At 49.6% G+C, this 121,896-nt stretch overlaps 4 protein-coding genes across 7 annotated transcripts; 1 reads left to right on the top strand and 3 right to left on the bottom strand.

Moving 5' to 3' along the window:
• Positions 1–2,119: 2,119 nt before the first annotated feature.
• ABTB1 (ankyrin repeat and BTB domain containing 1) lies at positions 2,120–9,280 on the bottom strand. Of its 2 annotated transcripts, XM_016197329.2 has the most exons (12): positions 9,178–9,280; positions 7,967–8,029; positions 7,823–7,878; positions 6,613–6,757; positions 6,289–6,448; positions 6,149–6,194; positions 5,627–5,743; positions 5,423–5,541; positions 5,034–5,132; positions 4,762–4,929; positions 2,856–3,056; positions 2,120–2,771 (listed from the first exon to the last, which is right to left on the bottom strand). In XM_016197329.2, the coding sequence occupies exons 1-12, from the start codon at positions 9,231–9,233 to the stop codon at positions 2,565–2,567; spliced, it is 1,437 nt and encodes a 478-aa protein (XP_016052815.2). In that variant the 5' UTR covers positions 9,234–9,280; the 3' UTR covers positions 2,120–2,564. The 2 variants fall into 2 exon arrangements, with proteins under 2 accessions (XP_016052815.2, XP_016052816.2); XM_016197330.2 differs by lacking the exons at positions 7,823–7,878; positions 7,967–8,029 and having other exon boundaries at positions 9,178–9,217.
• Positions 9,281–9,524: 244 nt separating this feature from the next.
• Positions 9,525–31,586, bottom strand: PODXL2 (podocalyxin like 2). 2 transcript variants are annotated; one of them, XM_087818683.1, is made up of 8 exons: positions 31,512–31,586; positions 26,199–26,477; positions 20,236–20,993; positions 19,343–19,417; positions 13,673–13,829; positions 12,983–13,044; positions 10,572–10,751; positions 9,525–9,883 (listed from the first exon to the last, which is right to left on the bottom strand). In XM_087818683.1, the coding sequence occupies exons 1-8, from the start codon at positions 31,579–31,581 to the stop codon at positions 9,671–9,673; spliced, it is 1,794 nt and encodes a 597-aa protein (XP_087674809.1). In that variant the 5' UTR covers positions 31,582–31,586; the 3' UTR covers positions 9,525–9,670. The 2 variants fall into 2 exon arrangements, 1 of the variants encoding a protein (XP_087674809.1); XR_015714796.1 differs by having other exon boundaries at positions 9,795–9,883; positions 13,686–13,829.
• A 4,321-nt stretch (positions 31,587–35,907) lies between these two features.
• MCM2 (minichromosome maintenance complex component 2) lies at positions 35,908–55,007 on the bottom strand. The gene is made up of 16 exons (XM_016197328.2): positions 54,932–55,007; positions 53,794–54,026; positions 50,388–50,563; positions 50,020–50,277; positions 48,842–49,061; positions 48,339–48,546; positions 46,509–46,643; positions 46,030–46,221; positions 44,297–44,390; positions 43,106–43,356; positions 42,866–42,992; positions 42,159–42,271; positions 40,965–41,210; positions 39,806–39,988; positions 39,407–39,562; positions 35,908–38,943 (listed from the first exon to the last, which is right to left on the bottom strand). Exons 1-16 carry the CDS (start codon positions 54,935–54,937, stop codon positions 38,833–38,835), a joined length of 2,709 nt encoding a protein of 902 aa, XP_016052814.1. The 5' UTR covers positions 54,938–55,007; the 3' UTR covers positions 35,908–38,832.
• A 10,222-nt stretch (positions 55,008–65,229) lies between these two features.
• Positions 65,230–72,022, top strand: TPRA1 (transmembrane protein adipocyte associated 1). Of its 2 annotated transcripts, XM_016197327.2 has the most exons (10): positions 65,235–65,453; positions 65,632–65,764; positions 68,290–68,376; positions 68,469–68,541; positions 68,653–68,732; positions 69,296–69,406; positions 69,547–69,607; positions 69,807–69,909; positions 69,994–70,074; positions 71,346–72,022. In XM_016197327.2, the coding sequence occupies exons 1-10, from the start codon at positions 65,329–65,331 to the stop codon at positions 71,587–71,589; spliced, it is 1,098 nt and encodes a 365-aa protein (XP_016052813.1). In that variant the 5' UTR covers positions 65,235–65,328; the 3' UTR covers positions 71,590–72,022. The 2 variants fall into 2 exon arrangements, with proteins under 2 accessions (XP_016052812.1, XP_016052813.1); XM_016197326.2 differs by having other exon boundaries at positions 65,230–65,453; positions 69,807–70,074.
• The last annotated feature ends 49,874 nt before the right edge of the window (positions 72,023–121,896 follow it).

The raw sequence follows: 121,896 nt of genomic DNA, 5'->3' as shown, positions 1-121,896 counted from the left end.
TGCTGACCCCTCCTGTCTCATGTCAGGCTCCTTCAGGCCTCAGGGCCTTGCACAAACCCTGCCCTCCACCCAGCAGGACCACCCGTCAGCTCGGTGAGCTCTCCTTCCCTGCCAACTTGTTCAACTGATCACTCATCCTGGTCATTCATACCTTATAGCTTCCCCTATCTGACCAACCCAAATGAAATGCACTGAGGAGGGAAAGGAAAAGATCCCAAAAGTTCTGGAAAATAATAAAAGTAAAAAGGTGTGAAGGGATATGAAACAACTGCAGGGAGGGCCAACATGCCCAGCATTCAGCCTGTGAAAAAACAGTGAGCTTCTAACTCTTCCCCAGGGCTGTGGGCATCACTGATTTCAGCCAGCTGTTCCCAAGGCAGAATGTAGCCGAGGCCTTGGGTGCAGCTCTGTGCTGCCGATGGAAGTGGGTCCTTACGGTACTGAGAGAAAAAGCATTTTTTGGGGACCCACGAGGGAGGCTGAGGTCTTGTGGGAAGATTTATTTGGGTGGAAATAGAAGGTGACCCCTGGGTTCCCAGTGTCCCATCGCTATCCCTCCTGCTATGGAAAATCAGGGCCAGAAATAGGGCCAATGTCCAGAGATCCTGTGCCATATTAAAGCTTAGTCCAGCCCAGTTTTTCACCATCTGGCTAGATTGGCTTGTGTTCCTCAATCCTACTCCACAATCCGCTCCTGTGCTGCTGTATCCAGGCTCCCACCTGGAGCCTGCCAAGGCCACCTGGCTATTGAGGGAGAACAGGGGAAGGAATGGGGAGGGAGGGGGAGAGAGAGAGTGTGTGTGTGTATGAGAGAGAGAGAGAGAGAGAGAGAGAGGGAGGGAGGGAGGGAGGGAGAAAGGGAGGGAGGGAGGGAGGGAGAAAGGGAGGGAGGGAGGGAGGGAGGGAGTGTGTGTGTGTGTATGAGAGAGAGAGAGAGAGAGAGAGAAAGAGAGAGAGAGGGAGGGAGGGGAGGGAGGGAGAGGGAGTGGGGATGGGGGGACTGGCTTTTGTTCCCTGAGACTGTATTACCTCAGGTGGGGAAGGACCAGTTTATTCAAAACAACCAATTAACTTCCCAAGCTTTTTTTGGGGGGGGCTGCAGGTGGGACCACCCCCGACCAAGTCATTCTTCCCCCAGGCTAGACCGACAGGCCTCTCTAATCGCCATAGAAGCACCTCCCGCTGAGCCATTTTGACTCCTACTGCGCATGTGCTTACCTCCCCCTTCACTGTCCAGTCGTGCCCCCCCCCCCCCCCATCTGGTGTGAAGCTGTAACTTCCTGGCCAAACAATGTGATTCCCTTTGCGCTCTTCCTTTAACATCTAGCTACCTACACTAACACCTGGGCCTCAGGAACCAAATAGGGGAGATGTGGGGGGGGCTATAAACCTAAAGGGCATCCTGAAAAAGCCACCTCTGACCTCCCTTAATGTCAGAGGCCTGCAGGAGAGGTTGGCCTGGGCCTGAGGGGAAATGGAGGTACAGTCTCCCTCTTGGAATGAGGCCCAACACAGTCAATGGCTAGTCGGGTGAGGAGTGGAAGGAGCCAGTCAGAGGGCTTCCTCCCCCTTTCACTTCTCTGCACCCACTTCTCCGTCCTTCATCCTGGGATAGCAGAGCAAGCTGCTGCCGGGCTGGCCAAGGCCCCTCTCCCCTGGTCCTGTCTGTGGCCCAGCCTCAGTCCCTGTGCCTCTGAAATGTAGGACAGTGATGATTAGACACTACAGCTGTATGAGCAGCCTCTGATGTACAGCAAGTGCTCAGTAAGTGAGTGCTAGAAGTATTGATGGCTCAGAAGCCAGTCCTTACCTGGCCTGAGGGGACGCACCCTCTGTGTCCTCAGATGGCCCTAACCCACTAAACATCCTCCAGGGCCCCCAAGGGCTGGTAGTTGTGTCAGTGTGACTTCACCTGGAGGAGCCCAGAGGGAAGCTGTGCCCTGAGGGGAGTCCCACCATAGGGGAAGGGTATGAGGAGAAGATCGGCTGGAAGATTTCCGGGCCCCCACAAACAGGGGCTGCCTACTCAAGACCCATAGATCCAGGGCACCCCTAACCTCTGAGTAGCCCCTGCTGGGCACCCAAACTTCTCCATGAGGACCCACAACTCCAGAAACTGCCCCCCCCCCCCAATCCCCATGCCACTCCTGGGCACTCAGGTTCCCAGTGAAGTCAAGCTTTATTGCCACATAGACTCTCCTGCTCCCTCCCCTGGCCATCTCTGTACCTATGAGAAGGTGGCTTGGTTTTAAGAAGCAAGCAGCCAGGGAGAGCCAGAGCGGGGTGGGAGGGGGTCCTAGGAAAGGAGGCTAAGTGATCCCACCCCAGGTTTCCCTGAGTGGTGCCCAGCCCCAAGGCCTTGGGGGCTGGTTTGTGCACTGGGGGAGGAAAACTCATCCCTACGTGACCCTCCCTGGGGCCTCCAAGCACAACAGGATAGGGAGCCCCAATGAGCCTCTCCTACCCACCATGATGCCCTGTGGGGTGCAAGGAGCACATGATGAAGCACATGGTTGACCAAACCATATGTGCAGTTCATAGGGAGCCCCTGGCCCAGTGTCTGGTCAACAGTCAAGGCCAATGGACACCAGCAGATTCTCGAGTGCATGTAGCCGCCGCTCCATCTCCTCAATGTTGCTATAGGTCTGCGCCCTGCTGGTCATGTGGAAGCGGATGTCATCTACCAGTGGGATGGAGTCCTGCTCCTGCCGGGCTGCCACGGATGCTGCTTCCTCCTTCACGGCTTCCGAGAAGTCCTCCCGCTCCACCAGCTATGAACAGGCTCGCTCAGGACACACCACTACCTGCCACCCACCACAGCCTGCCCCCACCCACTGAAGCTCCCACCAGCCCACCTTCTCGATAACCTTGGCCATGTACTCAGTGCACTGGTCCTCAAGGCGTGCCAGGCGGAACAGCTTCGCCACACGCCACAAGCCTACCACGCTGTCTTCATCCAGCAGCTGGGCCAGACTGCGGCCACACAGTCGTTTCAGGCCCGGCAACAGGTACATGTCAGCCACGCTCAGCACGTCACAGGCCACCTCAGGTGGCACCTGAAGTAAAATAAGGCATGAGGGAGTGTGCACCCTAAGGCCACCAAGGCCTCTCAGGGGCTGGCAGTAAGGCAGGGACCTGCTGGGCAGAGGGTAGAGGCTTCAGGCACAGCAGGAGCTTCCTACCAGCCAGGTGCCTGGCCCAGGTCCCTGCAGGCATCCATGGGACCAGAAGGGACACAAGAGTCTAGGGTTCCCATGCCTCAGGCAGGACAGATCCTGGACTCTGACTCACACAGACCTGAGCTCGGAAATTCTAGCTGTGGGACCTTGGGCAAATCACTTCACCTCTGTGCTTCAGATGCTCTGTAAGATGCAATCATGCCCACCTTAAAAAGCTGTCAGAAAAGTAAGTTGCTTCTGGCAAAACTGAGGCAGGGACCCTACTAAAAAAGTGGAGGAGTAACTATTTACCAGCTCCCTCCCACCCACAGAGGCTGTGGGATTTAGGTCACAGCCATAGTTGTACCCTGTGCTGGGAGGGACCATGTGCTCAGCTCTGGGCCAACTCTGGATGGCCACAGGGAGCAGGCTGGAAACAGAGTAGACAGGACCTCTACTAAGCCCATCATATGCCATGTGCACGGTGCTTACCTGTGCCAGGCACTGTACTTGCAACATGCACATTCATTTGCAAAGACCTTAAAAAGTAGTAACTATCAGTATCCCCATTTTCTAGAGGGGGAAACTGAGGCACAAAGTAGTTGAATAGCCCAAGATCACACAACTCTGGGGTGGGGGTGGGGCTAACCCAGAGTCAAACCAGGTGTGGAGCCCAAGTCCTTGCTCTGAGTAATTAAGAAGCTGCCCTCTGGGTGGCAAAGCTCTTTCTGGGGTTGGGATGGGCCAAGGTGGATGCCAGGTGGCAGGGGCCAAAGAGCTGAACTACACCACAGGAGACATAAAATAAGTAGGTAGGAGGGGTTCTCTAAAGGGCTAAGTGGTAAATTCTGTGTGCATAGGGTCTCTGTCACAGCTGCTCAGCTCTGCCATTGTGCAAAAGCAGCAACAGTCAGTACAGAAATGAATGGGTGTGGCTGTGTTCCAGTAAAAATGTATTAACAAAACAGGCTGGACACAGTGCAGCCCAAGATGAAGTGGACAACCAGCAAGCTGCCTGCCCAGGGGCACTCCCCTCCACATGGAGAAACAAGCTTCTCTCTTCTGTAAGTTACCATATTTGGGGGTTTCCCTATTACAGTGGCCTTTGCACACACACATACAACCTGGCAGAGAATACTCTTGGCACTATCTATTGACACCCATGTCCCCCTATGTTAGGGAGGCCTTGGGGCAGGTGAAGACACAGGGAGGCCAAGAACCCCAGGGGTCTGTAGCAAACTAAAGGCTGGAGGCTCAGGGCTCCCCACTATTGTTGGAATCCAGGGTTACTGTCCTCTGGCTGAAAAAATTAGGGACCCCACGTGGCAGACACTTTGTCGCCAAGTATCATGTGCTCATGACATAGGTATTGTCACTCATTCTTGGTGTGGAATCTACAGATGATCCCTCTACCTAAAAGAAGACTCTAAACAGGCCCCATACTTCCTCTAGCCTCATGGAAAACCTGTCCCTCAGAGCCAATCAGGACCTGGGCAGACCCTTGAAGCCCCACAGTGACATGGGCTATGTACCTGTCCATCCCATTGTGCCCCCCATACCCCCTGCCCCTGGCACGGTGCACACAGCCCATCCCAGCCCGCACCTCAGTGTGGTTGGTGTATATGTAGTAGAGCACGTGGGTGAAGACGTAAGGTGAGAGGTCATGCAGGGTGATGGCTAGGAGGCCGCCAGAGGCCTCAAGCCCTTCATTCTCTCTGAAGTGGTCATCCAGCAGGGCCCGGAAGTAGTCACTGCGGCCACAGAAGAAGGCCTGGGGGAGGCTGGGCTTAGGAAAGGCCAAGGCTGGGGCTGAGCCCAGAGAACCTGGCCCAGGGCTTAAAGTAGGGGGTCAGGGGGCTGTGGGGTGGACAGCACCTTGTGGCAGAGGAAGCTGCAACCCTCCACTTGGAAACAAACATCAGGACAGATGTAGAAGCCATCAGGGAAAGGGAAGGGCAGCTCCCCAAGATCACCCTGGGGGATAAGAGAGGAGACACCATTAGAGTAGGTGAGAGAAGGCAGAATGGCTGGCCTCGGCCAAGAACCCACTCTAGCTTGACCCTGGAGGGGTGGAATGCAACCCCAGTTATAGATTTAACTACAAGATAAACAACAAAAGGAAATAACTAGGCCCAGAAAAGGGAAGTGACTGACTCAAGGTCACAAAAGGAATTGAACCCAAATATGGGGCTTGCCTACCATAGCCCTGTCCCCACATAAGTCTCCTGCCCACCAGGCCCAGCCCCAGACCCGTGTGTGCTTACTCGGAGCTCAGGGGGCAGGGCACAGTCGGCCAATAGGGCCAGGTCTTCCTGTAGCCGGGGGTCCTCTGAGGGGGGCCTGATGCTGAGCACCTTCACCTGAGTGCCTGGCTTGGATGCCACTGCAGAGGAGAGGGCAGCCTCAGGGAGCCAAATTGGCCCTGCCAGTTCCTGCCCAAAGCCCTGGACCCCAAAGCGTGGACGCACCGAACTCAGACACTTCCTTGCATTTGGCCTCCAGGTCATTGAGCAGATCCAGTAACTGGCACTGCTTGGCCAGGCGCTCACAGTCACTGATGTGTTCCACACCGACTTCCAGGCCACCTGGGTGCAGTGAGGGAGGCTCAGAGCCTCAAAGGGGCCACTAGCAGTACCCAGGCACATAGAGTTTCATAGGTGGTCCCTCCCGCTCAGCCACTTGGCTACAGGGCTGAGACTTCTGGGCCTACATGCTGCTTTGATTCTCCCATCCAGAGCCACTGTCTGAGTTCTACAGACCCCAGAAGAGATGAAAGGGGGCTCAGTTTATAGGTGAAACAAGCTCTTCCTTAGCGGACAGACCGGCTCATTGTCTCCCAACCCAACCCAGAAGGCAACTGGAACTGCCTCACACTGCAGGGCACAAAGCACCAGGTGGTAAAAGGTCAGCCCAAGACCACAGCTGGGTCTGATGCTGGACAGAAACACAGTCCCCTCCCTGCCGGCCTGACTCAGGCCTGGGGGGGTCACCTGTATACAGGTACTGCAGTAGGGCCCCAAAGGCCACAGGATTGATCTGCAGGCAGACAGCCGGGAAGGAAGGTCAGAAGCGTGGTCCAGCACAAGCCCCCCGCTGTCCCTCTGCTCCCCTGCCCCAGGGAGGGATGCACCAGTGGGTGCTTGAGGACCACGATGTTCTTGCCCTTCCATTTGGTGTCCAGCATGTTGGCAAAGTAGGTGCTGCGTGCACCCAGAATGCAGCGATGGGCCTGGAAGGGCTTCCCGTGCACCACAAAGAGCACGTCGCTGTAGATGCCTTGATCCAGAAGCCTGGGGGGAGCAGGAGGAGGGGGGCTCAGCAGAGTCCCTCTCCTCAGTCTCACCACTCCAGTCCCCCATCTCTTCCTGTAGGAGAGCTCTCAGCCCCATGCAGGCCACACCCATCACAGAATCACTGGGCAAAGGCCACCCAGATGCCCAGTGTTCCACCTCACCGCTGCAGAAAGTCCTCATAGTAGTCCCGCCTCCTGCAGGAGGCTGTCACTTGCTTATAATCCTTCAGGGCCCGGCGGATGGTATCACTTGCAGCCCCATAGAAGCAGCGTTCACCCTGGAAGGTGCTGGCCTCACAGCGGGCTCCTGTGGGCAGCAGGGCTCATTAGTTAGCAGGGCCATAGGGCTGCGTGCTGCAGGTGGGGAGGGGCCAGGGAAATCCTAATCCCCCTCCTCCTCCACTCCACCCTCGTGTAGGGGGCAGAGCCCTGGAGACACCCTGGGCCGACTGTGCCCCCAGGGCTTAGGCACACTGCAAAGTCCTGTACACTCACACCCCCACAGTCACTCACACACCACAGACTACACAAAACAGAATAGGCTCAGAGGCTGGCCCTGTTCTATGTACTGCCAATAACAGATAGCCAGGTCCCTGTCCTTACTGAAGTGACACTCCAGTGGGGCAGAAGGACAATAAACAGATTAACAAATGATATCAGGTGCTATGAAGAAAAACAAACCAAGATGAAGGGTGACAGTGATGGCAGCTGCCACTGAGGGAGGCCATGGAAGGGCACTGTGGCAGTGACAATGTATATGCAGAGAAACCTGAATGAAGTGAGGGAGTTGGCCATGGAAAGATCTGGGAAAGGGCAGTCTAAACAGGAGGAAAAGGCCCTGAGGCAGAAGCAAGCTTGGAATGCTGGAGCACCACAAGAGACCAGTGTGGTTGGAACAGTGAGCACATGGAAGAGCGAAAGGGGGGCCAGAGAAGAACAGGTCATGTAGTAGTTCCGAGGCAAAGCAAGGCATTCTAGTTCTATGCTAAATACAGTGGGAAGCCATCAGAGGATTTTAATAAGCCTGTCACATTTGTTGAGCTCCACTTGGCTACAATACAGAAAACAGACTGTAGGTGGGGCAGAAGGGGCAGCAGCAATGAGGCTGTCACTACATCCAGGGAGAGATAGTCCAGGGAGAGATGCTATGGCTGGGTTGGGCAGGAGCAGTGGCGATGGAAAGTGGATAGAGCAGAGAATAGGTTCTGAAAGTAGAGTTAACAGTACCTGCTGACTGAGTGTAGCGGTGAGGGAGAGGACTTAAGGTTGTTTGCAAATGTGTACACATGCCTTAGAGCCCTTGAGCACATGTGTATACACACACACACACACACACACACACACACACACACAGCCCATCCCCTTCCCTCACCATTGGCCAGAAGGTAGAGTACCAGCTCTTCGTGTCCACATAGACAGGCATAGTACCTGAAGGGGAGAAGTAGTACTGGGAAGCAGCTGTCAGGACTGAAGGGGCTGCCCCACCACCCTAACCACCCACCCACCTGGCACTCACAAGGGGGTGCTATCCCACTTGTCCCATACATTCACATCCACATCTCGCTGCTCCAGCAGGTACCTGGGCAGAGAAGGAGCAGGTCAGAGCCTGGGTCAGCACATGCTCATAGTCTGAGAGAGGAGACCCATGGAAGCAGAAGCAGGGAAGACATTCTTTTTGGCTAAAGGAAGTCTCCCCAGGTGAGGGCAGGTGACAGACCAGAGCAGGAAAGACATTCCAAGCAAAAGGACCAGTGCAGACAGGGTGTGGAGGTGGGAACACAAAAGGCAAACCCTGAGCTGAAGAGGCTGACTCTCGCCTGTAGGCATTTGGGAGTGAGGAGGTGACGGGTGCTTTGCTTCTGCCAGGACCCTCTGGCAGCTTGGGGCAGTAGGTTGGCTGGGGGAGGCTGGAGGCAGGGGGACCAAAGAGGAAGCTGCCTGTAGGCATTCTGGTAGTGTGGAAGCATGAAAAGAAGTAGATTCTAGAAGGCAGAAGTCAGGAGACAGGTAGCTGATGGAATGTCGAGGTAAAGGGATCATGGATGGTGGTGAAGCCATCACTAAGCAGGGCAGCTTTGGGGACATCCAGGTTGGACCAAGGAGTGCTGAGTAGCACTCAGCTTTGGGAGTTAGCAACTAACTCCTAGGTGGCACCTGATGTGAGGGAGGGGCCCAGGGAAGCTGTGGTAGAAATTAATTAGGAAGGAAGGGCCAAGGAAGAGAGGCTTCCCACATCCCCAATAGGGCACACTCTCCCTTCCGCCAGAGCCACGGAGATGGCAATTTCAGCGCCATTATTTGCTTTAGCTACATTTACGAATTTCCGAATCGCCGGTGACCAGGGGCGGATTCTGGGCCCTACGTGTTCCCAACGCCAGGTCCAGCGTGGTCTGAGACGAACCACAGCGGGAGTCCCAGGCCTGCCCCAGTCTGACTCAGAGAGCTCAGAGGGTGACCCTCCTCTCAGCACCCCCTCTTCCCAGCCTCCCCGTGGCAGTCTTCTCCTCCAGGAGGTCCTCTGCGACCACCCCCCCCGGAGTAATCGCCCACAGCTTGTTAGGCTGCCGTGGTCCACCCCCCGAGCCCCCTGCGGCCCGTTGGCGGGTGGTCTGTGGAGGGACGGGTGCTGAAGCCAAGGCGCCCTCCCTCCCCGCGGCCTTCCCCTGCGCACCCCGGGGTGGAGGCGCTCGGAGGGCGCCGCACCTCCCGGGGCTGCGAGGTCCTCACCGCACTCGGCCCACGTCCCCCTTCCTGCAGCTGGAGAAGAGGTCGCTGATATCCATGGCGGACGCGGCGGACGAGCGTCGACCCGCCCGGTAGCGGTGAGTACGGGCCCAGCCGGATGTCAACAGCGCCGGCCCCGCCCCGCCCCGCCCCGCCCCGCCCCCGAGGTTCCGCCCCCGCCCGCCCCGCCCCGCCCCCGAGGTTCCCGCCCCCGGCCCGCCCCGCCAGCGCCCATCCCCCAGCAAGAACCAGTCGGGCAGGCGGACGGGCTGGGCCCGGCGTGGGCTCCGGGCAGTTTTAATGGGGGTCCCGGGGCCCGCCCCTCGGGACATCGGGTGGGGGTGGGGAGGGCTGTGCCAAGACTGTTTTGGGTAGGGAGCGGGAGGAGCCGGCACCGGGAACCTGGCTGCGGGGGGTGGAGGCGAGAAGGAGGGGGCACAACTGTGCGCCTTGGGTTCGCCCCGCTGGTCAGGGCGCGGCGCCGGCGCGCAAGCCCTCACAGGTGCGTGTCCTCCTCAAACGCGTCTGAGTCCTCAGGGTCCCGCTTGCCCCCCATGAGCGCGCTCCAGCCCCCCGGGCCGTTCACGGCCCCGCCGCCGTTCAGGCTGGGTTGCTTCTCCTGCATCTCCGACTGGCTGTCGCTGGCCACGTCCAGCGTGGGGTTGTCGTGGCAGCCGTTCTCGACGAAGCGCAGCTCCTCGCCGTGCGACTGCGGGGCCAGGACCAGGACCAGGCTGCTGGGCGAGCACCTGGGCCAGGCCCCTGCCCAACCCACCAGCTGCACCAACGTGCCCCGTTGGCCTAGCCTGTGACCTTGAACAAGTCACTTCATTGCTCCTTCCCTAGTCTGTAAAACCGTACACAGGGAACCCCAGGGACCCTCGACAGATGCCACTTCCCTTCTGTTTCCACAGCCCAACTCCTTTCTTAAAATAATTCTACCGATCCTTTGACTAAACAAGCGCGAAGCCTCCTGGACACCAGCTGATACCTCCCAACAGCCTCCTCATAGACTCCAGGGAACTCCTGAAAAAATGGGAGTCTTGCCCTGCCCTCTCCTTTGTGGGGAGTCTTTTCTTGACCCCTGAGCCCTGCTGACCTAGGGCTTCTCTAGTGAGACATCCTGCTGAACTCAGGCCTGCAGGGTCACTCTGCCCCAGGAGGGGCTGGTGCCATGGAGGGCTCCTGGGGTGCGGCTGGTGTCCTGTACAGGTTGACTGAGATGCAGGCACTGGACAAATGGCCTCACCTGCAGTACCCCATTCCCAGAACAATTACCGCCTGTCACCCTGAGATGAAGACACTGAGTCTGCAGATGACAGAGCTTGCTGGGCACTCCCATCTCCACCAGCACGCCCCCAGCCCATGACCTCTGCCCCACCTGACCCCACACTCACCACATGTTTGAGCTTGGGCAGCCGTCGCTGCCAGCAGTTGTAGAGCAGGCCCAACACAATGATGATCACACAGATGGCGCCGATGACCACCAGCACCACAAAGAGTGTCCCATAGTCACTACGCACCTGGCTGGCCCGGGCCTGGCAGCTGCTTGTTGTGGAGTAGTTCTGGATGCCAATCTGGGGGTGGGAGGGGCCAGGCTCCTCAGCTGAGGTTCTGGGGTTCCATGACTCCCACCCCATGGGATTGGGGCTTAGGAACAGGGACAGGCTTTGAGAAAGAGCTGGCACACTCCTGGCTCCTAAAGCTCCCTTAAAGGCCTGGATCTATGCTCATGAGGGACTCTCTCTCCCCTATGCCTACCCTGTTCACCTGGGGGCAGCTCCAAGCCTCTCTACCCTACATTTCCATTCCCTGCCTCTCCTCACATTCCCACCATGGCACTGCCTGACCCTGACCCCGCTGGGGAAGAAGTCTGGCTTGAAATCCATCTGGTTGTGACCCTATCCCCCCAGTGAGGCTGCCCACCCCCATGCTGCCAGTCATGATCCAAACTAGATGGAGTCTCACACTGTCCCACCAGTTTAAAAAAGAAGAAAAGAGACAAGGGCAGCTGTGATCCCCTTGCCACACATTCTCCACCACACACCAGCATTGAATTAGGCCCCTGGGACACAGCTTCCACCCGGGGGGTGGGTATTTTGGTATCAGCCTGGCCATAATGGGCCAGAGACAGTGCAGGAGATGCTGGGGACAGCCCACATCATGGCCACTCTAGCTTCCCAGCTTCCTCCCTCTTCCCACAGGAGTGGTCACCAATGGTATTTAGCTGCCCAACCCCACTCCCACACTGCAAGTTGTCTTGGGTGGGCCTGCTTTCTCTGGTCTAGAGGCTGCAGTGCCCTGACCCAGCCCAGCAGATGCTCTCTCTACAGATCAGCATCCAGGCAGAAAGGGAGCAGAGAAGGTAAAGTGATCTCCTCAGAAGACAGGTGCCAGGGTGGTGCTCTCTCCTGGCTCCCGGTGCAGGAACCTGGGGGACCCCTCTCTGCCTTGCACTTCTCTATCTAATGCCAGGTATTCAACTCTTCTTTGGTTTCTGTGAACCACCTATGTATTTCCAGTATGTTCCTCTATTGACTTTTTAAGTTATCAAGGGTCCATATTTCTTGCTACAACTTGCTAAATTTGCCCACTAATACATTCCAAAGGCCCGGCATACCTTTGGCCACATCAGTCAGTATGAAGTGTCCAGTAAAATCAGAATACCCAGGGGCTGGGAGAAGAGGCAGGAGGGTCTATAAAAAAGGTCAAGGCCAGCCTTTTCCCACCAGCTCGCGGGGTTCACAAACCCAGACACAATCAGAACAGCCCTCGGTATAGATAGAGCGCTGAGAAAGACCAGGGTCTTGAGTACTTCAGGCCTGGTCCAGAGCTTGGCTTTGCTACTACTAGTTGTGCAATCTCAGGTGAGTCGGGGCCCTTCCCTGGGCCTCAGCTCTAACCTTAAATGGATACCAACAGCACTCAACAGGGTGTCTTACTAAATGCTCACAAGCCCTGGGGTGGTGGTGGTGAAAGAACTGAGCACAGTCTAGCACTCAGTAAGGATTCAATATGCTAATAAAAAAACACACAGAACCCCCACAGAATCCACTCTTTAGCCCTGTGTGTACTAGATGAGAAGGCAGGACCACAGTCCTGCATAGCTCATCTTTGCTGTCAAATATTGCACAGCCCTCAATAAGGAGGAAGACTAATGACAGATCACTGGATTTCACAGTGAGTGGAAGGGGTTTTGTTAGAGATGGTGACTGTCCTCAAGAAGGGAAGTGGAATGAGGAGCAGGAGGAACAATAGGGTCCTGCTCTGCTCCTCTCTGCACAGGTGGCCAGCCTGTCTCCTTAGCCAAGGTCTCCAGGATGGGCCAGGTACTGGGTTGGGGGTGAATCTCAAGAAGGCAGGGCTGTCTTGCTGTGCCCTGAGCCCTGCCCCTCCACCCCAGTTGGCCCCCAGCTGGCCAAGCACTGCATACTCCCATGGTTTCCGAAAAATGTCCAGGCCTCTTGTGCTTTCTCCTGTGGTTCGACACCCACAGCGCGTGCTCCCGCCTACCAGGCTTCTGAACAGTTCCTTGGCCAGTGTTTCTCCCACTATCTACTCAGAAAACTCCCACCTGGCTGTCCCCTGGCTATCCCATGCACAGTGTGGTTGATAGTTAAGTGCTCATATATTCTGTCTCTTCCACGGGAACTGTGTCTTAGGAGGCCTGAAAGGAAGAGCTAGAGCAAGAATTTGTGTTTTGCTCCTTTGCACTACATGGTGCAGGTCACCCTCCTACCCTCAAGGAAGGCAGCCCTGTACCCAGAGCTTTAAGGAACAGGAGAGGAACTTGTTCCTGCCCTCTTACCTCCACCAGACTCCTGCGGATATCACCCAGCATAGAAAGGACATCTTGAGTGGGCACCACCCCTGGGGGGAGACATCATCATCAGTACAGCCTTGACCACTGAGGTGCTCCCCCTACGGACTCCTGGTCCCCTTAGACAATCTCTGACCTGAGCTTCTAGAGCCTCACTCCCTGGCTCCTGATCACACATAGATCTCATGGTGCATGCACAACCACTCTCTGTTTGCTGCCCATTGATCGACTCATTAAAAAGATTTAGCAAGTGCCTACTAAGTGACAGTTGTGATACCAGGCGGTCACCTCCACAGCTCCTCATTAAGGCTGCATTCTGAACACACCCCTTCTCAGCCCACCACAAAGTGCACAGTGCCACTGTCAGGCAGCTGTACTGAAACCACACCTCTTCCCCCTCCTATTCCCAATGTTCCTACCCTCCTCCTCCCCCTGCCTCCAAGCTTGTTGGTACTCCTGGATCCTAAACTAGGGAGTCCAAGAAGCACCTCATCCTGCTATCCTAAAAGCCCATCCCACATCCAAAAGCCCTGGCTGCACTTTCCCACAGTTCTGCAGGAGAGCTCCCATGGCCTTGGGAAAGGTCTGCTGATTTGGCCTGCCTCCCACTATCTTCTTGGACCCTCTCCCCAGTCATGCCAATCCCCCCTCCTGTGGGTGCCCCTCCCCCCCGCTCACCCTGCTCGCCCACCAAGGTCATTAGAAGGTGCTGCTCCTTCTCACTGGGCTTGCTCAGGGAGATGTGCCAGTCCCCGTGGTGGCCGTTACCATGGCGGGGTAGCACCTCCTCCACCAGGGCCAGGAGTTGCAGCCCCCAATGCTGCCGAAACACCTCCTATAGGGGCAGAAAGAAAGCCTATACTCAGTGAGGGAGATAGCTCTAATGACCCCTGCCTCTAGGCCCAGCCCCCACTCCAACCTCCACCCATCAGCCAAACACTGGGAAAGGCCATCCGGCTATTTCAGAGGGGGCTACACTGGACCACTCGAAAGGCTGTGAGCTTCACCTTCGACAGGACTGTGAGTTGTTCCCTACAGGTATCCAGGTGCTCCTTCCCACCTTGGCTTTTCGCCATGAGGAGGGCGTGGGGCCTGTCCAGGGATACTCACAGTTGAGCTGGGGGTACACATATGCCCACATACGATAAGTCCAGGAAGTGGGTGTGTAGCATGTGAAGGAGTATGGAAGACTGCTCATGGTGCCTGTGTGTTCAAGTGTGTAGTGCAAGGGATGAATATTTTGGGATGCAGGGATAAAAAAACCAAAAGATTTTTGCAGTTGTACAGTCACCAAAGACCAGGAGGACAGGTGGGAAGCAGTCTAACTGTGCTGTCATTGTAGAGATACAGCCCAAAATTGGAGAATCATGAAAGATGTCTGAGTTCTCTAATAGTGGTAGTGATACAGAAGAACTAATCAGAAATGGTTAAAATGGTAACCCCCTCCCTCTGGAAGCAAGGCTGGGAGCAAGAGGAGGGGTGTTAGGAGACTTCTTTCTCATCTGACACTCTCTTGTACTGTTTAGATTTTCTTGACCCTGTATATATGTAATTATATAATTTTTTAAAAGCAAGATGCTAGCACTGAGCAGAAACTCAGTGAGTGGCAGAAGCTCAGGCTGGGGCTGGAGACCAGGACCCTGCCTCTGGCTCCCAGCCTGTGATTGTCCCTACTTAGCCCCATCTGGGAAGAAACCCTTCTTTGGCCCTGTGACTGCTACCCACTCCCTATCTCCTCCAACTCCTAGCTCCTCTCCAGCAGCCTTCTCCCTCCTGTACCTGGGAAATCAACAATCCCCTGCTCTCGGCCTCCAAAGGTCCCTGCCAGACACCCCTCTGCCAGCTGCTCAGCTCTCTCTTGAGTGCCCTTCTGTAAAGCTGCAAGCCAGGGCTGCCATAAGGCACAGGCATCTCACCAGGCCACCCCTCAGGTACCCCTGACACTCCTAGACTCCTTTCTGTTAGAGCCCAAACTAATGAGCTTTCCATGGATGTCATATCAACCTGAAGGCCACCAGGGTAAAGTTCCTCATTACCATGGCAAGTGCCAGGTTCAGGCTCAAGCCTTGGCACTTACTGGCCTAACAGAAACCCAACTCAGTTTTGAATTTGGAAGAAGACTGGTACCTGGAGATAGCCATATGCAGCTAGGAAAGTCCTAGTTCCTAAAATGGTTCTTACCATCTTCACATATGTGTATGTGTATGTGCACGTGTACGTGTACGTGTAAGTATATGTGTATGTGTAAGGGGTGCATGCCCTCACCTGCCTGAGCAGGGTACACAGAATGCACTGTGGCCAAGCAGCTCTACTGCTTGCAAAAAACCCTACCCTCCTGCCATGGGCAGTGCCTTCCCACTCCATGCTGGAACACTTTGCTCCACCATGTGTGCATGCCCCACATTTTCTTGGGTCCAGCTGTCTGCCTGGCTTAATCCTCACAGTAAGCCCAGGCTGTTAGGACTAATGCCCACATTTTCAGATGGGGAAACTGAGGCTCAGAGAGGTGCAGTATTTAGCTAAAGGTCACAAAGCTGCTAAACCGCAGAACCAGGATTTGAACCCAGATTATTTAGGTTCCAAAGCCAGGGCTTTTCTCCCAGGCCACCGACACTAAGATGAGGATGTAAAATGGTGCAGTCACTGCAGAAAACAGTACACCAGTGCCTCACAAAGTCACAACAGAATCACAGTGTGACCCAGCAGTTACGCTTCTGGGTCTACACAAAAAGAACTGAAATCAGGGTCTTAAAGAGATATTTGTACAGCAGTGTTCACACTAGCATTATTCACAATAGCCAAGAGATGGAAGAAACCCAAATATCCATTGATGGATGAATGGATAAGCAAAATGTGGTCTATCCACGCAATGGACTATTATTTAGCCTTAAAAAGAAGGAAATTCTGATATATGCTACAACATGATGGACCTTGAGAACATTCTGCTAAGTGAAGTAAGCCAGTCACAAAAAGAATCACACTGTATGATTCCACTTCTATGAGGTCCCTAAAGTAGTCAAAGTCATAGGGACAGAAAGAATAGCGGTTGCCAGGGACTGAGAGGGGGAGGAATGGGGAGGTGTATAATGGGTACAGAGTTTCAGTTTTGCAAAATTAAAAAGATCTGGAGACCTGTTTCACAACAATGTGCATATACTTAACAAAATTGTAAACTTAAAAATGATTAAGTCAATGACATGGAAGCATAGATGAGACTGACGAATGTCAGAGGGATGAAGGAGGGAGGGTGGGTGGAGGGGGAGAGATTAACCAAAGAATTTATATGCATATATGCACAACCCAAGGACACGGACAATGGTGGGGAGAAGGACTGGGGAGGGGGGTGGGACGGGGTGGAATGGGTCATTGGGGAGAAAAAGGGACATCTGTAATATTTTAAACAAAAATAAAATTTAAAAAATATGATTAAGATGGCAAATTTTGTTAGTTTTTTTACACAATCAAAATATCTGCCATAAAAAAATGACTAACTAGGTAGTCATCAAATATTATATGAGACTAACAAGATAAAAACAGGGAAAGCAAAATTAAAGCATTTTGATATCTATGTGTTATTGGAAAGAGAAGAGATATATTATCTTAAGACTTTATTGTTCAAGCATGCATACCAAATATTAAAGGGTTTACACTACCTTTATTGTGGTCTCTACCATTTTTCAATAAGAGGAATGAGAGCTTGGAGAAATGCTGATTCTGATTCTGGGGGAGGGAACATACAAAATGAGCCTGGAACATCTTATTATGCCACAAAGCAAGGAAACTCCCAAAAACTAATAGGTTGGTCAAAAGGACTCAGAAGCCAACTCAAAGAGACTTTCACTGACCAAAGGCAGGGCATTTGAGCATCAGTAAGAATAACTGTGATGGATTAAAATGTATCAGTATGTTAAAATCCATCCATTTATAATGATGCTGGGAAAAAGAAAACAACTCAATGGTCCTTTTGGTGGGGTTTTTGTTTTTTTTATCCTCACAGGAGGATATTTCTTCCATTGCTTTTTAGAGAGAGTGGAGGAGAGGGATGGAGGGGGAAAGAGAGTGAGAGAGTGAATGAGAGAGAGAGAGAGACAGAGAGAGAGAGGGAGAGAGAAACACTGATGTGAGGGAGACACATCGATTGGTTGCCTCCCACACACACTCTGGCTGGGGATTGAACCTGCAATAGAGGTACATGCCCTTGACTGGAAATCGAACCAACAACCCTTCAGTGCATGGGCTGATGCTCTAACCACTGAGCAACACAGGTCAGGGCCAATGGTCACTTTTTGGATTAAACATACCCATGTACTTTCACTTCCCCCAAAGTGACTAAACAAGATTAAAGAATTTTGTAAAGTCTAAAACCACAAAGCCAAAGCCAAAACAAAACAGAAGAGACAAGAGCAACAAAGTCTGGATGGATGAGTTAGAATTTCCTGATTTAGCTGAAAAGTTGCTCAGCATCACTAATCATCAAAGAAATGCAAATCAAAAACACAATGAGATAGTACCTCACACCTGTCAGAATATCTGTCATCAATATATCAACAAACAAGTGCTGGTGAGGATGTGGAGAAAAGGGAACCCTAGTACACTACTGGTGGGAATGCAAATTGGTGCAACTATTATGGAAAACAGTGTGGAGTTTCCTCAAAAAATTAAAAATGGATTGCCTTATAACCCAGCAATTCTACTTCTGGGAATATATTGAAGAAACCCAAAACACTAATTCGAAAGTATATATGCACTCCTACATTCAGTGAAGCATTATTTAAAATATCCAAGATATGAAAGCAACCCAAGTGCCCAGTGATAGATGAGTAGATAAAAAAGTTGTGGTACATTTACATAATGGAATGCTACTCAGCCAAAAAAAGAATGAAATCTTACCTTTTGCTACAGCATGGATAGATCTAGAGGATATTATGCTAAGTGAAACAGGTAAGACAAAGACAAATACTATATATTTCACTTATATGTGGAATCTAAAGAACAAAATAAACAAAATAGAAAGACTCATAGATACAGAGAACAGACTGACAGTTGTCAGAGGGAAGGGGGTAGCAGGGCTGGGAGAAAAGGCGGAAGGATTAAGCAGTATAAATTGGTAGTCACAGAATAGTTACAGAGATATAGATTACCGCATAGGGAATATGTCAATAATACCATGATAACTATGTATGGGGCCAGGCGAGCACTTCAAGCATGGGGGGATCACCCTGTAAAGTACATGATTTTCTAACCACTTTGCTGTATATCTGAAACTAATAAAGGATGATAATGAATGTAAACTTTAATTGAAAAATTTGAAACTTTTTTTAACTTAAAAAAAAAGTCCCCTGATTTAGCAAGCCCTGAAGAGCTGAATCTTAAGCCAAAACAGAGAAAGCTGAGAAGCAATCAGATTTATACTGTCGAACTTCCCAAATGCTCTGGAATAAGCAGCACTGGTTAACTTTGCAAGAAGGGATGAAACAGTACTAAATATAGAAAAACTGAAAGACTATTTAGGCAGCAGCTGAATCCCTAGTTCCATCTCCCCAACACTGCACAGATGACAAATGTCCCTTCCCACTAGCAGAAGACTGGAAATTTATTCTTTAAAGAGGGTAAAACAGAGGGTCTCTAACCTAGCAGACACCAGGCACAACTATGGAAGGGGGCTCACACTGTAAACAAGGGGAGTAAAATATATTCATGCACACATGTTCCTAATACTGAGACACCCAGCCCTCTCGCTACCCTGGCTCCCACAACACTGGCAACTAGTCCTTTATATTCCCAGTAGAATAGAAGTTCCCTTTTCAAATAATCTAATCACCTAGGAGGAAGGACCTAACGATGTTGAAATCAGAAATTTTCTAATGAAATGACCCAGTCAGACAACCCTCCTGAGAAGCCACAGTTAACTCCACCACCACTCTCAGCTTCCAACCAATTTTCTGGAGGCAAACACCACCAGACATTTGAGAAGAGTATGCATGTGGAAAAACTGAGACTGAAACAAAGAAATGGGGAAAGCAACCTATACAGGGAGAAAAGATTTTTTTTAAAAAAACTTCAATATCCTCAGAGAGATAAGATATTGCACACCTGAGCAAAACTACTCCTTTAAATGAAAAACGGAGGGGACAAGAACAAAAGAGCCCTTAGAAATTTGAAAATATGAAAGCACTGCCTTCTTGGATGTTGATGGATTCATCCTCTGAGTTAGGCTTGTCCCCTCTGACTTAATAGCTAAGGCTTCTATCCATCCACTGCCCTTTCCCCAGTGCCTGCCCACTGCCCCCACTCTGCCCGCCTGCCTCCAATCTCAGCCTGCAGTCCTCAGCCTAACTCGGCACTCACACAGTCTATGTTCTCTGTCATGTTCAGAATGATGTAATTTTTCCCAGCGAGATTGCTCCAGTCTTTGCAGACCACCTGTACAATGAAACAGAAATAAGAGTGACAGTTATAAAGGCATAAGGAAAGGCATCCAGAGAGCATCGGTAGAAACACTTTGAGAAGCTAGGAGGTGAAGGCCAGGTATAGGTCTGGGATAACTAGATGGGAGCTGACAGCCTCTGCAAGGTGACATGCCCAGGATCCAACCCAAGGTTCACAAACCCACATGTCTTTAGGGAGCAAGAGAGAGGAGGAGTCCGGGAGTGACACAAAGGAAGAGGAAATTGTGCCAAGAGGGCCAGACTACAAGGGGCTTGCCCCAGCTACAAACTTGTTTTCAACGTTCTGTAGGGCAAACAAAAACATGCCTGTGGACCAGATGCACAGGCTGGAAACTTAGGACCCCTTTCCTTTCCTTCTGGTGTTGGAGGGTATGAGCACTGACTTAGGCGTGTGTGTGTGTGTGTGTGTGTGTGTGTGTGTGTACTGGGCAAGGATGATGAGGAGAGGAGCAGAGGGCAACTGTACGTGTGATAGTGGGCATGGAAACACAGCTGGGGAGAACACAGGTCAAGCACAAACTCTCACCACTGTCATAAGCAGTGTGGAAGCCAAGGGTAGCAGCAGTAGCACCAGAATAAATGAAAACCAGGCCAAGGACCAGACTCTTCCAAAGCTTCTACTTTGCATGTAAGTGTGGTGAGGACACCCACTGTTGAGCCATGAGCTGTGCATCCCTAACAGTTCTGCTGAGGCTCTACATGGTTTCAAGGGCTTCTATGCTTGGCCTGGCAGACCTCCCACCACAGCACAGCCCCAAGGTAGTCAATGGCCTGCACCCGCCTCCATGTTACCTGAGTAGAATCCCAGGGGATTCTGGATTGAGCTTCGGCAGCCTGCCTTTCCTGGGGCTGCTGGCTGAGGTCTTCTTGTCCCAAGGTAGTAGAGGAAGGTGTCAGCTCCATGTCTTGGGGGGCCAGGGGTAAAGCAGCTGAAGCTCCAGGGTAAAGGGGGTCTTCATTTGGGGTTTCAGCCCCACTGGGGGCTTCTGCTTGAGGGAATGAGGCCAAGGACAGCACCTCCCCTTGCGTGCCAGCCAATACAGCGATTCCTATAGTAGCCTCCTCAATGGCCTCCTGAGGAGCCTCAAACTCTACCTCATGCCCTGCAGCTGGCAGCACTGTGCCCCCTGTCTCCTGGCTGGTGAAGTCCTGACCCCCCAGGGTCACTGTGCTTGGGGTGAATGAGGGTGGTGACAGGCTTGGCTCCATGCTGCTCCCTACCTCCACACCTGAGGAGGCCTGGTCCCCAGAATCTTCATGCCTGTGTTTGGGAGCCAGGGGAGTCTGGCTGCTGCTGGTGGGAGACAAGTCGTGGACCTGAGTTTGGGCTTCTTCTTGGGCTCTGTTTACAGGCAGCAGTTCCTCCTTCTCCTCTTCCTCTTCTTTCTCTACCTCTTCCTTCTCCTCTTCCTCCTCTCCAGGAGCTATATGCCAGGGTGGCTCTACCAGGTTCATCTTAGGCAAGGGAGGGGGGAGGCTGGACGCCTCTTGACCCTGGCTGGTGTCCTCTATGGGACCTGCCTTCTCAGTCAAGTCTGGAAAACCATAATCTAAAGACAGAGATGGAAAATTCATTCACTGGTTTTATTATTCATTGATTTGTTCAGTATTTGCTGAGCAGATGATATAAAGAACCACGAGACTCTTGGGGGGGGACAATGTGGAGGCCACACTATTGGTCATGTCGGTAAAGAGTGGGAAATACATCTGGGTAAGGGGAAGGGGCAGGCTGCAGGGGAAACAAAGGCCAGGCTGGGCCTCATTTCCTTCATAATAATAAAAATGACATAACTCTGATGCCAAAATTCCATGAATACAGAATGCATAAAGTAGACAGGTTGTATGATTACACCCCTCAGAGATAGCCCTTGTTAATAATTTGTGGATATCCTCTCCACTGTTTTCATAATTTGTGTTTCTTCATCTGAGGATTTCACCAAGAAGGCCCCATTAGAAAAGGTTCCCCTTATGAGGTTTAGGGACCTTCTGTTCATAGGAACAGATGAGACCCATAGATTCTGACCATGGTTCCTGAACTGTGCCCTTACTCTATAACTCAGGCCTTGACTGGGAAATGAAAAAGACACAAGGAGAGCTAGCCAGAGGCCAAGGGATGAGCCCACAGCTTTTAAAGGCTTCCAGGACTTACAGGGGCACTGTTAGTAGTGGGAGAGGGGATTTTATTCTCCCTGCTATTCCAGGGATTATATTTTGAAGCAGAGAAATTAGGAGACTCCTAGAAACCAGGAAATTTTCTGACTTTTCAATGAATCCTAGGCCTCTTCAGGATAACAACATGAAAAATATAGACCAGTTTTGTTGGAAATTCATTAGAAATATCAAAAACTATATCTAGGTAGCAACTTTTATTGTTCTGCCTTCCTGTTCCATCTACTGCAAGCATCTGGAGGTGGAACAGTAGGGTCCCACAAATGCCAAAAGCCTGTCTGAGATAAAGACATACCTACAGAGCACTCCCCACATGCCCCATACCTGAACACAGGTGTGAACAAGCAGAGATACCCAAGAGACATGCTGAAGGCTGCAAGAAAGCCAGTAAAAGCCTGTTCCCAGGAGGGTATGGACACCTGGGGCACTAAAGAGATGCGAAAGGTCCCCCAGAGCTCAGGCTTTCCAGGGGGAGGTTCCAGCTTGGCTTCAAAGTGTGGAAGGTCAAGGAATGGCTAAGCTGCAAGGGGACTCAGAAGAAGCTAGTTCAGTCCTCTCACTGTCTGCCCCGCCCCCAGGCTCATGAACTTCCTTCCTTCGGTGACACACCAGGCAACAATGCCATGAAGCTGCAGTCCTTCTGGTGGCCATCACTGGAAACTATATCTTCTGTAAGTCCTGGGGAAAATCCAGTCCCCCATTCCAGACACAGGGTATCAGATAGGGGCCCTACAAGATCCAAGGGTCCATCACCTCCTCTTAGAGATGAGGAAACAAAAGCTTGGAGAGTAGAGGATACTTTCTCTAAGCTTTTAAGCTAAATTTGTCATGTTGTAAAGTTGTAAAACTCAGGCTCATGTGTGATCAAAGCCAGTCTTTCAGGACACCTCCTGGTCAGGCCAGCACTCAGATGTCTTCAGATGCAGAGAAAAGCAAACTGACAGCAGTAACATTACCTCTCCCAGTTCATCTGCACCTCTGGCCACAGCCAATCTCTTTAAAGCTAGGCTTGAATCATCAGACCTGATGAAATGTGAGAGCCAAGGTCAAGCTTCAGAGTTTTGCAGATGGGGATTGGAATTCTGGATGACTGGCCTCTAGGCTTTGTACACCCACCCCTCTGGGACAGGAGGCTAAGATGAAATGACATAGTGAATGCAAAATCACCTGGCCCATGGAAGGTACTCTTCTCCCAAGGCAATCTCTGAAAGTCACACTACATGTCTTGCATTCCTCTAAGCTTTCCACACAATCTAGCTTGCAGTAGGTATATCTGTGGTCAGCCTATTATAATGGGACTAAGAGGAGCCTAGGGTCCTAACACTAGAAGGGACCTAGGAGGCTATCTGATGGCCTCAGCCCTCTGGCAGGTGGCTAGTAAGTCTAGAAAAGGGGAGTTCACAATCCTCTTCAAGAACATGTCTTGGCCTCCTTAGAGAGGACTTGCTATGCTGTTGGCTTTTTTCTCTCTCCCTAATATCCTTAAATCTAACTGTGATGGTCCATTTACAACTTAAGCCCATTTCTGTTTTACCTACTAAGGAACACCTGGGAAGCATTTCCCTCAGGGAAAAACCCCCTAAATATTGTCTTAGTTGCCCTAATTTAGCCTTCTCTCCCTGGGGCTGAACAACCAACAGTAATTATTCCTCATTTGAAACCCTTCCTGTTAATATTTTTTTCCCTTATGAAAACTCTGGATTCTCCAGTTTTAACAGTGGTTATACAAAATCAACCGAGTAGTTACACAACAAATATTTGCTGAATGAATTTCTGGAACTAAGATTCACTAACTAGAAGCTAACTGAGGCAAAATGTAAAGTAGTTCTTGAGTCGGGTAACATTATTTATCACAGCACTTAAGTTACATTCTCCCCAGGTGATGTGATAGATGGCTCAGAGGCCACTAGAGGTCACTATGATGAAGCTCCAGATCTCTAGACAACTTGGATTTTCCAGGCCTTTTTTTTTCTTTTAATCTCACTATGGGGCTGGCTTTCATTCCCTAAATAGAACATGTTGCATTTTCTTCTTCTTATATTTCATTATAGTTTTTTGTGGGTTTTTTTTTTAAGTCCTCACAGAGGACATGCTTTCATTGATTTTAAAAAGAGAGGAAGGGAAAGAGAGAGAGAAACATGGATGTGAGAAACATCGATTAGTTGCCTCCCTTACTCACAGAATGCGCTGTACATGCTCCCACCAGGGACTGAACCTGAAACCCAGGCATGTGCCCTGATGGAGAATGGAATCCATAATCTCTTGGTCCACAAGGAGACGCCCAACCAACTGAGCCACACCGGCCAGGGTTCATCAGTTTTGTAGGTCTTGTTCCCCAGTTTATGAAGGCCACACTGGACTTTATTTCCTCCTTCTGGGAAAGCCATATTTCATGCATGACCTTTGGCATCAGCTTAAATATTAATGAGCTGATTCCTCTGTTTAAGACATGGAATTAAAACAGGCATCAGGGCCAGTGGCCTTGAAAATCACTTTAAATATCCCTTTAGATTAATGTCAAAACACTGAAAACTGTCCCCTGAGTGCAACACTCAAGCCAGTATTCAACTGGATGCTAATATAAAAACACTCACAAAATTCATAATAGATTTGCATAAAACAGAGGTGCAAGGGAAGAAGCTTTCAGTATAATTAAAAGCTACTTTTTAATGGTCAGCCTCAGTAGTCATGAAAGAAATGTAAATTAAGCAAGATGATAAATTTTTTGACCTACCAACTTTAATATATATATATTTTTTATTTATTTATTTATTTATTTATTTATTTATTTATTTATTTATTTATTTATTTATTTATTTATTTATAAAGATAATAGCCATTATTGAATCTGTGCTGACCGGAACAGAAATTAGGCCACATTTCGGAGGGGGAGGCAATATGAATGAAAAGCTTTAAAAACAAACATTCTGAACCCACAATTTCACATCTAGAAGTGTACCCTAAGGAAACAATTAAGGGTGTTCATAACAATTTGGTTTTAAGGATTCCCATCATAGCAGAGTTCACATAACAAAGACTGGAAACCATCCAGCTCTCACACAGCAGGGGGTAGACTGAGAACTGGGAGCCCATTACACTTGAGATACTATTTTGGCCTTACAGATGAGGCTGGAAAGCTGTATTTGCTGGCTTGGAGAGATGTTGGTAACTGATACAGCAAGATCTGTACACTATAATTCTAATTTTTTGTCAAAGCATATATTTTATGTATTTCCCATATGAGAAAAGTTCAGAAAGATATACAACAACATGTTAACATTTGTTAACTCTGGGTGATGGGATTATAGATGGTTTTTATTTTCTTCTTTTAACTTGTTTGCCTTTTCTAATTTTCATATGATATTTATTACTAGCATAAAATAAAAATACAGATTTTTTAAATTTTATTTTTTGGTGCTTAGGTGAAAGTGCTTCTGTCAGATGGTCCTCCTCTTAGGAAACATGCCTGAGGTATGGGCCGTGACTCAGAAGGTTAAATCGTTTTATAGCAGATACAATCTCAACAAGGATTCACTGTATAGAAACCATGTCTAAGTCCCAGCAGACAGCTGCTTTGATGATCTGATTTCTACAAAATTCATTACAGGCAGTAGTAATTAAAGTAGTCTCATGAATGATTTCATATAGAGAAGAAACAGCAGATCTTGAAGTAGAAGTCTCAGATTTGAGATTTAGCTCTGCCATTTATTACTTGTGTAATTCAGTGTCACTTTTAAACCTCTCTAAGCCAGTTTCCTTATCTATAAAACAGCGATACTAATCATGCCTCCTTTTACAAATTTCATATATTATTTTTGTAATTAGAAAACATAAATCGAAAATATTATACATTTTAAAAAGAAAACTTAGGGCTAAATTCTGTAACACCCCACCCCATGTGCATGCACGCATGGGTGCGCGCGCATACACACAATTTGACGGTCTGACATTTAAAATGGGCTCCTGCTGGCCAAGGACATATGCATAGCTGCTGTAGCTAGAAGCATGGAAGCTCTGTTGCACCTGTAATCAGCTGTGGTACGTGCATTCCTGTTGAGCCCAGGTCTCCCATGTCCATCGTCCATGCTCTGTAAGTCCAGAAACCAGCTCTGGTCCATGACTGAGGGCAGGGAAATTAGAATGCCTTGATGGGGCCAGAGAGACTTAAGGCAGGACATGGCATGTGTGCACCTCTGGGAACCTTCAACAGAGACAATACAGCACAGTACAGAAAAACAAACAAACAAACCCCAGACCTTGGAAAGAGCTCAGCTTGAATCATGACTTGACAATCTGAACAGTTGTATGACCTCAAGTATGCTTTTAACCTTTCTAAGCTTTCATTTTCTCATGTGTAAAATGGGGATAATATAAGCACAGAATACAGGCTCATTAAATAGCAGTGAATATTAAGGAGAAAAAGGCCTCCTGAGACAATAAGATATTCAGAATCTCAGAGGCCTGACTTTCATGTACAGAAAAAACTGGTGGGGAAAGAAGAGGTGTGATTTGAGCAAGGAAATGGTCCTTTGGCATTTTGCATAAGCAGCTACAATCAGCACATACTCTTAGGTAAGGAGAGCTACCTGCAGTGGGTCCCAGGTCCAGACTAGAGTCATTCAGCTCCTCCTCTTCTTCCCAGAAGTACTGTGGTGGCTGCAGAATTCGGGACTCTTCACTCTCTTCACTAGGGAAGCCTGACCCAGGGGCTCCCAGGCCAGCTCCCAGTCCCATGGCCTCACTGGGCTCCTCTGAGTCCAATGGCTCCAGGCCAGTGGGCAACAGGAGGTCCAGCAGAGAGGTGGAGGTGAGGCCCTCTGGGCCAGGTTCATCGGACCTAGCTGCATATACGCCCAGGGACACCCCTGCACAAACACAAAAGCCCAAAGGTTATGAGAGGCCAGAGAGGACAGGTTGCAGTGGGGTTAAGACACACCTCCACATCAAAGGACCTGAAATGGGGGTGGGGCTTTGAGGGACAGTCCTGACACCCAGAGACTTTGAGGGGATTCTGAGATGCCATTCTCATTTTAAAAGAGCCAAAATGTTTATTCCTCCCAGTGGCCAGGACAAAGGGGAGACAAAAGGATACAGGCAGGAGAAGTGAGGAATAGACTGGCTCAGCATCTGCTAGGCACCAGCTCAATCAGAAACATAGACTGAGCGCCCATTCTTCGCCACAGTTGTGCCAGGTACTGGGGGCACAAATGCAGCCAAGAAGGGGTCCCTGCTTTTAAGGAACTTGTGTGCACATTGCTGCTATCCTAGCCTGAAATTTTTCCAAAACTGCATTAAGAGTGTGGTTTATATTTCAGCAATATGGCATCCTCAACACAGTCTTTAAAAAAACCATGTGAGGTTACAGGTCAAACTCATTCAGTGTTGCTAATGACATGTTTGTTTAGAATCTTGAATCTGGCTCTATTTTTACAAAACAAATAAGTTACAAAACAATGAATTAAAGGGCATCTTTGTTACAAAATAAACAAACAAAAAAATTAAAGAACATCTTTTTACTCTTTCCCGTTCACTAAGAATAGAAATACAGCCATATTTGTCAATTTTATAACTTAATTACACAAATATTACTAACTTGCTATATATATATGTGTGTCTTCCAGAAAGTTGCTTAGAATTTCTGGGTCACTCAGTATCCTCAATCAAAAAATGAGGAAGGTGGATGAAATGACCTCCAAATTTTCTTTTCCACGACTAATATTCAGAGATGCGGGAAAGAGGGAATTTCAGGAATTATTTCCTACTCTGTCCCTGTTGTGCACTGTGACTAACTTGACAGCTCATGGAATTTTTTGTGATGTTTATAATAATAAGAGCTAACATTATTGATACTGTGTGCTAAATGCTTTGCAAGCATTATCTGAATTTTGTTGTTGTTAATCCTACCTAAGGATATTTTATTTTTCCATTGATTTTTAAGAGAGTGAAAGGGAGGGAGGGGGGAGGGGAAAGGGAGAGAGAGGGAAAGAGAGAGACATCAATGTGAGAGAGACACATCAATTGGTTGCCTCCTGCACGTGCCCCTTTGTATCCTCTCTGGGGTTACAAAGATGAACATGAAACATCCTCTGCCCCGGGGAAAATGACCATTGTTTGGTCATTTCTAAATTTAGTAAAATTTGTAATCTAAGTTTTATATAAGATATCAGCTGACATATCAGCCCTACTCTGCAGAGGTGATGCCCCTAGATAGGGGGAAAAAATACAAGAAACTAATCTGGAAAAATTCATGCAGTCCAGGAAAAACAAGTCATTGGATGAGAAATGTTTGTAATAATTAAAGAGCAAAAATTTTACAGGTTTCAAGGGCACCTGAGCAGCCAATTTTTGATAGGGCAATGAAGTGAAGATCTTTATTGACATATACCAGTCTCTAGCAGGTATGTTGGGAAAGACATTACTTCAGCTTTTTTAGAAAAGTGCAAACTGATTTTAAAAATTCTTGGAATTTTACCTTTTACAAAACAACTGAAGGATCAAACACACATTGCCTCTTCAAAACCTAAGAACTGCCTCTCTCAGCTGAGCTGTGGTGTGACGGCAGGGAAGCCACTGCCTTTAGGCCTTGGTCAGGCTCTCTAGGACAGCTTGGGTCTTGAGAAAACTGAGTCCATCCTCTTGAGGAAAGTCTGACCAGCAGTCCTGTTGATTTCCCACCTCTGGGGATAAAATACTTTTTAGTCAGTGGAGTTCTTTGTGCAGAGGACTGTGGTCTGATGAATTCACCGTGTCTATTCCCTACCATTTCTATAATTTAGGAGATGCCTCCATTCTCTGAACCTCACTCCTCTACTATGAAGCGGAGAAGCCACAATCTTTCTCTACCTCTTCTCTCTCCCCACCCCCTCTTTGTCTTCCTTTCCCAACAGCCTGGCAGGAATTAAGAGATTTTGAGCCTGGCCAGCATGGCCCTGGTTCATGGGTGGATTCCCAGTCAGGGCACATCCCTGGGTTGCAGGCTCGATCCCCAGTGGGGGGCATGCAGGAGGCAGCCGATCAATGACTCTCTCATCATTGATGTTTCTATCTCCCTCTCTCTTCCTCTCTCTGAAATCAATAAAGATATATTTTTTAAAAAGCAGATTTTAAAAAAAAAGAGATTTTGATAACCTTTCTGAAAAGCTGTGTGTAAAAAAAGTAATCTGGTTTTTCGTTCTTTCTCCAATAAACAGTTCCATGTTCTTGAAGTGATTTTTCCCTATAATTATTTTTTCTTTTTATAGACCTTGATATTTTCAAAAGCCTTGGCAATGGGTAATTATTTAGGTAATTAGAAGAGGTTACTTATTTTCAAGTTTGCCCATCAAAATAGTAGCTGAGACCTAACCATTCTATGTATAGTTACATTTGCACTTAACTAATCTGCCTTAATTGAGACCCCACCTGATTTAAAATTTCAGAATTACACTTTGTAATTGATTTTTTTCTCTAACACCTACAATTTTCTGTTACTTCATCACTGCCAACAGAGGGAGAGAAAAAGAAAGGACACGAAAGGATTCAAGGATCAGCCTCAAATAACTGAAAATCTGACCCAAACACACTCAGAAAAACAGTCAAATGAAGCAGGCTTACATCTTGGGAAGTGAAAAAACAAGGCTTTAGTAATCCCATGTTTTATTTCCCCTGCAATTTGCTCCTGATTCAAACATCCTTTTCTGATTTCCACCATCAACTCCATCCCCACCCTCCTCCTAATCAGCAGCTCTGAAGTCCAAATCTCTCTAAGCCTTTGCCAGACACCAATACTGTAGCTGCCCAGCAATATCTGTTACACAGCCCTCAAACCTGGAGCGTCAGCTACAACAGAAATTGTCCAGCACTGTCATCCTACCACATACATACTTATACTCGTGTGTGTATCTGTACATGTCAGAGAAACAATGCTGAAGGGTTTTTGTAGAGTTTCCACACAAAGGTGTGTAAGAAAGAAACATTGCTAGACATGCACGTCGCCTGTACATGAAGTAATAATGTATGTCACGAGGAGTGTGTATAGGAAGGAGGAAAAGGGAGAAAGAATAGAAGGGATCCTGGCCAGCGTGGCTCAGCCACTGAGCAATGACCTATGATCCAGGAGATCCATGACTGTCTCTCATCATTGATGTTTCTCTCTCCCTCTCCCTTCCTCTCTCTGAAATCAATAAAGATATATTTAAAAAAATAGAAAGGAGAAAAGTTGCCCACAGTAATCCATGGCTAGCCATGTAAGGGTACAGGCAGTTACAGTGGTGCATGGGTCCTGCACAACTTTGCTGACCAGTTCTGGCATGGCTGTCACAAAAAGAACTAGTAAACTAATCAATATTTATTTGTTGAATCTCACCTTCTTCAAAGAGGATTTAAGATATGTAAGGATGGAGGTAAGTGTGTGTGAGTGTCAGAGAAACACTTGTGGACACTTTTTCTATGCACACCACTTAGGTCCTTACCCATCCTTGATTGACAGTGGAGAAAAAGTACCCTTGCTAAACTGAGCCTTCCTGAGACATGCTCAGGAGTGGCCCCTTTCCCCTCCCAGGTGTTTTTCTTGGTATTCTGTCACTATGAACCATGGTAATGGCACATCTCACTGCCACCATCAAGCAAAGACTGCTCCTCCCCTCAGGAAGAGACCCTTCACAAGTCTCTCCTCCACTCACACACACAGCACAACATGCCCACCTTTGTGGGTTGACTGCATGGGAAGTGCCTACTAGCCAGTGTCCCATGCACCCTGCTACATATAAACACATTACATGTGTGTCCACTGGAAATGGAGTCACTCCTGGCTATCTGATGCAGGAGTACACACACACCTGCACGCACACACTCCAGTTCTCTTCACCCACACCAACTACCAGTCAGACCTTAATATCTACTGGTGACATCTCTCCCCCTCACTCTGTCAGCCACGTGGAGAAAGCTGTTTAGCCATGTCCTGATTTGACCTACTCTTGCAGACAGCCCTTTTCCCTACCCCCATTCTGGGCGGCAGCCTGTCTCACAGGCTGTCACATACCTTGTGCCCCACCCCCCACGCACACACCTAAATCCCAAGTCTGCCAGTGAGAAGCTGTTTTCAGACTCTGTCTCTTTCTCACAAGCACAACCATTACACATCTGTCCTCCACCCCTAACCTATCATCACCCATATATATCCCAGTGCCCTGGAGTAACTGCAAAATGGAAAACCATCTCGGAGGGTCTTTCACGCATTACTGCTGTCAGCTGTGCAGGAGCTATCCAGCAGTGTCACTGTCACAAACAGACCTTCTGAGGCAGCCATACCTCTTTTTTGTCGGCGCCTAATAAAACTAAGTTGCCCGACACAGCCTAGGAGACGCATTCACAAAGGCACACCCCTCCTCCTGTCCAGGAGCACCAAACACACGTAAACACACTCCCCACTGTCGCAGCAGCTGTATGTAGAGGCTCTTCGGCAGTCTCCCTTCGCAGCCGCAGACACTCCCACCCCACGCTCACTGTCGCGGCCCCATGGGACCTTTAAATGCCGCCTCCCATGCCTGTGTGGCTGTCGCAGAGGCTGGCGGGCCCGTTCGTCCTCTCAGCCCTGGGGTCAGCCCCGAACGCGCCTCGTCCAGCGCCGCAGGGAGCGTGCTCAGGCGCCTGGCGACGCTCCCGGCTCACTCGTTGATGTGTGTATGTGTGGGTGTGGCGCTCACGCGTGGAGCCATTCACACCGCAGGCACACGCGGGCGTCCCACGCCCCCCACTCCCAGCGAGCGCGCGTGCGGCGGAAGGACGGCGCCACAGCCCAGCCAGACCGCGCTCCCGCCCCACGCCGGTCCTTTGTTGGCGGCCGGGAGCTGTCCAGCACCGCGGCCCGCCGCCCGCACGCCCGGCCCGCCGCCGCCTGTCCGCTGCCGGCGCGCACTCACCCCCGGCCAGCAGCAGGAGGAGCGGCCGCAGCAAGGGCGGCAGCCGGGGAGCCCGCCGCAGCCAGCCCATGGTGCAGCCGTCGCCGCCCGCAGCAGCAGCGGCGCGGCGCCTCGGCCTGCGTCAGGGGCCGAGCTGGCGGGCGGCGGCGCGCGCCCACCCCATTGGACCACGCAGCCGTCACTCACCCTCGGCCCCACCCGGTCGCGTGCCGCGGGCGCGCCCCCGTAGAGACGAGGTGGGCGCGCGGGTGGCTGCCCCTCCGTCTCGTCCCCTGTGCTGGGTCAGCCAATCAGCGCCCGGGAGACCTGGAGGGGGCGGGGCCGCGACCGTGAGGCCTGGAATTTGGGACCTCGAACCTCGAACCTCGCACCTCGGAGGACCCGCTGTCGCCAGTGCCGCGGCAGTGACGGAGGTGAGCGCCGGAGCCACCCAGTCACCCATTACCTGCGCACCCAGGAGGCAGGGAGTGGTCACCTGCATCAAATGAGATTGATTAGAGGGCGAAGGAGTGACCACTAACGCTGTGGCCGTGGAGTGTTGCCAATTGTATATCACGAGGCTGAGCAGCAGCTCCAGGAGGAATGGGGCTGGGAAGGGCTTCTCAGGGGCAACTGAGCAGCGAGCCATGAAGGCCACGGTGAGAGGACAGGCAGAGGCCCTGGGCCAGGAGAGAGCGCGGGAGGGACTTGGAGCCAGTCTGGTGCACATCCTTACTTGGAATTGGCTCTGAGACCCTGAGAGAACCTCTCCCAACCTTTGGGTCCCAGTCGCCTTATCCTTTAAAAGCGGGCTTTGGGTTATTAGGGCAGTGTTTCTTTTTTCTTTCAAACATATAAGAGAAAGTTTATTTAGAAAGTCACAGAGGTAGAAGAAGTGAGCCTTAGAAGAACTGGGCTCAGGAAACAAGTTACGGAGGCAAAAGAAGGGCCCTTGGAGCTTCGGAGAGAGGCAAGGAAAAGCGACCCAGGGGAAGGAGGTGGGAAAGGTGTGGGTGCGCTCCGTAGAGTCCCTAGGGCAGGGTTTCTCGATTTTTGTTAAGTCTCTTGTCCCTGTGGCAACTAAAGTTTACTCATGTGCCACACACCACTGCAGTGAACAAAAGTCACACCCCCATCCTCATAGTTTGGTCTAGTGAAGAAGACAAAGAGAAATCAACACCACATATCTGACTGCGTAATTACAGCTGTAGTGAGGCCTGTCAAGAAGTAGAAGGGGCAATGAGACAGTATGGAACAGAAGGCTCACACCTGCCTTCCTGAAGACGCATTTAAGTTGGCACTTGGAAGGATGAATAGGTAGGAGGTTGGGTTGGGGAAAGAACATTACAGGCAGAAAGAAAAGCACATGGGTAATTCCTGAGTTAGAAAGGAGCTCAACCTCTTTGAAGAACAGAAAAGTTCCAACCCTTTTGGAATTACTGCAATTTTATTAGCTCCAGCAGTCATAATTTTGTGGAATTTTACTTTATATATAGTATATTCAGAAAACACTTCTTTAAAATAAATTATTATACTGAATCTTTTTTTCAAATTCTATCTTCACCCCTCTATCACTAGGCATTGTAGAGGATCTCAAAGGACTCTTCCAGGAATACTTAGGAGTGTGGACAAAAAATGGGCCACATACTAATCTGACAAGCTCAGCGGGGGCCTGCATGGCAGCCTTACAAACTCAGAGACCTAAAGTAACCACATAAGATGGTCTGAAATTAAAACTTTTTAAGTAAAAGCAGTTTATGGTGGGTAGTCCTAGGCTAGAATCTTCCCTGACAAAAGTCAATCTTTACCTTCATTGAGCCTGTCTATTGTCTTTTTGCATCTACAATAACATACCTTTGGAATGTCAAAGTAAGTTCCTTTTCTGGACCCCCTCAAAGCAGTCACAGAATCAGAGCAGAGACCACAAAACCCCTCATTGTTATTGTTATCATGTTAATTGTTGACTGTTAACTATCCTGGACCGACCTGTGTAAAAAAAAAGTGTCCATCATTTTACTTTTTAACCAATCCCAGAGGTTGTGTGTCTCCCTTCCATCCCCCATCACCCCATGCTTTGCTTTCTCCTGCCTTCCTAATCCCCTAATCTATCACCAAGGGATTTCATGTAACACACTTACATCTCTCTCTCATTTTTAAAAAAATGTTTTTATTGATTTTTTAGAGAGAGGAAGGGGGAGGGAGAGTGAAACATCGATCAGTTGCCTCCTGCACATGCGCCCCGGCGGGGAATGGAGCTGGTGCCAGGGAGGACAGGACGCTCAACCAACTGAGCCACACTAGCTAGGGCTATGTCTCCTCTTTTGACTGTAATGTATAAAATACGGTGCAGAACTGCCATTTTCTGGAGGATTTTCTCAATCTGTTGAGATTTTGCTTCCTGGAAATTGTCAACAGTTTGGCTCAAATAAACTCACAAAAATTCTCTATAGGTTTGAATGTTTCTTACACTGACAAACTCATAAAAATCTCTACAGGTCGGAACATTTCTTATGTTGACAGGAGAAATAGGAATTTGGATAGCGGGTGATAGAGTGGAAATGGGTCTTAATCAAAGGAAAGAACGTGAGCAAAAGGTAGTTCAGTATGATAGTACTTGCCATATCAAATTTAGGAGATAGTTTAATGATTAGGATGAGGCAGAAGACAAGGTTAAAAAGATAGCTGACTTACTAGCTGAAATTTTTACTGAATTTTTGGTTAATGCAAACAAAGTAGTAGGCCCTTATATTATAAATGAAGCAGTGAAACACAAGGGAAAAGTGACAAGTCTAAGAACATAATGAAAAGCAGTACATAAAATTAGAAATTTTAGGTTAAGATATTCTTAATTCATAGGACTACATCATTTCATTTAGCCTGCGGTCAATGTAAACCTCACAGTCCATTTTATTCAACAGACAATGTGTGTTCTAGAAAGGAAGGTGAGGACCTGGTCATGAAGGATCTTGAAGGTCATGATGAACAGTTTAGACTTTATTCTCCGGAAATTCATTTCTTATATCAGAATCATAGCACGGTTAGGGCTATATTTTAGACAATTCTGAGGGCAACAGGGAGTAAGGACTAGTGATAGAAGAAAGCGCAAAACAGCCAGTGGAGAGATTGCTGCAGGAGGCCCAGTGGCAGATGGTGGATGTCTGACTTAGGGCTAGCACAGCAGATTTGAGAAGCCACCCCAGAGACAGCCCGAATATGAGTGAGAATGACTGAATTGAGTCCTGTTGACTGTGGGTTTTGGTGCTATTCTCTATCCAAATACAAATTAGAAAAGGCCTAGTTTATAAGTTTACACAAAAAGCTGACAAATAGGAAATGACTACAAAGCGTAAAGCAATTTTGGGCTTAAAATGAGGACAGTGTCCAGAACAAGGAAATTAATGGTCCTGCTATTCTGAACTGTTTGATCTTTCTCAACATTATGTTTTTACAGGAACCCTTTTTTGTTTGTTTAATGAAGGACCAAGTCACAAAGGAGAAATCCAGGAAGATATAAAAAACAACTGTTAAAGCTGGGAGTATCTGGCTTGAAAAAGAGACAGCTAGGGTGCATCTAGACCCATCATTTATCTCCTTTCCTCTGTTGCAATGAAGGAAGCAGCTCTTCTTTATCACAGCCAGTTTCCTCCACTTGCACGCATCATTGCATTATTTGTCTCCTTTGCAAGAACTTCCATTTAAAAATATCTCTTTCCTGACAGTGTGTCTCTCTCTCTTCTGTGCCATTCTCATTAGGTATAAACATAACCTGGAATCTCTCACCTTAAAAAGAAAAAGCCTTGGGTCTGTTGACCACTGAGATATTTTTGGTTAAACTAGAGATAACATCTAGGCTCAGTTGTTTCAGCACCAGGCCCAGAAAAGCAGCAAAACCAGATGAAGAGACACCAGGGCTGACATCTGGACCAGATGCACTGACCAATGACGCCCTACCCTAGCGCTGACCAATCAGTAGAGATCATAACCCTGACCCTATAGGCTCATTTTGATGCATCAGCATATTAAAAAACACATCTGGAAAGCTGATGAATATTCTATTGAGATCCTACCCTTAGACCTCCCCTAAAATTCCCACCTTTATAAAACAGATAAAAACCCTTAAGAAAAAGGACCCAGTACATGTTTGCTCTCTGCTCCCTCTAGTACACCTACCTTTTCCCTCCTTTCCTAGGGTGCTTTTCTTTGCTTTCTTACTCCAAGGGCCCTTCTTTTGCCTCAGTAACTTGTTTCCTGAGTCCATGCAGCTCAGCTGGCTCACTTCTTCTGCCTCTGTGACTTTCTTTCTAAAGTGCCAAGGCAGCCACATCTAAGTTTGACTATTCCTCACATTACACCAAAGGGCCAAGGCAGGTCAGTCTGAGCTCACTCCTATTGCTATGCTTTTGCCTCTTTTTAAAAAAAAAAAATATATCTCTCTTGATTTCAGAGCGAGAAAGTGAGAGGGAGACAGAAACATCAATGATGAGAGATCACTGATAGGCTGCCTCCTGCACGCCCCCTACTGGGGATCAAGCCCTCAACCCCAGCATGTGCCCCAACCAGGAATCAAACTGCGATCTCCTGGATCATAGATCAATGGTCAACCACTGAGCCACGCCGGCCAGGCCCTCTTCTATCATAAGCCCTTCCTTTGCTTTACTGTCCCCAGCTTTAATAAACATACTCTCAAAACCACCTGGACTCGCAAAACCACCTGAAATCTTTCCTGTGCAACATCAAGAACCAAGAGCCCACAAAGCCGCTAACATAGGGACACTCCTACGTTGGGAGCCCTTCCAGACTTTATGTATCTCTTCATCTGGCTGTTCATATGTATTCTTTAATATGTCCTTTGAAGTAAATCAATAATAGTAAGTAAACTGTTTCCCTGGGTTATGTGAGCCTTTATAGCAAATTATGAAACTGGAGGAGGGGGTCATGGGAACCTCTAATATGTAGCCAAATCTGATAGATGTTGTGGGTGACCTGGAGGCCCACGACTTGTGACTTGCGTCTGAAATGGGTGCCACCCTGTGGGACTGAATCCTTAACTTATGGGGTCTGTGCTGACTCCTGGTAGTGTCAGACCTGAGTTAAACTGTAGAACACTTGGTCTGTGACTGTAGAATTGTTTGCTTGCTCTGGAAAATCCACACAGCCGTCAGAATTGTTCTGTGCACAGAAGAGTTTTCCTTTCGGCCTACAAGCCCAGCATGGTCTAGTTCCACCCAACCCTGATGTCACCTCTTGCTCTGCCTCAGCCACAGCTACTCTTTCCTTGAGGTTGGCTCCTTCCTAGTCTTCCTCATGAAGATTCCACCTTCACAAGGGTGACTTCCTCAGTCATTCCTCCAATTCGGTTCCATAGTACTGGATTGTTTCCTCAGTCTTCCTTCCCTTTACTGACTAGTCTACCTCAGCCCCCAGCTGGGCAGAGACCATGCCTGACTTGTTCCCCTCAGGGCCTGGGGCTTATTAGGCTCTCAAGGATTTGTGGAACTGATTGAATCCGACACACTCATCAAATATCTGCATGGCTTTCATAGGAAGGGCTCATCTTGGAAGGTTCCAGAAGGGAAAACTTGGATGAGAGAAATCTTGCAAGCAGACATTTCCACTGCATCTCAGGTAAAAACAAACAAACAAACAACTTATTAAAAATTGCAGGTATTTGCCCATCCACAGAGCAGCTGACCAGAGCTTGGCATTTATAGGTATAGGCTGGATGGCTATGCTGACAAAAAAGAGGCCACATACTAAATCTGACAAGTTCAGGGGAGGCCTGCATGGCAGGTTTTCCAAACTCAGAGACCTAACGTAACCACATAGGATCGTCTGAAATTACAACTCCCTAACTAAAAGCAAGTCATGGTGGGTAGCCATGTCCTAGGCCTATATCTGCCTTGACAAAGGTTTATCTTTACCTTAACTGAGCCTATTTTTTTGCACCTGTGGTAACATATCTTTGGAATGTCTTCCATCAGAGCACCCAACCAGGAGCCCCTCGTTATCTTGTTGCCCAAATACCATCTGTATGTGCTGTAAGTGTTAACTATCCCATACCCACCAATATAGAAGTATTTGTCTCCTCATTTTACTTGTTATCCAATCTCAGAGATGTCCTGGCTTTGCTTTTTCCTGCCTCCCTAACCTACCAATGAATTTCATATAACCTTCCTTAGGCCTCCTCCTTTGACTGTAATGTATAAACTGTAAAGCTGCCATTCTCCAGAGCATTTTCTCAATTTGCTGCAATTTTGTTTCCTAGCAATTATCAGTTTGGTTCAAATAAACTCATAAAAATTCTCTATAGGTTTAGACATTTCTTAGTCAACAGTGTTGTTCCAATCAGAAACAGGGTCAGGCTACCTCCAGTCCCTCCTGGTACACAAATCTGTTCTATGGTTCCCATGGATTCCACAGAGGGATCATACAGAGAGCAACTGCCAACTGAATTCCCTAGGGAGAGCCACAGTTTTGGCTTTCTTCACATCCACAAACAAAACAGCTCTTCTAGCCTCATCTACCTCCTTCAGAACACCAAAGGCAGAAGATAGAAAGGGCCTTCAAGGGAAGTTAGGAAAGCTGCACTATTTTAAGGCAGAATGGAGACCAACAGATAATAATATTTAGATTTTATTAAAAATTTAAACCACAAAAACATAAATGAATGTACAATGAGAAAATGGGGAAATGATTAGGTAGGAGAAAAAACACAGCAAGTGTTAGTGGTATGAGCGGTAGTCTTCATTACCATATCAACCCCTCCGACTCTTCCTCCAGCAGGAAACCAAGCTGTGTCATTACAGAGGGGTTGCACTCTTTTCTGCCCACACGATTTCTCCACTCATAGAGGCCTAGATCTACCTGCAGGACAGAGTTCAGAAAAACACTACCAATACCTTGAACTTGCTCTTTAGCCAATGTGGCCCAAGTAGCCAGGACATAGAACTCAAGCCAAGAAGGCAACAGTTTTCCTAACATCCTTATATGCTCAATCATCTAAAATGCTGTGGGTATCTTGAACACACTAGATTCGATCCAGAATGAAGTGGAGGCGGATCTGTAAATGGTGGGTTACCAAGCAGTTGAAAAAGAAACACTGGCAAAGCATCCCCACCCAAGATGGTGAGAGAAGCAGAGAGGGAGCCTAAGAAATAAATAGCAACATTCCCAGCCACAACCCAAACCCAGCAGACTGGGGAAAGCCAGATGGTTCAGCTGCCAGCCCTGGCCCCAGCACACTCTGTGCCCCCTGGCGTTTGGGTTTTGCATCCCTGAAGCATGGAGGGAAATGGGCACTAAAACTGCTTCCCAGCCAGAATGGAGAAGCTGCTGTGGAGGCTCAGAACTGCTGTAGGATTATCTTCTGCTTCAGGTCATGGCTGAACTTGTTCATCCGAAAGAGCTCACTATCGTAAAAGGCAGAGAGGTTGTGGATGTTGATCTGACGGGCCTAAGAGGAGGAAAGGTCAAGTGAGCTGTGGGAATGGATTCCAGAATGCTCAAGTCCACATAGCCTTGGGTTCAGTTCGCTTTCTTAGGCCCATTCACTGCAGGCTGGGCAGGGCTCCCATATCCATTATGGGGAAAATCAACCAGGGCAGAGGCTGGCTGTGTCAGGGTGTGGAGTTAGACACAGGCTTCCCATCTTAGCTCTGTCAACTGCCTGTGAACTTAGGAGAGCTACTCAGGTGCTCTGTGATGTCTTCTCTGTAGGATGGGATGACAGTAACAAGACTTACCTCTTTTGGCTGCTGTCAAGATTATAATGTGCTCTGCCATTATAAACACCCGATAAACGGCTTTCATCTAAGGTCCACCCACTCGCTGACAGAGCAAGGATCTTTTGCCCCCAAAGATGACTGACAGCTCCCCAGGTAGCTAACCCTGCCCTCCCCTCCCATCTGTACCCATACCTTGTCAACCAAGTCTTTCTCAGGCACTTCAATAGTGTCCTGCTGGGCCCCAAAGCGGTTGCGTTGATATGTCACCTGCTCTGCCACCAACTGCTTCAGTATGAAGAGCAACAGCTCATTGTTATCACGCCGGAATGAAAGGTAGCGGGCAAAGGTCTGCATGAGAGAAGAGCAAAAATCACCATCCTTCCCTACCAAGACACTCAGACACTGAAGGATGTGGTCATCCCACTCCTGCCATCCTCCCTTCACCACCAGCAAGAGAAGCCAGATCAGGGAGCTTCTGCTGCCAGGCAGCACTGCAAGCCCAGTGGCCAGTGTCTCGAGATGGCCATGTATAGCCTCCTGTGCTAAGCTGACCCTTAGCTCCAAAGGAACCCTGCCTCAGCTCACACCCACCTTTCGCATGCTGCGCATGACACTGAACTTCTGCGTGTCAATGAAGCTCTCCAGCATCACACGGATAGCCATGTTGACATCATCCTCTATCACGTAGTCCCGCAGGTGGATGCGTGCGTGGGCCTCTGCCATGCGGATCATGGACTCGATGTGTCGCACCGTGATGGGGATGCTGCCTGTTGCCTGGAGTGAACAGCATTAGATCTTCTTAGGCAGAAGAGAAGCAAGGAAATGATAGTGGCAGTGCTGACAGCCCAAACTCAGAGGGCACATCTAACCACCCTATAGAAGAAGTGCTCACCAGAGTCACCAGGTTAGCTCACACTTTCTGTTCTTCCTTGAAGTGTGGTAGTGCCAATGGAGCCCTATGCTATGGCCTGCCACCATCAGCCTACACATTCTGCTCCCAGCAGTTCATTTATAGGCATCCCAGAGTCTGTTGTACTTGTGGCCAGCTATCCTTGTTAGCCATGTACTAAGCAGAGAAAATAAGCTGTTGCTTCTATGAAAACTAAGTTGAATGCTCTGAGCAGACTTGAAGTTAAAAGGTTAAAAGAAAAAGTTGTCTTGATTAGGTGGGTGAGAAGGACCAATCTACAAGAATTCTGCATTAAATGCTTGCAAGCTGCCTTTAAATCTTCATCCCACCATGAAAGGACTGAAACAAATTCAGAGCACCTGTTCATTTGGGTGAGATTTATGCAAAGTCGACATGGAACTTAAACAGTGGCCATCGAAAGACCTTGGTCCTATACTCACAGAGACAAATGAACACACATGTAAATGCCATCTAAAACAAAACACTTCTGCCCAGCCGGGCATGGCTCAGCAGTTGAGCGTTGACCTAGGATCCAGGTGATCGGGGTTTGATTCCCGGTCAGGGCACATGCCCGGGTTGCGGGCTCAATCAATGACTCTCTCATCATTGATGTTTCTCTCTCTCCCCCTCTCCTTTCCTCTCTCTGAAATCAATAAAAAGATATATTAAAAAAAAGTAAAACAAAACACTTCATGTATGAGATATGTAAGTTTCTTTTGTAAGACCTTCCTGATTTAGTACTTTTTGGATTAACTGATCACAAGAATGAGAAAGCTGCTGCCTATTTCCTGCCCTGCCCAACCCCACCCTGCCCAGCCCTCTGGCTCCCAGGGCCCGCACCATGGATTCTTTCCTCAGGTCGCTGTACATCTTGGCCACCTTGTCCTGGTCCATCTGATTGAGCTTCGGGTGGACCTTCTCCTTGGCATAGATGATATACTTCTTTAGGACGTCCTGCGGCAGGGGCTCCACACCATATGTGTTGGGCATGGTGGGCTCTGGGCTGCTACCCAGCCTCTCCTCCTCCTTGTTGCTAGGGTGGTGTCTGATGTGGCTGCCGACCACGAAACGGGCCAGCATCTCATCCTAAGACAAGATGGAAGAGGGCAGGTTGCAGAGGGAGTCTCCTGGCCTGGCTGGGAGGAAGTCAGCTAGCTGGAAGAAATACAGGCTGATGTGCTTCAAAAGAATGTTCTCTCAACACTTATATACCAAGCCTACTATGTGTCAGGCAGCTCCAGGTACCCGGGTCCATTGGTAAATGTGACCGAGCCCTTATGAAGCTAACCTCCTAGTGAGGGTAGAGAAGACACAGTGTTAAAAATCAGCTACAGAAAGTAACATGTGCTAAGAAGAGAAATAAGGCAATGGGCGAGGGTCTGAGAAGACTCCTCCAGCTAAGGCTGCTAGAATACCTTTGTCATCTGACAATCCTGGAGAACAGCATTCCAGGAAGGAAAAAGAGCAAGTTCGAAGCTCTGGCATCTTTAAGGTGTTGGATAAAGTGAAGGAAGGAAGGAGAAGAGATGAGTGCAGAGATCTCGTAGGGCAGCCACAGCAAGGATGGGTTCCCTGATAGTTACAGAGAAAGCTGTTAGCAGGTTCTTAAGAAGGAAAGGCATGAGCTGATTTATGCTTTCAAGACAGCCTGGCGTCTAACTAGTGGTCTAAATGGGCGTGAGAGCGGAAGCCAGGAGACTAACCACCAGACACCACAGCACTTCGGTCAGACCAAGAGAAGCTGGAACTCAGGTTATAGCAGGGAAGCAGCAAGTGAACTCAGGCGGTGGGACCAATAGAATGTGGTGGTAGAGTATGGACTGTGTTGACTGTGTTGGGTGGATGGCTGGGAAGGGGGGACAGTAAAGGAAAAGAGAAATCAAGGATGGTTTTTGCACATGAGGACCAGAGTGGACAACACACCATGGACCATGTGGTGCCTCCTTTCCTTATGCCTGGCACAACATAGGCCTGAAACCTCACTAGAGGTTCCCAGAACTTACTGCAGGGAACCTGGGACATGGGGTTGTGTACCTGGACTGGGTCCACTGTGTCCCTCACCACACACAGGATGTCGAAGCGGGAAATGATAGGCTCCGTGAGGTCCACGTTTTCTGAGAAGGTCAGGGAGGGGTCATAGCGGCCCCCTGTAACACAAAGAAACCGATCAGGGATCATGTTCCCACAGATCCTCTCTTCTCAAACCATAGCAAGTTCTCTCAACCCCAAGGTGCTTCGGTGACAGAAGGGAAGAGAACTTTAGCAGAGGAACTGGAAGAGGGTGGAGATTCAGCACCTGATGAATGGGACGTACTTCAGACAAGAGGTGATACAGCGCTTTCCCTGAGCAATGGCCCGAAAGGCTCGAGACAGAAAGCATTCCGGTCTCCCAGCAGGAACAGCCAACTAGACAGGCAAGGGTGCCTGGGCTCTAAGCACTTGCTGGCTGGGGTTAACAACCGACTCCAGCCACGTTTAGACATGACCTAGATTCTCCTCTCAGGTCTTCCGAGAAGAATGGCCATGGGTGGTTGAGAACAAGGCTCAACAAAAACCCAGGGGTACCCTTTCCTACTTTGGCAGGACACACAGGAAAGAACTGCCTCTTGTTGCATAATTCCTAACTCAGATCTGCGACTGCATGAGGGGCTCTATGGGTTCGATTCCCAAAGGCAGGGTCTCTCTGGGTCTTGTCCCCTTTAGCAAGCCCTGAGTCCCGCCAGCTATCGTGTCTGGTGTACCTATGGGGTTGGCAGCGGCAATGACAGTGCAGCGAGCCTGCAGGGAGGTGACGATGCCAGCCTTCGAGATGGAGATACTCTGCTGTTCCATGGCTTCATGAATGCTGGTTCTGTCCTGGTCATTCATCTGCAAGAGTCAAATGCATGATTCTCCCCAACACGCTGCATTAACACTTGTCCCCCACTGAGGGCAAAGTCAACACACCCTAAATCCCATCACCTACAAGGCCCAGGACCTACCTTGTCAAATTCATCGATGAGACATACTCCTCGGTCAGCCAGAACCAGGGCTCCAGCTTCTAAGGTCCACTCCCGGCTGACAGGGTGCCGCTGGACATATGCCGTGAGGCCCACAGCTGAAGCCCCCTGGCCGGTGGTGAAGATGGCACGGCTAGACACTTTCTCAATGTATTTGAGGAACTGAGACTTGGCTGTGCCAGGATCTCCACACAAGAGCACATTGATGTCGCCTCGCACCTTGTGCTTGCCCCCTGGAGGCAAGGATGGGAGGAGAGGGAGTGGAGTCACAAGGGAGGTGAGCGGTACAGGGCTTATCTCCAATTTCTCAACCTATTATGAATGGCAAAGGAATATTCTCTCCAGAAAGGGACGCAATACCCTAGGACCAGCAATCCCACTTCTGAGCACTGAATCCAGAAAAATGGGTGCACAGGAGATGTGCACAAATATGTTCTTTGTAAATGTAAAAGACTGGAAGCAATTTAAATGTTCTCCAATTAGGAGGATAACCAAATACATTACGCTTTGTGAACCATGACACAGAAACTTAAAAGGATGAACTTGCTCAGTACGCACTAATATCAAAAGATACCAAAGATGTGTTACTTGAGTGAGAAAAAGTATGGTGGATACTTTACACAGTCACTTATATACACATACAGGAACTGTGAAGAGAAACATGCATTTTTGTGTGTGAAATGGTGTGTTTTCTAAGTACATGTGTTAAGTCTATGAGCAGCTACACAAAGGTATGGGAATGCACACAACACAATGACCAGCAGAGTTGACCTACAGGGAAGGGACTAGGATTAAAAAGGGTGATGTTCAACAGTGACTTTGGCTTTTCTGTGACTTCTAACAATTGAAGAAAATGTAACATAAATACAATTGATGTATTAAAAAATACATCATATAAAAAATTGATGTATTATTTTTAAGTTAAAGCAACTTTTTAAAAAAGTTTTAAAAAATAAGAGTGAAGCAAAGAAAAGAGTTTGTGCATCACAAAGGAAGGCAGTGGTAGAAAGCTAGGGACAACTGATGCTCAAGATGCCATGCCACAGGCTATGTTCTCCCTACAATGACCAAGCCTCACATGGTCTGGCCACCTCTTAACAAGCTTTAAATAGACCTACCTTGTTCGACATGTAGAATCTAGCTCCTACTAAATTCCCTGCAGAGGCTGCTCACCTGGGTTTTTGGGCTCCCCTCCAAACAGAGCCAGCGCCAGGCCTCTCTTGATGTCTTCATGTCCGTAGATGGAGGGAGCAATACTGGCAAAAATCTGAGGAAGGAAGGAATAGAGCTATGGAAACAGGACCTCTGCTCTTGAGTGTGGGCAGATAACCGTCCTGTTCCAGTCTCAGGGGGTGGGGAAGTCTCCATCCCCAAAGCACCCACTCTACAGCAGCTTCAATTCCACCAGGTCTTGGCATTAAGCCCTGCCCTACAACTAGGGGCCTTGTCATTAGTTGGCTCTTTCTGAGAATCACAGAACTCTTAACACTTAAAAGAACTTTGGTCAGACCCCTTTATCCATCCTAGTTCAGAAAGAACTACCCCAAGGTTGCAGACCAAAAGCAAAAAGGAGATAAAAGTCAAGTTCTAATAGCAGGAAGACACCTCACATGGGCTCTCTGGCTGGCCCGAGCCTCAGTTTCCTCAAATGGAAAAGAGATAACACTACCCAATTCACAGGTGTTTGTGGGCTCTATCCAAGTGAGGCGTTAAGTGTCTGGCTCCTGGCCGGGCTGTGATGGAGAAATATAACACAAAGCCAGGTCTGGCATGGAAACAACACAAGTGTCCTTCAATGAGTGAATGAATGAAGATGTGGTACATATATGTAATGGAATACTAGTCAGCCATATGAAAGGATGAAATACTGCCATTTGTGACAACATAGGTAGATCTTGAGAATATCATGCTAAGCAAAGTAAGTGAGAAAAAGTGAAAAATATAGGATTTCACTCATGTGGGATATAAAACACAAAGCAACAAATGAACAAACAAAACAATCAAATAAAACTCAATGACATATACAACCACATGGTGGTTACCAGCGGGGGGTTAAGGGGGGGGTTGAAGAGGGTAAAGAAGGTCATATATGGTGATGGAAGGAGACTAAACTTTGAGTGATAAGCACACAATGCAATATACAGGCGATGTACTGAAAAATAAACACAGAGCACTGGGAGACACAGCCACCAGGAATTCAGGTCATTTCAACTGGTGAGTCACTGAAACAGTCTCCATTTGTGTGTGTGTGTGTGTGTGTGTGTGTGTGTGAGAGAGAGAGAGAGAGAGAGAGAGAGGACACATAACTGCTGAATGTTAAAGATGAAACTAGAGACATTGGAGACATCTTGCTGATAGGAGTCAGCTTCCACCTGTGGCATGTTTGTGCCTTCACTATTCTCAACCTTTCCATCCTCTGCAAGGCACTGCATCCTCACAGGTCAGATTGAGCGGCTTGGTAAGCACCAGGCCCCGGGAATGGGCCTCTGATGGCAAATTAGCACTGGAAGTGCTGAGGGAGACACACCCACAGTGCTGGATCCAACTGTCTTGCCTCTGCGACCAGCCAAGAGAAGAGTTACTCTTTCTGGCTTCCCTGGAAGCATGAAGATAAGGGAAACCCTGTCCTAACTGGGTGAGGACACAAGCTTGGGCTAATTCCTGATGCCAACATTTATGCTTTCCCCCTGGAGTGTGGGGAACCCCATCAAGACAAGTTTACGGAGCTGCCACTGGGAGTAAAATAAGGGAACCTCAGTTTCCAATACCTGGGAATTAAGATTGAAGTTTTAGGGCAGCTTAGAGTAATAGCCAAGGCTTGGGCAGTGAGCCCTGGGCACCCACAATGCCCCCAGGAGCCCCAGGATTCCTCGTAAAGCACGGTACCCTGGGAGACTTCAACTTGCCTTCTCCCCAATCTGCTGGTCCTTGGAGAGGCTGGTGATCATCTTCACATCTTCATCGGTCAGTTCCCCCACAGCAACCTTATTATCCTTCTTGGCCACGTGGTTGGCTAAGATAACCGTGGCAAAAACGGGGAAGCCATTGGCAGTGTTGAGGGAGCCGTCGTAGTTGTTGTGGTAGATGCCAGTAAGCTCCTAGGGAAAGGGGAGACGGTTAGGGGGGCCAGCCCTACCTCCATGCTTGGCTTCATCCAGTGGCTTTTCCTTCAAGTCTTCCATGCTACAGACATCAAGATGACAAACTCAACAAAACCAAAGCACAACTAATCCTCAACCCAGTGTTCCAGATAACCAGTCCAAGGGTCATTCAAGAACTCAGCCTACTCCCTAGCTGCCATTGACCCCTCCCTGGCCCACCACAAATGCTCACACCAATCTCCTTAGCAACTCAGTTCCCTCCTAGCCCACTCATGGCCACGTACTATCTCATCTCCTGGCTTGCAGCTGTCCACCAGATCGGCGAGTAGAATAGCGTCCTTGGAGCGGGGTAGCCGACCAGCCGCTACTTTGCCAGGACTTTCTTGAATGCGGATGCGCTGATAGTTCTGATAGATGGTCTGTGAGGGACAAACAAACAGTCATGGGACCTGTCCCTGTGAGGCAGATTTTGTACTCCTCCAAACACTAAATTATGTCACCTACCTTGAGACCTTAGCACCATAAGGGAGAGTAGGCAGTGTTGTTATTTCCATCTACTGACCAGGAAACAAAGAGCCAAAGACAGCAGGCAATGAGCCCACTGTGACCAGCACATCACTGGAAGGTCCCTGCACAGAAACCACCCCGCTGGATGCCTTCTGACTCCTGGATGGTCAAGCACCTATTACATGCCAGAGCTGAGCCCTTGTGTGTATGGATCCAGGCTGCCTAGATTCAGATTCTGGCTTTGTGGTTTACACTGTGTGATCCTGGGCAGGTGACTGCCCCTCTGTGCCTTCTCTACAGAATGAAGATTCTAATACTGCCAAATACAACCTCCCAGTGAAGGTTAAATCTAGTCATACATACAAAACACTTAAACCAATGCCTAAGTAACCAATTACATATAGAGTGGGCTCTAATTATCAAATATCACGTGCCAACATTGTGCCGTGCAATTTAATGTCCCTTATTTCACTTACTATATAAGAAGACCATGTAATACAACAGTTTAAAGGGTATGCTCTGAGTCAAAAAGTCAGACTTCTAATCCTTTGAGTTACACTTCCAGCTAGGAAGTATAACTCAGGCAATTTCTTCATTGGTAAAACAGGGTAATAATACCTGTCTCATAGGGTATGATAAAGGCTACATATGTTTCACCTGGCACCTAGAAAGTACTCTAGAAATGTTTATAATTATAATTAATAATTATTAATCCTCTACTAGTTACTGTCTCAAGTTCCCTAGAAACAGAGCCTCAAGCTCTGCTCCTATGCAAGAGACTTTTGTAAAGGTGCAATCTGTAAATAAGGGAAGCTAGACAGGGCAGAGAAGCCTGGACAGAGGCATGGGCTCAGGCAAAGTCTTGTCTCACAGATATCTCTCACCAGGCAAGGTGTACTTGAACTCTTAAACAGGTCAGTTTTGGGCTGTGGGCTATCACAAGCGCAACTTCCTAGGCATTTTCTGGCAAAGTGGCTATGGCTAGGGAACTTCTCAGAAGTGTAGAGCAGTACAGGTTAGCAGCCAACACTTAAGGCAGCAAGGCACAAGGAGATCTGTGCATCCACTGCAGGTACCGTGATGTTACAGATGAAGTTGTTTAAAATACAAAGGCATACGTAACATGCCTGGGGCCATAAGGCCCAGAAGCTTTCAGCAGCATCTCTTGAATACAGCACAGTAGTGTCTAAGGTGGTTATAATCCAAGGGCCCCCAACCAAAGACCAGAGAGAAAGACAGAAATGTCAAGAGAAAGTGTCGCTGGGACTGCAGGTGCCCTGCTAAGGGTGCAGCTGGGCAAGAAGTCAGCCCAATTTAGCCAGACCTTCCCATTTTTCACAAGAAGCCATAAACTTTGATGTTTTCAACAAAATCAACTAATTTTTAAATACTGGCTTGAATTTTTGAAAACACCATGTGGGCAAAACTAAACAGGCTGGCCAGACAGATGTGGTTTGCCCTATGGTCTGGCCAGTACACAATGCCCTCTTGCTTCCTTCAGTTGCCCATGCTGATTTTCCAAACTGCCTAAAAGGTCTGGAAGGCCTTACGTACCAGGAACCCCTGAGACAGGGACAGAGAGCAGCCAGTGCTGTGTGCTTACTCACCTCTTCCATGTTGACTTCAAAGGGGCCAGATGACTGGCACTCAGGACAGGAGCCGGGCTTCACCTCCTGGTTCTGGGACTGAGAGAAAGGGCCCAGCACAAAGCTACACTTGTTGCAGTTGTATTTGACCATGCTGAGCTGGGGCAGGACGCCTGTGCAGCTGGTCACCACCCCGCTGGTACGGATTAGCTGGTTCAGGTGCAGTTGCCTGTGGAGATGAGACGGCAAATCAGAGGCCTAGAGCCCGGATGCTTGACCCACACCCTCTGCAGAGGTTAAGGACGGCATGAGAGAGTTCCAACATCAGATCCCAAAAATCTGGGACCTGGCGCCACCAGATCTGTCACACCCCACCCCTGTGCAAGCCAGAACTTACGGCTGAGGGCTCTCCTTGGCTGCAGCCACCACCCACACCACTGCCCCGTCAAAGCTCTCTTGAATGATTCCTGAGCCATAGGGTGCCAAGGATCGGACCCTCGGAAGCCACCCTGTCCTCAGCTCACCTCAGCGAGCGCAGTTCCTCCACCAGAGGCAGGTGGGAGATGCGCACGTGGATGTGGCTGGTGATGCGGTCATACTTGGGGTACATGGCCAGAACGACTTCCAGAGCAGCCTCATCAAAGATCTGTAGCAGCTCTGCTGGCGCCTCTGGCAGGAAGTATGCCAGGACATGCTCCCTGGCTGCCAGGTCCTCATAGTTCACCACCAAGCTCTCACGGTTCTCTAGAGGTGGGAATTAAACTAAGTATCAAGCCAGAGAAAGTGATCTTCGTCTCACTGTGTGCAGAGAGAGCCTGCCCTCTCAAGGTCTTGACTTTGAACTAGAAAGCCCAGCTCTCACTTTTAAGTCCACCTTGCCTTAGCTATGTAACTTAAATTCAGTGACACATCCTGAGCCTCAACTTCCCAATCTGTAAAATGAGGATGTCACATAGAGTATGAAGTCGCTGGAGGAAGTAAATAATATACAGAGTGACTAATATAGCAGGGCTGCAACTTGAAATGCCTGTAAGGGCCAGGAAGGAAACCAAGGAATAAACTGTGTTAAATGTAAACATAGGAAGTGGAGGGGACAGCAGAAAACAAAGAATTGCATGCTTCCTTTTAAAATAGTTCTGTCCCACAGAACTATGCCGCTACTTTATGATCAAAGTAATAATCCAGATTTTTATATAAACCTTGCCAAAATTTTTTTTAAATCCTCACCCAAGGATATGTTCATTGATTTGAGAGGGGCTGGAGTGAGAGAAAGAAACAAACATTGGTAAGTTGCCTCCTGTATATGCCCCGACGAGGGATCAAACCTGCAAAGTAGGTATGTGCCCTAACTGGGAATTGAACCAGCAATATTTTTGGAGTACTGGACACCACTCCAACCAAGCCACCCAGCCAACGCAAACCTGACAAATTTTAAACATGTTAAAATACACTTCTGTGGTAGCGATGTGCTCCCTGTCCTGTCCTAGTGCAGACTTGCAATACTTTTTGTATTTGTCTGAAAGATGGACATCGTGGGCACCAAATCCTAGCTCTTGTCCAGCAACAGGCAAGTTATTTAAAGTTCCCTGCACTCCGTGTCTCTATTTAATGTGTTGTTACAGGGCCAAAGTGATAATTTTCTGCAGGATAGTTTTGCAAGGTGGACCGTGGTGAGCAGAGGCCGTGAGTACAGAATCCAAACCTTTGCACATGTCACTGATGCGCTCCTTGAAGACATTGTGGCCATGGCTGTCCACGTGGGTGCGCAGGAAGTTCTTGAAGCGATGGTGGATCTCTAGCCGGGGGCCTGCCATGCTCACCCACTCGCGCACAGAGTGGCCCTTAAGGTCCTCCAGGTTCTCAATGCTCTCAATCATCTCGTCCTCTTCACCGTCTTCCATGGCCCGCTCCACATGGCGGCGCTTGCGGGTGGGGCGATCCTCCTCCTCCTCATCACTGTCTGAGGACGACAGGGACATCCTGGAATGAAGTCTTCCCTAGCACTCCTTCCCAGCTCTGAGGCTCTGGAAGCAAGGCTAGTCCCCTGGGGGTTATAACATCTCAACCTACCATACAAGAGCCCGCGGCGCATCCGGCCAAGGCCCCGAGCAGCCTCACGGTCGCGCTGCCGCATGACCCGTTCCGCCGCCTCCCTCTGGCTGGCTGTCAGCTCCTCCACGTCCTCATCGTCCAAGGCGAGTCCCTCAGCCTCGTAGGTGTCCAGCTCCGGGATGGCACGGTAATCCCTGAGAGACCCCCCAAATGGACCCTGTTAGTATGAAAAAAAAACCCCAAAAAACAAGAACACCCAAATGCCACCCAGGAACCAGGCTTGTTCCCAGTGGCCCAGGAGCATGGGCCTGGGCAGGCCTGAAGAGTTTTCAGGCCAGAAACACAGAAGGATCAAAAGGATCTCCAATGGATAAACAAAGTGTCTATTCATGCAATGAAATACTAATCAGTCTCCAAAAGGAAGGGAAGTCTGCCGCATACTACAACATGGATGAACCTTGAGGACATTATGCTTAGTGAAATAAGCCAGTCATAAAAAGACAAATAATGTATGATTCAGTTTGGTAAGATGAAAAAATTTTAGAGATGGTGGTGATGGTGACACAACAATGTGGGTGTACTTAATGCCACTGAATTGGACACTTAAAAATGGTTAAGATGAGACATTTTATGTTATGTGTACTTTTCCACAATAAAAAGGGGGAAGGGGCTCCCCAGGCAGCTTTAAGTACCCAATAAGAAAGAGGAATTGGAAGAACCACAAAATCTTCACACAGAAAGGCCTTTCAGAGAGCCAACCCCAGCTTCCCCAAGGAATTCTCCTTCTCAGACAATGCCGCCTCAAACCCCTTCAAGTCCTGGGAAGGTCTTCTATTGACATTAGCCAAACCAGCCTCTCTGATATGCCTGCCCACTGGCTCAAGCCTCTCAGTTTCTTCAAGGCCATCAAGGAGTCATTTTCCACAATGTCATCTATCAGTTATCTGAAGGGGAACGATGCCTTAACAAGGAACCCCTGAAGAGCAAAGTTCTGCACTCCTCCCTGCAATGCTGGGAAGTAAACATCATTGCTCCATGTGGATGTGGAGATCGAGCATTGGGGATGATATCACCTTTGCCAGTGGTTGCTCAGTAGAGTTGGGTGCCAAAATACAGTCTAACTACAAATCGCAAAGTTTGTTCCCTGATGCCACAATGCCTCCCCAAGATAATCCTCTTGAACTCTCCCTTTTGTCAGGTAAGTGGTGATTAGAGCAACTACTACTATTTGGGATTTTCTTCTTGTTGTTTACTCTGTCAAACTACATTTTCAGAACAAGTAATCATATACTGCTGATGCTAGAAACAGAATCCAGATACAGATGTCTGGGATCACGTGTTTCTGAATTCTTAAAGTGTCAGGGAAAAGGTATCTGACTCTTCAAGAATTTTGACTCACATAAACCGTCCTCAGCAAAATTCTAATTAGTTCATAAAAAACTGACACATTGGACTTGATTAAAATTAAAAACTTTTGTGCTTCAAAATATACCATTAAAAAAAGGAAAATGACAAGCCACAAACTGAGAAAATATTTGCAAATATGTATCCAGTATAAAAACTCTTTAAAAAATTCTTACAACTCAAAAAAGTAAATCTGAACACATTTCTTTAAAGATATACAAATATCCAATAATCATGTGAAAAGATGTTCCGTATCATTAAACATCTGAGAAATGTAAAACAAAACCCAAATGAGACACCACCTCACATTAGGATGGCTATTATCAAAAACCAGAAAATAACAGGTGTTGGCAAGAATGTGGAAAAATGGGAACTCTCATACACCATTTGTGGGAATGTGAAATATTGCAGCTGCTTTGGAAAATAGCCTGGGTGTTCCTTCAAAGATTAACCATAGAATTACCATATGATCCAGCAATTCCATCCCTTTGGTATGTGCCCAAGAGAACTGAAAACACATGTTCTCATAAAAACTTCATAGCAGCATTATTCTTAATGCTAAAAAGTGCAAAGAACCCAAATGTCCATCAACTGATCATGGATTTTAAAAAGTGGTCTGTCCATACAATGGAACATTATTCAGCCACATAAAGGAATGAAATACTGACACACACTAGGACACAGATGGACCTTGAAAACCATACAATGTGAAAGAAGCTTGTTGCAAAAGCCAGTCATGTATTACCATCTCATTTATGGGAAATGGCCAAATTTGGAAATCTAAAGAGACAGACTATTGACTGCCTAGGGGTGGGGATGGGAACCAGGATTAACTGTAAACAGGCACAAGGGGTCTTATTGGGATAAACATTCCCAATAAGGAAGTGTTCTAAACTAGACTGTGGTCATGGCTGCCAAATTTAGGAAATTGACTAAAAAACACTGAACTGTATACTTAGAAGGGGTAAATTTTAGAATATATAAATTATAGCTCAGTAAACATGTTTGTTAAAAACCCACAAAAACAAAGTCTAATTAGGCCCAGATAGTCCTCAGATATCTCTATCCAGAGGCCTCTGCAAAGGGCCTCTCCTCTTGTTCTCTGAAAGGAGGTGGAACCAGGCTAGAGGATGAGGGAGGGGTATACTGCCTGAACAACTCCACAGCGCACAAGGACCTGTCCAGGGTTGATTTGTCCCAGACTCCTCGTTCCTTCCAGTTTAGCCTGTACTGCACACCCAGCCTGATTGTCAGTGCTTAAAGCAAAGATGTGAATGGTCCACAGTGCCCTGGACAGTCTGTGGGATGGCTCACAAAGCATTCCCTGTGGACTGTGGGATGGCCTGTACAGTCCTCATACACCAATTTTGGAAACCCGAGTCTCAGGAAAGAAAGTCCCAAAAGGAGACTGTTCATGAGGTTCCTGGGCATTCACATAATTCTATTACTGATGCATCTACCAAATCCCAGTTATAAATATGGGGGTAAGGCAGTAGAAATCTAACTTTGCTTCCCTGCAAAGCTTACTCCACTATCTTAGCATTAAGCCTCAATAACCTTTAATACATGTTTATGTTTACTAAGTGTGAAAGTATCTAACACAGAGTCTGGTGCAGATTAGGCACAATAAATGTTTGCTGACTAGAATCTAAATCCTGGTTCATCAGCCCCCACTCCTGTTTCTTTGAAGTTGCAGAAAAACACTCAGCTGCCTGCTTCCTGTCTTTCCCAGTTGACATCCCTGATATGGTCTACCAGGTTAGAGACCCCTTTTATCCCCTGGGGCACACATCTCATGGAGGTGGTGCTTACCCTGGCCTTAAGTGCAGTCTTAGATACAGCAAGTTACAAGGACCTACACTGTGGCCCCACGAAGCTGTCTGTCTTCCCCCATATCCTGAACCAATATGCTCTCATGCTCTGATTTGTCTGTTTTCCCAGCACCCAAAGCAAGGTCGCTGACACACAATGGGCTCTCTACAAAACTATTTGTTGAGTGCAGGGTCTTGAATGAAAGTACCTCTCCATGCCATCTCCAATGAGTTCCTCTCCATCCTCCTCTTCCTCCTCTAGGGGTGCCTCTGTGCCTAACAGCCCCTCAGACTCATCCTCAAAGGGAGGAAGGTCACGGCCAGGGCTGGAGGTTAGGGCATCTGTGCGCCTGGAGCTTCGCCCAGGGCTGGAAGTGAGAGGATCATTGCTTTGCCGAAGGCGGGCTGGGCTGGAAGCCGTGGTAAAGGATTCAGATGATTCCTGCAAGGGAAGACAGAGAGGGTGAGGGTTGACTTCGCATTCTATAAGGTGGCCTATCCTCCCCACCAGTTATCCTGTCCTCCACACCAAATCCTTTTCAGCCTCAAGACTGCACTTGCTGTTTGTTCCCTCTACACAGAAAGCTCCCCTCTGAGCTGAGCCAATGGCTTCTTAACACATGGGAACCAGCTCAAACATCCCTTCTTCAAACATCTGGTCACTCACAATACCATGTTTTCTCCATGACAATTCACTGAGGAAACCTCGCATGTTCATGTAACTTGTTTATCGTCTATTCCTCCCTGTAAGCAAGCATTCCCACCCACTTGAGCACCCACATTGTGCCAGGCACTGCGATACAAGAGCAACCAAAATATAAGAGGTCCTGATGCTTCCAGACTGGTGGGAGGATCAGACGATAAACAAGACAAAGAGACCAAAAATATTACAATAAGAAGGGCACGAAGCTGCGGGACCTTGTCTGCCTTGGGTTACACCCTGAGCCAGGCACAGAGAGGGGGCCCAACAAGCATGTGCGGAGTGAATGTGTGATAGTGGTCAGGCGGGCTGAGCTCGGCTTCGGGAATCCAACGTCCCCATGCTGGAGCGGGAGAGGCGGCATCACCAGGCGGACTCGAACGGTGCGGGGCACGCTGGCTTTGCAGATCCCGAGAGACATCAGGTACAAACCAGAGCCGAGGGGCCCAGCCTCAGCCGAAGGACCGATCCCCGGCTGGGGGGAGGAGGGGCAGGATATGAGCCCAGCGAGGGCAAGGACTAAGAAATGCGCAGCGACACCACCCCCCAGAGGTGCCCCAGTCGCTGCCCAGCACTGCCCACGCCTCAGACGGTACTGACTTGTGAGCCGCAGAGACCACCCGCAAGCCCCGCACCCGCGAGCTCACCGCCATGTTACCGCCGCGCTCCTCCGCAACTCCAGCAACAACCAGTTTTCGCGCGAAAAGTGGCTCACGTGATCCGTCAGCCCGGGAAGCGTCAGAAGAAACAGGGCGTCATGACGTCGGCGTCACCTTGCGTCGAGCGGGCGCGCAGGGGGCAGGTCGGGGGGAGCCGCGCCCACGACGCCCGGAGGCCCCGCCCACAACGCCAGTGGGGCCGAGCCAATGATGCTGGAGGCGCTGGACCAGCTGAGCTGTGCGTGGCCGGCTTCCCGCCGCCGCCGCCGCTCTCAGCGGTTTGGGAGCTGAAGTTGCGGGTGCGGGCAACGAGGACCCGCCCCAGCTGCTCGCTGCGTGACCAAGCCGTTTTATAGATGAGGCAACTGAAATTCACAGCTTTGTTTCCGGAGGTCTTAACTGTCTTAGGAGTGGAAAATCAGTTTCAGCTTCTCCAAAAGCTCCCAGGCTGAATACTTCGAAGCGCCGAAATGCTCCGAAATTGTAGGAAGCCACTTCCGATATTACCGGAGGAGTTATCCTCAAGGAGGGGAGCAAAATACAGGGACGCTCCCGGTTAAAGAACGACATTTGTAAAGAGGTAGCGAGCATCTGCAAGCAATTCCGTAGTCCGGGTTAAACAGCTTGTGATGCGTAGAAAGGGACAAGACTTGAGGAGCCAAGGTCACCATCTCCAAGCTTTTCTAGCGAGTTGGAGCTTTATCCTGAGGACAGTAGAGAGCCACGGAAGGGTTTTGAGCAGGTTTGGCGAGTTCTGTGGGTTTTAGGAAGATCCCTCAGGCTGCCTCTGGGGGAGGTGGATTGAACCAGGTTGGAGGCGGTTGCTGTGGTTTTTCCTCCAGTTACAGGCAGCTCAGGCTAAGACAGGTCCCTCGTTGAGCAGGGCAAGGCTGGATCTCAGCCCTCTTGGTACTTTAGTGCAATGAGCAAGCATCTCTGGATGGGACCCAGAATATGGGGCAGGAGGGATGATGAAGACTGAAAATATCCAAGGAATATTTAGGAGATGGAGTCTATTGGCCTTGGGGATTGAGGACAGCAAAAGGGAGTCATCCAGTATGACACCAGGATTCTGGTTTAGGTGACCAGGCGGATGATGGCACTACCTCTGAGATGCAGAATGCAGGAGGAAGGCAAGTAAGTTTTGGAGGAAAGGATGAGTTTGTTTCTGGCTGTGTTGAACATGGGTCCTGAGTGGAGTTATCTAGGAGGCCATTTGATATTCATTCATGTCTGGGGCTCCAGAAGGAGTTTGGGCTACAGCCATAAATAGCCTTAGGAGTGGTTGGATAACCAGATAGTGAGTGCAGAGAGGAGAGAGAGAAGAAGGCCCAGACCTGGTACCTGGGAAACCCTAACAGTTAAGATGCACCAGCAAAGGATGCTGGGCAGGAGTTGGGATACTGGGAGCCACCGAGGGAGAAGCCAGAGGAGAGATGGTGGATGGGATTGTATTAGTCATCTATTTAAGCATAACAAATTATGTGGGAATCTAGCAGGTTAAAACAGTTGCTGCATGTTATCTCAGTGGCTGTGGTCTGGATGTGGGTTCGGCTTGGCTAGTGCCTCTGCCTCAAGGTCTCACTCAGGCTGCACGAGTGGTGCTACACTCGGCTGGCCAGAGCCCTAGTTTAATTTGAAGGCTCAGCTCAGGGAGGCCTGCTTCCAAGCTCCCTCATGTGGCAGGTTTCAGTTTTTCCTTGATTGTTTGATGAGGACTCAGTTTCACATTGGCTCTTGGGTGGGGGCCTCCTCAGTTCCTTGCCACGTGGGCTTCTCCATAGGCGCCTCACAATATGGCAGCTGACTTTGCTCAGAGCAAGTGAATGAGAGGGTTAGAGAGGCCATACAAGACAGAAGCCATGTCTCAGAAGTGACATTCCATCACTTTTGCCACATCCTGTTAGAAGTCAGTCGTTAGGTTCAGCGCACTGTCAAGGAGAGGGGATCATTGGGGGCCATCTCAGAGACTGCCAACCAGGGGGTGTCAAGATGGTAGATAGTGCCAGTTTAACTAACTGTTGGATATCTACCTGAGCCAACATGTTTTAGGTCTTCAAGGATGGCACTAATCTCTGCCATTTTCCCTGGTAAGGGATATTGTTATTTATTATCTTAGCTGAGGTGGGTGGGTGAGGAGAAGTTTCAGGGACTTTCACTTTACCTTCACTTCTTTGAAAACCCTCACCACTCAAACCAAGGGACCAATGTGGGTATTCTGCTAATTATTCCAGTGAACTATTCAGCCTTCTGGCTGCTGCTTTGACTTCAATGGTTATATGATGATTGCACCCACTTTGCTCCTAACAGTTGAACACTACCATCTTGTCTCTATTATTTAGGGACTCCCATTGCTAGAAGTGAGCCAATACTATAGAAGGATCCTTTCTGTCAGCCATGGCCTAGAGAGGATGACCACCCCAGAACCTGGTGTAGGGCAAGCAACAGAACTTGGGAGTCAGATCTTTGTTTATTAGATTATTATTTAGTGACATTTGCTGATACTTCACTCTGTCCTGTGTGTGGGAATGCTGCAGTGGAGAAGCCACTGCCTGCCATGAAGGGAGGGGGTGAAATAGAAACCTTCAGTTCTACAAATAAGATCCACAGGAACCTACATGAGGACCTCAAGACTCAGAGTACAAAATGCAGAATTGTGCGTTGTGATAGTAGGAGCAAAACTTTTTTCTTCCCAGGAATTCTGGACTGTTTCAAAAAGCATAAAAATAAAGTGGAGGGTAGTCTGGGCACAGATACTCCATTTCTCCTTCTCTGGCACATGGTGGGAGAGAAGCTTCCTGCTTCCTGGAGGTTAGAAGTGGCCTAGGGCTTGCTTTCACCAATGTGAGTTGAAGTGATGTGTGTAACTTCCTGGCAGAAACTCTAGTTGCTGACCTTGACTCCCACAGCTCATTCATGAAGGCAGGCATGGGCATGGAGCACAGCCTCCGCTGGCTGATACAGAAACTGTGCACCCTGACCTCGGGCCAGGCTGGGATAGTCCCAGATAAGCCAAGTCCCAAATGGTCACAAGGTGGTGACATCCTAACTCTTCCTCTCTTTTAGAACAAGAGCTAGGTGAAGAACAGGGTCCAATCTCATTCCAGCCCAACTATGAAGTAACTTTGTTATTAGGGGATGTGTATCTTGGGTTTACTGTGATAAGTGGGTGTCTACAATTTGCATCAGGCACTGAGTCAGCCTCAGGACATTGCAGGGAATATGACAAGCACAGTTCTGTCCTCATAGCACTGACATTTTGGTGTGTGTGGGGGAAGGCTGATGACTAGGAAGCAAGTAAATGAATATAATGATGTTAGTGAGATGGTGCTCAGAAAGAAACAAAAGGGCATTATGTGAAAAAAGACTGGACAGCTAGCTACTTTAGCTAGAATGTCAAGAAGCGGGATATGTGACAAAGAGCCAGCCAGGCAGTGGACAGATGCAGGTAGCCACAGGTAGGAACAAGCTTGGTATAGTCAAGGAAGATAAACAGAAACCATTGTGGCTTGAACAGCTGAATGAGGAGGGGGTGGGTGGGAATGAGGATTCAGAGCGGGGGTGGGGGTAGGGAGGCAGATCCCGAGGGGCCCGCGTGAGAAGGGCGGGGAGAGAACACCGCATAGCTGTCAGGAAGGCGTGTACAGGGAAAGCTTCTAGAGGAATTTGCCTGAAGGATTGTTGAAGTTGCGAGCAGGTGCAGTTCAATCCCTAGCGTCTGGGCTTTGTCATTTCCTAGTTGTGTGGCTTTGGACATGTTATTTAACGTCGGGAAGCCTCGTGTTTCTCCTCCGTAAAATGCCACTACTAATAGCCACCCTGTAGGGTTGTTGTGAAAATTAGTGCCTGGCACCTGGACGGGGCTCAATAAAGCCAGGGCGATTTGATAGAGGCCATTCAGGCGGCGTGGCAGGCCGGTGGAAACGCGTCGTTCGGGGGCGGGGTTGTCTCTACCCTTCCTTCCTCGCCCAGGTGACCGGAGGTCGCCAGGCGGGGCTGCCGCTTGGGGCGCACGGGGCGGCGGCGGCGGCGACACGCGAGGGGGCTGCCCGGGTATGCTCCTCCCCAGACCCTCAGGCCCCAGCCGGGCCGGGAGGAGGAGCGCTGGCTGGAGCGAGCTGGTCCACTGACAGCCGCTGACAGGCGCGGGGGCCGAGAGGTGGCAGCGTCCTCGACCCCAGCCGCTTCCCACGCCCGCAGCGGCCTCCGGTCCCCCGCGGCGAGCGCCGTCTCCGAGGTCAGGGGGCCCCGCCCACTGGGCCTCTGATTGGCTCCTTCCGCTGCCTGCGTCCTCTTTTCGACGTAGCACTATTCCTATAGGCTATCGGGGGCTGGGGCGGGCCCAGTGCTCCAAGTCGGGACTCGGGCTGTTTTTGCAGTTCCAGCTGGACGAAAAGGACGCGCCTTCCTTCCGGGTCGCCGCTGCGAGGAGGAGCCGCACTGGGTCCTGGGAGCCGGTGGGCCCGGCTCGCTGGCCGCGCCTCGCTTTCGCCTCGTACCCCTCATTTCCGTGGAGCCGACCGCCCGCGGCTCTTGAGCGACGCTCCCAGGCCCTGGCCACCTGCCCCGGGCGCTGGAGGCCGGAGTCCAGCGACTGCGGATGGGCCACCGAGGCGGCGGGGCCTGAGCGCGGCTCGGGGCCCTCAGGTAAGAGGGCACCTCCTGTCACGGCATGGAGCCCTACAGTTGGGCTGGCGCCTCCACTTCAGAGACGCCCCCGGTCTCTGCCGCATCTGCAGCCCTTCCCTGATCCCTCCCCGGCGGGGAGCTCCTGGAGCCTGGGTTCATCTAGGATCCCCTCGGGGCAGCTGTGAGGGAGCCGGGATTTGATGGGCACCCCCATCCCCATCATAGCTGGACCGGGGCCCACCTGTTCCTGCTTTCTCTGGGGTGTGACCACTTCTTGCACCGCCTCAGAGAACACACCCTTGAGGAAGTTTCAGAGGGCCAAGGGGGCCTCTGGGTGTGAGGACTCAGAGGAAGAGGGGACAGGGTAACTGGGAGCCCCATGGGGGGTTGGGGGGAGGGAAAGGCCCTGGGAGGGGACAGTGACCACACACATAGCTGCACAGGCCCAGGGCTGTGGTTAGTGAGCAGTGCTTGCTGCCCCTGTGCTTTGAGGCTGTGCAGAAGAGATCTAGGCCAAGACACACCCACATCTGGGCCTCTATCCCCATCTACAAACAGGGTGACAGGACCTGCCTCCAGATTTGCTGTGGCCTTCAGCAGCCTGAAAGGAGCAGGCAGTGTTGTTTATGTGGTGAGGCTGCAGTCCCCTCTAGGATTTGCTGTTGCACCAGGGGCCATCTGGAAGGCTGGAGGACTCTGCTTCCACTGGACTGGGGGGAGGAGGGGGGAGTGACAGTGCCTTCCACTTCTGCAGTGGGGACCCTGCTGTGGGGTCCTCCCAGATGGATCTTTCTCCCACTCCCCAGAAGGGCTTGACTGCACTGTACTGGGGATTTATTTGTCCAAATCATAACATTTGTTGAGAACTTATTTTGTGTGGGGTCCTGAGTAGACCTGGGGTGGACAGCCAATAAACAAACACACAGCTAGTGCTATTTCAGAGAGAGGCCAAGTGCTGTAAAGAAAACACAGTGTGGCCCTAGCCAGCTTGGCTCAGTGGTTAGAGTGTTGGTCTGTGGACTGAAGGGTCCCAGGTTCGATTTTGGTCAAGGGCATGTACCTTGGTTGCAGGCTCCATTCCCAGACCTGGTCGGGGAGCGTGTGCGAGTCAACCAATTAATGTGTCTCTCTCACTCTCTCTGAAAAGCAATGGAAAAAATATCCTGGAGTGAGGAGTAAGGGGGAAAAAAAAGAAAAGAAAAGAAAACACAGTGTGGGCTAGCCGTGCGAGATGGCTTAGGAGGGCTGCTGCTCTGAGGAAGTGGCCAGAATGGTGAGACAATGCTGGGAGAAGAGCAAGCCTTGAGGTAGGCATACTTTTGGAGAACAAGATGAAAGCCAAGGGCTGGAGAGTGGAAGGGAATGAGGCAGAGCAGTAGGCAGGGTTCAGATCAGGTTGGGCCTTGAAGGCAAGGGACGGGGCCAGGGCTCTTCTTCCTCCTGGGGGCTCCTGGCTGGGCTGCTGGCAGCTTACTAGGAGTGGCCTCTCTAGGACAGTGTCCACCAAGGCTGGAGGATAAGGGGGTTTAAAAGCTCAACAGCCTGCTAGGGATTGGAAGCACTCAAGGGTGTTACAACAACTATGAAGAAGTATAGCCTCTCCTCAGGGCTTTCTGATTTCCCCAGGTTTCCCACCTAGTAGCTCTGGAGAGGTTTGGTCAATCCCATTGCACAGATGAGAGATAAGAAAGCTGAGGTCCAGAGAGGGGAAGGCCCTGTCCAGGGGCTCACAGCAGGTCCAGCACTGCATGACCTGGGCCTAGTTGGCATCTTGCCCCGCAGTCTGGCCAAAGACAGAGAGAGAGAAGTGGAGGCCCAAGCAGTGGGTGGGAACATGGCTTCTGGAAGGTTAATAACATCAGGAGAGTCCTTCCCAGGTGGAAGAAACTGTCCCAGGTTCTCTGGTCCTGGCAGGCCTGCGGTTGCCCCAGAGCACTCAGCATCCCAGGACCACTTCCTCTGAGAATCCCCTTCCCCTTTCCTCTGGTCTGGGCTCCACCCCTTCCTTCCCTGTCTTTACTATCCTTCCCACATCCATGTTTCCAGAGCCTGCAGACTCCACTGTCCCTTCAGGGCTTCTGCCCCCAAGGCCAGGAGCCCAGTCCTGGTGAGGGGAGGAGAATGTGGGGCGGTAACGTAACTCCTTTGTGCCTCTCCTTTCCTCCTCTGTACAATGGAGACAATAGTAATTCCCTTTCTCTTAGAGGCTGGCATGATGGTTAAGTGTGTTACCAAATGTAAAGCACTTGGCCCTGTATCTGCACATAATGTTCAGAGTTGTTTTACTTTTTTAATCATTGCTTCAGTTAGTTATTTTATAAGCTTTTACACAGAGTGGCAGTTCTGGGGTGTCCGACAGCCTCCTAACTCAGAGCAGTGGCGTCACCTGGTATTGTGTTAGAAATGTGGATTGTCAACCCCGCCCCAGGCCTGCTGGATCTGAACAGCACTCAAGTCTGAGAAGCACAGCTTCTCATCTGCAGGCAGAGAAACTGAGGTCTGGAGGGGGGCACCTGGCAAGTTGCTGATTTGGGGCCTGGGCTCTGGAGACAGCCTGGGTTGTGGGCCCTGTAGGTGGCTGCCTATCTTTGAGCTTTGTACAGTGAGGATAATGAAAGTATTTCTCGAGGAGGTGGGAGGGCTCAGGGAGTGTTCTCTGCTGTTATTGCAGAATTAGCAGGGGAATTGGAGGGAAGGAGTTGACACTCTCATTCTTCATCTCAGACCCTATGCACTTGGGGCTTCGCAAGGGGTCCTTGGACCTGTGACCAAAATCCTTCTCTCCACGTCCCCCAGCCTCTCTGAGAAGAAGAGCAGCAGCTAGCTTTGTGTGTGTGACCTTTTATACACATTTACTTCTCTGGTCTTATTTGGTCCTTACAGCACCATCATTAGGTAGGTGTTATTGTCCCTGTGACACCCAGAGAGGGGAAATGACTCACCCAAGGTCATGCAGCAAGTACATGGCAGAGCCAGAAGTGCAAACCAGGTTTGCTCAACTCTGTAACTTGTGTAGCTTGAAAATTTTCAGTGGTAAATTAGAGAAATTAGATTCAAACTGGCCAAAGCAGAAAAGGGAATTTTGGGGTTTTATAACCGAAAAGTCCAGGGGGAGTAACTAGCTTCAGGCATGGCTGGGTCCAGGGGCTCACATGAGGATCTATCTCCAGGATCTATTTCTCCCTGTCTCTCAGCTATACATTCCTCTGTAGTGGCTTTATTCTTACGTGGGTCTCCATATATGGGGTCAAAGTAATACAGGCCTAGCTCACTGCTCTCAGCAGAAAATATTTCTTTCCTAGTAATTATAGCAAAATACTCAGGGCTGGTTTTCATTGGTCAGGACAGTGGAGTGTCCTGATTGGTCAGGCTTAGATCACAAGCACATTCCCTCGAGTTGTGGAGGAGTAGAATCAGCTGTACCTAAATCTCATAGACAGAGACTGAGGGAGCTGAGTTTCCCCCTCAGGAATATGGAGTGCTGGCTCACAGTAAGTGCTCAGTACTGCCTGCTGCGTGGGTGGGTGCAAGAATGCATGAATGAAGGGAAGGGTGGGCTTCTTTGGCTACCTTTCCCATTAGAGGAGAATAGGAAGGAGCCAACTTCTTTTTTTTTGGATCTATTATGTGTCAGGCATATGTTCTCTTTAATATTCCTCACTGTTGATATGTCCTCAAGTTGCAGGTAGTCACGTGATCCCAGAGCCAGTCAGTGGCCTGTTGGAGAGAGGGATGGAGGGGCCTGAGCCCAAGGTCTCAGCATAACCCTTCAGAGTCGTCTCCCTTTAAGCCAGAGGCAGTGCTCACGTTTCATGGCTGTGAGAAATAGTGAGGATGTCCCTGCATCCCCTCTAACCCTTTCTTCAGCCTGCTGTTGTTCAGGAATATTGTTAGTGCCAGATAAGCATGGGTTCCTGTTGCAATGCTGCAAATTCTTCTTTCCAACAGGTGTCTAGCGTCCTGGGCTGCTCCTTGCTGAGTGGGACACTATGCTCTTGGAGTATAAAAGAACATCTCAATTTTTAAGATTAAGTGTAACCCATACAGGTGCCCAAAGCATAGGTCCATGGCTCAGTGAATTGTGACACAGTGAGCACTCCTGTGCACCCACTACCCAGATCAAGTACAATGGTTCCTCGGTTTTCCAATGTGATCCGCTCCAGAAGACCGTTCAGTTCTGAAACGTCCAAAAACTGAGGGATCCACAGCCAACAGCTAGGCCTCAGGACCTTGCCCTCAGCAGAAGCCATGTGGCACGTTCGACTTCCGAGGCATGTCGGAAACCAAAGCATTTCCTTCCAGGTTTACGGCGTTTGTAACCTGAAATGTTCATCCACGGAGATGTTGGAAAACTGAGGCACCACTGTACCTAGAAGCTGGTGTGCCTCCCTCCACCCCTCTGCCCTCCACCCTCCACCCTCACAGAGGTGACCCTCACTCAGCTCCCTGCATGGGGTCAAGCCGCACCTCTGCTCCTGTGTGTGGCTCTGTCAGCATTCCTGCCTGTGAGGCCCTTTCGTGTTGCTGCCTGAAGCAGTCACTCATTCTTTTTATTTCTGCGCAGTGTTCCAGTGTCGTTCATGTGAGCACTGCCATTCTCACGTGCATTCTCATTTGGGCTGCCCCCAGCCTGGGGCCATTATGAACATACCTGGAAGTGGAGACATGCGTCATAGTTCTGTTCAAGTTATCATTTTAAACGCTGGCATCTGTTACATTCTGGTGATCAGGCCACACCTGGCTCACCTGTCCTGAGCCCCCGAGCTCCCTGTGGAAGTCCCTGCCACTGTCAATGCAGGCCCAGCTCTACTGCTACTCTCTCTGAGTCCTGTGACCTGCAAGACTGCCTCGGTTGTTCAGGGTGGCTCCAGGACCCTAAACCACCAGGCCTCCTATCTTCAGGCTGGACTCTAATCTCCCATTCTTAGATCATCATGTGGGTGCTTGACTGCCCCCTCCACCCCGTCTCACTGCTTTAGCAGCTCCCTCTACCTCCTTCCACAGCACCTCCTCTTTTCTCACCCTCTCTACTTAGAGACCTCCGTGCTTCTACTAGGGATGGTGCAGTGTCCCCTCTAGTTGTGTCTGCCTTTCCAGGGTGGGAGCAGAGGGAGACAAGGGCTTGAGGGCCACCTGAGGTGTGCATGATCCCATACTCTGGCACTTGGCAGCTGTGGCTGCATTCAGCCTCCAGGTGGGTTCTGCAGGATGTGGAGAGTTGGAGCCAAAGTTCAGCTACTGAGAATTTCATGTGTGTTGGCTATTGGAGGCATCCAACATCGCTTATCTAGTACTCACTGCAGCCTCGCAGGATGGACACTTGTTACCCCCATTCCAGGGACAGGGGAAAACAGGCACAGAGAGGACAAGGAAGTAAGGAACAGGCTAGGACATGACCCCTGTCTCTCCCCAGCCCCCCAGGACTGGAGGGACTAACCGAGGTGATGCCAATAGCATGTATTGCTTTGCCTGGCACAGAGGCAGGCTCAAGCATTGGGGGCCTTTTATTGTTTGGGGTTCATGAGATAGAGCCTGAGACAAGGGACTGGGCCCCTGTGTGGGGGTTGGTTTGGGACATGTGCGGGAGCACCACACCTCACCTCCTGCCTGGTGTGATGGGGAACAAGCAGCAGGCTCACTGTGGGCAGCCACTCTTGTATTCCATTGGGTGCCTGAGACCCAGAGGCCCAGGGCTACACAACCTCTGTGCTGCTTAACGTGGTGGTTCTCACTCCCCCAGACAGGGTTCTGGCAGGATGGAAACCCTGCAGGAGGTGATTTGGGCCAACAGAAGCACAGTGCTGTCCCCACCCCTGGCTCCCAACATCAGTGTGCCACATCGCTGCCTGCTGCTGCTCTACGAGGACATTGGCACCTCTAGGTAAGGCAGTCACATTCTTGTTTGCGTGGCTGGCTATGTGTGAGTGGGTTTTCATGGTGTGTGTGTGTGTGTGTGTGTGAGAGAGAGAGAGAGAGAAGAGAGAGAGACACACACAGTGATGGGGGTGGAATGCAGATATAACCTCACTAGTGAGCTGGTTTTTATACTTGTCTGCTAGGGTCCGGTACTGGGACCTCTTGCTGCTCATCCCCAATGTGCTCTTCTTCATTTTCCTGCTGTGGAAGCTTCCATTTGCTCGGGCCAAGATCTGCATCACCTCCAGCCCCATTTTTATCACCTTCTATATCCTGGTGAGTTCATTCTAATCGGTGACAGAAAACCCAGCTCCAACTGGCTTAAGCAAAGAAGGGAATTATTAAGTGCCTCTTTAATGAAAAATCAGCTTCAGGTATGGCTGGATCCCGGGGATTAAGTGATGTCATCAGGACTCTGTCTCTCTCTGCACCTCTGCTCCCCTCTGGCCTTATCTCAGATGAGTTCTCCCTATATAGTGTGAAAGATAGCCAAGAGCAGCTTAGAGCTAATATCCTGCCTCCCTGCCAACTCTAGCAAATAGTACCTCCAGTGTAGACCTGGACTTCCTTCTGATTGGCTCACCTTGGTTTTGTGTTCAGCCCTGAGCCGATTACTGTGACTAGTGGGGAAAGGGGTACTTTGGAGCTGGGAAGGTGGGGTCACCTCAGCTAGACCAGAGGAGGATGGTGGTCCTGGAAGAAAATTGGGGAACCATTACTAGAGGGAAGATGAATGGATGCTGAGTGGGGGAAAAATAGCCACTGAGCCTCCATCCATCCATCTGTCCATCCATCCATCCATCCATCTGAGACCTCTTTGGAGCAGACTTCCTGCCTGTTGGGAGAGCCTGTATTCTCCTTACTCAATGGTCTTGGTGGGTGTTGCCAGGGGAGAGGTAGCAGGGCTGCAGTTGAGAAGGCAGCCCCAGGTGCCAGTCCCAGATGTGGGCTGTCCAGCTCCATTTCTTCAGGGCTCAGGCCTGACTAACCAGAGTCCTCTCCTTTCTATGCCTCTTAGCTATCACTTACTACCTGAGAGCTGAGTGGCTCCCTCACCTCCCCTTTGTGGCCTGGGCCAGAGCTTCCCAGTCAGAAGAATGAGTTGCGGGAATGCAGAGAGGCAGGGGAGACTGTTGGTGGGCCTGCTGACTAGACCCCACCCCTGTGAGGTGGTGTTGAGTAGGGATGGGGTTCAAGGCCTGCTTTCTTCTTTACCCTCTCCCGCAGCCTCTCTGACCATTACTTGTTTGTGTATTTATTCAGCAGATATTAATCACCTACTGTATGTCAGGCAGATGTTTTTTCCGGGGGAGTGGGCAGGGAAAAGGAACCCAGGGCCAGTGCCCAGGAACGTGAGGCAAGGCCAGAGGAGTCAGCACTGGCCCCACCCTCTTCTTCCTGGGGACTTGGTCCTGGAGAGGAGGCAGTGGTAAGAGTGCACTTAGGCAGACCACCTCCAAGCCCCAGCTGTGCAGAATGACCTTGGGACAGTGGCTTGACCTCTCTGTGCCTCAGTGCCCTACCAGGTGATGTGTGTTGGATTTGATTTAGCTTTCAGCACTCCTGTGAGCACCAAATGACAGCGTGCATAGCTCCTGCCCAGTGGGGCTTCGCATACAGTAGGCACATGGCAGTTTGTTGCTTCTGCAGCCTGCCCTGCTGAGTGGTGTAGGCCTCCCCAAGGCTTGGGCATGGCTTTCATGGCACAAAGGACAGAGTATGAATGTGGGCTTTTTTGTTTTTATGTGTTAGAAAACCAAACTTAAACCCACAGAAGCCAAAAGGAATATATTGACTGAGAAACTGACAAGTCCCAGGGCTTTGGGCATGGCTGGATTCAGAGGTTCAGTGATGCTGTCCAGCACTGTCTCTATCTCCTTCTCAGCTTGGTGTCTTTCTGATGTCCCTGTCTCTAGCAGCCTCCACCCTTATGGCAGCCAGGCAGCTCCAGCAGCTCTGGGCTTTCACCCCCTCAGCTTCCTTTCTCATTGATTGCACCTCTTGTCCTGGCTATGACTTTCACTCAACTCCCTTGGGTCCCACCCCTATCCCAAACTGGTGGAATGGCATACAAGAATGGACAGCCCTAGGTCACAGGCCAGTCCCTGAAGCCAGGAGTGGGGTCAGCCTCTACTCCCAAACCATGTGAAGGAGGAGGGTAGGAGAGGAACGAGGCTGTTGCCAGAGGAAGGGGGTGGATACTAGACTGATGAAAGCCACAGATGCTGAGCACAGGCACTTCTGCCAAACTTACTCCTGTAGCACCTTCCCTAGGGTCTGTGATGCCTCTTCTCTGTGGCCTCCTTTCCCAGCCCCCATATCTCAGAATTAAAACCATTAATATGACAAGACTAACTGCAGATGTGGCCCTAGCTCTTACTGGATACCAGGCACACTTCTACATTTTTTTACCCACTTGATCCCCTGGCGATCAGATGCAGTAGGTGCTATTATTACTTCTATTTCATAGATGAGTAAACTGAAGCATGGAGGTGCGGTTACTTGCCTGAGGTCACAGAGGCAGGAAGCAGCAGAGCTGGGACTTGAACCTAGGCAGTCTGGCTTTACCATGTCACCCTACTAACCATTCCATAGCCATCAGTGTATCTGGGACAATGAGGCCCAAGATGGGAGGACCAGGCTGGTGGAGGGTGGTCTCCCCATCTCCTGACTTGTTTAGTTTGGAATCCTTCCATTCTTGGGGAATCAGAACTACTGCAGATGTGGGGTGTGGGTTTGTTGTCCTTGCTATTCCCAGATCTGGTTCTCCGACTCCACCACACCTCCCTCTCACCTACCAGGTGTTCGTGGTAGCGCTGGTGGGCATTGCCCGGGCTGTGGTCAGCATGACCGTCAGCACTTCGGATGCTGCAACTGTTGCTGATAAGGTGTGGCTGGGCCTGCCGGCAAGGGGGTGCTGGGCACTGGGGAGAGGGGTGACTGGGCCCCCAGGCTGACACTCTGCCCACTCTGTGTCCAGATCCTGTGGGAGATTACCCGCTTCTTCCTGTTGGCCATCGAGCTGAGTGTGGTTATCCTGGGCCTTGCCTTTGGTGCGTCTGCTGCTGGGGCCAATGCTCTCCCTGCCCCTCCCTGGCTGGTGGCCAATCCCACCACGGTCACCTGGGCTGGCTCCTGCTGACTGACCAGCACCTTTCTTCCAGGTCACCTGGAGAGCAAATCAAGCATCAAGCGAGTGCTGGCTATCACCACCGTGCTGTCCCTGGCCTACTCTGTCACCCAGGTAAGAGGGAGTAGGTGGGACAGAGCAGCCCTGGGGGCTCCCTGGAGGAGGTTTGTAGTCAGTGAGTGCCAGGCATCCACTGCCTCCTGGTCCTGGATCAGGGTTTGAATGTTTATCAGGTGCAATGTTCTCAAACTTCAAGTGCATCTAAGGAATCACCAGGTGTACTTGTTAACAAGGCAGGTTCTGGGGACCCCTCCCAGATTCCCATCTAATACATTGGGGTGGAGGAGGGGAGGATGCCCATCACTTGCAGTTTTAACAAGCAGCCCAGGTAGGAGACTGTAGATCGGCAGACCACACTGAGCCCTGCATCCACAGACCTCTTTCTTAGTTTGGGTCAGGGACTGCCCCTTGCACAGCTCTGTCCCTGTTCCGGGTGCTGCAGCTAGATGGGCAGGGTATGGCCAGAGAGCAAGCTGGAGCAGGAACCTCTGGGGGCCAGGCTGGGGCTGGGCTTGGTGTGGTGGGAGCTTCTGGGACTCTGTATTAGGGAAGGGCCCAGGGAGGGGACTTTCCAAGTGGCAGAAGACTGTGATGCCCTCACCTGCCTGCCCCTGCAGGGGACGCTGGAGATCCTGTACCCTGATGCCCACCTCTCAGCTGAGGACTTCAACATATATGGGCACGGAGGCCGCCATTTCTGGCTGGTCAGCTCCTGCTTCTTCTTCCTGGTGAGGCATAGGGTGGACCCTGGTCCTAGGGGTCCGGGGGTGGCCGGGTGAGCCAGAGCCTGGACACATTGGTTTACCTGGCCTAGCTCTGGACCTGGTGCTCCCCAGCACCCTTCTCAGCCCCCTTTCCGTCTCTGCAGGTGTACTCTCTGGTGGTGGTGCTTCCCAAGACCCCTCTGAAGGATCGCATCTCCCTGCCTTGTGAGCCACTCTAGGACTCTGTTGGGTGCAGGGGCTGGGGTGAGGGGATAGGGAGAGTCTGGGCCACTGCGGCCTGGAGCTGGAGAGCCCTGGGTTGGAGGGAGGGAAGGAGGGTTCCTTGGGGGACTGAGGGGTCCCAGTAACACATTGGGGATGATGTGTGGAGGAGAGGGCAGGACCTCACGCCCCCCCCTCCCAGCGCGGAGGAGCTTCTATGTGTATGCAGGTATCCTGGCGCTGCTCAACCTGCTGCAGGGGCTGGGAAGCGCGCTGCTCTGCGCTGACATCATCGAGGGGCTCTGGTATGGAGGCTGGGGGAGCTGGGAAGGGGAGTTTGGGGCGGTCCCACCCAATGAGGCCTGCTCTGACCCACCCTCCTCCCCCAGCTGTGTGGACGCCACCACATTCCTCTACTTCAGCTTCTTTGCGCCCCTCATCTACGTGGCCTTCCTCCGGGGCTTTTTCGGGTGAGTCCAACCATAGGGGCCCAGGAAGGGAGACCATAGTGTGCTGGAGGTCTTGGCAGAGCTCCCAGCTTTCCAGCCGGCTGCCCGGGATTGGAGGGCTCCGTGCGCCCCCGCTTGGCTGCTGGCGGAACCGCGCGTTCTGCTTCCTGCGTGTGTGCACCTGCGTGGTACAGCTAAGAGCCCCCTTGCTCCGGATGCAGGCTAAGATAGTACACATACACAAACGCACATGAAACACTTATACACATACATATATACACTCACATATGTACACATGTGTACATATACATACACACATGTATACATGCATATATACACATGTCTATTATATATGCAACAAACGGGCATATACACTTCACAAGAGAGACAGTGGCTATGCACATTGTTCTGCACTTGCTGTTTTTTATTTCAGAATAGATTATTAGTTCATTCATTCCTTCAGCACATATTCACTGTGCCATGCGCTGCTGTAGCTGCAGATACAACTAGGAACAAAGTATGCACAAATTCCCATGCTCACCGAGCTGATATTCTAGCTGGGGGTGACTGGGCAGGGGAGCCCGGTTGGGGGAGTCCAGTGTGTATTTGAGCATGGGGTGGGGTGCACTTTTGTGTACATGTGTGTTTGGGGGTGTGTTAGGGAGATGGGATGCTAAAGACATGTGGGATTGAGGGTTGGACCCCAGGCGTCTGAGGTGGTAGGAGCTCAGGCATTTTTCCCCAACCCCATCTTCCTCACCTGTCAGGTCTGAGGGTGGGTGGGGGAGCCTTCCTCCTGAATGAAAAAGCTGGGAGAGTGCTTTAGAGATGAAGCGAGAAGGACTAGATTGATTCCAGCCTAGCTCTGATCTGGCCTCAGGTTCCTGTTTGAAAATTCTTTCTCCCTCAGAAAGTGATCCTGAGGATTGAGGGATTGGGTGAGCTCAGAGTGCAGGGGTGAAGGTCATGACCAATTCTTGCTAAGCATGTTGAGCCAGGTACCGTTTCAGGTTTTTCACCCTATACAAAGAGCCTCTGAGGTTGGGGTTGTTGCACTTATTTTGGGTGAGAAAGCAGACACAGACCCTCTTGCCCAAGTGCACACAGCCAGGAGGAGGAGGCTGGGTTTTAGTCCTGTTGGATTCTATAGTCTAAGTGATAGGGACCTCAGGTTTGGTGTCAGGCAGCTGTAAGCGCATTTCCTCCTGATCTGATGGCCTTATTGCCCAATGAAGGAGGGTCTTCCTCGACTCAGACAGTGGGGCTTCCCTGCCCTCTATCTTCCCTACCAGCTCGGAGCCCAAGATCCTTTTCTCCTACAAATGCCAAGTGGATGAGACTGAGGAACCGGACATGCATCTGCCCCATCCCTATGCTGTAACCCGGCGGGAGGGCCCAGAGGCAGCAGGTGCTGCCAGCACACAGTTCGACTCTGCCGGCGGGGTGTCCTACCTGGATGACATTGCTTCCATGCCCTGCCACACTGGCAGCATCAACAGCACAGACAGCGAGCGCTGGAAGGCTCTCAATGCCTGATTGCAGCTGCCTGGCTGGAAAGAGTGCTGGGGCCCATGGAGGGCAGGTCAGAGAGGAGGCCAGATAGCGCAGAGTCCCTGGAGAAGGAGGACAAGGTCACGGGACCTTGTGTGGGCAGCAGCGCTATGCAGGCTCTATCCTTCCCTCTGGGCCTCAAGTTGCCCTCAGCCATCTCTGCTCTAGCTGCCCTTCCCTCTTCCATCTGCCCTTGACCTGCTCTGCAACATGCCCAGATTATGATCCCTTAAGGCCAGGATTGGCTATGCTGGCCAAGGGCACTTTTTTCCTCCAAAGGAGAAAGCCTGGGGACCCAGGACTGGTCTGGCCCCTGCCCCCTCCCTTCAGCACTTTGGCCTTCTCAAAGCTCACTCTGGCAGGTGGGCTGAAGTGTGTATATTTTCTTGATCTATTTTTTAATAAAAAGGAAAAGGAACCGAAGGTGTCGCTGTGGAGATTCTGTAGGAATACTGGAACTGGTTCCTTTTAGGAGCGCAAGGGCTGGGGTATTCAGAGGTCCTGGCAGATCCTTCTGCATCCTGAGCCCAGGGATGCTCAACCAAGAATTACTGGCCAGTGCACATGCCCTGCTGGCTGCTGGGAGGTGGAGAGAAATCTGACCCTCGCCATCCCTGACTGAGTGGAGGAGACAAACGTGAAAAAAAGTTGTGATTTCTGTGGGCTGTCTTTCCACTCTGTTGAAGTGTGTGGGGGTTGGAATAAGCCCTTTGGGCCCTGTCCTTTCTCTGCTCCTGCTCTGTTGGCTTGAGCCAGCTACTCTCCTGCAGCTCCAGTTTTACCCTCTGTAAAAGGGGATAAGAAGGCCTGTCTTGCATGTATTTATGTAAGGACTAGAAAATAGTAAGTGTGAATGACTGGCACTTGGGAATGGAACAATAATGAGAGCGTATTATTTTTAGCCTCTAGAACAGTGCTTGGCACACAGTAGGCACTCAGAATACAAGATGGTGGGGAATGATATTCATAATAAGAATGGATACGATGAGGTGAAAATGGGGAAAGTCAGAGTAAAACACTGAGATGGGAAAATGGAAATAAGAGGTAGGATCCACATGTCCATATTGCTGCTGATACAGCTAACTTTGGTTTTGAGTCATTTGGCAGCCAGAGGAAAAGGCCAAGCTCATAACTCAAACACCCTAGCCCTCTCCCTTTCAGCCTCACCTCCACCGTGTGACCTTGGGGAGGAACTGATGCATTGTGGTGGCACAGGCTTGGTTTTGGAGATGGGGCCTGTGAAGTTGAGGGAACACTGACATCCATGGCTACCACTGGAGCGTCTCCAGTACCCTCTACTGAGCTACCTCCTAGAAAGCCAACATAGGAAGCATTGTCCCTCCCCTGATAAGGTGTTACTGACAAGCTGCCTGTACTTTGCAGTCCCAGGTCCTGAGCCCAGGAAGGGCAGACATGCTTTCTCCTAGGGATGAGGGGAGTTGCCCCTCAGAGCAGCTAGCTTCCTGGGCCTGTCTCCAACAACTCTCAGGTTGCCTATACTTGCCACCTGGCTGTCCAGCACCGTGTCACCAGGCCTGTGGCAGATGGGCTGCTTGAGAGAACTCCTGCTCCCACTTCTTCCTGCAGAACAAGTCTGCCCTTCTGCCTCCTTAGGGCAGGAGGTCATGAGGAAACAGCCAGCCCAGAGAAGGAGCAGCTGAACCATCAGAAAAGGAGGTTTAGCCTCAGCATTGTGTACCCTGATTCTCAAAACTGGGTTTGTGGAGGAGCAAGGGGTCAGAGATACCCACTTGGTCCTAAACCCCAGTGAGCAGAGTGGCCTGGAGCAGAGGGGTGGTCTGACTGAGTCAGAGACTAGACCCACATTCGCCAGAACTACAAACGCCGAGTGAGACCTAAAGGATGTAGGTCCTGAGTACCCTGTGTCCCTGGGGATCTGTACATGGGCTCTGCCCTCAGACGCAGTCCCAGCAGCACAGGGGCAAGGTAGGCCCTTCTAGGTTTCATGGGGTTGCTGTGACTCAGAGGGCCAGTCTCCTATTAGAGCCAGTTACCCTCGTTCATACCCATGGGCCATCCGACAGAAACAGTTCTGCCAGTCCCCATAAGTACCCTGTGAGATAGGTACTCTTTGCTGATCTCATTTTACAAAGGAGGACTCCAGGGCTCAAAGATGTGCAATTACTGTCTCATGGGAAGTGGAACTGGGAGGTGGGCCCAGTGGAGAGTGGGTTGCCACACTGCACTCCAGCAGCACCAGGTGTGGAAGGTGTGAACCAGAGCAGGAGAGGAAGTCAGGGCCATCCGGCTGGGCCCTGTGCTGGAATTCAAGGCTGTTGGTTATCCTGGGAGATAATGACAATTGTTTGTTATCCAGGGGGCTGTGGTCATTGTAGTTCTAAACGCTCCATGTTGGTTTCACAGTTTCACTCTATTAAGACACACACTATGCCTCTAACTACTGTACCTGACTGCTAAGACTCACAGAAACACTTCCTGCATAGAAAGGGCTCCAAGCCTTTCCTCTGGGGCCACTGGACCAAGGTGAGGAAACTGCAGCCACTCCACAGCCAGTCTGGGGGGTGCAGAAAACACCCCCAAAGGATTGCCAAGGCAGGGACAGAGAACTTCCTGGCATTTAGGGCAGAGTGGGATCCAGAATAGACACTGTTTGGGCATGGGGCAGACAACCCAGTTCCCAGTCCTAGCTCTGTCTTTCCCTCATGTGTGACTTTGGCAGGACCTCTCCCTCTCTGTGCTTTGGTTTCCCCACCTGTAATGTGGCACTGATCAGGCCTCCTAGGCCTCTGTGAAACCCCTTATCCCCATGCTGTGCAAAGCCTGGCAAAGAGCTTCTTCATCTGGGGTCTGCCTACCCTCTGTTTCTAAGCAGGACCTTGGCAGGGGTTGGGATGGGGAGCATTGGGGCTGCTGATGAGAGAGCTCCTGTAATTGGCCGTGTACATTAGGAGGCACCTGCTGGCCTCGAGCGTGGCTAGTGTTTTATTTCTCATATTGTTTGGAGCTGGTGACTCAGCTGAATACATCCAGCAAATCAAGACTCAATCACCTGCTGTGAAGAATGTTTGAAGCTGCTCCAGTCAGGTTCTTGTTAGGGGCTCTGGGACGCCCTGGGATGCAAAATCAGTTCTGCTCTGCTGGGCTGAAGGGCATTCTGGGGAAGACAGGCCTGATTCCAGGTGGAAAATCTGAGGGCCACCCAGAGGGGATGGGCCTTCCTTTTGGGCTGGGCCCTCACACCATGGCCTGCCCCTGGGGTTTGTGTGGGGTGACTGCACTCTCTTGTAGCCCCAGGCAGCCCCCTAGCCCAGAAGGTGGCCTTCTGGAAGGCTCCTGCTCTTCCCCTCACATTCTAATTTCAAACACTGACTCTCATCATCCTCATAAGCACAGGTGGCCATGGACTTGCTTAAAATTTTTCTTTAACTAGTTGTCAGAATTTAAATATTAGATTTCACATACACTTCCAGATATTTGGATATTTTTAAAAAAATTTAAAAATCACAAGATGAAACAATCCCAGACTGGGGCACTTTTCTCCCCGGTTCTGACAAGTTCCCTGGCCTGCACCAGTCACTGTACGCCTGGCCCCTGTACGTATGGGAATGTGAAATAGCAGAGAAATTCTAATGGCATAGCATCGAAGTAACATCTCCCAGGCCGCACCTTATACTCCCCATTTGTGTCATTCCGCAAACATTTCCTGAGTCCCTACTGTTTAGTGGTCCAGACACAGGTGACAATCAAGAAAATAAGTTCCAACCTCACATTGCTGTGCTCTTTTGTGACTGCTTAGTCTACTGATAACCCCATTTCTCACTGTAAAAAAAGTTAATTTCCACAGCTGAAAGTCTTTTTATTTTTAAATGTTTTAATTTTTATTGATTTTAGAGAAAAAAGGGAGAGGGAGAGAGAGAAAAACATTGATGTGATTGATTGCCTACTGGGAATTGAGCTGCAACCTGGGCATGTACCCTAATTGGGAATTGAACTGGTGACCTCTCAGTGCATGGGACTCTGCTCAACCAGCTGAGCCACACCGGCCAGGGCTCTATTTCTCACTTTTATGGACTGGTCCTCCCAAATCCCCATTCTCAGACTCTCAGCCCCACCCCACCCATGGGTGGGCCCAGGCCTAGCCCATGTGAGGCTACCGTTTTTGGCTCAGGGATGCAAGTGAGACTTGGGCCTAGCCAATCAGGATCAACGAGCTGCTTCTGGACCTTGAGAACAAGACTTCTCTTTTTGTAGAGTTGGCTGGGCTGGTGGAATGTTGTCTGAAGCTGCTGTTACCCCTTTGTTAGAGTCTTTCTGAGAATGAAGCCATTCCAAAGTATAGCAGAGCCAAGACAGGGAGCAAAGCACAGAAGCAAATACCCAGCACCTGGATCCATCTGTGCCTGAGTGTGGTCCTGCTGGGTTTCTGGGCACAGGAGGCAAAGCAGCTCCTTTTTGGCCCCAGCCAGTTTGAATCGGGCTTCTGTGCCTTGTGACTGGAGGAGCCCTGGCGAATGTGAATGAAGGGGGGGTTACACCAGGCAGATGGGAGGGCTGAGGGCATGGAGAAGGAGACCCAGCTCTGCCACAGGCAGGGTCCTTCCAAGATGGACACTCTGGGCAGGCTTGAAGGGGGAGCCAGTGTTAGTGAAATGAAGGGGGCAGAGTAGGAGGACATTCTGGGCAGGGAGACCCACGAGCAAAGACTGCTAGACCAGTGTTGATTTCAGTGAGACAAGACTCTCGGCATCTTGGTTCAAATAGGGAATCTAACAACGTCTTAGTTTTAATCTTTTCCTCCTTTCAAGTGGCCACGAGCTTCTTATGGTTTGACCCAGAAATTCTAGAAAATAACAGATGCTACATTTAATATTATTTGCAGGGTGAGAAATGATCACGTATGACCCCCCGTCATGGGCCTTGCAGCCTAAAAGGGGACTTTGGTCCCATCTCACAGGACAGGGCAGCCAGGTCCAACGGCTCCTTTGTACAAATCACGCTTCTAAGGACACTTTTTTACAGACAGGAAGTAGGACAGGAGTTTACACTTTCACGTCAGCCTCCACCCCAAAGAGTAGGACGATACACTTTTTTGGTGAGCATTCCCATTTCTCCCCTTATTGGAACCAACTCTGTGATTCTGAAGAGCATCTGTGCTCTTGGAGCTGTCAGGCAATGGGAACATTTTCTTTCTTTTCTTGCCGAGATTTCTTTCACCAGGAAAGGCTTAGAGTCTTCAAAGCTTAATGCTGAAATTTTATTATTTGGCAAGAAGAGGAGGGGGAAAAAGGCAGACTCAACAAGCTTGAGCAGTAGACTCTGGAAAGGCCCAGAGCACAGAGGGTTAGCAGGTAAGAGACTCGGGCATCTGTCACTGCATCCGCGGTGAGAGACCGCGGGCTCCGAGTGTGCTTTGAGGAGCAGCTGTTGTTGGGACACATCCCCATCCAAGTGGCTTAAATACAGAGATTATTTTTCCCTGATGAAATGAGGTCAGGAGGGAACAGTCTAGGGCTTCAAGATCTGGTGCCCGGCTTCAAGATCTCATCAATGCCCAGGTCCCTCTACCTTTATGCTCTGCCATCTTAGTCTTGGCTCCCACCCTCAAGGTGGCTTTGGTCACAGGATGGTGGCTGCAGCTCCAGTGGTCCTGTCCTCAGTAGGAAGAAGAAAGGGGTGAGGGTGAAGGGCGAAGAGAAGCCGTGCTGTCAGTTGCTACCCTGTCTGTTTGAGGACTTTTCCCAGAAGCTGCCTTTAATAACTCTCCCCTTCACCTTGCTGGCTAAAAATAGCTGATTTGGCCACCACACTGTGAGGGATCCTGGAATATGCAGGGGTTTCTTTCTCTTTTTCTTTTGACCTGGGCACATGCTGCCCCAGATAAATCAGTAAGAAAGAAGAAAGGAAGGAAATAAATAATAAATAAATTGGGGAGGCAGCTGGCAACCTCTACTACACGTACTCAAAACTATGAAGAATCAGTAAATGAACTAACTGGTAGTGGCGCATACCATCAGCTTGTCACAGTTTTACCTTTTTCCATAGCCACTCAAATAGGTATTTTTAAAACAACCATACGAATTTAACATCGCAGATACGATGAAACCCTGCATGTGACCCTTCCTGACTCCCTCCCCTGACCCCCACAGCACGTAATCCCTATCCCTCTATCTTGAATTTGTGTTTATGGATACAGCAAATAGACGTGGATCTGTGAACAACGCATAGCAGCCCTGCTGGCTTTAAATTAATCAAGCGGGCGCATGCTGATCCTTTTCTTCTACAACTTGCTTTTTTCATTCAGTTTTGTTTGGGAGACTTATCTATGTTGATACTTCTAGCTACCGCATAGTACTCTGTTACATAAACAGCATCATTTACTTGTCACGTCTGTCAGACAGGTTGTTTCCAAACTGTGAAAGCAGATGGTGTTCTGATGCACATCCTGGGTTCTGACTTTCTGGTTTACTTGTGCGTGGGCAACAGCTCTTTCAGCTGTATCTGGGGTGGGGGGCAGAACTGCTGGGGTCACGGGCTATGCATTTTCTTTTCTTTTCTTTTTTTTAAAAATATATCTTTATTGATTTCAGAGAGAGGAAAGGAGAGGGAGAGAGAGAGACAGAAACATCAATGATGGGAGAGTCACTGATCAAGCCCGCAACCCGGGCATGTGCCCTGACCGGGAATCGAACCCTCATCACCTGGATCCAAGTATCACAGCCATCATTGGGGCAGAGAGAGAGACAGAGACACACACAGGGGGAGAGAGAGAGAGAGGAGAGAGAGAGAGAAACATCTATGTGAGAGACACATCCATAGGTTGCCTCCCCTCCCCTCCCCTCCCCTCCCCTCCCCTCCCCTCCCCTCCCCTCCCCTCCCCTCCCCTCCCCTCCCCTCCCCTCCTCTTCATTCCCCCCCCTTCCCTCCTCCCCCCTCCTCTCCCAGTCTAATTCTTGGGATGCTGATGACAAAGTGATTTTAAATCACAGATGGAAACAGACCCTGGTTGTGTTGACTGCCCCTGCCACGGCGGCCCTCAGAGGACAGCTCGTGTTCTGGGCACCATCTTGCTGGGACACACTCTCTGAATTTTTGGTAATTTCAGATAAACTACAACCTGCCCTGTACGATCCTTGGGGGTTGCTAAAGGTGTCGCAGACCTGCCCTCTCTTATCCGTCCTAGCTGGGGGAACCTGAGCATCTGAATGGGGAACCCTTTCCCAGGCGGGAGGGAAAGAGGAATGCAGCGGCAGGCAAGAGGTCCGAGGGCTCGGAGCTAGTCCGGCTGCTTGGAAGAGTGATGTCGGGTGAGGGCCTTACCCTCCAGCCTCAGTTTCAGACACACAGGAAAGCTACAAGGATAGTACAAAGAATTATTCCCTGGACAGTTTGAAGGTAATGGCCGGCAGGCTGCCCTTCACTGCAGATTTTGTAATTTCCTTCAAATAGACCATTATCCTGCACAACCAAAGCGCAAACACCCAAATAGGGAAATCACAGTGATAGGACAGCAGAGTCTTTTTTTTTAAAGGTCAATTTTTTTAAAGTATTTTTTAAAAAAATATGTTTTTATTGATTTTAGAGAGAGAGGAAGGGAGAGGGATAGAGAGAGAAACATCAATGGGAGAAAAACATCGATTGGCTGCCTCCTGCGCACCCCACACTGGGGACGCTTGTGAGCATGTGCCCTGACTGGGAATAGACTGGTGACCCCTTGATTCATAGGTTGATGGTCAACCACTGAGCAACACTGGCCAGACGAACAGTATAGTCTTGATCCTCGGACTTTGTTCACATTTTGCCAATTGTCCCAACAATATTCTTTATGGCAAAAAAATCCTGTTCAGGACCACGTGCTGCCCTGAGTTTTCCTGTCTCTTGAGTTTCCTTGAATCTGGAACATTCTTCACTCTTTCATTGATTTTCATGACTCGGATGCCTTTGAACATTACATGCCAGTTAGTTTATAGAGTAACTGCCTCCACTGATTAGAGTCAGGTGATGTGTTTTCAGGAGGGATATCACAGAAGTGATAGTGCGTTCTCCTCAGTGCACCCTAGTGGGACCCAGGGTGTCACCTTGTCTCACTGGTGGGTGTTAACTCTCACCACTTGAGGCGAAAGGAGGCATCGGCCAAGCTTCACGGTAGAGTCACTCTTTCCCCCTCTCTAAGCAATGCGCCTCGTTGGGGGTACTTTGAGCCTGTGTATACACCCTGTTCTTTACCCACCTCTCACCTGTTAGTGTTAGTGTCTTTTGATTCTTGCCAGAAACAATTATGGCTGAGCTGGTTGCCAAACAATGACTTTCCAGTTGTATTATGTCTTCCTTCCAAACTTAGAGTTTGGCTTCCACTGTAAGAAAGAGCTTTCCTTTTTTCTTTCTGTCTTTAAAATTTATTATTCAGAGGAAATTACGGATACTTTTGAGAGTGAAAGAGGTCACAATGATATGATAGGAATAAACCAGGACTGTCCCTAGAAACCTGGGATGTGTGCTCACCTATAACACTCCCCATTCCCAATTCTAGCTGGCTTCCAGCTAAGGAGAGCTCAACTACTACCATCCCAAAGGGGCCTGCCCGGCTCTGGAAGCCAGGCTTTGGAGGGCCTCCTGACTCCTCCCACTCCCTCACCCCCTGCATCCATTAGGTCACCAAGTCTTGTTCACTTTATATTTCTGAAACATAGCCCCAATCTACCTGTCCCTCTCCCCTCCCTGCCAGCAGCCTGGTCCCTGCTGCCATCCCATCTTTTCTAGACCAATGCTGTCATTCCAATCCTGCCCCCATCCCCTTTGCAGACTGAAGCCAGAGAGATCTTTCCAGATGCAGCTCTGATTCTGTTGCTCAGTCCATCCCCTCAATGACTTCATTTTAGCACAGCTCCCCAGGACCTCCCTAAGGCCGCCAGAGGCCCCCCTCTCCTCACCTGCTTCACCCGGAGCCACACTCCCCTGTCTACATTCCAGCAGCCAAGTCTGTGGACGCCTCTAATCCTGAGCTTCCCAGCACTAATCTACCAGCCACTGAGGGTGGCAGATTGTTTGTGGTTGTGAATTTTTATAGCTACAAAGTCAGATTTTTACAACCGTGTAACTAAATTCATTTGCAATGATATGGGGACACTGCTTTGGCACCCCCTGCGAACTAATTCAGGCACTGAGACGTCACCCTGTAGCCTTCCCACCTGCCACTAGAGGGCGCTCTGTAGCAGCCTCGCGGGCCGAGCCGGCGCTCTCCTTTTTCAGTACCTGAGCGTCTCATCCACAGTGACTATCAAGAGCCTTATAGAGGCACTTTTATTTGTCCATAAATCTTGGTGAGGTACTGTCTTTAGTCGGCTCAAGCATGACACCTGATATATTGGTGTAAAAAAGTTGTGTCTGTAGAAGTCAGCTCAAGATTCATTTACATATTTAAACTGTTTTATTTGGAAATTTAATGCACATCCGATATTGAATATCTTCTATTTTGTATTCTATTCTTGTCATACTTTATATATAAGGTGTCATCCTTTTCACCATAGCTCATGGAGGTTGCCTCTCCCACCCCTCTCATTTCTTCTGATCCAGGTGAACCATGGTGGGATGTTCAGCCCCTAAATGTCAGCTGGTCAGGGTCTTTGTACATGCGGCTCCTTCTGTTTGGAATGCTTCTGCTCACCCCTCATGGTTAATTCCTATTTATTCTCCAGCCTCTGCTCAAACACTAGCCTTTCTTGATCTACCAAAGAAGATAGGTGCCCCTCTACCTGTACTAGGCTGTTTGCTCAACAGACACATGTGTAGTTCCTGCCATGGGCTAGGCACTGCTCTAAGGCACTTCACCTCCAATGGCTCGTTTAATCCTCCCAGCGGATGAAAAGGGAAGGGGCTGCTCTTATCCTTACCGATGATAAAACAGGCTCAGAGAGGTTTAGTGAGCTCGCCGTGCTCACCCCACTGGTATTTGGGAGAGCTGTGATTCAAACCCCGGCAGTCTGGCTCCATGCCCATGCTCTTAACTGCTCTGTTACATTGACCCTCCTTCAGTCACCGTCCTTTGTAATGCACTATTTATTTATTTGTTATATTTGATTATTATGATCTCTTTCAGGGTACTCAGAACAAAGCCTCCTTAGTAGGTGCTCAATATACACTGATTGAATGAATGTAAACATTTTTATTCCTTTAGGTGATCAGGATGTCCACCTTACCCTAAGTTTTTCTTTCATGGACTGAAGGGATATGAGGCTGGGGGAAGTCAGAAGCCCTAGACCAAGCCCCCAGCTGAGAGTACTGATAGATGATGGATGCTCAGAGGGCAGGGGTGGGTCACCCTAGACCTGCCAGTGGACAGAGGTACTAATACTGCCAGAGGAAGCCAGGGAAGGCTTTGCCGAAGAAGCAACTTTGGGTTAAGTTTTGCAGGATGAATAGAAGTTCACTGAAGCACAGAAATCCAGCCTGATAAGACCTGGGATTGGAAGCATCACATATGGTGAAGGTTTAGTCTCAACCTCAAATGGCCTCCCTTCATTTAGGTTGAGAGGGACCATGTAGGAAAATAGGAACAGTGGTGGGAACATTTACAGATGTCTCTGTACCAGTGAAATGGTCAAATGTTTTCCAGTTACCTCTTTGGTCAAATTATTTAGTGCTTTGCAAAGGAAAGCAAGTCAAACCTTGTTCCCTGTGATTTCTCTCACTTGAAATGATGCTTCTGCCCTCCCAACCCCAGCTCCTCTCCTCCTGCGTGGCTGGAAGCCCTCTGGATTTCTGGAAGTCTCCACTGAGCCTGCAGGTATCCTAGGGGTGAGGCAACTAGTGAGAATAGTTGGCCACTTCATTGTTGGCTTCCAGGTGAGCAGACATGGGCAGGGCCACAGCGAGCAGGGCTGAGCCCTGGAAGGCACTGGCAGAGTTGGGCAGGATGGGGCAGGAGGGCTGGCTCCAATCTCTGGAAGCAGAGGTAGCCTGGGGCCCAGGCTGGCCAATGAGAGCACCATGGTCCCTTGGATGCAGTGATGGTTCAGGGGGGTCATGTGATTTCACCTTGTTCCATGAGGAAATTTCAAGCTTTTGTCTGTACCGGTAAGAAAAAGAGAAGGTGTTGTGTCAAAAGTGAGAAGCTATAGCCTGGAGCTGATTGCAGGCGGTCTTCACCTCCACGTGAGAGGGCCAGCCCACGGATGAGCTGGCAGAGAAAACGGCATCAAGAGACAGGCTTCTGAATGGACTTCTTTCAACACCTGAATCTGCATGGGCCTGAGGTCCTGGGTCCAATAACTTGGACTTCTCCCCATCTTATAAAGGAGCCTGGGTTGGGTTTCTGATGCTGGCTACTAAAAGGATCCAGGGCAGAGGAGAGTTGGCTTAATTCAGGAACCAGAGCAATGGCTGTGGCACTGTACAGGCAAGGGAGACACTCCAGCATTTTCCCAGCTACCAGGCAGAGGCAGGTGGCACTGAGCGGTTTAGAGATTACAGGCGGAGGGGAAGCTCACACACTCATTTACTCAAAGCCACACAACAGATATACTTGGGTACCTGCATGAACCTACAGGCACAGGCCTACAGACATACAACAGAAACACACATACACAAATACATTTCAAATGGTTTAAAAATGTGCAGCCAAAACAAAAGTACACATCCTTTGGCCTTGAAGTTCCATTTCTGGGGGGCTACCCAAAGGACAGAAAAAAGGATATGTCCCAAGTCTTGGCTTCAAGGAATTTCCCTGCAGTGCAGCTTGTAATAACAAAAAGCTGGCAACAATGCGGATTCCAGTAAGGGAGTGGTTGAATTGCTGTAGTGGGACACAATGGCATGCTAGTCATAGTCAGCCAGCAAACGAAAGGCAAAGCTGTTTACTTGTGTGGAAGGTGGACATCATTTATTGTTGAGTGTGGGGGGAAAGCAGCTTGAAAATAGTCTGAATGCCACAAACCCATTTGGGTAAAATAGAAGTCAGAATTAGCAGGGAGTAGGGGCTGGGTGTAACTGAGGTTGTTTCTAAATCTTAGGGTTGCGGTGCTTTTCCTATTCTTATAGGATGTGAGTGTCGCTTTGCAGGTGGGAACAAACAAACTTGATTTTGAAAAGGAATATGAATTCTACACACATATCCTCCTACGTGGGAAATGAGGTAAGGAAGCAGACTGAGATCACAGCATTGCTTATAAGGCATAAGGTTGGAAACAACCTTGATATCCAGCAATAGGGGGTTGATGAAAGAAATCAAAAGGCAGTCATTCAGATGGGTATGACGGTGCAGTTGTTACAGAGAGAAAGTTCTAGATAAGCTCCTATGAGGAACAGTCTCCAAGAAATACAAAGTGGGGGGGAAAACAGAACAGTGTTTATAGTGTGTGATCATCTGTAGCAAAATGCTTCTATGCATACATAAACATAAAATATTTCTAGAAGAACCCACAGGAAACAGAACAGCCTGTGCCTGGGGAAGGGAACTGGTGGTGTGGGATCAGGATGGGGGAGAGAGAGGCTCATGATAGCTGCAAAGTCGCCTATACCTTGAGTTAAAACACTATTTGCATGTGTTCCCTATTTGAAAGCATGACTTAAACATACAGAAAAAGGAAGCACAGTCATGCTTAGGGAAGCACACAGCAGAGAGGTCCAAACACGCTGGCAGAAGCATCTGCTTGTCCCCTTGCACAGGCACCTCCCAGCAAACCCACACGTGTGTCTGTGTGTGTAAGGGCTCTGTGCCGGTGCTCCCTTCCCTTGTCCTGCGGGTGGCTGAGGCATCCGTGGGCCTGGGGGTGGTGGTGTAGGGGTCCTTTGGGCAGCCGGGAGCAATGGCAGCTCAGTGCTCTGTCTCTTTAATTCCCTCTGGCTGAAATGCCAATTTTCTGCTAGGCTGGCCTGGCTGCTGCAGAATCCCTTCTGCTAACAAACTGCACTGAAGAGCAGAGCAATTAGGCAATAAAGTGTTTTAAATTGAATTGAGAGCCCTGATGTTTCTCTGGGAGGGTGGCCTCTTGGCCTCACCTCTGCCCTGTGTGGTGAATGGGAGAGCCGGGGTGGGGGGTGGGGTGGGGGGCTAAAGGGCAGGGGCTGGTGATGGGCCTGAGTGTGGGCTGCTCAGGGCAGACTTCAGAGCTCAGTACTTAGACCCATGGCCCTGTGGGTCTGTGGCACCCTTGCAGGCTCTGGATTCATTCATCCAGTTGTGTATTTACTAAACACCTATTATGTGCCAGGCACTGTCTTAAGCATTGTGACCAATGGTAAATGGAGCAAACAAGGTCCGTGTCCTCTCCAGCTCATATTATACTAGGGGAGGCAGATAATAAGTGATGTGACAAAAAGGCAAGATGATTCCAGAATGAAATGGGAAGATAGCAAAGGGAGTGGATGGGGAGCTGTGTTAGCTAGAACAGGCCTTGAAGAACACTCCCAGGAGGTCACGTTCCTGCTAAGAACCTGAGGACGGGAAGATGCAGACATAAAAAGAGTTTTCCAGGTAGGGTGAGCAGTAGGTGCAAAGACCCCGAAGCATGCCCAGACTTGACTCATTTGGGCAACACCAAAGGTTAATATGGCCAGAGCACGGAGTAAAGGGGAGTGTCAGGAAAGACTGCCTGGGGACTCCCAGCATGCTGGCGCTGCTCCTGTGATGCTCACAGCAACCTTGTGGAAGGGGATGTGTTATCCGTATGGCCCCAGAAAGGGGAAGGGCCTTGTCTGAGTTACACAACAGGGGCTACCTCAGGAGCCAAGGCTGCTCAGGCTGAAGAACAGTCCAGGCATCCTGGTCTTTGTGTGCCCATGTGGCTTTCCCTGACAGAGGGAGCAGGTGGCCCCAGGGGCAAGGAGGCACACCCACTGAGTGAGGAGGAACTTTTCCATGAAACCATCTGGCTCTAGAACACTCTGCCTATAAGGTGGTGAGCTTTCTGTCCTGGGAGGTATTCAAACAAAAGCTGAACAACCAGTTGAGAGGATTTTATAGCGGGAACTCCAATGCTGAGCAGTGTGGGTCCACGTCAGTGTTTTCTAGTTGCTGGCCCGGGGTCATCTCCAGGACTCGATGGGCAGCGTGCCCACCTGTGTGGGGGCTGGGCAGGGCGCTCACCTCTTGGCCATTTCCTCAGCTGTAAGGTGGAGGTAACACTAGTACTTGATGGTGTGTTAAAGGAGCTAATGTATGCAAACGCTTAAAAGAGAACCTGCCTGGCTCACGGCAGACTGTGTGTGTGTGTGTGTGTGTGTGTGTGTGTGTTAATTGTATTATTTTAGCAGCCCGTGGGCTCTTATCCACTTCCTTTTTCATCTTTTTCTTTCGATTTGAAAACTTCGAACCACATATATGGCAAAAAAACCAAATGCCACCATCCAAAAGGATCAGCAAGGAAAGGTGAATGTCCCTCCGACCCCTGGCTCTGTGTTCCTCCCAGAGGCCCCTGTTGCCAGCCTTTTTTTTTTTTTTTTTGGAGGGCGGTTGTCCTTTCGGAGATACTCCACACAGAAGGAAACATGCCTTTTCCCACACAAATTGCAGAGTCTATATATACTCCTCTGTGCTTGGCTTCTTCCACTCACTCCTCGTCAAAGCCACATACATTGATTTAACAATTTAACATTTCTGAACAGAAAATTTATTCTCACAGGGCTTATTGATCTATATTGAGAGTTTTCTCTCTTCTTCCTGTACCTGAACCCAGGCAGGTAAGCATTTTTACTGGTTTCTTAGGGATCCTTTCCCTTTCAGTGTTTCTTTACACAAATACAAATGCACGCAAATAAGGCAACTTATTCCCAGACCTGGTCTCTACACAAGGGCCTTACACTGAACACACGGTTCTGTACTGTGCTTTGCCTAACCTGCCCCAATGTCTACCAGAATGCAGATTTTTCCATATCAGCCTCAGAGCCTCCCACTGCTGTTAACAACTGTGTTGTAGTCCGTTCTGTGCCCAAAGCAGAGTTTTTGTAACTGGATCCCGAGTGTGTTGTTTCCAACATTTTCACTATTCCAAACACAGCATTAATGGCTCCTCTGATATACCATTGAAAACAAACAATTTCATGGTACCTAGGTACACCTGCAGGACTCATGCTCAGCAATGGGGTTGCTGGGTGCCCTTAAAGAGAGTACAGATAGCTTTCCCTCTAGAGGATGTCCACTTTGCACTCCCATGAGCAATGGACCTGTCTCCCACAATGTTACCAACACAGTATGTCAGCACCTGCCAAAGGTGCCATTCTGACAGGGGAGAAATGATATCTCAAAGTCATTCATTTCCATTTCTCTTACCATATGTGCAGCCAGGCATTTTTCATATCTTTAGGGGCTTTGAGTTTTCTTTAAAAACATTTGTTCATATCCTCTGCTCATTTTTTATGGGGTTGTCTTTTATTGATTTCTAGGAGCTCTTTATATATTGGTTAAATTCAACCAAACTGTGGCCTGTGGGCTAACTCTGGCCTGCTGACTTATTTTTTGAAAATAAGATTCTGTCGGCACACAGCCACATGCGTTGTCTTTGGTTGCTTGCACACTACAACAGCAAAGTTGAGTAGTTGCAACACAGGCCTTATAGCCTAAAAACTAAATATTTACCTTATGGCCCTTTTCAGAAAAAGCTTGCTGATTTCGTATTAGACTTTTGTGATATGAGTTGCAAATATTTTCTCCAGTTTGTTATTTATCTTTTGAGATTTTTTCTTTGCTTTAGGTGCATTTTAAATATTAATATAGTTCCTTGGGCATGTTTTATTAGGGCTAAACACTTGGCTTTGGGAGTGTCTTGCTTCCAAAAACCATCATCTTTATATACCAGACTGTAGTTCAAAGTTAGGTGTGTTTCATTCCAGAGCTAAAAAAAAAAAAAAAAGAACGAAAAGGCCAATTTGAACAGCGCTCTTGTACTGCCCAGGCTCCAGGCCTGCTGCTCGCCCTGGGTGACCTTGGCGGTGTCCCACTGGGAAGCAAGATCCAGAGCAGGGACGGGCTGGCCAAGGTCACAGAACTCGTGAGACCAGGGCCTGGGCTGAGCGTGGCCTCCCTCACGCGCTCGGGTCCTCGCAGTCCTTGGTCCCCGGGGTCCTAAGCCCCCTTGTGCGGCCTCAGGAGGCTGCGGGGCTCCGGGCGCGGCCCCCCACCGGCGCACCCCTGCGCTGCGCAGCTCGGGGCGCTATGCTGGGCGCGGCCAGGAGGGGGCGGTGCCGCACCGAGACCGAGCTCGGTGGCCGGGGGCGGGGGCGCCCGGGCTGCGGCGGTTCCTCTCGGTTCGCTGATCGGCAGGCGCGCCCTGCTGCCCCGCTCTGGAAGTGGCGGGGCGCTAAATCGGAGCTGCGCCACCGCCCTACTGACACCCCCACTCCCCCCTCCACCCCATCTGGGTGTCCGGGGCTAGTGCTTTCCCCCGGACCCTACCTCCCGCCCGCACCCATTGACCAGGGACCTCGGCCAGTGATCCTGCCCCTCCCCCAACCAACCGCCGACCCCGACCCCAAGGACCTCTATCTGGCTTCCTTTTCTTGCTTGGAGCTTGGAGCCTTACCCTCCCAGGGGAGGAGTCGGCCTGCGCTGGCCTCATTGTAAAATGTAAAGCCCACCACTGAGTTCCACTCCAAACCCTCTGGGGGCTCCTGTCACTTTAAAATAGAATCCCGCGCCTGGCTCCCGGGCTTGCATGAACGCCCTGCCGCCTGGCTGACATCCCCTGTACTGACAGTGCACACATCGCCCTGCATTCCCTTCCCACAGAGCCTCAAGGTTGTGATGGCTCCAGGCCATGCACTTGCAGTTTCCTCGGTCTGCAGTGCCCTTCCCTGGTAAGCCCCCTACCTTTCCTGCCCACTAGCCTCAGCCACTGGCTTTCTTGCTGGTACTTAAGCAGCCCCCCATGTTCAAGCTGGTCTCTTGGCCTTTGCACCTGCTGTTCCCTCTGCCTCCTCCCCCTACGCTCAATCCAACTGGCCATCCAGGTCTCAGCTTAACTGTCACTTCCTCGGAGAGGCAACCCTCTGAATCAACACTACTCCTTTCTCTTGAATTCTGCCTGCCCCAAACTGCATCGCATCTCTCCCTGTGCACTTATTATGGGGCTCCCTAGTGGTGTGTGAGCTCCCTCTGTGAGTAGTTTCTCTTGTTCACCCCAGCATCCCCAGAGCCGAGCTCAGTGCCCTTGTCTGCGTTGGAGGTTCTCAATGAATGGATGGATGGACGGATGGATTGGCTAGGGAGGGAGGCTGTTTTCCTTCCCTGAGGATCCAGTTAGCAGAAACTCCCTGAGTGCCAGAGCAGCAGCTGGCCAGGTTAGTGCAGCAGCTGGCCAGCCCTCCCCAGGAGCCAAGGTCCATCTGGAGGCTTCGTTTAAAAATGCCGAAATTGGGCGCTCAGGGGCACAACCAAGGTGGATACAGCGTTCCACTCTCAAGGACTGTAGGTCCCCCTTGGGCCCAGTGTTTCTGGGTTCGACTAGGAGAAGCGTGAATGTAGGACTGGCTGGTCATTTCAGCCCTTCCCTGGACTCTCAGAGAGAACAAGGGACTTCCCCATTGTCACACTGTGAGGCTGGGACCTGGGCTAAGTGAATAGAGGGCCAGCGACAGGCTCAGCAGGCAAGGGCAGGGTGGGGATCTGGTGGGGGTCTTGGTGGCAGGGCACAGGGACCTCTGTCCTCTTGGGGGGATAGGTGATATACCTTTTCCTGCCTTAGCTCAGGTCATTGCCCCTCTTCCTCATCATAACCCCAGTCCCGCCAGTCTCCTTCCTCATGGCCACCAGGGACGATGTCTAGTCCTTCAATATTTGCCAGAAGGCCTCAGAACAAAGTCCACATCCTCAGTCAGCTGGTCAACGCCTCTCAGTTTCTATAGCCTCTTGCCCAGACCCCACTCCCCAGAAGGCTGTCTGCTTTCACTCCCCTCCTGATCTTAGCGTGGAAGCACCTCCCTGTCCCAGCTGAGTCCCCTTCTCCTTCAGGACTGGATTCACTGTCATTGCCTGGCTGGTCAGGGGCCACTCCAGCTCCCCTGCTGTCACTATGGACTGGGCTGGGGCTATTTTGTCTCAGGGCTCCCAGGATTCTGCTCATGGCTGGAGAAAGAGAGACCAATGGTTTGGAAACTCTCCAAAGACCTAAATTTCTGAGAGGCTTACTCTTTTATTGTATGGCGGAGCAACAATTTATTTATTAACTCATTGCTAAGGCTTGTAGCTTATGTCCAATTTTACTTTTATAATTAATGCTGCAATAAACATCTTTATTTCTTCCCCCACTTCCTCTCCTCCGAAAAGAAAAATGAATGTATGAATGAGTGCGTGAATGAGAAAATTCAGCACTGTTTTGGAAGCCTAGGACCCAGTGGGGTTTCCCAGGGCCCTCCTTGCCTCCTCTCCTTCCCGTCCCTTCCCTTCCTACACCTGGTCTATTCAGCCATGTCTATCTCCAAAATACACTCTCCCCACGCCCTGTGACCACCTTGGTCTGAGCTGCCCCACTCCTCTCCTGGGTTGTTGCAACAGCCTACCCCCCGCCCGGCCCCCGCCAAGCAGCCAGAGGGACCCTGTCAAGACTGAAGTCAGATCCTGTCCCTCCATGCCCCTACCTTCCACAGAGGAAAAACCCACACAGTCCGTCCCTGGTACCTCTCAGGCCTCTTGACCCGCCTCTCTTCTCAACCCTTACTCTATTCCAGCCACGCCCGTCTCCTTATCAGCCCCAGAACGCGCCAAGCTCCAGGGCCTTGCTCCAGGGCTTTTGCACGTGCTCTTCCTGACGCTTGGATGCTGTTCCTCTGGATCCCTACTCGGCTCCTTCACTTCCTTTGGGTCTCTGCTCGAAGGTCTCAAAGGTGCCATCCCTGGCAGGTCTCTGTCACACTCTATCCCCTTCACATCGTGGTTTTTCTTCTTAGCTCTTTACTGCCCCATTAAGATGTAAGTTCCAGGGAGGCTTTTGGCGGCTTTGTTTCCTGTTGTATCCCTGGCCCCAGGATGTTGCCCACACACAATAGGTACTTAATAGATATTTGTTGGACGAATAAGTAGATGCCAGGTGGGGGCCGGAGGGACCGTGGGTGCTGCCTCCTTCCTGCCTGTGTGTGTGTGAAGCCCAAGTTTGGAGCGGCCTTGGCCCAGGCCCACGCCTCTTCCCCTGTGTGTCCTGCGTGGTGTGTCTCATTTGACTGTGGCCAAGACCTGTGTTTGCTTAGGCAGAACGCTTTGCCTCTGCACTGGAACGAGATACTCTGCTGTGATGCACGGTGCCCCCATTACGGGCCACCCTTAGTGACAGCTGAGTGCCGCTGCTGTCCCTGGGAGCAGGTCTGTCACAATATTTGTTTAACAGGCGGCGGATGCTAAGCCAGCCTGCAAACACAGTGCTGCCAAGAGGGAACCTCCTGCTGCCGCTGGGCTGCCTCCCGGTGCTAGGGACACGCCGCTCCTGTTCCAGCATCTGGCCTGACTGCCCGGCTCAGGACAGTGACTCTCACTGCCCTGCTGCCTCTTCTTCCTTCCTGCCCAGGCTCACCTCTGCTCGAGCTCTGACTTCCTTTTGCTTGAGCCCCTTTGAAAGACTTAGCCCCTCGACCCTGGCTCCCCAAGGCCTGCAGCCAGCCACATGGGGTCCCTTACAACTCTGCCAGGCCCTGGGCCACCTGGCAGCCCCAGACTTTCTGCCTCTCAGAGTAAGACAAATGTGGGTAGGACCTGCTCTGGTCAGGGCTCCTGAAGGGCCTGGAGCTGGGAGACACAAACCAGCTGTTTGTGTTTGTCTCCTGCTTGTCTGTCTGCCCGGGCCTCACCATCTGTCTCATCTGACTGCTTCCCTCTCTGCCTGCCTGTGTTCCTCTGTCTGTGTGGCTGCCTGACTCTTCCTGTGTCGGCATCCCTGGTGTGCCAGACCCTGTGCTGGAATTGCTGGGATCTGTATATAGACTGTCCTGTTGGGTAACCCCAACAACTCATGTCACAGGTGAAGTCACTGAGCCACTGAAGCCCGCTGAGGTCACATAGTGTTCACCCAGCATAATCCTGTGACCCTGTGTCACCTCCAACCCCCACTGCTCCAGCAGGTTATGGGGGGTGCCCTTCTCGTTGTCCCTGCACCATCCCCTGCTAATGCCTTGTTCCCGCCCAGAACCTTGTCCCCCCTGTGGCTGCCCCTTCAGCACATGCTGCCTACCCCAGCCACACGAGCCTGGCATAACCTTCTACCTTTCACTCCTTCAGCTCAGAGAATTAAAACACAAAATGTAGCATTTCTACACTGTGCTCCCTAATTATTTTGTGCCTTATCTTCTCAACTTGTGGGAGCTCCTCAGGCAGAGCCAAGCTCTTGCGCTCAGCATGGTGTTCCTTGCAGGCTGGGCTGCTGGTCACCTTGCCTATGAGGTGCGGCCACACCTTAGCCTGGAGCCCGTGGTGTCACACTAGTGGCCACAGGCGCGGGGCAGAGGCAGTTCATCCATTAATTTTACAATATTTATCCAGCCCTATGGGCACAATGATACACAGGATTGGAAGACACCCTGTCGCTGTCCTCCTGGAGCCCACTGCGGGAGACGGACTTATATAGTCTGGAAGCATCTGGCGTTAAAACAAGGACCTGACTACACCCTATTCCCTGAGTCCTGTTGTCCCCTCAAAGCCCACAGCCAAGCCAGCAGGTGAGCTTTTTGACTCTGCCTCCAAATGCACCCAGAATTACCATGCCACCAGCTCCACCACATCACCCTAGTCCAAGCGGCTGTCCCTCCCAGCTGGAGGACAGGCCTCCTTGGGCATCCCTACCTCCCCCAGGCCTCCAACAGTTCACCCTCCACTCAGTGGCCAGAGGAAGTGTCACTTCCCTCCCAGGCCCTGCTCCATGCAGAATAAAGCACCGTCTCTGTCTCCCTGACAGACCCACACTGCTGTGACCCGCTGACCAGTCCCACTTTCCCCACCACTCCAGCTTCCTTGGAACACAGCAAGCTCCCACCTGCCATCCTTGTCCCCAGGTCCCTGCATAGCTCACCCTCTTCCCTTCATTCAGATCTCTGCTCCAAGAGCACCTCCCTAGAGAGATTGCAGCAGTCAGGGGTCTACAGAGAACCAATAGGATATGTGCTTATATATGAGTGTGTGTGCATATGTGTGTGTACATGTGCGTTTATGTGCATGTGTATATGTGTTTGTATGTGTCTCTGTGTTTTATGCATGTGTATATCTGTAGAATTATATGTGCCTATATGTGCACACATGCATGTGTGTGTATGTTTGCATGTACATGTGTGTATGTGCATGTGTGGAGAGAGAGCTATATAGAGAGACAGAGATAGATTTATTTCAGGAAATTGGCTCACTCGATTGTAGGAGCTGGCAAGTCTAAAATCTTTAGGGCAGACGAGCAGGCCAGAGCCCCAGGAGGAGCTGATGTTCGCTGGGAGTCTGAAGGCTGTCTGCTTTGGGAGGCGCCTGCATGCACTGGCAGGAGGTGCTCTGCTATGCGTGGCCCTCATGAAGCACCTCCAGCTGTGCCAGCAGGTGGGACTGCATGGGGGGGGCAGGCCGTGTCCTCCAAGGGATTAACTTCTCAGACTTCTGCTCCTTCCAGCGAGAGAAGCACCACTCAGAGGCCTCTCCGTCTCACCTCCGCCGTTGCTCTTGAATTTACCTCCTGTTCTCTCCTACACCTCTCCTGTCGCCTGGACCTCACTGCTCTGGTCTCCGGGCTGTCCCCCGCTTCTTCCCTTGCCTCCCAGCCCTCTCTGCACACAGACGCCACCGTGACTTGAACGACTCCCAGCCAACCCCGATGCATCTCTGCCTGGTGCTCTTCAGAAGCCCTCTGCCTCTGAGAGAAGGTCTGAGCCACAGTCAGGACCATCTGTGGCCTGGGCCGCCTCCTTGCCTCTGTCATCCCCCCATATGCTCCGCTCCCGTGAAACTTACAGGAGTGAAAACTGCTAAAACTTGGCAGTGGAGGGTCCTGGCAGGTACCACCTCAACTAGAGCTAAACCACATGAGTAAGAGGCACCCCAGTTGTGAAGTGATGTGGTCTTCTCCCTCCAAACCCACAACTCCAAGGGAACCATGAGAAAGTGACAGACAAACCCAAACTGAGGGACATCTTACAAAATAACTGGGTCGTGCTTTTCAAAAGGAACGAGGTCAGGAGAGACAAGAGAAGACAGACGAGCTGTCCCAGACTGGAGGGGACTCAGGGGACATGATGACTAAATGCAGGGTGGGAGCCTGGACCAGATGGACTTTAGTGGGCAAACTGGTGACCACTACCTTCCCTTAGGACATGTGCTGGCCGCAGTGCTGGTCAGTGAGTGGGTGCACGTCATCTACCTGAGGCCTGGGAGGGTGAGCCTCTGGTCTCTGTGCTCTGCTGCCCAGCATCAGGCTGGTGCTAAAGGGATGGAGGAAGAGTTTGGATTTGCCAGGAACATAGAAGGTGGTGGTTCTGGTGGGGAGAGGCGAGGCACAGGCAAGGGCAGGATGGAGTGCAGAGTGGGCCCAGCCCCATGCCCTCCAATTTCCACATCAGGGAGGGGCCTCCATCTATTCCGTTGCCTGAGCTAGAAATGTGAGCCTCCAGGTGTCCTGTTCCTCCCTCTTCCATCCACTCACGCCCAGGCTTGTGACCCTCCGCCCACTAGGGAGCTCACATCTGCCTGCTTTCTCCATCCCCACGGTGTCGCCTCTACATCTCCAACCAGAACCCACCCCGCTTGCCTGCCCAGATTCTTCCATGGCCCCCACTGCATTCAGGATAAAGGTGGTCCTGACCAGGCACCAGAGGGCTTGGGGGTCCCACCTCAGCCTTGACCCTGCCACTCTTCCTTTGTGCACTAGCTGCACACCAGCGCCCTGGTGTCTGCTTGTCCCTCAGATCCCTACATCCACTTTGTACTCAGGACCTTTGTGCATGCTTAGAATCTCTCTACCTCTGACAGAACCCCCCAAATATTATCTCCCCAGGGCACCCCAAACCTAGGTCAAGGCCTCCTGTTATAAGCTTGATATGTTCATTTTCCATGAAACTGTAAATGTCCTAAGAGCAGGACAAGCTGTTTTCCTCACAGCAGAGTCCCCAAACACCCAGTGAATATTGCTTTAAAGCATGAATAAATGAAAGGATGGGGCATAGTGAGGGGTTGGCTGGGTCAGGGTCTCCCCACTGTGAGGGCTACAACAGTGGGGAAGGGCCTTGGATCTGGGCTGAAGGTGGCTCCTGCAGTTGGGGATAACATCTGAGATCCAGGGGACGGGCTGGGCTGGGGTAGGAGGTGTGCAGGGACGGTGTGATGGTGTGGATAAGCTGGAAGCAATTTTTCTTGGGGGTTTCTCTTTTGTGTCCCTGGACACGGCCAACTCTACATGATCAGGCCCCTTCCCTCTTTCTGGAGTGCTCGCATGTGACCACAAGTAGGTGGTGTCTGGCGTGCACCTGTGTGTGTGTGAATCAGACCTGCTTGTTTGTGAGCTTAGTGCATGTTTAGATCTGCGCAGGGGTGTGTGTGTTTGTGTACAAGCATGTGATTGTTGTGGGAAGGTTTGACAGGTGTAGATATGATCCTGCTGGGTAATTCTGGGGCATGTGCCTGCAATGATTTGAGTGTGTCTGCCCTTGTGTGGGGGTGTGTCCCTGAGTGCTGCCAGGTTGTATGTAGGTGGTTTGTGGGCTCCATGAGTGTCTGGTTATGCAGGCTTCCCCACTGTGGGGCCCACCAGACCCTGCCCTGCTCCCTACTGGCTCCCCACCCAGTTCCCGTCACCTAGCAACGAGGGACTCTAGTCATCCCAGTGGCCTGGAAGACAAAGGTGTCTCTGTGAGGGATGCGCTGTGCTTGGAGGGGGAGGGTCTCCAGACCTGCTCAGAGCACAGCCTTGTTCTGGCCTCAGGCCCACTGTAAGGCTGCCTCTCCCAGCCCTTTCTGTCCTTGGACAGAGCTCTCCCTCCGTCCCCTCCACTCCTGCCTTCCTTCTGGGGTTGGCAAGAGCAGGTGCCCACAGACAGGCTTACTGTTCCCACAGTGCCCCCCACCCACCAGGGAGCTCCTCGTGGGCCTCAACTGGTGGGATGTGAGGACAAGACGGCGTGAATACCAGGTCCAGCATCCGGTGGGGTTCGGTTCTATAGACTGAGGCCTGACCCTGAGCACGCAAGTGAAGGCAAATCCATCCAGAGTGGGGTGAGCAGCTCCCAGAGAAGTTGAGAGAGCACCCAGATCCGATCCTTCTGGGATGTGCCTTCCTTTCCTGAAACCCAGAGCCCAGGGGCATTCACCTGCAGCTTTGGGGCAAAGGACTGGCAATCCTGGGAGGCAGGAGAGGGCACAGCTCCCAGTGCTTTCCTGCAGGTCTTCAATGCTCCGCAAGACCTGGCCTCTTCTGGGGACTGCAGCCTCCTCCCCTACGCACTCCATCCCCATACTCCAGCCATGTGGGCCAACAGGCTAGGCCCATTCTTCCTCAGGGCCTTTCTATGGCTCTTCCCTTTGCCTGGCAAATGTTTTCTCCAGGTCTTTAGGGAGATTGCTCCACCATCAGGGCATCCCTGAGATGCCACAGCTTTGACAAGGCTTGTCCCAGCTCCTCTAAGGCAACTTCCTGTACCCCACCCCTACTGTTTTACCAGTAGCACTTCTCCTTCTCTATGCTTTTATTGATTTTGAGAGAAAGAGGAAAGGAGAGGGATAGAGAGATAGGAACATTGATGACAGAGAAACATCATCGATCGGCTGCCTCCTGCAGGCCTCCTGCTGAGGATCAAATCCACAACCCAGGCATGTGCCCTGACTGGGAATCTAACCAGTGACCTCTTGGTTCCTGGGTTGACACTCAACCACTGAGCAACACTGGCCGGGCATGACTCTTTTTTAAGAGCACAATTCCAAGTTGCACAAATCATTTCTGCGCACTCACTGGTCAATATTTAGATACATGGCCACAGCTTGCTGCAAGGAATGATGGGAAAAGTAGTCTTTATTCCGGGAGTCCCAGTATCCAGCTAAAAGTCTAGAGTTCTGTTTTTGTGAGAAGATGAGAATGGATATTGGGGGACAACGAGCAGTTCCTGCTTCATCTTCTAATAAATGTGACAAGTGCAGCACTTGTCATGTGTAGTCTGTCGACTTAATCCAGAACACACTGAGCACTCACTTCGGGTGAGGCCGTGGCTTGGCCCCCATGGGAAATACATATATGTGTAAGACTAAATGGCACATGAAGGTCAGAAAGTGGGGAAAATAACATGTATTCAAGACTTTCCATTTCCTGGGCTAGAAGCGTTGAATGCATCCTCTTCTTTAACCTCACAACTTTGTACAGCCATTGCACATCTGAAGAAACCGAGTCTCAGGGAGATGAAGTGCGTCTTAGGTTCCCTGGGAAACAGGCTGCGAGATGGAGGTCTGTGTGCAGGAGGTTTACCAGGGAGCAGATGCAGGATTGAAGCCAGTGGGGAGTGAGTGGGGCGGGCTGGGCAGAGGAAGCGCTTGGGCTGTGATGCAGCTGCAGCAGAGGCCTTAGCTGTACCCAGCTGGGATGACCTTTCAGAGCTGGCATTCCTTCCTAATTAAGGGGCAGCATTTTGGACTCCTCATCAGCTGGTTACTGGCTGTGAGATGCTCGCCCCCATTCCCCCTCTCCTCTGGGAGGGGTGTGACCTTAGGCAAAGCAGCTGCCATGACCCAAGGACTCAATCATCAGCCACCTACCTTCAATCACTCCCAGCCTGGGGGAAATATGTGCCTTGGTCCAGAAGTGGGGACTGGGTTGCACAGGACAGCATCCCCAACAAAATTACTTAAGGTCACACAGCTTGCTGGTTCAAAGCTGAGATTCCAGTTTAATTCTTACTACAAAATTCATGTTTTTTCTTATATCCCTTGCTTCTGCCTCCCAGGAGGCCACCCAGACGTAGATGGCACTGGCAGGGAAAGGGCCTGAGTGCTGGAGTTTCCAATGGCATGTTGCTCCTGAGGGTGGGATAAGACAAGTTCCTCATTGTTCCTGGGTCCCCAGACAGCTCTGCCTTCATCTCCTCTTTCTCCCACCCTCAGTATGTCCCAGCCACACCTTCCTCCTTACTGTGCTTTGGACATCCCATGCTCATTCCAGCCCCAGGATGTCACTTGCTCTCCCTTCCACCTGGAGCATGCCTCGTCCATTTTTCACATGGCTGGCTGCTCCAGGTCATTAGGATCCCAGCTCAAATGTCACCTTCCCCTCTACCTTATCTAAAGTTATTTTCCTGCCCCAACCCTTCTCTGTCCTGTCACTTGTTAAGTTATCCTCCTAGCATTTAGGACTCTCTAAACTGATCTTTTATTAGTTTACACCGGTATAGCCTGTCTCCCCTAAAATATGAGGACCATGAGGACAGGGACTTGTCCCTGTCATTCCTTACTGTCTCCCTAATACCTAGCCCAGTGCCTGACCCATGGTAGGTGCTCAATAAATATGAGTTGGGTAATGGAATGAATAAATTTAAAATCTATAAATAACTCTAATCCAGGGCAGAAAGAACTTCAACCTGTAAAGGATTACCCTGAGCTGGGGTGTGTGATGAAGGGAGAGTCCTTGTTTCAGCTGCCCTACGGTGGTGGAGCAGGATCGACCTTAGGGAAGACGTCAACCTCTCATTCAGTATCCCCGATTATAAGCAAGGGGATGGTGCAGCCTCCCCACCTCCTAGGAAAAATTCTGGAGTCATTTTTTTAGAGAGTGTATGCAGAGGGGAGAATATGTTGCTACAGATGAGCTGACCAAGGTTCAAATTCTGACTCCAGGTCCTCTCTCCACAGCCCCCCTGACCTCCTGGAACCCCAGAGTCTGCATCTGACAGTGAGTTTGATAAAACACCAGCTCCCTGCCCTGGCCGGTGTAGCTCTTTTGGTTGGAGCATTGTCCCTTACACCAAAAGGTGGCGGGTTTGATTCCCAGTCAGGGCACATACCCAGGTTACAGGTTCGAACTCCAGTCAGGGTGTGTGTGGGAGGCAACTGATCAATGTTTCTCATATTGATGTTTCTCTCTCTCTCTTCCTGTCTCTAAGATCAATAAACAAACAAACAATACCTTACCAGCTCCCTGTGTCACAAAGGAAGTGAAAGGAGATGATATGGGGTGTATTAGTTTGCTAGGACTGCCATAATAAAGTACCACAGGTTAGGTGCCTAAACAACAAACATTTATTTCCTCATAGTTCTGGAAGCTGGAATTCCAAGATCAAGGTGTTCATAGGGTTGGTTTCTTCTGAGGCGTCTCTCCTTGGCTTAGAGATGGCTGCTTTCTCCCTGTGCCTTTCATCTGTGTGTCTGTGTCTAAATTTCCTTTTTATAAGGACACCAGTCATATTAGAGTAGGGTAGGGCCCAACCTCATGACCTCATTTCACCTTTAAGGCCCTGTCTCCAAATACTGTCTTAGGTCTTAAGTGCAGCCTTCCCACCTCCTCTGAAAAGTCTATAGGAGAATATTCATAGGTTAAGACTTCAACATGTGAATTTGGGGAAGACAAAATCCAGCTCATAAAATGGGAGAACAGGTTCTCTGCAAGGTCGAGAGAAGCCTTGGCACTTCCAGTTGTTCTGCTGGTTTTCTTTGGTTTTTCTTTAGGAGTTTTGCTTATTAAAAAATGATGACATGCCTCAATGGCTTAAAAAGTTAGTCTCTATTTTAAATGGCGGCTTTAACAAATTAGCACTTTAAACACACTTCACTCAAATAATGCACCACGATTATGCTGATAACAAGACAATTCCAATATTTAAGATAAAATGATCATTTCGTGCATTCCAGATCATCTGGTCTGGGCATGGGACACGATTTTAAGTTTGCCATGAGTGGCTTCTTTTAATCTTATCCTGCATGTCCGTATTTAGGGATAAAATAGTCTAAGCTTTTGATTCCTTGAATGTGGCTTGCCTTGCCAGGCATATCCCAGGCATTACTGTGCAGACAATAAATTTCTCCTGGGCTGTCTCAGAACATGGGCAACCCTCCGAGTCCTTCCCTGCAGCCTGAAAAGCAGGTGCCCAGGCCCTTAGCACCATGGCCAGGAAAGCTGCTCAGGGAGTGGGAGGGGAGCCAGGCCTGGCTTGGGTGTCGCCATGGTAACGCTCCCCACTCTCTCCGCGGAGACCTGGGCAGCTGTGGCCATGGAGACTGGCCCCCACCACGGGCACATCTGCATAGCAACCAGAGAGGGAGCCCGCGCAGCTGGGCCTCGCTTGGAGCAGGTACACGCAGGGCGTTCAGAAGCCATTAAGGAGCGGATGGGTGCCTCAATGGGAAACGGACAAAGGACAGCGACAAAGACGGGCCCACAAGTGGCTAATAAATATATGACAAGTGCTCAACATTACCAGAGATCATAGAAATGCAAATGAAAACAAGATGCTTTTTTTTTTTTTTAACCCAGCGTAATTGGCAAGAGACTCAGAAAACAAAAGATAAGCCCCAGTGTTAGGGGTGGGGGGAGTGCAGGAAACGGGGACTTGCAAACCCCGCTGGTCTGAGTGCACATTTGTAGAACATTTCTGGGAGGGCGATTTGGCAAAATGTAGCAAAAGCCTTTAAAATGCACACACTTTTCAAACCAACAATTCCACCTCTAGTGATTTATTTCAAGGTGATAATTAAGTGAGTAAAGATTTAGCTGCAATTGTGTCCCTGTAGGGGCAATTGTAATAGCAAAAAGTTAGAAACAACCACAATCTGGGGAAAAAAAAGTGATTAAATCATGTATTTTGCATTCATACAATGGAATGCTATGCAACCATCAAGCAATGTTGCAGAAGACCATTTAATGGCATAAAACGCTATACACAGTAATGTGTTAAGTGGAGAAGAACAGATTATAAATCAGAAGTATAAGTGTACGGAGGTTTAGCCAGGAAGAGTGTTCAGGGTCCTTTTACCAATGTGAGTGCAAGTGCTCAGCACTCTTTGAACCCGAGGAAGAGACATCAAGACTCAGGAAAACTCTGCCCACAGCTTCTGGAGAGAACTTCTAGGAGATTCTGTTCACATGAGAACATGTTCGAATGTGCATTATGAGAGGGGCGGCAAAGTGCAGGAGACATGGGGACTCCGGTTAAATCCTTACACCACTGCTAAACTGTTTGACCCGGGGACAGGCCTTCCTCCAGAGCTGGTCATCAGGTTGAGGGATTCACTGCTACGCTGACCACCCCATCCCAGGTCATCTGTTTCCAAACCAGACCCAGTTGGGTCAAAGGGATAAATGATGAAGGGACAAAAAAAATTGTTTTTCCAAGGTAACTGTCCAGATTTGGGAAACTTACTTTCATGAAAAAAAAAAAATCAGCTTTAATGTAGGGCATTAAAAACTTTTAAAAGATTTTAAAATTTGTGATAAAATGTACATAACAAAAAATGTATCGTCTTAACCATATTTTTAAATCTTCACCCAAGGATATGTTTACTGATTTTTGAAAGAGAGGAAGGCATAGAGAGAGAGAGAAACCTTGATCAGTTGCCTCCTGCACATGCCCCAACCAGGGATCAAACACACAACCCAGGTATGTGCCCTAATGGGGAATCGAACCCACAACCTTTTGGTGTACAGGACGATGCTCCAACCAACTGAGCCACCGGACAGGGCTCATCTTAACCATTTTTAAGTGTAAAGTTCAGTGGCCTTAAGTACATTCACATCTGCAGAACTCTTGCCACCTTCCCAAACTGAAACTCTGTCAACATTAAACACTAGCCCCTGAAAACCATCATTTTACCTCCTGTCTCTAAATTGAACTAATCTAGGGACCTCATATAAGTGGAATCATAGAGCATTTGTCTTTTTTGTGTTTGGCTGATTTCACTCAGCATAATGTCCTCAAGTTTCGTCCACGTTGCAGCATGAGTCAGAATTTCCTTCCTTTTAAAGGCTGAATCACATCCCACTGTATGTAGAGACCACATTCGATGTATCCATTCACCTGTCCTGGGTACCTGCATTGTTACGCCTTTGAGCTATTGCGAATAACTCTGCCATGAACATGGGTGTTCAGATAGTTCTTGGGGACACTGTGCAGGGCATTTGTGATGAAGACCCACCCCATGGAGTGAAGCTAGAAAGGGTGATAAGAATGTGCCTTGATTTTCATGTGGGAAAGCTGAGCATCGTAGGGGTCAGTAGGATAAAACAAGACAAACAAGACACATGTGACAAACATCCAGAAGAAAGCTCCACTTCATGAGAGAGCTTAGGAGGACCATGAGATGGAGGAAACACATTTTGTCTTCTGACTCGCAAACCTAGCATGTACAAAGAGGCAGCGTAACAATTTAAACAGTCACTAGGAAAAAAAGAGCAGCGAGGAGTCATGTAGAAATAATGAGGGTGAGAAACCTCTCAGAACATTCCCTTTACTAAGCATAAAAGAATTCAAATAAAAGATAAATCCTGTCAAATTGGGTCAATTTGGTAGCTACAGTACCTGTATACGTAAGACAGTTTACGGGGAAGGAACTATTGCATACGAGGTCTGTGGCAAGTTTGGAACCACAGTATTGGGGGACATCGGGGGACCCGTGTGGAAGAGGGTCCGGATAACTGACAGGTGAGCTCCATCTGAAATCTTTTGTGCTGCTCCTGATCTTTTCTAGCTCTGCCAGCTTATGCTTTGTCTCCTTTGCCTATCCACATCTTTGTGAAGCTCTAATATCTACTTTGTACTCTTGTTTTATACTGACAGTGACTTCATTACGTCTTGGTAATTTATGATTGTGATTTATAATTTAATTCATTAATTAAAAACTCCGTGTCTCATTCTGCTGCTGCTCAGGAGCAACATTTCTTGTAAATGGTATTCATCTGCCATATGCTTTTCTGTGAGATTTCTCATTTTCCATTTATTGTAATATCTTCATAAACATATGGTACCAAATTATTTTTGATTACCCACCTCTGCATAACGCAGGTTTTCATGGACGAGCTGTTTCTTTCAGGTTCAGTGGAAGAGGGCCAGGTTTTTCACCAGGGCTGGGGGTAGTTAATGTGTGGGCATCTTTTAGTGTTGACTTGCCCCTACCCATCAGAGCAGACCCCTGTAGGTCTGGTCCCAGATCAGCATCTCTCTTTTTCATGGGGTCTCATGGCCGGGTGGTTTGTTGCAAATATGTTTTCCCCCTGCCTGGGACTGATTGCTGAACCCAGCCCACTATTTTTCAGACCCCAATTGAGTACAGAGAAGATAGTGCATTTTTTTCTTTATCAAAAATGATTTTGCTCTTACAGTTAAGGATTTTGATCCTTACTTGTATACCTGCACCTCGTCAACTCTTTCTGGTCCCTGCGACCAAGGGCACTTTCTCTGTTTTCTCTTACATTCCCACTCAACTTTTATTGATTTTTTAATACTTTACTTTTTTGATTTAGCATTTCAGCTAAATCCAAGTTCTGGTGAAGGTAAAGTTTGATTTTCTTGCTATTTCTGAGAGATTTCAGTGAGCAGGAGAGAACACCAATTTAATGGGGCCATTTTTAACAACCTTGTTTGTATTTTTAAATGTTCAAACAATTTTGCTTTCAATCAATGTCATCCAGTTTATATATCATATTTGGTATAGGTGATATGACAAATTCATACCTAGGTCTTTAGAAAATACAGATTTCAAGAAAAATTTCTAGATTTTCATAGAGGTTAAACGATACTGTTTTATCTTGAAAGACAGAGTAGTTTTCATCACTACATAGCATGTTACTATTTTCATAGTCTAGCAATCTGGTTTCTTAGTTGGAAAGCTCAGGAAACAACTTTAGCTCATTTACTGAGAAAGAGAGCTTGTTAAAAGGATAATGGGCGTCTCACAGAATTATAAAAATATCTACAGGATCATTTTCACTGCTAAATCTCTGGACTCCACTCCCAGAATCCTGCTGCACAACTTGGAACCATGCCCCCAGTCCCCATATGTGCATCTTGGTGTGGCAGAGCCTGGGTCATGTGTTCTTGCCAACTCTCAATGAGGCTGGGAAGCAGGACCCTGGCTTCTTAGCTGCTTCTAAGTAGTCAGTGGGCTCTTCCTCCTGCCAAATCTCATAAGGTGGTGATTTGTCACTCATAGGAGGGTGTCTTAGAGCAGTCTGCTATAACAAAGATACCATAGACTGGGTGGCTTAAACAACAGACATTTATTTTCTCACAGTTCTGGAGTTTGGGAAGTCTGAGATCAAGGTTCTGGCCAATTTGGCTCCTGGTGAGGGCTCTCTTCCTAGATTGTAGACTGCTGCCTTCTTACTATGCCTTCACATGGTAGAGTGAGAGAGATAATCTCTATCATGTCTCTTCTTATGAGGGCACTAATCTCATTCATGATGACTCTATCCTCAGAACCTAATCACTCCTGAAGACCCCACCTCCGAATACCATCACAGGGGTTAGGGCTCCAACATATTTATTTGATGAGGGGCATGGGGAATGAAAACATTTAGTCCATAGCAGAGGGTAATTCACTTGCCAAGCAGCAAAACAGGTTTCCTTCACTACACCATTTTTGACCACCCATATCAGTGTGCACTTTACTTTCCACACTTTCACATACTTAAATGTACATGTGTATTTGCTGCTGACACAATACAATTCTCTTATTATCAAAAGCATTCACCCTTTCAAAAGGGGGTCCCCCAAGTGTCAAAATATATGAGCCTATGTCCAAACTCAGGGTCTCAGGAGATGCCCATTACTTCTTTGGTGAAATTTCTTAACAGAGAAAAGATTCAGATGCTGGGTATAAAAAAAGAAGAGAAGAGTTCTAAAAGTGGGTCTAGTTACCAATCTGAGAGCAGGGCTTTGGTGAGTCCCTCTGACTATTCCAGTATATATTTTGAGAAGTTTTCTTTAAAAAGGTTTTATAAATGGTAAACAAATTGGTGAGGGTGTAAGCAGTTCACTGGCTAAGATGATTTAATCCTCACTTGTAATTCATTTGTCATCTGAGCAAATCAGTGACTTTGTCTTTGCTGAAAGAATTGTTTTGTTCTATAAAAATGCCTTTCCCTAGGTTGTTCTTGGTGCTAAAATAAAAAGATAAAAGAGCCTGTGTTATGGCAAAGAAGGTGTTGATATGTAACCCACTGGGGATACAATTACATCATGATTAACTTTTCAAGGTGATTGTGTCACTTGTTCTTGGGTCTTAACATGCTTTATATTCTCCTGAATATTCATTCTGAGGTCAGAACTTCTTTATGATGGTGTCTTTTTCCTTCAGTAATTCCTGGGATCCAGATTTTAGATCAAGCTGTTGAAACTTGGCAGGCCCCTTGGCTTCTCCTTGTGCAGGTGACACGAGTTCACTCCCTGATGTGCTGGTGCAGTTCTGGCTTGTTGGTATCTGTAGACCTCGCTGGTTGGGAAGCCATCTGCCATCAGCTCCCTCCCTTCTCCCTCATGCCCTGTATTTGTTCTATCTACTCTCATTCCCCCCCAGTCCTCACCAGTTCTTCGCCTTCTGAGAGGACAGGGACAGCACTACTTCTGACAGCCATTCGCTGGCCAGACCCAACATCTGATAGGTGTAACTTACTGAATTTTCTGCTCTTTGAAAAGTATTGAGGTCCTGCCAACAACCAGAGTTGGTAGTGTCTTCTTTCATAAAATAGAATATGTCCACAGGATTACAGGTAGACTTTGCTGAAAATCCACCAGTGAGACTTGTGTCAACAGAGAACCACGCTTCCATAAAGGCCCAGAGAATTTTGGTGAAATCTCAAAGGTGATCAGGAGGAAGCTGCTATGTTCTCTCAGTGGCAGTTAGTTGCCTCCTAATTATAGCTCTGCAGGCTCCTCTGGGAGCAGGGAGCTGAGTCTGCACAGATCTGGTGCTGTGCTCGGGCAGTGTTGACTGTGGGGAGCATCTGGCCCCTGCACACTGAGCCTACTTCCAAGGCAGTGTCCCAGGAGAAGGCATGCCCAGCATGCGTGAGTGATGCATTCTCCATTTGTCCCTGACATCTGATGGAGGTCTTCCCCCCAAATGGGGAGGCGGGATGGCCCATGTATTTGGGATACTTCTCCCTGTTTTTCTGGATGGATTCCAATTGGATATTTAAAATAAAATAAAAAAGAGAAAAAAAAACTTAAGATGAATCTATTTTGGTTAAAAAATGAAATGAAAATGCCAGTATGGTTCCATGTGGTTAAAAAAAATACATACATGCATAGAAAAAACTTTTAAAAGGGTATATACTAAAATGCTAACAATCGTTATCCTTTGGTGGTGCGTATAGATAATTTTATTTTCTTCTTTTTGTTTTTCTGTGTTTTCTAAATGCTCTAGAAGATTTTTTTAGAACATGCACTATTTTTAGAATAAGGGGAAAAAGTTAAAAAGTATCAGCATCTGAAAATATAGACTTGTGCAACCAATAACTTAAGGGAGCTGTTAGTCACTTGATGAAAGAACATTTTAGGTTTCAAAGGGGTTCACAGTTCTGTGAATAAAATAGGCACTTGATAAATATTTGCTGAATCAATTAATAAATGAATTCAGTCTGGGGTTTCCTGAGTGGGAGGCTCCCCAGTGTGTTTTAAATAAAATCAATTTACAAAAGCATGATTTGCAGGCCCTCCTCCCAACACATCCATTATGAAAAAGTAAATGATCAGATGTGACTGCATGGATGGATTCCAGTTCTGGTTCCTGCTCTGCCACTGCTCATGGCCCTGCCCCAGCCTCAGTTTCCTTAACTAAAAAAGGGGAAAACAGCCACTTGCTAGCACGGTGTTTTAATGTTTTCGAGAAACTTTTATAAAGTGTAAGCTGCTTCCAAAGAGTAAGAGTTAAGAATCTATGTGACTGTAAATATTGGGACCAAAGAAACAAAGGCAGTTAAAATAATTTTTTATTGTGAATTATGGACACATAACAGAAAATTGCACCAAACCGAAATGTACATCTCAGTGAGTTACCACAAGGCAAATACTACTCAGGGAGGCACCAACCTGGGCAGAAAATTGAACACTGTAAGTACCCTCAGAAATCCCTTAATGTGTCTCCTAATCTTTACCCCTTCCCTTCTTCCCCCAAATGACCATTGTCCTGACTTTTACGGTAATCACTTCCCCTCTTTTCTATATAGTTTTATCACTATACTGACGGTACCGGACTTATGATGGTTTGGCTTCATGATTTTTCGACTTCACAACTGATGCAAAAGCAATATGTATTCAGTAAAAAAGTGAACTTTCGATTTTGATCTTTTCCCCGGTTAGAGATATGCAGCACGATACTCTCTCACGATGCAGGGCAGCAGCTGCCAGATGATTTTGCCTAACTTTCGACTAATATAAGTGTTCTGCGTACTTTTAAGGTAAGCGAGGCTTAGCTATGACGTTCGCTAGGTCAGGTGCATTAAATGCACTTACAGCCTGGCCGGTGTGGTTCAGTGGCTGAGCATCGACCCGTGATCCAGGAGGTCACGGTTCGATTCGTGGTCAGGGCACATGCCCGGGTTTCGGGCTCTATCCCTGTTGGGGGGGATGCAGGAGGCAGCTGATCAATGACTCTCTTTCATCATCGATGTTTCTATCTCCCTCTCCCTCTTCCTTCTGCTCTCTGAAATTAAAAACATATTTTTAAAAAATGCACTTAGAATGTTTTCAACTTACAGTGGGTTTATCGGGATGTAACCCCATCGTAAGTCAAGGAGCGTCTGTAACAGGTATGCATCCCTAAACGTGATTGCTTGGTTTTGCCTGTTTTTAAAAAATGTAATGGAATCTTGCCTTATTTTTATTTGGCATCTTTTTTAGCATGGTCAGTGAGATCCATCAATGCTGTTGTGCATAATGCAGTGTATTTAATTGTTGTATGGCATTTCATTAGAGAAATATCACAACTCACATTTTTATTTTCATGTTGATAGACATGTGGATAGTTTCCAGTTTAGGGCTATTATGAATAACGTGGCTATGACATTTTTGCACCTATCTTGAACACTTTACACACGCTGCTATGACACCTCTTGTACATGTGCACACATTTTGAGGAGTGGAATTGTGGGTCACAGGCATGCCTGTCTTCAAGTTCATTCAATAATATTAAGCTCACTGCCAAAATAGTAGTGCTGTTTATACTTGTGCCATTAGTGTGTGAGAATCACAGTGATTTCACATCATGTCAACACCTAGCGTTGTCAGACCTTTTGGTCCATTCTCGTGGGTGTGTCAGGGTATCTCATTGAATTTGCATTACCAAAATTATTAATGAGTGTTTGCTGATGGTTTGGATATGAATTTTTTCGTCTGTCATATATGTTACTAAAGTCTTTTCCCAATCTGTGGCTTGCCTTTTAACTTTCTTTTTTAAAAGATTTATATTATTTTTTTAAGTTTACTTTTCATTGTTGACAGTATAACCGATATCCCCTACTTTCTCTGACATCCTAGCGGGGGAAGAGAGGAAGGAAATGAAATAAATAAGAGAACGATATTGCCTGTTAGAGGGTGCTACATCCTGGGGGGGAAAGAAGCAGGGATGGGTGTAGGGAATGCCAGTGGGACGGGAATTTTAATTTATAATGGAATGGTCAGGGAGGCCTTCCTGAGAAGTGACATCGGAGCAAATACCTGGGGGGGCGGGGGTGAGGGAGTGCTCCCGTGGGTGTCCAGGGGAAGAGCAGTCTGGACAGAGGAGACTGCAAGTGCAAAGACCCAGAGGTGGGGAGGCTTGCCTTCACCAGCTCCCTTATTATCATTACCCATAAAATGGGCTTTCATGGTAAAATGGGTGTGAAAGTCTTCTGAACACTAACAAATGTTATATATAGTCACTTTTTAATTTATTTTTTCCTTACCTGAAGATATATTTTTTTCCCATTGCTTTTCAGAGTGGAAAGGAGAGAGAGAGAGAGAGAGAGAAACATTGATGTGAGAGAGACCCATCAATTGGTTGCCTCCCGCGTGGGTCCCACCAGGGCCAGGGATTGAGCCTGCAACCCAGGTATGTACTCTTGGCAGGAATCGAACCCAGGACCCTTCAGTTGGAAGGCCGATGCTCTAACCACTGAGCAACTGGCCAGGGCTACTTAGTTATTTTTATTATGCATTCTTGTTAAAGATTCTCAGTCAGCCATGGCCACAAAAGTGTTGTGTAACCAACACCCCCAAAACTCAGTGGCCTCCTACGGTAAGAGCTTACTTTCCACCCAGGCTTTTGGGCAGAAGGGCTTTTGCTGACCCGGACTAACTGCCAGGCTGGGCCACGTCTGCTTAGTGTCATTCATGCTACTTGGAGCAGTGGGTCTCCAGGCACGCTCTTCTCATGCACGAGAGCAACACCAGCCAGACACATTGCTTAAAGCTTCTGCTCACCTTCTGGTCTGCTCACACACCTTTGGCCAAACTTGGCATCAAGTGGGAAGAAAAATATACTGTCTCCAGGCTCTCTGGGGAGGAGTGAAGGACTGGGACAGTGATGCCAGGTCAGCAAGCTCTTCTGCAAAGAGACAGGCAGTAAATAATTCTGGCTTTATGGCCATATGGCTGCTGTCACAGTGATTCAGCTCTGCTGTCAGTGTGGCAGCAGCCACAGACAGTTCGCAAACAAATGAGTGTGGCTGTGTTTCAATAAAACTTTATTTACAGACACTGAAATTTAGATTTTATGAAACTTTCAGAAAATATTATTCTTTCAAAAAAAATTTCAACCACTTAAATATGTAAAAACCATTCTTAGCTCGGGGGTTATACAAAAATAGGTGGCAGGTGGCATTTGGCCTGTGGGCCATCACATGCCAACCCCTATAACAGAGACCTAAAGATTCCAGTGGCCCCTGGGCCACCGACCCCTTCCTGGAGCCTTCAGCCCCTCAGCTGGGGCACACACCTTGCCCCTGGCTGCTCCTTTGGGGACACGTGCAGAGCAGCCCGAGAGAAACCGCTGTAAGATTGATGCTCATAAGAGCCCTGAGGCTAAAGCAGAGGAGGGCATTTCTGAAGTGGTCAGGAAGGGAACGAGGTCAGAAGCATCCATGATTTCTGATGATGAGGAGCTGGAGCCGGAGGACCTTCTCCGCAGCCGAGCGGGTCGGTGGCACAGGGTGGTGTGGCCCAGGTGAGAGGATGGCCACCAACAGGCTCTGCAGATGTATAGAGTACTTACTGTGTTTCTTCAGATTCTTGTTTTTATCTCCTCTGGGTGTGAGTGTGTGTGTACATGTGTGTACGTGGGTAGACTTTCCCACCATGGATGGGGATTCTTAGCCTGAACTTGTTTGCACTACCTGGGACTTCTGGAGGTGCAGATGCATTTAAGATGGTGTTAGTCCAGGTCTGGTTCTTTGTATATGGCAACTGGGATCAGAAGCCTGGAACACAGGGGGCTCCACGTGACACTGCATTGAGCTCTTCTGTTCAAGGTCGTTAGGATCTGTTTCCAGGAACCATAAAGAGTTCAATAAACACACCCGTGTGTTCCAGCAGTGAGGTTGGGGGAACAGAGGATCAAAGGGAATTCAGAATTGTACCGGAGGGATAGGGGTGGGGGCTGGACTGGGAAGCCATCAGCCACCGTTTCTAACAGCGATGCAGTTAACAGAGCTGTGGTCTACAACTCATTCCCTAACTTGGGGACCCTTGGAGAATTGTTTCATCATCACAACAACCCTGCTGGGAGGTACTGTTATCCCCATTTCATAGATGAGCACACTGAGGCAAAAGGAAGTTTAATAATTGTCCAAGATCCCCCAGCAAAGACTTGGTGTAGCTGGTAGTTGCGCCTCGCTATTTGCCTCCAGCATCTTCTGGCTGCTTCCTTTTGATGTGCTGTCTTTCTTTATCTAAAGAAACATTGATGAAATCTGAGTGTTTACAGATCAGCTCTAAACCCATTACTTTATGTGTCATTCACGTTGCTCCCGCCTCCCCATCTGTCTTTCCCTGGACAGAAGTCCCCGCCACACCCCTGTTTTGTCCTTAGGAGGAAGGGCCCGTCTCATTGTGAAGAGGCCTTTTCCTTCCCGCTTCCTGGGTTGGATTAATACCCAGGAAGAATGCACTCTCCTGTTTGGCAGACTGTTGAGGGCAGGAGGGTCACGGTCTGGAGCTGGAGGGGAGAGACAGGCAGCTGTCATGCCTTGTCCCTGGTCTGGAGACCAGCCTGTGTGCAAAGAGCTCACGGCTCCTGGAGAACCCAGGGCCCAGCCATATGGCTTCCTTTGCCAGGGTCTCTGCTGCAGGGGCTCTTCTGTCTGCTGAGTGGGGGTGTGCAGGAAAATCACCATGCTTGGGGAACAGGGTCCTCAGGTTTATGCAAATAAACCCGTGTTTATCAGCAAAATCTGCATTTCCCCCTTGTTATTTGAAAACAATTTTAGCTGGCAACCCTTCTGCCATTTTTCTTATGAAAACAGAAAAATCAAAAGGATGATGGAGAGAAATCTGAATTCAATCATTGTTAAATTTTGTAACCGTTTCTCCATCTTTCCTCCTCTTTTTATGCTCTGGCTCTGCTGAACTCTTTGGAAGTGGTAAACCCCGCGGCCTCCATCTTTGAGAACAGGTGTGCCTAGCCTTAGACCTTCAGGATCCTCCACACCTGTCCTAGGATGTCTGTTGTTTCACCAGTGGCACCGTCTCCTTATTTTCTTTTGAGGAGCAAAGTCAATCTGTGTGGCCTGGTCAGGGGTGACACCTGTGGTCCCCTAGGCCTTGCCTCTTCTCCAGGCCTTTCAGAAGGTCCTGGGTGCCTAGCTGGCTGCACTCTGAGGAGAGCAGACCTGGGGAGCTGGAGAGGCTGGGACAGCCTCGCTGCAGCCCAGTGTCCGGTCTGGCCCCCCAGGAGCCGAGAGTCACTCTTGTTTTGTGTTGTGTTGTTTGGCTTTGCTTAAACCAGGTTAAGTTCTTGTGACATCATACCAGCATCCTATCCCTCCCTAAAACCTACTCAGTTATGTGAAAATGTTAAATTGAGCTATCAGTTTGAAATGATTTGTGAGAGCATTTAAAAATAAATTTGGCCTTTAACTCTCCACTTAGTTACTTTCTGTGATTTAGTTACTCTCAGTGATCATCGTGGTCCTGGTGAGCTGTTAACTCATCTAATCTACATATCAAAACAGTGATGAAACAAATGCTTCTGTTTATTTTGTGAGGAGGGCTGTGTGAAGAGGCCTCGAGGGGAAAGCAGCTAGAATTGAGAAGGGACTTCTGAGTGGGCATCAGCCCTCACATCAGGCATCAGCCATTCCAGGGGATGCGGAGACGTGAACTTTGAAGTAGTTTATTGGTGACAAGAGTTGCCAATTGTTCACTGGAATCCTTTGAGACTTCTGCCTCCTTGCTTAGAAATATGAAAATAATTCAGAAAAGAAACTCATCAGACAAAATTAAGAACAGAGAAATGGATGATTGGGTGGGAGGCCTTTCTAGGGGGCACAGAGGTGGACAATGCTGGTGCGCCTTTCAATGTCACTTAGCTTGTCTGAGCTTACCACTCATGTCTGTGGAATGGACTCAGTGGGCCACTGGGATCCACCCATTCCACGCATTCAGGACCTCTGGAAGGACAGCTTGACACAGATGCTTTCACAGGGCCTCCCAAGAATAAGGTTGATCCCAGCATGAGGCTGGGGGAGCTTCATGTCCCCAATTCCACAGATGCTGCTCTAGAAGGACATCTGGAGCACAGTCTGCTCAGCTTTCCCTTCCGGTGGACTTAGTGGAGATGTCCCCCCTCATTATAATAGTCCACTTGCCTGCAAAAGGATTAAAGAGCATTGAATTTGAAGTGGGAAAACCTTCACATTCACAGAGTTTTTCTTGATTTGATTTGTAGGAGATTTTTCTATTTTATTAGTTTCTTTTCAAAGAACCAGGTTTGGTATTTATCATTTTCACTGCTTTTATATTATCTAATTTATTTCTTGGCTTTTATCTTTATTATTTCCTTTGTCCTGTTTTCCTTTGGGTTCATTCATTTCTCAAAAATCTGAGGTTGAAAGCCTCATCTGTTCATGTTCTTTTTGTGCATACGAGCAGGTTTTTTACAATAAAAGCATTTAAAGTTATAGGGGAGCCTCAGAGGCCGGCTAGGACTGTCCCAGAGGTTCTGATTCGTGGGGCTTTGTTTTCTAGGCAGTCTGCTGTGGGCAGTCTCCTTGGCCTAGATGTTATTTAGGAGAGTAGTTTAAAATCTTTTTCTTTTAAAAAAAAAAATTGACTTTTTTTTTTTAGAGAGAGAGAGGAAGGAAGACAGGGGGAGAGAGAGAGAGAAACATTGATTGGCTGCCCCCACAGGCACCCAGACTGGGAATCAAGCCTGAAACCTGGCTATGCACCCTGACTGGGAATCAAATCAGTGCACGAGATGATGCTCAGCCAACTGAGCCACACTGGCCAGGGTTGATTTTCTTGTAATTTTTAGAAAGTATTTATTTCTAGCTCTACTTTATCATGGTCAGGACTGTGGTCTCTAAAAATCTGTTTAAACATCGTTTTGATATGCATATGACTAACATACGATCAGTTTCAAAGATGTTTCATGGCCCCTCAAGCAAGGATATCTTCTCTGTTTGTTGGGTATGGGGGTAGATGCTTATAGAGTAATACTATCTTCTCAGTTATATAGCTCATATCCTCTGTGCTTATTTTTTGTTTACTTAATGTTTCATAAATGAGTTTTAGTGAATTTAGATGTCTCACCATAGCCAGATTTCTCTGTTATGGTGAGACATCTAACATCTTTATTTCTAACATTTAAAAAATGTGTTTTGTTGCTATTTGGTATTTGAAAGTGTGAGGAAAAAAAGGAAAGACATGACTAATTGAACCTTTTTGTGATTATCCAACAACATGGACTCCAGAGCCATACTGCAAGTATCCACTGTGGGCTGCTTATGTAACTTCTCTGTGCCTCAGTTTTTCTCAAATATGAAATGGGGATTGGAATACTGTCTCCACATGGAGCTGTTACTGTGAGGGGGGAATGAGCCAGCACGTGGAAAGCAGTCATTACCCAGTGAGCCCCTGGACAACATTTACCATGTTGGCTTTGTCTGATATGAATATTGCCATCCTTGCTTTCTTTTGTTGAAGTTTAAACACACACACACATACATGTGCACATGCATTCAGGAATCTTACCCCTCCCCAGCTCTTCCACCCCCAGTCTTATTTTCTGTCCACTTGATGTGGAAGCCTCAATCGTGCTCTTCTGTTCCGCAATCCATCTGGTTTTGTTATATGTTTGGTAAACAAAGGAGAAGTTTGGTGACTCCCAGCTACACCCCCACCCTGCCCTTTGCATCTCAAGTTCTCTTTTTTTGGAGGCCATTTCTCTTTATTTTGGTTACCTCTCTTCTTCCCAGGGAAGTCGTGCTGATCCAGAGGTGTCCACCTCCTGCCAACCCTCCAGGAGTTTTTCCATCTTAGTAAGAGCCAGATTAAAGGGCCTATGTTGTTCTAGACTTCTGATCTTTGCCTGAGGGGTTGTCCCTGGGGCTGAGGGCATTCCTGCTGGAGCCCCGGAGCCCTCTGGCTTCCAGGAGCCATGCGCTGCAGCTGCAGGAGGGTTTAGAGGCAGAATCAACCAACTTTACTTCCCGGCCTTCCTCCATACTTCCCTCTCTTCTTTCTTCAAAAAATACTTAGTAAATGCCTTCACTGTGGTGTCAGGCATGGAGATAAAGATTGAGTGAAAAGAGATGTGGTCCACTGAGTGGTCACGACACGCTCATCAGAATGGCCATCAGATGAAGAGGACAGGCCCTACCAAGTGAGGGCGAGAAGGGGTGGCCTGGCGCTCGTATGCCCACATCAGAAACTATTCACTAAAGCTGAACACACCTTTGTCCCATGACCCAGCAATTCCACACTTGAGTTTACACGCAAGAGAAATGTCTACACATGTTTACCAAAAGACTTACACACGAACTCTCATAGCAGCGTTATCCATAATAAGCCAGACCAGAAGCAACTCACATGTTCACCTCCGAGTGGGTAGATAAACTTAGGTATGCCATGCAAAGGAATATTGTGTGACAAGGAGAACCACTGACCTATAGCCACATGCATCATGGGCTGAACTTCACAGAAACGGTTCTGATGGAGAGAAGAGCACATATTATATGATTAAACATAAAGAAAGTTAAAAAGCCAACAAAGTGAATCTGGGTTGTTGGAACTCAAGGTAGTGGTCACCCTGGGGTGGGGAGGTGAGTGATGGAGGAAGTAGCTGGAGTGCGGTCCTGTTTACACAGGTGTGTACACTAGTGGAAATTCAGTGAGCTGCACATTCATGGCTTGTGTGTGTGCCTCTATGCATATTATACTAAAACAGAGTAGAACAGAATAGAGAACGAAAGAAGGCAAAATAAAAGGATGTGCTCACTGACTTTTTGGAGCTGGTAGTCATGTGTAGGGAGGCAGATATAAGTCAAAGAATTACACAAACGACTGTCAGAAGCACCAGAAAGTATTCCAAAGGCAAGTGCATGGGCCTGTCCTTCAGAGGTCACTTCTTGAGGTGGTGATGGCCCAGCTTCCATGAAGGGTGAACAGAGTTAGCAAGATGGGGTGGTGAGGTGGAGAGGGTGCATGAAAACACAGCACCCAGGAGGAGGTGACAGCTTATGCAAAAGCCCTTGGTGGGCTCCAGTAGGGTGAGCCTGGGGCTTATCCGTGGGGTGCTGGGGTGGGAGCGGGGCTGCAGCCATAAGAGGGACCCAAGACATACTGCGCAGATCCCACTTCATCTGCTGGAAGGCTGTACAGGGCAAATGCTGGCAAGGCATGGTCCTCTCCATGGCACCCCACGGCCAGTCTCTTCATTCTCTATCATCTGCACCGAAACACTCCAGGTCTGCTATCAGCTGGGGGCCCAGGGCTGAGTGTCTCCATCCCAGTGGGAGAGGTAACCAATACATGGAATAGAAGTTTGATAGTATTTCCGAAAGTGGAACGTGCTCTGGAGGAAACCACAGCAGGAAAGGGTAAGAGAAAGTGTGAGTGGGGGCGGGGAGTGGTGTCAGTGAAGGGCCTGGTGTGCTGAGGCCTTCGGATGGAGGCCGTGGGGGAAAGGATTCTGCACACACAGAATGGCAGGGGCAAAGGCCGTGGGGTGGGAGGATGGGGCCGGGGGCTGAATGGCTGGAGCAGGGTGAGTGAAGGGAGAAAAGTGGGGGCCTGGAAGGGAGCCCTAGGCCAGTAGACTTCTGTGGGGGCCTTGGTCCTGCAGACTCCAGCCGGACAACCACAGCGACATGAATGCTGTCAACTCACACACGTAATGGGGAGGGAGCATCGAGGGCTGCTTTAAACCACTTCTCTTCAGAGTGAGAACCTAAGGGATCCTCTTTCAGAGATGCTGTGGCTTCTGTTTTCTTGGCTTTGGACCGGTGCTGCAGACACCAAAGTGCTATTTGGTTCTGCGCCCGCCCTCTCATCCCCTCCCGCCCTCTGCTCCTGCTCTGGCCTGTCTGCAAGCCCCAGCCAGCCGCAGGCCGAGAGGGTGCTGGCTCCCCACCTGCCAGGCCGCAGACTGCTCCCTGCCTCCTCTCCTCTTCTCCATGTAGCGAGCACCAGGCATGCTTTTTATGAGAAAAAGTAATTTATTTTCTAATTACAAAAGATGATGGGTTTGAACAAAGGAAAGGCAGCTCAGAGCTCAGTCGGAGGGGTCATCTGCAGACCTTCCTGCCCCCTCACTGACCCAGAGAGGGATGAAAGGAGCAGAAGAAGCTCAAGGGGTGTCTAGAGCCTCCAGCTGGTGGCAGGAGACCCTGGTTTTATTCTTGATCCTGTCACTTCTTTCAGGACTTGGGGTCTGCTCGGGAACTCAGTTACCCATCTGTGAAAAGGGATACCAGGTCTGTGACCCCAGGGTCTTTCCAGCTAGGATAATCTGTAATCCTGGGGACTCATTCTGGAGATAATTGAATTATTTCTGCAGATTTATTTCTCTCTTCTTATCCCTTTACTCCAAATACACCCTGTCCCCAATTCCTCATTGTGAGGGAGTAAGAAGGGCCACAACGTTCTCAGGCAGCCCTGGCCGGTTTGGCTCAGTGGTTAGAGCATTGGCCTGTGGACTGAAGGGTCCCAGGTTTGATTCTTGGTTGCAGGCTCCATTCCCGGCCCTTGCGGGAGGCAGCCTATCAATGTGTCTCTCTCACATCCATGTTTCTCCCCCCCCCCCCCCCAACACACACTCTGGTCGGGTAAAGATTAAAAAAGTTGTCAGTCTTCAACCAGCCATTCCGTTTGGGACCTCAGTCTTCTCATCTGTGTAATGGGATGAACAAACCTGCCCGGAGGGGTGCTATGTGAGCATTTAATATACCACAGAGGCCAGCCTGGCACACAAGAGGCATTCAGAAAGGGCGAATGCAGCGTCTTCCCTCCCCGATTGCTGGGAATTTTATGGAGAGCCTTGAGGACATGCTGGGCATTTTCCTTCAACTTAACTTTGTTTTTATGTGTGTGCCCCTGTCATTGAACTCCCCCTATTCTCTCCTTGCTTCTTCCAGTCCCACCTCTGCTTGACACTCTTAAATGGATGTAGATTCAGTGTGAATTAGATGTGTAGAGCCCCTTGGGAAGATGCAGGTGACAGACTAATCAGAGATGGTTGGAGCCCTAGTCCTGCCCCTGAGGGGATTCTCTTAGCCCAGAGGTCTGGCTCAAAGGGCACAGAGTGGGGCTTCAGCAACCTGGGTTCTGCTTCTAATTGGGCTGAAGGGGGGATATGAAGGAAGGTGGTCAGGTGATGACCACATGGTGTAAGTAGGGTAGTGGAAAAGTGAACTGTGGGACCTGGCCAGAAATACCAACTCTGGCAGAGTGCCTGGGTGTGATGTACCTTGACTCTGATTGGTCCTGTCAGGGTCACCTGCCCACACCCGAGCCAACCACTGTGGCCAGGGGAATGTGGAGCTCCCTTTGGTCAGTGTTAGTGTCGCCCAGTGCTGCTTCAATGGGCACTGGGAGGCTGGGGTTGGAGGGTGTGGTGGGTACCGGCATACATCCCTCCTTCTCTGTGCATCTCTTTTCCCCACGCCATCCAGGTAGTTCATTCTGAGCGCCATAGTCCTGACCTGTGTTGCCTTCTGACCTAGGCTCCCCTCTGACCCTTGGATTTGTAACCAGAGATCTTGTCACCACAAGTCCTTTCTGTGTTAAGCACTAAAACAACTAATTTGGTCAAACCTGGATTGGGTGTCCACCCCTCCCAATGGCAAAGGACAGAAGCCCAGTTCAAACTGTTTAAGCAAAAAATTCTGGGCATGGATTAGGCATTGCATCACCTAGGGACTCAAACAAGGTCTTCAAGTCCCCATACGACTCCATTTCTTACTTCTGGGTTTTCATTCACTTATCCCTTAGCAGTAAAAAAGATGGCCACTCATGGCCAGAGATCCTAGCGGGCAGCTGAAGCTGTCACTTCTCCCTCTGTCCATCTTGTTGCTTTCCTACCTTCCAGGGGACAGATCCCCAGGGCCCCCTTTAATGAAAGTCCTGCTCTCTGAAATCTGTTTCAGAGTCTACTGGGGAACCCAAGCTGCTGCAAAGACTGGTGATCTCCTCGTCAATGTCCTACCACCTTAGCGACCCCCAGTGACAGACAGGACCTGCCTCTTGGCCAAAAGTGTGCAAAATCTCCAGTCTGATCACCTCTGATCGTCCTGCCTGGGCCATGTGACCACCCTCCCCAACCAATCATGACAACTAGGGATATATAGCACTCTCATCGGCCAAGTCCAGGTCATCTGGTCAACCTAAAGCCTGGGTCCATCGGGCTCCACCTGAGACTCCGGACTTAGACAGGGGCATGTGATTCCCCAAGGGGAAACTGAGCCCATTTCCAGAAGAAGGAAATGGATGCCAGCAGAATCACAGCTTCCTGGCATAAGACCTGCCCTCAGAGGGCTCAGACTGAGGGCAGAAGCAGCCAAAGATTCTGCCGTGGCCAACCTGTCTTGGAGTGGCTGCCACGGGGCCGGGAGTAGTGTGGCCCATTCCCACCACAGGCACAGGGTCCCCACCACCTGCCAGAAGACCCCTAAGCCTCCCCTGGGTCAGAAGCAGCAGCTTCTTCCAATTAGTCACCAGGGTGACATACACCAAATCAAAGTAGACACTCCAAATGGGCAAATCAATAGCTCCATATTCCCTTCCCATCTGGCAGAGGGAAAGGTAATGTATGAAAACTTTTTTTCTCATCTAGTAGGCGCAGAAAACCCAAAGAAATCTTCTCAGCTACCCTCTGAGCTCACAGGTTTTCCTCTTTCCATTTTCCCTCAGAAATGGTTTGGGAAGCACCCGTGGGGACAGCCAGAGTCCTGCCTCTTGGCTTTAATTTTCTCCCCCCCCCCCCCAGACACCCAGCAAGGACCATGGTGGGAGTGGCGAGGCCTATCTGTCTCTCTGCTTTTAAAGCTGATGGCGCCTTTGCTCTGCCAGGGAAGGTCCTCTGTGACACCTCAGCCTGATGGGAGTTCCTCCCAAGGCTCCTCACTGTTCCTCTGTGGTCAGGCTGTGTCCTCCTTTCTCAGCCCCTGTGGAGGCTTTGGCTCACCAGGCCCGAGACAATATCCCTGGGGACAGGACATTAGTCCACCTCTGCCCCCACCACCAATCCATCCTGGTTGTGTGGACCGTGGGCCACTCTGCTCTTTCCCATGCCTCCTCTGGCTCTGATTCTAAAGCTCTCCTGTCCCTGACCATCCCACCAGATGTCCCAGAGGCACTGAAAACTCAACAGGCCCCTGTGACCTCCCCATACCTGTTCCTCCTCCATGTCTTCACCTTGGGGATGGCCCCAGCTTCTGCCTGGTCCTGGGACTGAGAATCTGGATATCATTTGGGACCCTTCTCCTTGCCTCCACTTGCTCACTCACTTGGTTCCCATTCTCCCACCTCCTCTTATGCGTGTGGCTGCCCCTTGCTTCAGGTCCACGTCTTCCACAGGGACTGCAGCCATGGCTCCTGACTGCTTTCTAGGCCTCTGTCTCTCCAGATCCCTGCCCGCATACCCAGCTACCAGCAGAGCCACTAAAACACACTCAAAACCCTAACAGTGACCACGTTGCCCCCTACTGAAGACTGCCATTGCAAGACCGCAGGCCGTTGCACGGACTGTTCTCTCCTGGGATTTCCAGCTCCCACAGCCTCCCAGACCAGCTTCTCCAGGAGAACTGAGCTCCTGGGGTGTGGTCTCGGCCCCTCTTTCTTCCCCATAGCAGCCTCCCGGACCTGCACAGTTGGAACTCCATCCACTTTTGTGGACCAGCAGTGGAGCAGAGGCTTCTTCCCAGCTTTGTCATGTTTGCTGCAGAGTGAATTCTCCCCTAAGGTCTAGCCTCACCCATCTCCAAGGCCCTGGCCTGAAGTGGGGTGGGGGTGCTCTGACCTCTAAGGGACCTGGGACTCCTGCGGCAGGCTGGGCCTCTCTGCCCGGGAGAAGCCGACCCTCAGTCCCTCTACCTTGGGCTGGCAGCTGGGCAGCCCTGATTCCTTGTCCCATCCTGTACCCCCACCCTTTGCCTAATTAACGCCCGGAGCGCCGGCTGCTGCTTTGCTCTATCTCATCTCCAGCATTTTTCATGTCCAATCTACCGAAGAGATTTCCTGAAGGCTTTGAAGTCTCCGGGCACACGAATAAAGATGTCACCCTGGCACACACAGCGCTTCTTAATGAGGACGGTTTGATGTGGAAGCTGTGGGCCCAGAGGGAAGCAGCTCCCCCCGCCCCCCATTTTCTGCATAGAATGGCCAGGCCTGCTTGCAGCAGGCAGGTGCAGGGAGAGAGCCCAGGTTTGGAGCAGAGCTGGCTAAGGGGGATCTGGGTCTGGCAGGTCCCCCAAAGAAGGAGAGGTCGATAACTCTCCTGTTGTCCCTCCCCTTCTCATGCCCAGGAAACCAAATCCAGAGATCCAGATCACACAGAGAGGTGGCTGAAGAGAAAGTACAGGTCAGGGAAAGGTGCAGAGAAGACAGGGCACTTTAAGGGGGCAAGGGGGGGGAGAGATGAAGCCTGGTACAGTGGGGCTGGAGGGGAGAGGTGCCTAGAGGGGATCAGGGAAGAGATAGAGCTTGGCAGGGGCACACTAGGGAGGAGATAGGGCCTGGGAGAGGGTGGGGGGTCTGGGTTGAGGCAGGGGAGGGTAAAGCATCTTAAGAGTGGTCTCTGTGTCCTAAATACAACCTAAGTAGCCAACTCTAGGAACAGTCCCACCGCCTTCATCTGAAGAAAAGATGTTCTAAAGCCGTGGGTGAGAGGCACACGGACTCAAGGCAGGCTCGCTGGGAAGAATCCTGGCTCTGCCACCTGGGTGAGAACCTGACTTCTCTGTGCCTCAGTTTCTTTATCTGGAAGATGGGCTGATACTAGGCTCTGTCTAATAGACATTGTGAGGACTAATGAGGTAATTTGTGTAAGGGACTAGATATGCCAGACATAGTACAATTACAACCCAGTTTTGGTTAAATGCTTATCTCGGAGCTCAGGCCTAGTTGGGGGCTCTGAATACCCCCATCTTCCTTTTTTAGCTTATTTGTCACCCTCTCATTGTCTGTGCTCCTGGTTTAGGCTCTCTCAGCTCCACCCTTAGCTTCAGTGTCATGGGTATGGGAGGGCTCCCTAGTGCTCCTGGTAAATTCAGTCACTGGGACATTATCTAGCTGAACTTGACTTCAAGATTACTACCCCTGGGTGGCCCCTGCCATCAGGACCCCTGATCACTCCTTTCAGCGTAAGGCTACCAGCCAGCATTTTCTTAGCATTTATTGTGTGCCTGGACCGTTTACATGGATGAGCTCAATTGCTTCCTAACAAACCAGAAGGTAGGCACTGTTATCAGCCCCATTCTATAGATGCTGAAAAGGAGGCACAAAGGGCCTAAGGAAGTTGCCCAGCATCACAGGGCACCTGGCAAGGGACTGAGTCAGAATTCATTCTGTGATCAACTAGGATATTAGCTGGATGCTTTGATTCCAGGCCCCTACATAGAGTGGGTCTGTGTTGAGGCACAGCTGACCTTGTGGTTGTGAACACTCTAGCCTTGAAGTGTTCCCAACTTGGGGTGGTGTGGATTGTCCAACTTTTACCCATGCGGGGCTCCAAGAAGCCAGCAGAGCTCAGAATAAAAAGTGTCACTCTCCCCAGCTGTCCACTGAGAGCTCCAAAGGATCCAGGAGTCCCACAGGAAGGTCATGCACTTAGACCATTGTGGAGCCAATGGACAGAGTCTGCTGGCTGGGCTGAAAGAGTCCCCAGCAGGGGTACTGTAGAGGTCTAGAGTTGGAAACAGGCAGTGGGACAGTGGCCTGTGGCCTTGCAAACATGGGGTGTAGGTAGGTCATTTGTTATGAGGCTTGGCTAGT

This window comes from Miniopterus natalensis, chromosome 7, assembly GCF_054644295.1.
Source record: "Miniopterus natalensis isolate mMinNat1 chromosome 7, mMinNat1.hap1, whole genome shotgun sequence".
NCBI lineage: Eukaryota > Metazoa > Chordata > Mammalia > Chiroptera > Miniopteridae > Miniopterus > Miniopterus natalensis.
This window is presented reverse-complemented; position numbering and strand designations above follow the sequence as displayed.

Coding starts and splice junctions, on each gene's coding strand:
- MCM2 (XM_016197328.2), bottom strand. Junction 43,357..44,296: donor AGGGGAGCCCAAAAACCCAG/GTGAGCAGCCTC, acceptor CCTTGCCTCCAG/GGGGCAAGCACAAGGTGCGA. Junction 41,211..42,158: donor ACACAGTGGACCCAGTCCAG/GTACACAACCCC, acceptor ATCTTGTCTTAG/GATGAGATGCTGGCCCGTTT.
- TPRA1 (XM_016197326.2), top strand. CDS start 65,329: ATGGAAACCCTGCAGGAGGTGATTTGGGCCAACAGAAGCACAGTGCTG. Junction 65,765..68,289: donor TTATCACCTTCTATATCCTG/GTGAGTTCATTC, acceptor CTCACCTACCAG/GTGTTCGTGGTAGCGCTGGT. Junction 69,407..69,546: donor GCTCCTGCTTCTTCTTCCTG/GTGAGGCATAGG, acceptor CCGTCTCTGCAG/GTGTACTCTCTGGTGGTGGT.
- PODXL2 (XM_087818683.1), bottom strand. CDS start 31,581: ATGGGCTGGCTGCGGCGGGCTCCCCGGCTGCCGCCCTTGCTGCGGCCG. Junction 20,994..26,198: donor GGACCTGGGACCCACTGCAG/GTAGCTCTCCTT, acceptor CTCTGTCTTTAG/ATTATGGTTTTCCAGACTTG. Junction 9,884..10,571: donor TGCCCAAGCTCAAACATGTG/GTGAGTGTGGGG, acceptor CTGGCCCCGCAG/TCGCACGGCGAGGAGCTGCG.
- ABTB1 (XM_016197329.2), bottom strand. CDS start 9,233: ATGGATATCAGCGACCTCTTCTCCAGCTGCAGGAAGGGGGACGTGGGC. Junction 6,449..6,612: donor TATGAGGACTTTCTGCAGCG/GTGAGGTGGAAC, acceptor TGCTCCCCCCAG/GCTTCTGGATCAAGGCATCT. Junction 2,772..2,855: donor TGGCCAAGGTTATCGAGAAG/GTGGGCTGGTGG, acceptor GCCTGTTCATAG/CTGGTGGAGCGGGAGGACTT.